The sequence below is a fragment of the Uloborus diversus genome, chromosome 2, assembly GCF_026930045.1.
Source record: "Uloborus diversus isolate 005 chromosome 2, Udiv.v.3.1, whole genome shotgun sequence".
Lineage (NCBI taxonomy): Eukaryota > Metazoa > Arthropoda > Arachnida > Araneae > Uloboridae > Uloborus > Uloborus diversus.
Genome location: NC_072732.1, coordinates 12767246 through 12911424, shown reverse-complemented (window position 1 = coordinate 12911424; position 144179 = coordinate 12767246). Strand labels below are relative to the sequence as shown.

Genomic DNA, 144179 nt, shown 5'->3' with positions numbered 1-144179 from the left:
GACACATCAGCTGCCTATTATTTTCCAGGAACGTTTCTGAATCGTTTTTACAGTGTGATTGCTCTTTGGTCATCCAGTTACCCACCTGTTTTGGACGCCCAAGGTTCAAGCAAAATGTATGACCTAGGTACACGAAAGTGACTTTTAAAATATTTTTTAACGAACACCAAAATGTTGTTAACAGAACAGAAAATTCGATAGCGCATCGTGATTCGCACATTTCAAAGTATCGAGATAATCTAGCACTGAATTAAAAAAAAAAAGAACATTACACTTCTCTGAAAAACACAGGTGATTAGGCGTGAAGAATTTACTTTCATCCACTTGTTTCTCAATCAAAACGGCACAACGTGTATCAAGTACAAATAAAGTATTAACATAGAGTTAAAAACTCGGCAAACAGCTGTTTCGGGGCTGTCAAATGCAAACCCGTTCATCAATGTATAAAAGAAAAACGAAAAGCCCACCAATGCAGACCAAACGACAAATAAACGAAAAATGGAAGGAAGCAAAGTAAATGGACATGGAAACTGGAAACATTGCGTCACAGAACAGCAACGACACCTATAGCGCTGAAAAATGTCACAAACAGAAAAAAGCTTTTAAAGATAAGATTTCCAAACACCAGGGAAATGGGGCGTACTCGACTACATCCAAATTAACTACTCCATAATCATTAACTACTGAAGCAAAATTTTTCCAGATGTAATAGGATTCCCAAAAATCTAAATCATAAATCAAAAAACACCCATGAATAACCTTTGCAGAAGAAAAATAGAAAATATGATTGAAAGACTAACAATGTTGTGCAGTAGAGAAACGTTTTAAATCTTGTTTCTTGACGTAATCATGACTTATTTCTTGACATTTGTTTCTTATACTACAACACAAAACTGAAATGGCGACCGATAGAGCGACCAAAACACAAGAGCAGTGTTGCCACAACATGAGCGTCGATTTCGCCCATGTTCACACTAATTTCCCTTCTCAAATAACAAAGATAGCAGGGGGTGCCATAGGTGCACGGACCGTCCCCTGTATGAAGTCGAATGAATGAGAAATCTGAACTAAAACAGTTGAATTCCAATTCTATGGATTCTTTCAGTTTCCTGCGGGCCAAAGAAAGACAGTTCTTTTTTTCTGTTACATTCACAAGTTTTATGTCATAATGTCAAGGTTTTTCACTACATATTTTTTCAAATATTTTTTTCATGTAGCTACTTCCTCTTTTATTTAAAAACAAATTTAGTTCTTGCTCCTTACATTGGTGTTTCAGTTAAGTTTCTCATTTTATTGTTTTTTCTTTTAAATTAACTTAAAATCATAGTTAAATACAAAAACTATGCATATTGGTTTTTAGCGGACTTTGAAGTTCATTAATACAGTGTGACATTCATACGCAATTCAATGTAAATATAAATGCGTGATGAAAATAATCACGGGTTGCACTTACCCCACCAAATGGGTAAGTCCGACCCTATAAGTGCCTTTTAGAGATCTTAAAACTTCAGCTTGTGGTTTATTCGATGAAGTACATGCTTGAAAACCTCAAAAGAGGACTTGAGAACGAACTTTAAAACGTTGGTAAATGTACAAGATTGTTCTACGGAGCACCGCGCTTCCGAAACTGATCTTCAAAGATCATGGCGCGCACTTACTCTAACTCACATTATGCACTTTTAATGATCCTTTCAGAAATCGAGTTCACGATGCGCATTGGTCAAAATTGCAAAAAAACCGAAAGGAATTACGTGCTTAAAAGAAGTTATTTCTTGCTGCATAAAGAAATCCCTTGAGATTTGGCCATACTAATCACCTTGCTATGAAGTAATTGTAGCTTTCGTCTGGTTTTAGCGCGCTCCCCGGGGGATAGTCGATAATGAACACACTTTCCGGTCTTTCTTTTATATCGGATCTTATACGAAAGAAATTGCATGCTGGGAACGGGCGGATTGTGTTTAAAAGAACTTTTCTAATTTGCGGAAGTAACAGAAAAGCATGTATGCTCTATAGTTTTTTCAACTTTCTTGTGAATGAATCACGATAAAATAAAAAATTAAAAAGATATAGTCAACTATTTAATGGATATAAATTGCCGCTGATAACCGGGAGCATTTTTTTTTTTTTTTGAGCAATCACGATTGCTTATTGTTCTCACTTGATTGTTTTGAATTCCTATGATTTTATTTTCCCGCCAGCACCCTCTGCCACCACCACCACCGACCGGCTCCTCACGATGCTGCTCCTCTTGCGAAAGCCGTCTCCAGGTTGCATCCATGTCCTACACAGACACAAACACACACTCCTACACACACACACACACACACACACATACACATACACACACTCATGCCTGCACACAGACACAAACACATATGCCAACATACACACACACACACACACGAACGATGAACGCCTACACACACGCGCGCGCTCACACAAAGCACTGCATACACAACACGCACACACATACATACATACATGCACACACGCACCCACACACATGCATACATACACAAACACACACACACACACACACACACACATGCGCCTACACAAACACACACGCGCCTTCATAGACACACATGCTCGTGATTGCGAAAATCATAATTTGAATTCAAGATGCCAAAAATTCAAATTAATATAATTTTTTTCAAAATTAGTCTGTTATATTACTGCTGTGTGAGCGAAATTCCGATGCTTTGTTAAGGGAATACATGCTGGTGTTTACATGGGAGCAGTTTAGCAGCTTAAGATAACTGATTGAGTCATTCGCACAAATGTTTTGTGCATATGGAATTTCAAATTTTGGCTTTTAATTTTCATATAGAATAGGTCGGGGCATCACGCCCAACCTAAGCATAAACACTTTTTTTTTTTTTGAATCTAAGCGACAAATAAAAGATAACCTGTCGCCTCTCCTAATGTAGGTCCAAATGCTATGTAAAACCTAAGATGACCCTACAATTCCCTTTTTCTTTTGCCAAAAAAAAAAAGAAAAAATAAATAAATAAAATTACAGCTTTGGGGCATATTACATTAACAGTCAGGCAATTCGCCCAATTCCATCAAGTTAATTGCGTCAACATCACTCAAATTATTAAAATGAAAAAAAAAGTGTTTAATATTAACTAAATTAATGCAAATAAATACAAATCATAATATGCACAATGAAATGAAAAATCAAAATCAATTTTGTTCCAGCAGAATGAAAATGCTGAAAATTGAAAATGTATAAAGTTTTGAACGGCGTTAAAAAATCAATCTTACCTTTCACTTTGCTATAAAGCTGTAGTTATTTCTACAAATTCGCTGAAAAGGCTGCTGTAGTCCATGCGCAAAACATCCTTTCTCACAAATACACTCGAAGAAGTCTACACAGACACACTCTGTTGCTGAAATCACGAAATACAGTTACAGGGTCGTTTTACTTGGCGAGGCATGATACCCCAGATTGCTTTGTTTGCATATGAGAAACCCGTAATCTTAATATATAAAAATCAATGTCCTGAGATAACATATATATATATATATATATATATATATATATATATATATATATATATATATATATATATATATATATATATATGTATATATATATATATATATATATGTATATATATATATATATATATATATATATATATATATATATATATATATATATATATATGTATATATATATATATATATATATATATATATATATATATATATATATATATATATATATATATATATATATATATATATATATATATATATATATATATATATATCAACGCACAGCCGAAACCGCTGAAGCTTCAGACTTGAAATTTGGCAGGCATGTCCGCATGATTACGAAAGTAACCACTAAGAAAGGATTTTTCGAAATCTCAATTAGTTCGGGAGAAATTAATTAAAACCCCTTAATTTCTGCGAAATTAATAACCTGTCATTGAAATTCAAATCCCTTATTTTCGAAGGCTTTCCTCCATTCAAATCATTATTCAGTACTTCATCTCAACTTTTGGTCGATAGCGAACTATAAATTTGATATTGTTTTTGTTTCTCGCGTGAATCTTCGAGGCTTTTCTCAAGTCAAATCATAATGTTTCTGTCTTTTGCTTTTATTTTTTCAAAACTAGAAACGAAGTTTTTAAGAACATCATCACAGGCGGACTATCTTTTTGAATTTAGAAGAGTGCAGTTTCCTGTAAAAGTTTGCTTTGCAATAACCGTTAATAAGACACAAGGACAGACATTAAAAGTAGCAGGGATCGATTTAAGAGAAGACTTTTTTTCACACGATCAATGTTATGTAGCTTGCTCCAAAGTCAGTTCATCAAGCAGTTTAATAATTTTATCACCAGAAAAAAAAACTAAATATGTTGAAAGCCAATTCAACCAAAGAAGTTCTTGCTTAAACATAGGTACACTGTTAAAAATTCAGGAAGATTTTCTGGTAATTGTTACTGTAAAATTGCATCGCCGACGCATCGCTAATTTTTACAGTAATTTATACCGGAGAAATAAGCTATCCCAGCGCCAACTGGTTGCTGTGGCCTACCGAGGAAACCATAAAATTTTACAGTAACATTTGATTTTTACGGTAATAGTTACTGGCAACATGGATGCCAGTAACAATTACCGTAAAATTTTTAACAGTGTATAACAATAAAATGTGGATGGCCTGTGCTTGCAAAGATAATCAATACTTTAAAAGGATCGTTGATAACAGTTAAAGATCGGTTAAAGGACAAGGGCATATATATATATATATATATATATATATATATATATATATATATATATATATATATATAAGGAGTCCAGGGGCCCCGGGATCCTCCCAAAATTAGGAAAAATTATAGGTAATAATTCATTATTATAGGGGATTTTCGAAACAAGGTGCACCAAGCACTGTTAACCCTGCTAATTCCATTACCCGAGCAATGCCGGGTACGGGAATGCTAGTGTATCATAATATGAAATATGAACATACTTACTAAAAAAATAAAGCTTTTTACTTGTTGCGGTTGTGAGTGTCGGAATGGCGGTCACTTTCTCAACACGTAAAAGTCACTAAAAAATTAAAAAAACTAAGCCAATAATAACCACCTCACCATAAAATAACTCACAATCAAATTCCCCCGCATAAAATACCAACTATCAGCACAAAATGAAAGTACCCAATTTTATACAACTTAACTTCATTTTAATCCTAAAACATAGCCTCTTTTGTGACGGTTGTTAGGAAGCAGGTTTTAATATTTGAAATCAATTTTTATCTAATTATTATAAAAATAATTCTAAGTAGTACAACATTTCTTTTATTTCGTACAAGGATCTTAAAAATAGCTGATGCGTGCATCACATGGCTTCTTTTTACACCAATTTAATGTTATTTCTCCATTATTGGCAATTTTAATGTGATTCAAAATATCACCAACAGTGGCCAAGTTAAAACCAAATTTTTAAAAAAAAATCGCCAAATTTGTCGCCAAGTTGGTGACAAAATTTGGCGACCAAAAGACTGGCAATATATCGCCAAGTATCCGCCAAATTATAACACCACTTGTGTTTGCATCGAAATTAACAATGATTTCCCCCAAAATGGTGCAAAAGACCCCTTTCGAAACACCCGAATGCAACCAAAAGAGGAGGTGCACAACTAGACCCCACTAGGAGTCTACGTACCAAATTTCATTTTTCTAGGACATACCGTTCCTGAGTTATGCGACATACATACGCATATACGTACATACGCACATACGTACATACGCACATACATACGTACATACAAACGTCACGAGAAAACTCGATGTAATTAACTCGTTAATCGTAAAAATGGATATTTCGGGCGTCTATATGTTCCTAGGCATATATCTACGTGCGGTCAGGTGGAAAAAAAAAAACTCAACATTCATTCGGGGGTGAGCAGAATGAAATTAAGGTCGATTTTTGAGTGAAATGTCTTTCGCGAATCCGTCTCCAGGTTGCGTCGCATACATACACGCACGTACACACACAAACGCATACGCACATACATGCACCAACACACACATACACATACATGCACCTATACACACATACACAAACACATACACAAGCGCATACACACACACACAAGCACATACACACACTCAAACACATACACACACACACGCATACATGCAGACACCTACACACACATACACATACATGCACCTATACACACATACACAAACACATACACAAGCGCATACACACACACACAAACACATACACAAGCGCATACACACACACACAAGCACATACACACACTCAAACACATACACACACACACGCATACATGCAGACACCTACACACACATACAAATGCATGCACCTATACACACATACACAAACACATACACAAGCGCATACACACACACACAAGCACATACACACACTCAAACACATACACACACACGCATACATGCAGACACCTACACATACACCCACACCTACACACAACTACCCACACATATGTGAGTGAAATGTCTTTCGCGAAAGGAGTACTTCCTTTTTGTAAAAGGAAGTAAAAAAGGAGTACTTACTATCAGTGGCGTAGCTAAGAAGGGGCGGAGGGGGAAGCCCGCCCCGGTCGGCACTTTTCGAGGGGCAGAAATTTCACACTTTTGATACAAAAACATTCAACACATTTCCCCAGTAAAGAGATCATGCTTTTGATCTATTACTGCAGGCAAAAAAAAAAATTTTGAATTTTGACCTCTTGAATTCAAATTATGTTTTTCGCAATCACGAGTGTGTGTGTGTTGTAGGCGTGTTTGTTTATGTGTGTAGGGGAGTATGTGTGTTTGTGTGTAGGGGGTATGTGTATTTGTGTGTAGACGTGTGTGTTTGTGTCTGTGTGCAGGTATGAGTGTGTGTGTAGTTGTGTGTATGAGTGTATGTGTGTGTGTGGGCAATGTGTATGTGTGTGTGTGGGCAATGTGTATGTGTGTGTGTGGGCAATGTGTATGTGTGTGTAGGCATATGTGTTTGTGTCTGTGTGCAGTCATGAGTGTGTGGGTAGTTGTGTGTAGGTGTGGGTGTACGTGTGGGTGTCTGCATGTATGCGTATGTGTGTGTATGTGCTTGAGTGTGTGTATGTCTTTGTGTGTATGTGTGTATGCGTTTGTGTATGTGTTTGCGTATGTGTGTGTAGGTGCATGTATGTGTTTGTGTGTGTGTAGGTGCATGTATGTGTGTATGCGTTTTTGTGTGTACGTGCGTGTATTTTTGCGTGTAAGTGTAGGACATGGATGCAACATGGAGACGGCTTTCGCTATAGGAGCAGCATCGCGAGGCGGCCGGTCGACGGTGATGCTGCAGAGGGTGGCGGTGAGAAAATAAAATCATAGGACATCAAAAAACAGTCAAATGAAAGCAATAAGCAATCGTGATTGCTCAAAAAAAAATTTCTAATTGTAAGGTTTTAGTACGACTATGATAATAAAATTACTCTAATACTAGTGTTTTTCTAGAGCACTAGAGACTTCTCAGTACTATTGATTGATTTTTTTATTATTGATTGACTTTTAAACAAAATTTTTGAAGTTGGCGCAAAAACGATAGATAAAATCATTCACAGCCATGACTCAACTGCAACTGTAAATTTAACCAGGGCCAGTTTCTTCACTAGCACATACATTATGCATTGATGACAGCATATTTGAGTAACGATATAAATGTTTCGTTCCTGTCTTTGGATGACTTTCTGAAAAAAATATGAACAAAGCATGGTTACACTGGATTTTACTTTTTGTTTTTGCGCCAACATCAAAAATTTTGTTTAAAAGTATTATCGATGGTGTTTGAAGAATAAAATTATTTTTCACTTTTTAGAGCAATTTCGAAGTCGGTTCTATTTTTTTATTAAAATTTTTTTATACTGAATTCCAATTGTGCATTCAATTTGGAAAATGGTGAGAACCTTTGCTTAAAACAATGGATCAAGAGAAACCGTATTTGAAGGAAAACGTCTGATCAACGTTAGTCTTCGTAAAAACTGAAAAATGAGGTGTCAATTAGCTAATTTCTACGCAGCAGTTAGGTTATTTGACATTCCAAAATGAACTTTTGTAAACTATTTAAAAGCTGGGCCAGATTAGATATCTTCGGATGGTAGAGTTACTGCTATTCTTCAATTAGTAGAAAGATCGCAGAGAGTTTAGATGAAAGCAATGATTATTAAACAGAAATGAGTTTAAAAGCAATCAACGATAAAGTTTTTCTGGCTGAAGAAATCAGAAAATATTAAGAAATTAAATATTTAGAAAATCAAGAAAGAGGAGATTTGGACCGTGCCTTCTGTAAAATGGGAAAATCAAAATATGTATAAAAGAGATAACTCGAGACTATGCTTATAGGTTTCTAACAGAAAATAAATTTTAAAATTCATTAACCAGGGAGAACTCGCGGTACTTTTCGTCACACGAACGCTCGCGGGGGACTCCAAGGGCCCGGAGTGGTTATTTCAGTAAATTGAGTTTGCAAAATGGAAAAGAAATTGTGTTTTCAACACTGAATTATAAATAGATAAACAGCCTCTAAAATATGTTTTAAAAAGTAAGGTTTAAGAAAGTTTTATGATACATGAATCTAAATCATCTTCTGAGCATGACTGGTGATCGCTATACTGTTCTGTGTCAACTTCTTCTTCATCATCTTCATTAAGGAAGTTCTCATCAGTTGAAACCTCAACTAACAAGGTCTGCAACCTCTTCAGTTCATCTTTGTAGCTTAAATAGCGATGCATTTCACAACCTCTTCCTTTACATTCACAATCTGAAATGAAAAGCGTGAGCGCTCGCTTCGGGCCTCTGAGGCCCGAACCGGAATTTTCTGGAGAAAAGGGGGAATGTACATTCCTGAAAAGCATGTGGTCACTATGTAGGCCACCTTGAACGCAGCTACTGTGGACCTCATTCCAACATTCTGTTGAAGGGGTGATTTTTGGCAGCGTAGTTTTGTAATGACCGGGCTTGAGAGACCCGATGCGAGTTCTCCCGGGTTAATATAGTTAGAACATTCGTTATCCATTCAATGTAAATATAAATGCATGTTAAAAATGGCCAGGGGTCGCACTTACACCGCCACGTGGGGCAAGTGCGACCCTTAGAAGAAGTGCCTTAAACGAGATCTTGAAGCTTCTGCTTGTGGTTTAATAAAGAAGTTTTCGATTTTTCAATATTAATTTTATATGAAGGAGTAACATGTATGAACATCATAGGTGAAATTTTTTTTTTAATACGATAAGTAGTTTTTTTTAAATTAATTTTTAAAGTTCAAGCGATTGTGACGTCAAATGGCACAGGAAGTGACGTCATGCGCTCTTCCGCCACGGGAGAAGCCGAAGGACGTGCAGTTGACTTCGAAGACGAAACGTAAGGCTTACCTCTTCGCACTTAACTCCTCGCGTTTATGGAATATTAAACCTCTCATCCTCTCGGAAATATTCGAATACCATCATTGATGTTACTTGAGGAAGATTATTTAGATTGTGCTTTAACGAATCCGGCCTCCATAGTGTGTTCGAAAGGATTATTGAATTTCTGAAAAATAAAAATATCAGCGCGCTCAAAATGTCCGTAGCGAAAACAAGGGATCTTCGGCGGAAGGCTGCCCATTAGTGCCCTGTGACGTAAGCTGGTGACGTTTCAGAAAAGCGCACTTTTGCGCTTGGATTTTTAAAAATTCATTAAACATCAATCACGGCGTTTTAAAATTCGGCGATGGTAAATTTTATAGTTTTGAGGGTCAATTAATAATATCCAATAGTCAAAGTATGAACATTTAATAGGTTGCAACTTCCCTATTGCCGTAATATATGCCTGAAAACCTTAATAAAGGACCTGAAAACAAACCTTAAAAATTTTGTAAATGTACAAGATTGTTTAACAGAGCACCATCCTTCAGAAACTAATCTTTGAAAATTAGTATACGCACTTACCCGAACTCACTTTATTAATTTTTTTAGTTACTAGGAATAAACAAGCAAATTGCCTTCACGCGAACTTTTCAGTTCAAGGAACGTCGCTAGGATGTTTGAAGCTTCAAGCTCTTAAAGCAGAAGATCTAAGATTTCGCGAAGCATAATTTACAGCAACGCCAAACTCAATTTAAAGTCAACATATGAAAAGTGGTTCTTAAAATATGATTTTTTAAAATCAAACAAATCATTTGTGCCCACCTCGTATATGTTAGTCTTTAAAACTATCGTTTTAACCCGTAAAATAAACAATTTTAGATTTTGCCAGCCTAAATCTAATAGTAACTTAGATAATAAAAAACCGGCATTCGTGTACGAGAGAGTTACATTTTCTTAGGTTGAAACAAACTTCTTGATTGTTATGAGACACGTGTAAAGGGGGGGGGGGCTGATTCCCTGCACTATGCCTTGTTGTCCAGCTTTGCCCGTAGATTTTAGAGTCTGATTTTTCCTACCTCGCAAATTTTTGTTTTTAACAACAAATATAACATATTTTGATATCCAGTCTTATTTTGCACACACACACACACAAGAAGTTTTTTTAAAGCTTCTTTTAATAAGTTTGAACCAGTTTCTCCGTTAACACTTCTAGAACAATTTTGACTTTTTTTCGTACACAGTCAATTCCGTCTTCTCTTTTTTGAAGAACGGAGTTGGAGTCATTTTGAGGAGTTCGATTAAGTGGCTGTAGTTAGCTTTATCTACGCCAAAGTTTGCTTCCACTCCAAGTTTTGGCGCTTAATCTGATTGTCTCTTAATTTCTTCGTTTAATCCCCGAAGAGCTATTGATTCTGATGGGATTACTGTCTGGGTTTTCGCGGAGGGAAGCAAACATTGATTAACTTAATTCAAAGAAATGTTGCGGGCTAAGTAAAGTGCCAGCAATAAATTTGATACAAAAGTAAAGTTCCTACTAAGATTTGATAACTTTCAAATTATATTTCAGTTTGGAAGTTTTTGATTAAACAGTCATATTTAACGCTTCTCGGTCACATGATACTTTTTCTTTCTATTTCAGCGTTACTTCGTTTTTAGGCATGTTTTCGAATCTCGAAGAATATTTTTCGAACGTCAAAAGACGGTTCTGAATTTTAGGCTACTTTCAAATAGAATTTTCAAAGAATCCTTTCATTGTTTTTATTTTGTAGTTTCATTATTTCTTTTATTAGAACCGTAGTTTTGAATTTCAGTTATATCTTCGGCGACTAGACGAAGATCTAACTATGCATTTTATATTTTGAACAACAATTTAACGATATTTTTGAGTTGGGAAATAAGAAAAACTTTTTTATATCACATGATATTTATAGGTTTCTGTGTAGATTCCAACTAACAATTATTAAAATACAATGCTAATCTGAATTTGAATATTTGAAACGTTGTTGTAGTTTATAATTCTTTTTTTTTTTTTTAAATAAGGTTTTTTTTGAAAAAAGTTTAATCTGCGTAACAAAAGAAGAAAAAAAAACCATACAAAACAACTGAGCTTGTATTCTTATAAATTATTGACTTAGTAAAAATCTAAGTCATGTAGTTTAAGTGCACTTCTCGTGGAAATCGAAAATGTTCAGCGCAATTCTATTCAATGCATAGCTCATTGAAAATATCCTGCATTCTAAATTATAACTGTAGAAAAATTTCTCGTCAAAGATTTTTTGGAACATAATAATTGTTCATGAAACACACCACAAGAGAGAGCTCAGTCAATTCCAACCGAAGAGTGCAGTTTCGTGCTTATTAACACTCATCAGCCCGGCATAGGAGTGACTGAGCTGGAGGTGGAAAACCTCTTAAAGAAACCAAGAGTGCCAAACAAACATGTAGCTAATACAGAATTAGCACTGAACAGACGAGTGACCGAAGCAATGGTTCGGTTAAACTCGAAGATTGAAGGCAAGGCAGGTGTATTTAGTAAGTTACCGCCCAATAACCAGGGCTAAGGCAAAAAGACATGAAATACACCGCCAGCTCAGTAAGGAGGCACCCTCCTTAAGAGGTTTTCCATCTCCAGCTCAGTCACTCCTATGCCGGGCTGATGAGTGCTAATAAGCACGAAACTGCAGTCCTCGGCTGGAATTGACTGAGCTGGCGGTGTATTTCATGTCTTACTGCCTTAGCCCAGGCTATAGGGAGGTAACTTACTGAATATACTTGCCTTGCCTTCAATTTTTGAGTTGAACCGATCGGTAGCTAATACAGAATTAGCACTGACCAGACGAGTGCTTCGGTCACTCGTCTGGTCAGTGCTAATTCTGTATTAGCTACCAGTTTGTTTGGCACTCTTGGCTTCCTTAAGAGGTTTTCCACCTCCAGCTCAGTCACTCCTATGCCGGGCTGATGAGTGCTAATAAGCACGAAACTGCAGTCCTCGGCTGGAATTGACTGAGCTGGCGGTGTATTTCATGTATTTCTGCCTTATCCCTGGCTATAGGGTGGTAACTGACTGAATAATAATTGTTCGTTTGAGTTTTGGACTTAAAGCTCTTTCGATTTACAATACTGGCACAAAGCTAGCTTACCTAACTAGTGCGTGGTGTCGTTTAAATAGTACTGCAACTATTAGCGGCACTACTTTAAAATTTATCAATTTAGAAAAAAAATGCTTATTTTAAAGGTACAGCACTAGTTCTTGAGCCGATTGCTAAAATTAGATCTCTACAAGTCAGGCAAAATAAAATTTTTCATTTTTATTGAAATTAAAAAAAAAAGAAAGACCCATATGTTTCTAAGTCAATACATTTAGAAGCTATTTTTAATCAACTTCTCATACTCTCCAAAAATCATAAACAAACTATTTGACAAGTTTTTCTCGAAGCAATTTGAAAAAGACTGAATTTTAGTTTTCTCGTTCAGTATTTATCCCGCGAATTTAAACTGAAAAAACTAACCAGAAACCAAAAAACAGTTGAGGCATTTTAATACAAAGGAATAGAACTTCCAAGTTTAGAAATGGTGGAAGTAAATCTGTTCTGTTATTTTAATGAGGTAGAAATAGTTTCCTGGAATGTGCTGTTATGCAGTGTGATTAAGAAAACATTTTTAAATAGAAACCTACATACGGTTTGAACTTTGAAAGCATTTTACTCAGAATTTTTAAACATCTAGTAATATCTCATTACTTCTTACCTCCTCAGTTTATACGAAGAATTTTAGCAAGAAAGGCGAAATGTCATCTTTTTGTTCGAGTTAATTCAATATGGCAACATTGATTGTTTCTAGAGGGGCGTTTGCAGCTCTATTGAAGCAGGTAAAAAATAAGGACCGTCAATGCAGACAATTACCCAAAAGTGTACTCTGAAAGGAAGAAAGGCTGGAATTTTGAAATTTCAAACTTGATTTTTTAGAATACAGATTGAAATTTCGCCTTTTTTCTATATACTTTCCGCATGTTATTGGTACTTGACCGTCCACAAGGATGTTCCGCGTTGAGGGGGGGGGGGGGGTTCGTGAAACCGTGACAGTTTGTGTGACATCACGTATTTTTCTCTAAGAACTTATTTATGAAAAATAAGATGACGTGCGACAAAGAGGTGGAAGGGTAAGGTGAAGTTTGGAATTTTATTTCAAAGGAGGGAGGATGTCAAAAATGTTTTTTAAAAAGTATGACACTTTATGAATAGCTCATATGTTGCATATTTGGGTAAAAAATCAATTAAATTAGTATACTTTAAAACCGTGTTTTCCTTCAGTACAGTTTCTTTATGAATGTGCCAACTATTGTCGACGGAGATATCATTGTAAAGCTTTTATGCATTGGTTTTGTCTACTTTATTACACATAATAATGTTAAATTACCAAAATTTTTGTCAAAAGCAAATCAAAATTGTAACAGATAACAATGTATTTCTCCTGTATTTTTATGTAATTAAATAAAGTTCCTCAGAGACCCACTTGCTCAGATTTATCTGAGCATTTAAAACCGATAAACCAAGTAATTGGTAGGTGCGGGTGGTCTCTGAGGGTGTCAAGTGTCAAGTATTGTCGACGGAGAGTCATCTGTACTTGTACTCAGGAAACAGAAAAACGAATTCATTTATTTTTGCCTACGTAACCGCCTTTTTATGAGCCAACCCCGCTTCGAGCCATTCGCCCAGCAATACGAACCCGCCAACGATCTCATTACGATTCCAACCAGCTGTGATCCTACATGCGGCGATGGCTGCTGTTTCGGGCTTGATGGCCTTCTTGCTAATCTCATAATCACATATGCAGCTAGATTACCGACGTTGTGTGTCCGCGGGCTGCGAGAGGTAAATGTACAGAAAGTGGCTCGGTATTCGGATTTTATGAGCTGCAAGGAAATGAGCCCGGTTTTGGGGGAAATAGAGAATGTTTACTGCTTTAGATGTTACTTGAAGGGCGAAGTGGTAACTTTGATTGACACTAGAAAGACGGAGGGGCCTGTGTGGCCCCTCGCGTAGTTTGTTGTTTAATAACTCAGATAAAATCTAACGGAACTTAATGGAATTTTCTGACTTTTCATTATATGACACTATTTGAATGCTTGTTTAATCATTTATTCATTCACCCCAGAGTACTGTTAATATTGATCCTTATGCCTAGAAAGACGGGAGGGGCCACAGTGCCCCCTAAGCATTTTGACAATTAAAAAATTTATTTTTTTCCTTTCTCCTAATTGTTGTAGCATAAAAAAAATGCCATTCACTCTAGTTTAACCTGTAACTTCCTCTTTATGAAGCCGGTTGGATATCCAAATGCTATAAACAGTACCGACTGCTTACCATCCTAACGGTAAGCAGTTGCTCTTAGAAAGGAAAACTAATTCAACCTTTTGCTCAGTGTGGAGAGAAAAACTAAAAATAATTAAGTACTAAGTTTTTATTTAGTCATGAAAGAAGGTGTATCTTTCACGTGGACTCCCTCAGGAAGAATTTTTAAAAGAATTCACTCCAAAAATGGGTGACTGAATGGGGGCCCCTTCAGTCTTTCTAAGTATACATAAAATGTCAGTCGTTCTAGTGTTAAACAGGAAAAAAAAGGGCAACTGGCCTATGTCACATTGATGTTTTGAAAAGATATGAACACATTTATAACTGAAATAAAGAGTCAACCAAACTAAAGCACAAAATTGTCTGTCAAATGCTGTAAATAGGTGTTTCAATGTAACATTGGATCCTCTTCATTAGTGCAAACAACTGCTCTGCACTCAGCAGGTAAGTTGTGAGTGAGCTTGCAGTGTGTTGAGCATCTTTTGCACTGATGAAGGGGTTCTACTGAACTGTTACATTGAAGTAATTCTTTTCAGCATTTCATTGAAAACCTGCTCTGTACTTTGTTGTTTTTTTCATTTCATTCAGATATTTAGAGGGTTTCAGGAGAATTATCGTGCTTTTAATTTTGTTCCACTATTCTTTCGTATGAAAAAGAACTTATGAGATCGAGCATGTTATCTGCATACGTTTGACAGACTGCGGGAGTGGGCAGTTTCATCCATTAATGACCTGCGTTACTAATAAGGTAGTACAGTAGATCTTCGTTTTACGCGGGGGTTACGTTCCTCGGAAATGCCGTGCAAATCGAAACCACGTAAATTGAGACCTAATACAGGTGTTAAAATAGGGGTTTGGTTCCGTAGATAAAAAAAAATTCTTCATTCTAGTGACGACTAATTGTATAATAAGTTTAATGTGTAGTTATATCGACTTTTATACACAACATGCATAAAGAGAACGTAAATTTATTTCGTGTTCTGTTTATAAAGAGGAACTGGCTATGAGTCTTTTGGCAGTCATTAAGAATTTTTCTCTGTAACTCTTTGCAGAGCATTAACGCATTAGGGTAGTCCTTCAAAATGAACTTTTGAAATTTGAACGGGCCATCCTCCCATTTTTGTTTACAGCCTAAAATAAGACTTCCACAAAAATTTCAGACACAAAAAATGTATTTTAGGGGTCGCTACCGAACTTCAAAGTTGTAAAAAATCAGCATTTTTCCAAAAAATTCAAATGAACTTGACTGTAAGCTGAAAAATGTATAAATAAAATTAATACCACCTGCTGTTTACACAAGAAGTCTACCTTCCTCTTGTACAAGGTAGAAGGGAGTCAAATTCAAGTTTAATGTTTTGAAGTGAGATTTTACGACCATTGCTCAGAGAGCAAGATTGGTGAATTTTCTTTTCTTTCATTTTGGGATAATACTTTAACATCTCCACATTTTTGTTAAAATGGGTAAAGTAGAAGCAAAATAATTGAAGAAAGAAGCAATGCTCATTAAAAAAGGGATTAGTTTCGAAAAAATTAAGAAACGTGAGGTAGAAAATACAAGACTGCTGTTCGAACGAGTACCAACTACTTTAGAGGAAAATGAAGGTAAATATGACTTGTTTGAAAGTTTCAGCCATTCTTTAAATGCAAACCTAAGTTTATCGTGCAACTCACCCCTTTACAAAAGAAAAAGAGGTAGGAAAAATGTTCTCAATAATGATTTTTCTGCGAGTCTTGATGCAGCAAAATTGAGTGATACAAAAGCAGCTGTTGTCTTGACAACAACGTTTAAAAGCGTAAGTTGTGATCCATCGGAATACAGCTTAAACAAACCCTCTATTCGGAATTTTAGAATGAAAAGTCGAAAGAGCACTGCCCAATATTTGAAAAGTAAATTCTCACTTGATGTTCCTCTAACCGTTCACATTGATGGGAAACTTTTATAAGACATTGCAGGCAGTCAAACTGTTGACTGAATACCGATCATTGTTTCAGGATAAGCTATTGGGCAATTATTTTTGCTACTAAAACTCCAATAGAGAACAGGAGAAGCAACAGCTTCGGTTGTTTTGATATATCTTCGACTAACACAGGATCACGAAAAGGAGCATGAGGCCTCCTTGAGAAAAACTTAACAGAGAATTACTCTGGATGGCTTGTCGCTGTCATGTTCTTGAAATAAATCTTGAGGTTGTTGTGGTTAAATCTATTGGATCATCAACAGGGCCTAAAATACAGATATTCAAAAGATTTAGACATTTTTGGAGTTCCATTAATCACATTAGTTTTCAAACAACCATATCTGATGTTTTTATCACGAGAAAGTAATCCAAAATGCACCTGATGACATCGAGTTTGCCAAAAATCAACTTAACCAGTTCCAACCTCGAGACGACTGCAAAGAACTTTTAGATATGACCATCATATTTTTTGGAGGATCTTCCAAAAGAAGAATATGCTTCGGAGCTACAGAGGGGTTATATCGTGCTTGGTGGATAGCAAAGGTAAACTACGCTGTTAAAATTTAGTTATTTAGAGATCATTTTGAAATTTCCGAAAAAGAAAAAGCTGGCATTCGCGATAAATGCTGGTTTGTAGTAAAATGCTATCTAAAGAGCTGGTTTCGTGCAGCAACAGCTTGTTTTGTCCACAAAAATGATTTGCAACACTTAAAAAGCCTAAAAAAGTGTAAATAGTTAATTATGAGATTTCAAAGTGTGCAATGAACAAGTTTGTTCGCCATTTGTGATATCTATCAGAGGAGCTTGTCGCTGTTGCGTTTTTCGACGATTGTGTTCCTCAAGAAATGAAAGGGAAGATGGTGGACGCTTTAAAAGAAAAGGAGATGATAAGATTTTAAAGAGAGCCAAATAGATCCAGATGCAGTACTTGAAAAGGGTTTGAATGATTTTGCATCGAGCAACACAATGCGGTTTTTTAAAACTTTGAGTATATCTTCAGAATTTTACAAAAAGATGTGACAATGAAAAGACGAATCCTACAAGCAAAGTAAAGAAGTTGCTAGTTTATTAAAAGTTGTAAATAATACGTGGAATTGCACTAATGGAAGAATAGGAAAAATTTCTTACAAAAGACAAATAACAAAAGCAGTTATTGTTGCTGTTACTGAAACGGTGCAGATGCAAATATCCGAACTCTAAATGTCTTATTGTCTTAAAAGACAATATACTGTGATTTGTTTTTTTTTTTAATTGAAAGAGGTTTTCAAAATCTTAATACATATAAGCAATAAATAAATACCTTTGTGCCGAGGAATGACAGGGAATATCCAACGTTGTTTAGCACAAATAAACAGATTTAAGAATACACGTGTTTCGAGGTTTCAAGGAACCCCTTTTTCAATTGAAAGGTGTGAGCTTCTAGATGTAAAGACATCCAGTAAAAGCAATGAAAATGGACAGCAGACAGTTTAAATATCAAAATAAGCAATAACAAAAGCAAAACAAGACAAAACGGAACTCAAAGTTAATTGCTTAACGGTTTTCTCTGGGAGGGAATTATGCAATAAATCTTGACTTTGAGTTCCGTTTTGTCTTGTTTTGCTTTTGTTATTGCTTATTTTGATATTTAAACTGTCTGCTGTCCATTTTCATTGCTTTTACTGGGTGTCTTTACATCTAGAAGCTCACACCTTTGAATTGAAAAAGGGGTTCCTTGAAACCTCGAAACACGTGTATTCTTAAATCTGTTTATTTGTGCTAAACAACGTTGGATATTTCCTGTCATTCTTAACAGATATGCCTGATTAAATTGTAAGAAATGTTTAATAAATATTGTTTCATTAACTAAAAATGCGAAAATTCGAAATTTTTTCTAAAAATTCAAAAGTTTCAGTGCGGTAGCGACCCTTCAAATTTGTCTTAAAAATCTCAAAAAATTACAGAAGTTCATTTTTATATACTAGATCGCAACTAGGGGGTGGCACGTTGAAAATTCACAATTTTATTTTTAACCTCATATAAGGACCACCCTATTAACGCATCCATGATCACTTGCGTCATTTCCATGATATAATCTTCCTTCGCAAACAAATCAGACAGATCTTTTCTGCTGTCTAGGAAAGGCTCAAAATTTTCAATGTGAACGTTTTTGCTTGTGCGTCACCGACGCACAGTAGGGCGAAAACGCCAAAAAGCGCTTAAAAGTGTTTTTAAACCTCTCTCGCTTATTTGTTTACTCAGGCATGTTATAACGGATTTTTCTCGATTTCTTTGGGCTCAAAGTCCAAAGTTCGCAGGTTTACGCAGCTAATTCCTTTTCAGGGTATTTCTACAGACCATTGGTGACTAATTAATATTAATTTCTAAAAGGACATAAGAGGACATTTTTTTGTAGAGTGTTTAAAAAAAAAATAACTTTGAAATCCCCAGTTTTCGGTTTTGATCAAAACCAACTATCTGTTTGAATATTCGATTATTCTTTATTTTTGTTCTTTTACTATCGTCGGACACGAGAGAAATTAAATATACCCGCCATTAATAAGAAAAAAATATATAGATTGCTTCAAAGCAATTTGTTTAAATCCCCTTCATTCATGGTTCTTCACCTTCTAAAGGCTATCTTTAGCTTTGTAGTGGACGAAGGGCTCTAAAATTCTAGTTCTGATTGCGTAAGATATAGGCCTGTGCAAATATATTAATCCGCAATTTCTTCAATATAGAAAAAAAAAATACCCTTTTAAGCGCTTTTTGTCGTTTTCGCCCCACTGTGCGACGTCGGTATCCACGTTGGTTGTGGCCTCCTTTGTCATTCCTAAAAGCTCCTCTTCCACTGAGTTCTGAACTGTGTGAGTTTAACCCTTAACAGGGGAGGTGCGGTCTCACAGACCGCTCGAATGTTTACCCCACCACCCCTTAACTCACATTTGGTCAGATCGAATGGTTTCTCCCAATAGCTTATCGTTTTGTGACCTTGAACACCCTCCTAGCTTCTTTGTATTTTTTGGCACGTGCATCTATACTAGCTTGCAAGTTAACTTGTCAGTGACGTCATTACGCGCGGAGGAAAAACACTGAGTGAAAAGGTAGGTTTGTAAGGAGGATCTCCGATAAGACAACGCACTCGCAGTTGCCTGCTTGGCGAATTAATCCGCTTTGGCATACTTCAACGAGAGTGGAGCACTTGAGCAAAATCGCGCCAAACGCAGAATATCCGGAGATCGCCAACTGTTTGTGAGCTCTGATTGGCTGGTTCGTTCAGTTGCAAATGAATGTATGGATCCGCGCAGCACCGCTCTTAAAATTGAAAATATTTGACGATTCACAGAAATTATGACAAAAAAATGTCCCTTTTGCGTCGGTTTAACTAACTAATCCGATTTCTAAAGCAAAGTGCGTAATTTCCCCCCGATTATCTGGCAAAGCGCAAGGAACTATTTCCTTCACTTGGCCGCAGCTCATTTCTCCATAGCCAAGAAAGCTTGCAATCGAGTATAGTAGAAATTCCGCTACATTCTTCAGTAGCGGTCTGAGAGACCGCACCTCCCCAGCTGTGTAACTATTTTCGGCCCTACTACTCATGGCTCTCAAGTTAGGTCCGCGGAGATATATTCAAGAAAAGGAAAACATCATACTTATGTTTATCATGTAAATACCCTGTTTGCTTAGAATGCACACAAAAGCTTTGTAATAATTGTTTCAGGGAAGATGAGGACTGAATCACTGTAGGAAACATGATGCAAAACTGTCCAAATTCAGGTACTGTCAAAATTTTTTTGTAATGTGCAATGTCGAAATTTCTGGTACTGAAATATTCTTTACATATTAAATAGCCAAGGTACATTCATTAATAAATACTATATTCGTTTTTATTACGAGTTTTAAATAATTTATTTCAACTTACCATTTTTTTCGAAAAATCTTAATGCTCCGGAAAAATTTCCTCAAAGAGCGTAAATTTATTTTTAAACGCAAAAATGATTTTTTCCCTTAGCCGAAAATGGTTCAGTGAACATTTATGCCAAATTACACGAAATTAGTTCAATTACACGATTTTTAAAAAATTTAAAAGTAGCGCGGTCTGTGTGACCGCACCTCCCCTGTTATGTCCCATTTTTCACCTCCCCTGTTACGGGTTAAATAACTTTACTTCTAGAAAGTGCTCTGGAACCAATTGCATAAAATGTCTCCAGTGTCCCAAGCTCGCTTATTAGCACGCCAAAATGCAGTTGATCACGCGTAATCTGCAATCTTTAGAAGTTTAGATTTTGAAAGAGGGGGACATTTTACCTGTTTGCATTTCTGCATCTGTGTAAAACCGAAACTCATCCGCGTAAAATAAAATACAGGTGTCAAATCTTAAACCGCGTATATTCGAAACCGCGTAAAACGAGGATCTACTGTTATTATATTATCTGCTGTTGCAAAGTAATTTGCTTTTCATATTTGGTACCCCTGCTAAGACTTGATATATTCCTACGCCTCAAAATAAAATTTGACCAGTTAATATTAAGGGGAGTTAGTACCCCTTATACCGTCAATGTTAATTTGCACAGGTTTATGTACCTTTTTATGAAAATCTATTAAAGATACAATTATGAAATTTTTTTCTGTATCTAAAGTAGACTCTCTTCTCTATAGTGAAGTAAACTTTTACAGAAAGAAAGCTTAGTTTTTTTTTTTTAAATCTAATGTGTAAGTCACTGTATTTTTTTTTTTTTTTTCAGAAAATGCCATTTTTCAGCACGAAATCAGCTCTATAAAAAAATATTTTTCGAATATGAGAAAAAATTTACTTCAGTATATTCTATTAGATGTATGGAATAGGTGGTAAAAATTTCAAAGCCTAACACAATTTAGTTCCTGACAAAAAGGAACATTTAGTTTAAAAAATACCATTCCGAGATATTGCAATTTAAAGGGGAAAATCATACCTGATCAAAATAGGTTTACATTTTTTCAAAGCTTATTTTAACTTCTAATATGAGCGCGATCAAGAAGTTTATATCATTAAAAAGGTATTGAAATAACATTTCAAAATATATAAAAATCAAAAAATCAAATTTTTGAAAGTATTTAGGGTACTGACTCCCCTTAAGAGAGAGGGAGGTACATAATCTCTTTTTGTCAACTCACAGAATTAATTGTAATTTTTCCATGTTGTTTTCTTATTTTATTTTTTAAAGGAATTGATTTTTGACAAACACTCAGGATGTTCCATAGTGCTCCTTTGCGAGGCACAGTAGAACATAGGGACGCATTCCGAGAGTGTCTAGGGTATTGAAACAATTCAGCTATGTTATTACAACATATCACTACATATTATTTAATGCTCGTATTTAGTGGTCAGAAGAAATGAACACAGTTTACGTTCTATGCTTACAAGAAGCCCAATCAGAATTTCCTAAGAATCAGTGAACCGGTACAGAAAAATGCAAAGGAAAAACCTGACCAATCTCAGAGACAATGTTCCTTCTAACAACGAACTGATGTGTGCATCACATGAATTCCTTTTATTCCAATTTAATGTCATTTTCTTATTATTGGCAGTTTTAATGTGATTCAATAGCATAGACTAATAATAAGAGTAGACCGAGCTATGGCAACCCTTTTGCTGCTCATAAACCAAACCATGTGACTGGTGGATATCCTAGCAACAGCGGGCGTTAATCGTAGCAGACGATCAACGCCAGCGCGAAATAAAATAAATAGAATTGATGGAACACGGAAGAATGATCTTTTATGGAGTCTGATTTGTAAATTTGTTATTCTAAGTTGTAAATATTTTGTTAATATAGTGAGTTTTTCGTTTAGATAGTATTGTGCATTTTCTTTAGTCAATTTCAATAACTCTCTAAGCAATAACAGATGCCAGCGACCAAGAAGAATCGACAAACGGTAAGATTTTTACCTACAGTTTCAATTTAAGATACCGATTAGTACATTTTTGCGTTAGCACAAAACGTTTACGCCATTTCGTTCACGCCAACGCTGACAGCTCCAAATGAAATAAACGTTACCGAAAACTGAACAAAAACTATTACTAATGTCAAAATAATGCATAACTAAAAGAAAAACAGTTCAATCTCTGCACCTGGAAGTTTTTTTTAATGAAAACACATTGTCTTAAAATACATGTCGAGTGCCAAACTATAGATAATGCTGCCATCTAGCAACCATGCTGCCAAAGTCTTCGCCAAGCCCTTCCACTAGTCACATGATACATCTATGAACCAATTTTCATCATCAGCAAGAATGAGAAAGCTCGGTCTACTCTTATTATTAGTCTATGTTCAATAGTTTACTCTCTAAACATCACCAACAGTGGCAAAATTGAAACCAGAAAAAAAAAATCGCCAAATTTGTCGCGAAGTTGGCAACAATACTTGTTCCAATACAATGTTCCTTCAAAAAACAAAAGCAAACTCCGTCCAAAGCCGCATTAGTCAAATGCTGCATGCAAAAAGCATTTCAGAATATGTTTTTTGCATCAGCTTGACTCTGATAAGCTGATGTGTGACCTTGACAGGGATAACATCTTTTGGAGGGCGTTTAGTGAAAAAAAGTTGTGATTTTGCCTTAGATTTTGGATGGAGAATCTTTCACACAATCCCTATGAAAGTCATCCAATCAAAGAAAAAAACATTCATCCCAATTACCCCCAAAATCAGTTAACATTGTCAAGTTCAAGTCTCAACCTATTAGAGCCATCCAATCAAATAAAAAAACATTCATCCCAATTACCCCCAAAATCAGTTAACATTGTCAAGTTCAAGTCTCAACCTATTAGAGCCATCCAATCAAAGAAAAAAACATTCATCCCAATTACCCCCAAAATCAGTTAACATTGTCAAGTTCAAGTCTCAACCTATTAGAGCCATCCAATCAAATAAAAAAACATTCATCCCAATTACCCCCAAAATCAGTTAACATTGTCAAGTTCAAGTCTCAACCTATTAGAGCCATCCAATCAAAGAAAAAAACATTCATCCCAATTACCTCCAAAATCAGTTAACATTGTCAAGTTCAAGTCTCAACCTAGAAGAGCCGAACTTTTGCGTCCTTATTTTGTGGTTAAAAGTTTTGGTAACCGTATCAACCTCTCCCTCTTTCTTGGCTTGATTAGGGTTCCCAACGTTTGGATGGATTTGTTATACGTCATCTTTTAAACGAGTTATAAAATAAAAAAAAAGAAAAATTAATTTGAATTTTGACATCTTGAATTCAAATTATGTTTTTCGCAATCACGAGTGTGTGTATGTAGGCGTGTGTGTTTGAGTGTGGGGGTATGTGTTTGTGTGTGTGTAGGCATGTGTGTTTGTGTCTGTGTGCTGGCATAAGTGTGTGGGTAGTTGTGTGTATGAATGTGTGTGTGGGGGGTATGTGTATGTGTGTGTAGTCATATGTGTTTGTGTCTGTGTGCAGGCATGAATGCGTGGGTAGTTGTGTGTATGTGTATGTGTGTATGTGTTTGTGTGTGTGTGTGTGTGTGTGTGTGTGTGTGCGTGCGTGCGTGTGTGTATAGTTGTGTATGTATGCACGTGTGTGTAGGACATGGATGCAACCTGGAGACGGCTTTCGCTATAGGAGCAGCATCGTGAGGAGCCGGTCGACGGTGATGGTGCAGAGGGTGGCGGTGGGAAAATAAAATCAAAGGACTTCAAAACAGTCAAATGAGAACAATAAGCAATCGTGATTGCTCAAAAAAAATACGAGGATTTTTTTTCAAAAACCAACTCTTCATCTTAATAAGGATTTAATGAACGGATAAATCACAACAAACAGATCCAATATCACTCGCTGATCACAGGAACATCTGAAAATTAAAACTTTTAATGCGCCCCCACAGTTTTCGATTTTATTAATGTGCTTCTTTTGTTCGGAGTCACATAACAGAAAGCGAACTACCTTTATAGAAGATTAATGAGGGGTGCTTTTGCGGACCGACGTTGTTGGAAAAGTTTCTCTTTTAATGGTTTATCTTAATGAAGTTGGCTGTGTATCGTTAACAACGTCCATTTGGACCTGTTAGGGAGGAATCTTTCTCGGGAGAAGGGAGCTTCAAAAGGACTTTGCGCGCCGAGATACGATCTTTTCAAATAACATCGTAATTAGATGAAATAAATGTTTAGTTCAGTCGCTGCCTCTTTATAATTTGAAGCATGCATTTTTTTTTATTTACCCAGACCTTATAATTATGATTATTACTCCTAAAAGATAATAAACTTTAATAATGGTTGACCTAATTCCGAAATTAGATGTAATTTAATTAAGATAATATGATAAAATTCCTGTTTTGTGAGTTAATGAATAGTGATTTAGACTTGGATAACATACAAAGTATCTACGGCCACAGAATTTAGTTTTCTCCGTTTTATGGACTCATCAGTCTGGGACATTCAATAAACGAGGCAGAGGTTCTTTCTTTGAACAAACTTGTACCTAAAGTCAATTATCTCCGGTTCAATGAGAAAACATCTGCCTTCAGCTCGGTTATTGCCTGTTCCAGACTGATGAGTCAATAACTAGGTCTATATTACGATCTCTGGATCTCATAATCGACAGGTCAGTATTGCACGTAGTTCTGGCGCAGCCTTGGATTAAGAACGGTAACATTACAGCTTATTAACCTTATATCATTAACTTATGTTTTTCAGATAATAAATCATAAGTTTGCAAAACATGTCATAAAATAAATTTGAAAAGGTTCCAAACGACTTCTGTATGTTTTTCTATTCTATCTATTCTGCTGAAGTTCTATTCATATTCGTTACTTTTTGTGGTTGCATTTGATGTTTCAAAACATTTCGACACACTTGTTTCAGGAAACATATTCTCTTCGTTGTATTTCTTGGAGAAAGAGCGAATGTGCGATAACGTAGTCGACGGCTAATTTCAGAAAAGTTTTTTAGCACTATTTCCCCGGTTTTTCATGAAAAGACAGCTACTGTGACGGCTAGATTAATTCAGAAGAGGGCGCCGTTGCTGTAAAATATGATAAAATGAAATTGGCAACGGCAAAGGATAAAAACAGATTGCATCGGTCGAAATGTGCTAGTTTCAGTTGTGTTTTGAAGGCGCAAGCCTAATTTTTACTAATCCTTTTCAATATAAATAAAATTTAACTTTACTTACCTCATAGTGTTTTCTAACTTATTTGAATTCTACAATTTACAAGAAAAATGGTGCCGAAACTTCCAGGATTTTAAGATGAAATATTCTAATCTTTGAAGAAAATTTATAAGGGAAGGTGAATTTGAATTGTTCATTATGGAAACGTTGGATAAATACATTAAGAAGCGTGCTACGCTAATAGGAGCAACAACAAGAATTATTAAGAAACTAGCTGCGTGCCCGGCGTTGCACGGGCTACCTAAAAAATGTAAGAGCAGTCCAGTTGATGCTTTTGTAGTACACTGACACTAGTTTCTAACGCGTTAAGGAATAAATAAATGCGCGTAAAGCAAGGTTTGAAAAACACCAGTAAAACATATTTTTGCCAAAACACCTCATCAACGTTAATAATCGTTATCAATGATACAAGTTATGAGTACATTTTCAGTCAGCACAAAAGGGGAAAATATATGCATTATCAACTATAATCTTTACTCACGTTAAACTGAATTACATCTGATAGACTATATCGGAAATATTTATGCACAATAACAATCCGCTTTTTACATAAAATAGTCTACTACCCGGCGTTGCCCGGGTGTTTATTAATGCAACATACCACTCAGATAAATATTTGGATGGATATATGATGGATTATATGGATTATATGATAGAGTAACATGTATGAACATCATAGGTGAAAAAATTTTTGCGATACGATAAGTAGTTTTTTTTAAATTAATTTTTAAAGTTCAAGCGCCTCTGACGTCAGATGGCATAGGAAGTGACGTCCGATAGGAGAGAAACGCTAGCGAACCGGTTCCCATGTCATGGGAGAAATCGAAGAACGTGCATTCGACTTCGAAGATGAAACGTAAAAGGCTTATCTCCTCGCGTTTCTGGAACATTAAACCTCTCATCCTCTCGGAAATATTCGAATATCACCATTGATATTATTTGAGGAAGATTATTTAGATTGTGCTTTAACGAATCCGGCCTTCATAGTGTGTTCAAAAGGATTATTGAATTTCTAAAAAATAAAAATATCAGCGCGCTAAAAATGTCCCTAGCGAAAACAAGGGATCTTCGGCGGAAGGCTGGCCATTCGCGCCCTGTGACGTAGGTTCGTGACGTTTCAGAAGAGCGCACTTTTGCGCGTGGATTTTTAAAAATTCATTAAAAATCAACCACGGTGTTTTAAAATTCGGCGATGGTGAATTTTTTAGTTTTGAGGGTCAATTAACAATATGCAATAGCCAAAATATGAACTTTTAATAGGTTGCAACTTCCCTATTACATCAATCCGTTTTCCAGGTACAAACCCTCAAAGAACTCAAATAACTTGTAAATCACTCATTTACTTTACGACGTGCACGGTCCTCCTCGAAAATGAAAGTTATGTCATGTGACGCGTATTTAATAATCAGGCTTGAACAAAAAAAAAAAAAAAAGTCAGTGTAGTTTTGCGGAAAACCCCCCAAAGAAGTAAACAATTTAAATCCCCTGATTACAGGAAAAGCCTCAAAACAAAAACAAGAATTTTACCTGTTCATATTCGAGAAAAAGAAATGGCAACAGATCTTTCATCTCAATGATTTTCTTCACGCTGTAAATTTCATAGACTAATAATAAGAGTAGACCGAGCTATGGCAACCCTTTTGCTGCTCATAAACCAAACCATGTGACTGGTGGATATCCTAGCAACAGCAGGCGTTAATCGTAGCAGACGATCAACGCCAGCGCGAAATAAAATAAATAGAATTGATGGAACACGGAAGAATGATCTTTTATGGAGTCCGATTTGTAAATTTGTTATTCTAAGTTGTAAATATTTTGTTAATATAGTGAGTTTTTCGTTTAGATAGTATTGTGCATTTTCTTTAGTCAATTTCAATAACTCTCTAAGCAATAAAATATGCAAGCGACCAAGAAGAATCAGCAAACGGTAAGATTTTTACCTACAGTTTCAATTTAAGATACCGATTAGTACATTTTTGCGTTAACGCAAAACGTTTACGCCATTTCGTTCACGCCAACGCTGACAGCTCCAAATGAAATAAAAGTTACCAAAAATTGATCGAAAACTATTACTAATGTCAAAATAATGCATAACTAAAAGAAAAACAGTTCAATCTCTGCACCTGGAAGTTTTTTTTAATGAAAACACATTGTCTTAAAATACATGTCGAGTGCCAAACTATAGATAATGCTGCCATCTAGCAACCATGCTGCCAAAGTCTTCGCCAAATCCTTCCACTAGTCACATGATACATCTATGAACCAATTTTCTTTATCAGCAAGAATGAGAAAGCTCGGTCTACTCTTATTATTAGTCTTTGGTAAATTTTAATAAAAGCGTTCATCCGGAAAGTTGAGTTGAAGCACTGAATAATAATTTGAATGGAGGAAAGCCTTCGAAAAATATGGATTTTATTTTGAAATCTAAGAGTCATAATTAATAATTTTTAATTGATATCTCCGCTAATTATTATCGGAGGATTATGTTAAATAGCCAAACATGAAGACGGGAAGATGACGAATCCATCGATACCTGGTTCGATGGTCAGTTCACTGTCGTTCGGGAGAAGAAGCTTGGACATAGATAGATAGATAGATAGATACTCAGATTTTATATGTATAAGATTAGAAACATTAATTAGCACGGAATTACTTGATATTGAAGTAATTGAAATAACACTTGAACTATTAACTGAAAAAGAAGAAAGCCTAAAAGCACTTAATGAAGTAATAGAACAGGAAATCACCGACGACAAACAATTAGAAAAAGAAATACTTACAGCAGAAAACTACAAAGAAGAAATTTTTACGTGTAAAGCTCGGGTAAAGAAATATCTCAAGAATAATTTACAAGTTCCAAATCAAGTGCAAATTAATCCCGTAGATTCGAGTCTTTGTACGCCAAATGCTACGTCTGTCAAACTTCCTCGATTAGTAATCGAAAAATTTAATGGGGATATTTGCAAATGGCCAAATTTTTGGGCACAGTTTAAAAGTAGTATACATTTTGTGCGCGAGAGGGAAATGAGATATAATTTTAAAAATAAGACAAAAACGGATGTTACAATAGCCAACAAATTCCCGTTGTAAAAATTTAAAGGCAAAAAAAAAAAAAAAAAACAATGAATTTGTTTTTCAGTGATAACAAATATATCATGACTAGCAAATTCAAAGAAGTCATGTACTGTAAATAGTATGTAAAGAACTATTAGAAAACTAGGAAACTTTTCAAAAAAATAGAATTGCAATTACTACTGAACATCTTTACAGTAAATTTAAAACTAAAGTATTCAGTACTTGTATGTTTGATTTCTCTTTTTCAAAAATCCCAAAATTGGTTCAAGGCTTCATAATTTTGTAACGTAAACCATTAATAATAGTAAAAGTATTCGTGAAAATAGAAAAATTGTACCTAATTTTAAAGTACGGTTGAAAGGAAAAGATTTTCAAATAATAGATCTTTCTTTGTTTCATTTATTTAGGAAAAATCTTGTTGAACAGCAGCAGATCAAAACTTCTGAAGTAAATGTCGTCGACTGCTTTGAGATCAGAGGAACAAATGAAAACTTTCCACTTTTATCATGTTAACAAAAGCTATTCATAGTCGAAGGTAACTTTAATGAGATATGCTTTCAATGGAAGCTTTGTTGGGCTATTGTGTATGTTGGAAATGTATCCAAAGAATATTCCAGTATATCATCATCAGTGTATCAACAACAATATTTTGAACTTCTCTTTGTTATGCCATGCGAAACCCTTTATTTATGTGAAACCTTTAATCTATGTGCCTAATTAATATGAAAGAATTAACTTATGTCTTATAGAAGAAGGTAAACAATCTGAATTGATGTTTTAATTTTAAAATAAGAGGAGTGTTTACGTGAGGTTTCTTTCAATGTAAATCGGTTGGAAATATGTGTGTAGCATTGTTCCCGCTTAACGAAACCACGAATTCAGAAAGTTTTTGACTGAAATTTCTATTTCGTTTTTATCTGAATTTAATGAACTTATTTATTTATTCAAAACTTAACCCTTGATGGTTATCATCTAACACAAGTGATCGTGAAACACAATTAATCGTAAGAAAACTTAAATTGACATTAATGCTAAGTACATACTAGACTCTCTCGGACCTGGTCTAGCTTTGAATAGATCATGGGGAATAAGCCACAACACAACAACAACACATACTTAAAACAAATCCCAGTTCACTTCTTGTGTAACGCAATTTAATTTGAAGTTGACATAGTAAAGAGTGGCGTAGCTACACAGTCTGCCGCCTGGTGAGGGGGGGGGAATAGCTATTACATTAACGAGTCAAAAGTATTTAAAGTTAAAATAAGTTTTTAACAAAGACGAAAATTAACTTTTTTTTTCCTTCTTATTTTTCCTGCAGAAGAGAAAGAAAAGAAATTCAGAGCCCTACAAAAAAACTCCAAAAGTTAAGTCAAAATTCGGAATTTTAAACATTTTTTTGTAACGCTAATAGAAAAGAGGATTGGAGCTTCCTGCAGATTGTATTATTTTTTCCAAAATTAAAATCAGTTTTATTCTTTCCTTGGCGACGTTAGGAGAACGGGACTCCTCAAGGATATTTTTCGAAATTGAAGTGTTAAAAAGTAATTTTGCGCTGCCTTTGGATACGTGAAGATATTCTGGAAGGTTCAGGGGGGATGTCCTTAAAGTTTTTCAACAAAACTGAAAAACACGTAAGTGTAGGCTAGTATGTTTAGGGCTTCCCCTAACTCCAACGGATTTTCCACTCAATATATTTTCAAACTTGAAATCAATTTTAGGCTATCTGTGATGACGTTAAAGAGAATAGGGAACGTTCGGGAGCTCTCCGGAAATTTTTTCGGTGCCGAAGTTTCAAAAACGCAAATGTAGGCTATCTTTGGCGGCGTAAGCGGGGGGCCAAATGTTTTCGAAAATGTTGGGAAGTCAGAAGGCTCTCCTGTCTCCCCCTGAGGGATTTTTGAAAATGACGTCCAAAAAACGCGACTTTAGCGGTGTTTGACAGACAACGATATGGAGAGAGAGAGAGTTCGGAGGGGGTTTCCCACCCAAAATATTTTTTGAACCTGTTGCTTATTTTAACACTAGAACGACTGACATTTCCTGTATACCTAGAAAGACTGAAGGCGCCAGTGTGGCCCCTACCCATTTTTGGAGTGAATTCTTTTAAAAATTCTTCCTGAGGGAGTCCACATGCCTGATGCACCTTCTTTCATGACTAAATAAAAACTTAGTACTTAATTAGTTTTAGTTTTTCTCTCTATACTGGGCAAAAGGTTGAATTAGTTTTCCTTTCTAAGAGCAATGGCCACCGTTAGGATGGTAAGCAGTCGGTACTGTTTATAACATTTGGATATCCAATCGACTGCATAAAGAGGAAGTTACAGGTTAAACTAGAATGAATGGCATTTTTTTATGCTACAACAACTAGGAGAAAGGAAAAAAATAAATTTTTTAATTGTCAAAATGCTTAGGGGCCACTGTGGCCCCTCCCGTCTTTCTATGTATAAGGATCAATGTTAACAGTACTATGAGGCGAATGATTAAATGATTAAACAAGCATTCAAATAGTGTCATACAATGAAAAGTCAGAAAATTCCATTAAGTTCCGTTAGATATTATCCGAGTTATTAAACAACAAACTGCGCGAAGGACCGCACAGGCCCCTCCGTCTTTCTAGTGTTAAGCACTTCATCATTGAAAAAAAAAAAGGTTATGCGGGTTTCCCTCAGAAATTTCCAAAAACGAAATTAGAAGCCAGCAATGATGACGTTAAGTAATTTCGTGCACATGTGGGGTCCCTACCTTAGAATTTTTCTGAAATTAAAATTCCAAAAACCAAATTTTAAGCTATTTTTGGAGAACTGGACGGAGATGGGGATTTTAATGTTCGCAGTTGATGTCCTAAATACACGTTTTAGACTATCTTTAATCACATTACAGGAAGGGCTCTACTGCTCTCATGAATTTGTTGGTATTGAAATTTCAAAACCAAAATCTCTACATGATATAAAATGAGGTCCCCAAAAAGCGTCTCTGTGTTTGAACTCGCAAAACTCGAGAACTACCCGACCGATTTCGCTTCAATTTTCACAGTTTGTTCCTTTAAGTCCTGAAAAGGTTTGCAGACCAGTTCGAAAAAAAATTCGATGAATAGTTCTTTTTTTATTCCAATTTAATTCCATTTTTCTCATAAATTCCCGATTATGGGAGTGAAAAATTACTTGCACACATTAATATTATATATCGTTAGAAAGGGTAGAATTTTCCGCGTTCTACGCAATTTGTTTCAATGCTCTAACTTTATTACGGTGGGAGTTATTTGCGTTTTTAGCTCGAATTTTTTTAGGCTTAGCTGAAATTTAGGCACTACTTTCTTCATTAAATAAATCAATAAAAAGTGAAGGAATTGTCCCACAACTTTCTTTTTGACGCCATTGGAAAAAGCGACCTTTTTTTACTCCTGATCTAACTCGACCTATGGTCGAAAAAATAAGCTTTTATCTCGAAAGGAAAAAAAGGTTACAAGCCTTTTTAAATCAAGTTTAAGAAATCTCGATTCCATTCAAATTGTGAACCATTTTCTTTCGCATTTTAATTCTTTAACTTATTTTATTTTGTGTTTCCATGGTTACGTATTTTAAATCCATTTTTCTGGATTTAATTTCTTAAAAGTATTTTAATATCTGTCGTCATTGTTTGGAAAGCAAATCATGACTTTTTTTATTATAATTATTTCTTACGCCTGATTGTTGAATATACGTCACCTGACAAAATTTTTATTTTCAAGGTGGACCGGGCAAAGCCGGGCAATGCAGCTAGTATTATAATAAAAGATGAGATGTGAAGTGATGGGGTGAGCGTTATACCCTGGAAATGTTTCGATGCGCAAGGTCGAAAATTGCACTTTTCGACTGTTTGGTGACGTTAAGGGATAGGAAAGTTCGGTTGCTCTTCCCGAAAATTGTGACATTTATTGAGGGTTTTGACAACGCAGTTTTAAGCTGTCTTCATTCGGTCAGAGTTCTCTGGCCTCAAAACACATTTTAAAGCTATTTTTGGCAACATCAGACAGCGTGGGGTGGGGCTTGAAAATGGAGTCCCCAAAAAACGCTGGTTTAGTCTATGTTTTTCCCGAGATAAGGTAGAAAGGGATGGTAAGTGGGTCTCCTCCGGAAATTCTTCAAAATTATAGTCCTTAAAATGCATTTTAAGCATTGTGACAGTAGGAAGGAGCCGTAAAGATCGGAGAAATTTCCTAGTTTAAAACTTTAAAAAGGCAAATTGAAGGTATTGTTGGTTTCTCGGAGGCAACTATAACTCCCGTTTGGATCTGTGCTTGAGCGAGTCACTTAATTAAATTACTCCATGTATGTTAGCAGTAACTCATTAATAAACTAGTATGTTGTGGCCATCGCGAAACTTTCTTCTATATCTTTCTTATAATTCTAATCCCGCCCCATGCTTGACGAGGAAGCAATATTCCCAACAAAAACAAAATTAAACACGCCAAAACTTGACGACCATCCCAATTTCCCATTTATCTCAAAAGCAAAGCAAAGAATGAAAATTGAAAATTATTTTAAAAGCCTTGCTTAAAATAATTAAAAACATTTATTTGTTAACAAACACAAGATGGCAACAGTTAAAAATTTTAAATCATCGCGATTTTCTGGTTATTTTCCAACAGTTAAAATCACGCGAAATACGCAGACGACAGTTTATTACAATTTATCTTTCTCATTTTTGCATTTATAAAGCTATTTGTATTCACAAAAAAAAAAAAAAAAAAATCAGCACCCCCCCCCCATGGAGCGATTAGCGCCAAAATTGAACCAACGCCTGTTTACAAATGGATTCACATTTATTCCAAATTTCATCCAGAACGTAGCATTGCTTCTTGAGATATGGCACTCACAATGAAAAAAAAGAACGTTCGATTGCGCCACCCCCTTTACAGCTTTTTGCGCCAAAATAGAATAATTTCTTATACCCTCTAAGGGCTACTTGTCGATAAATTTTTGTGTGATTCCATTCATTATTTCTTGAGATACAGCAGTCACAATTGACAATAAAAAAATATTCTATAGCTCAACCCCCGTTTGAGCTATTGACACCAAAATTGAACCAGTCCCTGTACCTGTTAGGGGCAATATATTGAACAATTTTTGTTTGATACCGCCAGTTACTTGCTGGGGAATAGCAGGCACTTATAACTCAAAAAACGTCCATTGCTCCACCCCCCTTGGAGGAATTCGCGCTAAACACCAATGGGCACAAATTCACATAGTGACACATATGTGTACCAGTTTCGTTCGATTTCATGCGGTAATTTTTCCTGTAGAGCGGCCACAAAAAACTGGCCACACACACACACACACTTACACAGACATTTTCCAAAAATGGTCGAAGTGGACTCAACACACCTCAAAACGTTCGAATCCATCAAAATTCGAAATTGGAAAAATTGCACGAATTCAGTACTTTCCTCTGTATATTAGATATAGAAGAAAGTAAAATACAACTTACACTTGCTGACCTCAGTTGTTATGTATGGGCAAAATAAACAAAACTCTAACATTCTCAATTTTCACATTAGAGCTTAGTACGAGACTTGTAAGTTATCACTCATTGCGGTTTATCTATGCAAACCAGTGCCTATCTCTACTTATAGATATTATCACTAGACATTCTCCTAACATATTCAATGTATGGCAGAAGTCTCTTTAGGTCACCTTTACCAAAACTCTCAGGGGACGCACTTACCCGAGCTCACTTTAAAATAAAAATTGGTTGCTATGGAAATTATTACGGAAACTTTTAATATGCCAAGCAACAAATATTTATAACTTCTGATTCAATTAGTTTCGAAATTTCGAATGAATTTCAACTTGTGTAGAAAAATCAATTTTCGACTTATATGCTAAAGTTAAGATGCACACAAATTGTTCCCAGTATTATTGAATTTACTTGGAAATTTTGCCTATCGGGGTTAAAAAAAAGGTAAAATCAAATTTAACCTGAAAAAATGGGTCGAGGCGTTAATTTGCAAGGTCCAACGTAATGTGTACCACACTTCAAGACTATAAGCTACGTAAAGTTGTCTGTGGGCATCTCAAACAAGCAAGCATCATCCTCTATATATTGCGGAATTTCTTTTCATCTAAGTTCTTTCTTTCATTAGAAAAAGGAGTTATTTGTATGTCCGAAACAGGTGTCTTGAATTCATTTGTGCACGTTCGATTTTTTTTTTCAGTCATTATAAAGAAATGTCGCTTGCTTTACAAGTATACTAAATACATGAAATTCACCGCCAGCTCAGTCATTTCCAGCCGAGGGCTGCAGTTTCGTGCTTATTAGCACTCATCAACCCGACATGGGAAAGTGACTAAGCTGGAGATGGAAAACCTCTTAAGGAAGCCAAGAGTGCCAAACAAACTGGTAGCTAATACATAATTAGCACTGACCAGACGAGTGACTGAAGCAATGGTTCGGTTCAACTGGAAGATTGAAGGCAAGGCATGGTATATTCAGTAAATTACCGGGGCCCAATAGCCAGGGCTAAAGCAGAAATGCATGAAATACACCGCCAGCTCAGTCATTTCCAGCCGAGGACTGCTATTTGGTGCTTATTAGCACTCATCAGCCCGGCATAGGTAAGTGACTGAGCTGGAGGTGGAAAACCTCTTATGGAAGCCAAGAGCTTCCTTAAGAAACTGCCGTCCTCGGCTGGAAATGACTGAGCTGGCGGTGTATTTCATGTATTTCTGCTTTAGCCCTAGCTATTGGACGGTAATTTACTGAAATATATTAAATATTTGGATGGAAATTGTATTTTTCTCATCCTATATTAAAGTGTTTCTTTAAATGAACTCAGCTTAAGCGTTTCGAAAAATTGTACCCATGTTTGACTAAGAAGCCTCCAGAACACGCAAAGGAAAAGATACAGTGGTTTTGAAGACAAAACGAGCTAAAGTGTGTATCACATGACTTCCTGTTACTCCAATTTAATGTCATTTTCTCATTATTGGCAGTTTTAATGTGATTCAATAGTTTACTCTCTGAATAACACCAACAGTGGCCAAATTGAAACCAGATTTAAAAAAAAAAAAAATTTAATGGCAAAATTTGTCGCCAAGTCGGCGACAAAACTTGGCGACCAAAAGACTGGTGATATATCGCCAAATGTCTGCCAAATCATAACACCAACTCAGTTGACATCGAAATTAACAGTGTTCCCCCCCCCCCCCAAAAGGGGCAAAAAAACCCCATTGAAGCATCCGAATACAACCAAAAAGAGAGGTGCACAAGTAGACCACACTAGGAGTCTAAGTACCAAATTTCAACTTTCTAGGACATTCCGTTCTTGAGTTATGCAACATACATACACACATACGCACATACATACGTACATACAGACGTCACGAGAAAACTCGTTGTAATTATCTCGGGGATCGTCAAAATGGATATTTCGGGTCTCTGTACGTTCCTAATCATATATACACGTGTGGTCGGGTTGAAAAATAAACTCAACATTCATTCGGGTGTGAGCAAAATGCAAATTAGGTCCGATTTTTGAGTGAAATTTTTTTCGCGGATACAATACTTCCTTTTTTGTAAAAGGAAGTAATAAGCCGCATTTAAGAACCAATCATCTGATAAACGGAATGGATAGATGAAGCAATTATTTGGAGTGCTGAAGCGTCTTTATTTGCTCTGATTTATTCTTTCATTCATCAGATCGCTCTCGTAAGATGTTTCGTTTGAAGAATTACGGGATGAACTGAATAATGTTGAGATATTGTCAAAACATTAATGGAATTGCTTTTTGTTTTCACACAGACGCGATATGCATCAGTATTTTTAACGTTATCAAAATCTATAACAAATCTAGATTAACATTTAGTTTTGAGGAGAAAATTTATTATTTTGGTAAACCACACTGACCTTTATGTGATTTATACTGCAAAAATACAGAATGTAGTGAAATACTGGCTTATTAACCAGCAATATACATTTTAATAGCCACCAATCATCTTACATTACTAAGTTAGTAAAGGGTGTCCCAAAATTAACGCAAGATTTGAATTTGCCACAATTTTTGCTGTGAATTGTTGGCAGCCACGGAAAAAGAACAATTTGATAGCTGGGAGTTTAGGGTTAGTAAAAATGGAGTGTTATGCTATTATAAAGCCAGCGAAACAATTCAATCACTGCATAAGGAATTTCCTGTTCGTGTACTCTCTCGTTTCGGTGATATGAATTGTACCCTAGATCGTGCGATTTTACATCATTAGACTTCTCCCTATGGGGTTATTTGAAGTCAAACGTCTATGTCAGCAATCCACAACCACCTGCGCATTACCTAATTGCGATATCGAGCGCCAATAACAGTAAACCGCTTGACCCGCCCAAACTTTCATTATTTTTCAAATAATTGTTCGATAATGAAAACGCATTATAGAATCGAAAACGCTCCATTTGTAATAACACTAGACCCTCAGCTGCCAAATTGTTCTTTTTTCAAGATTGCCCACAATTTATTGCAAAAATGGCGGCAAATTCAAATCTTGCGCTAATTTTGGGACACCCTTTATTACACATACATCCATACTGCGAGGTTGTTTTAGAACATCAATATTTTATAAAATCAATGTTTCATGTCAATTTCATCAATCATCCATCAATGTTTAAAATTAGAACACCAATGTTTTAAATACTCAATGGTTTATGTCGATTTGATGAACACCATCGATGCTATTACTTATAAAATTATTTTTAATACCTAACTAATTATATACGATCTCTTAATTTTTAATAAATTTGAAGTCGGGGCCTCCTATAAACTATTACCTAACGTAACTGAGTAAGTTAGCTTTCAATTCAGGATTCGGTGGGTTTTTAGTTACGTTATGTAGTTGTTTATAGGAGGCCCCGACTTCAAAAGGTTCTTAAAAATTAAGAGATTGTATATAATTAGATATAAATTTCAAATAATTCATGGTATAGTAATTAAAATCAGTGTTTATTTTATGATTGGGTGCTTAGTTTATATAGTTGTTTTTTGTACTGGAGTTGGAAAATAAATTTCATTTCTTGTTTTGGGTAGGAAATAGTAAGTAAGTGTAATCGGTTATTTTTTGCTTTTTAGCTCCTTGGTGTTTTTTTTTTTTTTTGCGGTTTTTTTTTTTATTTAAAAGTAATTTATAAATAATAAGAGAAACTTTTTAGTTGTTTTAAAGGAAATGTTTCGGTATTTCAGTTTTCGGTTCAGAAATGAAATGTTATAAAAGAGTTTATGAATGTTTTAAGTAAAAAATAAACATTAAAAATGTCATTCAATTGCAAAGTTTTACTATGATACATTTTAATGTATTTTCTGTTAAGATAAATAAATACCTTTGTGCTGAACAGTAAAGTAAGACAAAACAACGTTAGAAGAAGCACAAATTTGCAAATTACAGCAGACACGTGTTTCGGCGTTACAGGGAACGCCTTTTTCAATGCAAAAATAATGAGCTTATGGATGAAAAGACGTCTTTTCATCCATAAGCTCATTATTTTTCGCATTGAAAAAGGCGTTCCCTGTAACGCCAAAACACGTGTCTGCTGTAATTTTCAAATTTGTGCTTCTTCTAACGTTGTTTTGTCTGACTTTAGTATTTTCTGTTATTTAACTTTAACTTCGTATTTTCTCATACATTTGCAAGTTACAGTTTGTTAATGTCTATGTTTCGAGCTTTCATATTAAAAAATAAAATTTCAGCACATAAAAATTCGATAACATCGGTTCGATATCTAATAAATATAAAAACTAAACTGAAAAATCTGATTCCATTACGTTTCTGACATTTAACGCCTTATGACTTTGAAAAGATTCCTCGACTTTTTCAAAGTCTTTCAAAACGTCTTTCTCTGCGAAGAATATCATTCACTACTCGTTAGCATACTAAACAAATGTTGTCGGACCGAACAACGCCGAACTTCATTAAAGTAAACCATTAGAAGCGAAGAATGGGATTCCGCAAAACCATCCCCCATTAATCTTGCATAAAGGTAACTCGTGTCTCCTCCGACAAAAGACAGCCATTATTAAAATTGAAAATTTAGAAGGGATCTGATTAAAAAAAATAATAATAAGATTTCTAGTTCGGGACGCATTAGCTGTTCTGGCGTGTAGAGCTCATTAAGATGCAGTAGTTTCGTATTCATCCGTGTCATAAAATGGTAATTTGAACGGTACTTGGATGTAAATTCCTACTTGCAGACTATTTTGTACACATCGAAATTTATTATTTTTTTAGCTTTTTACTTCCTTTTACAAAAACGGAAGTATTGTATTCGTGAAAAAAATTTCACTCAAAAATCGGCCTTAATTTCCATTTTGCTCACCCCCAAATGAATGTTGAGTTTTTTTTTTCAACTCGACCACACGTGGATATGTACCTAAGAACGTATAGACGCCCGAAATATCCATTGCGACGTTTCACGAGTTAATTACAACAAGTTTTCTCGTGACATCTGTATGTACGTATGTATGTGCGTATGTGTGTATGTATGTCGCATAACTCAAGAACGGTATGTCCTAGAAAGTTGAAATTTGGCACGTAGACTTCTAGTGGGCTCTAGTTGCGCACCTGCCCTTTTGGTTGCATTCGGGTGTTTCTAAAGGAGTCTTTTGCCCCTTTTTGGGCGGAAATCATTGTTAATTTCGATGTAAACTCAAGTGGTGTTATAATTTGTCGGACACTTGGCGATATATCGCCAGTCTTTTGGTCGCCAAGTTTTGTCGCCAACTTGGCGAAACATTTGGCGGATTCTTTTTTTTTTTTAAATTTGGTTTCAAATTGGCCATTGTTGGTGATATTTAGAGAGTAAACTATTGAATCACATTAAAATTGCCAATAATGGAGAAATGACATTGAATTCGAGTAAAAGGAAGTCATGTGATGCACACATCAGCTCGATTAGTATTTATTACACGAGTGCACTCATACATTTTCCATTTCCAGACCACCAAGCTGAGTTCTGATAGGAACCCGTGTGAAGCATTCGCACTCCAAGGAATTCAAAAACTTGGTTTTTTAAAGGTTTTTAAATTTTTTTTAATGACAGCAAATATGTGACTTGGTTTTTTTTTTTTTTTTTTTTTTTGCTGATATTGCTAAAAAATCTTTGAAATGGTGCCTTACTTTTGAAATTTGATGAAGTAATAAGAAAGTAACAGCATACCCACAAGAAAAAAAGAAAAAAAACTCCTTTGAGAAATAATATCTATGACATAACAGTGGTGATAAAAATTGAGAACACGATTTTTTACATCCTTTTACAAAAAAGGAAGTATTGTATTCGCGAAAAAATTGTGTTCAAAAATCGGCCTTAATTTTCATTTTGCTCACCCCCAAATGAATGTTGAGTTTTTTTTTCAACCCGACCACACGAGTATATGTGCCTAGGAACGTACAGACACCCGAAATATCCATTTTGATGATCCCCGAGTTAATTACAACGAGTTTTCTCGTGACGTCTGTATGTATGTATATATGTGCGTATGTGTGTATGTATGTCGCATAACTCGAGAACAGAATGTCCTAGAAAATTGAAATTTGGTTCGTAAACTCCTAGTGGAGTCTAGTTGTGCACCTTTTCTTTTCGTTGCAGTCGGATGTTCCTAAGGGGCCTTTGGCCCCTTTTGGGGGGAGGGGGAAATCATTGTTAATTTCGATGTAAACTCAAGTGGTGTTATAATTTGTCGGACACTTGGCGATATATCGCCAGCTTTTTAGTCGCCAAATTTTGTCGCCAACTTGGCGACAAATTTGGCGATTTTTTTTATTTTAAATTTGGTTTCAATTTGGCCACTGTTGGTGATATTTAGAAAGTAAACTATTGAATCACATTAAAACTGCCAATAATGGTGAAATGACATTAAATTGGAGTGAAAGGAAACCATGTGATGCACACATCAGCCCCTTTTGATAGAGTAAAATAATACGATTGGATGGCATAAATAAATTTAAAAACGAAAAAAAAAACACTTCACTCTCGCTTTCAACAAAAAGACCAAACTAAATTTTTTAAAAATGGCTAAATATTTCAAAATAACAAGTCTAAATCATTTTAGCTTGTAGAAACTGAGAGACGAATTCGCTTGAAATAGTTGTATTGTGTGTACCGTAATATAAGTTTTATTTCGTTAAAAACCAGGCTTACAACCAGGCAACTTTTCGGTGTATTCTAACCTGTAAAAAAAAGTCAGAAACTTTCTTGGAAAATAATAGGCAGCTGATGGCCCAATTTCTACCAGTAATATATCTTGCAAAAACAGGAACGTTTTTCATTAAATGTCAATAACCTTTCTCAAGTTATCCTTGAAACTTTCTGAAGAATTTATATATTTCCCCATTAAAGCCATTCGTGTTTCGGAACCCTTTAAGAAAAATTAGGTATGTTTAATGCAATTGATTGAAACCTTACTGATTTACCAAGAAAGCTCCAGAAGCATTTATGCAACTATGGCCACAGCCAAGACAGAGTTGCAAGTAAGAACCAAGCATTTCCCTTGCCTTGCAAATCTGCAGCTACCTAGTGACTTAGTTAATCTGGGATGGTCGTAATCGACTTTTAGTCAGTAAACTTAATAATTAAGCTCAATTAATCTGTTTAAAGATTAAAAAAGGTTGCTAAAGTGTGAAAAATCTGCATTCGAGCAATTTTTAGTAATTCAGTACACTCTTTTGTAAATATACATGATTTGACAGGGAAGTAGATGAAAACCAGTAAAATCCCGAAACGTACTACGGAAATAGTCAGTGACATTTCGGAATTTTTTTACTGTATTTCACGTAGTAATGATATGATTACAAATACTATAAAATATAGTAATGGTATAGATATATAGCTGTTTGATAAAGATAATGATATTCTTTAAAACATATTAATATTAAGCAACACTTTTTACTTGCTTTTACTAAAAAGGAAGTACCGTTATTCGCAAAAAAATTTCATTAAAAAATCGGCCTTAATTTATATTTTTTTCACCCCCGAATGAATGTTGAGTTTTTTTTTCGACCCGATCACACGTGGATATATGCCTAGGAACGTACAGACACCTAAAATATCCATTTTGAAGACACCCGAGTTAATTAAAACGAATTTTCTCGTGACGTCCGTACGTACGTATGTATGTGCGTATGTGTGTATGTATCTCGCGTAACTCAAAAACGGTATGTTCTAGAAAGTTGAAATTTGGTACGTAGATTCTTAGTGGGGCCTAGTTGTGCACTTTCTCTTTTGGTTGCATTCGAATGTTCCTAAGGGGGTCTTTTGCCCCTTTTTGGGGGAAAATCATTATTAATTTCGATGTGAACTCAAGTTGTGTTATAATTTGTCGGACACTTGGCGATATATCGCCAGTCTTTTGGTCGCCAAGTTTTGTCGTCAACTTGGCGATATATTTGGCGATTTTTTTTCTTTTTTTTAAAAAATCTGGTTTCAATTTGGCCACTGTTGGTGATACTTAGAGAGTAAACAATTTAATCCTATTAAAACTGCCAAAAATGAGAAAATGACAGAAATTGGAGTAAGAGGAAGTCATGTGATGCACACATCAGCTCGTTTTTCCTCAGAAAGAGAGAAAAAATTATACGCATGAAATAATCCAACATAATGATTTAATAATCATAAACTACCAGCAAGGAGAATTCGTCAATAATGGAAAGCATCGATCGAAGAGTGGGCTCAGAATTTCATTTAACTGTTGCCAACCACTTCAGATTCGAATCTTTACATCCAAATGCTCATTGGGACGACGGCAGTCGTACATTCGATCCCCCTCCCTCTCTTCCATTAGTCCCGACTATTCAAAGAGGAATTATTCCAACAGCGTCAGCGCTCGAAAGTATCCCTCGTTACCCCGGAGCCAGCACCCACGTAGGAGCATTCTACCGTGTCCTGGAGAGATTCGGAGAGAATAGCTCAAAATTAAACATTCGGTTTTCAAGCTGGCAACGGTCATTGTTCGCGAGTTGTTGAAGTTGGTTGTAGGACGACCCGAATGCCTCCATTATTCGAATGACAATCGGTTTTGTTTCTATTATTAGAACGAATGCAGTCGAAAGGATCCATGCTTAGAAATTCGTCACATACCTTCGAAATGTACAATAATCGGATGGTTGTTATTTTCGTTGAGTTATTGTCATCCAAAACTCATATTGCTTAGAAATTTAGGTTAATTCATGTAAACCATATAAATATTATAATACAGGGTGAGTACAAATGTCATAGCGACACAGTAAAAACATCATTGGAGAATACCTAGGCTTTAAGCAACTGTAGTTTTAAGCGATTTCGTCACAAATATTAAAGTACGCGCAAAAGTATTATGACGTGATATTAACTGGTTAGTTTATGTCGTCTGATCTAAATTATTAGAGTATTCAGAACATTCAAAAGTTTTTCATATAAATTATGAAATGTCAATGTTGCTTCCTTATTGATTACTAGTTGTATCCGCACGGTTTTGCCCGTAATAGAAAAATTAAAAGGTCTTTTCGTTCGCCTGTATATTTACAAATAATGTGTAGTGAATTTTCTCGCCAATTGGCTTGTACCCATGTTACGGTTCCACGTTATGATAATTTCGTATCTCGCCAATTGGCTTGTGCCCATGTTACGGTTCCACGTTATGATAATTTCACAATTTACTCGTCCATCTTATGATAATTTTGTTCTTAAAATTGGAATAAAAAAAGAACCACATCGAATTTTTGAAAAATCGCTTCGAGGTGCACAACCCCATGCTACAAATTAATTTTGTGCCAAATTTCATGAAAATCGGCAGAACGGTCTAGGCGCTATGCGCGTCACAGAGATCCTGACAGACAGACAGAGATCCTGACAAACAGAGAGACATTCAGCTTTATTATTAGTAAAGATATCGCTTAAAAGTTACGTAAAATTCATTTGTGCGAGTTTTGTGGCCATAAAGAGAATTAAATTTAGATTTTAAAACAATGCCTAGTTCACTTTTCTCAAATTTTGAATTGTGTCACTTTTTTTGCCGGTGTGCGAAATGATGGACCCATTTTCCGGAAATCGCATTCTCGAAACACGATACAATAATTGATACATGAGTTTGAACAGAATAAAACCGAGTTGCTTTCAATAAAATTCCATTTCATAAATATGCAATGTGGGAGCACTTTGTACAAAATGTTCAAGTTCAAATTCTCAATGATTAAACCTTCTGCTACACAAACATGTAATTTGTAATTCAGTTCGTTCCCCACTTTCTAGAGTATCACACTGTGAACGGTTCTTAATGTATAAGATACACATAAAATAAAACCCCACCTCCTCTTTTACCTACTCTATCTTGTCTAAACAATTTATACCCAGCAATATATAACAAATCATCATCATTTTCGGTAGCCCATGTCTCGGCATAACTCCAATAATATCCAACCTCTCGTCTGTTATTATGCTTTTCAATTATTTCATCTTGTTCCTAATACTATGAGCATTTTTATAAAAATCTTAAGTAAGCCCATCTTACTCTCATTTAATGCTGCGCGATTATTTGAATCCCAACTGTTAAAATATTTTCTCTTATTAGCCACCCTATTTCCGTTTGTAATAAAATCCCAATAGTTAGTACCCTTTCGAATTCTGCTCCTTAAACCATGCCCCCCATTCCAACTTAGTTTTTTGATTCTGAATCCTCTAAAACCAAACCACTAACCATTTTGACCCCTGAAGAGCTCAGATGCAGGCCATCCCTAGCAATCCAATCGCGCGTTTACATTTACTCCACTCATCAACAAACCTGATACTACGCTTAACGCAAATTTCCAACCAACTCCTATGCATTCCATATCTGGGAAGCAAACCAACCACTTGGACATTTGCCGAACAGTTGGTTGCTTTGTCCAACAGGGAATCCCGTTCCTTTGTAAACTCATCGTTGTTAGGCCATAGTAAGGATTACATCGTTAGTTCCCAACCACAAAGTAACTACATCCTCTTTATTAAATGCCCTCTTCATTTCAGCAACCCTATTTGCATCTCTCACCCGAGCCCCTGGCAAACAACATTTAGCCACCTTACGTCTAACTCTGCCTATTGAGTTTCCCACCTCACGCACCATTGAATCTCCCAAAATTTTACCCTTTGTTTCCCAGTCTGTCTCCTCAGCAGTAACTTTCCCCTTTACCTCTGGAATATTCCCCACTATCTAACACACATCTAATGCCCACCTCCTTTTAACTAACTTCCCCCTTTCCCTCTGGAGTGTTTACCCCATCTACAATCCTACAGCCTAATACAAATATTACTAAATCCTGAGACAAGCAGTAAATTAAAATAAACAAGTTACACACTTAACAGGGCACTCATGCTTAACAACAAGAAATCAGCACATTTTAGGCTTAGCTACAAAGAATAGAAAAACACTTTAAGAAAGCAAGTAAATCAAAAAAAGACTTAAAAGCACAAAAATACTTAATTATATGATAAAATACGATAAAAATACTGAAACTAAATCAGCAAAATAAACAATTGCAGTAAAAAAAATCCCTTATCTCAGGAGCTGTAAAAACTCTCCCCAGCAACACTAGCGCCCTCTATTGGCGAATGTGATAGGCACTTTCGAGCTTTGATAATGCAAGTTGTAGATGATAAAATTTGCATGCATAGATCAAAAACCATTTACTACTTTTTACTCAAAAACTGAAATGTTTTCAACAAAATTATCTCAGTAATATCAATAATATTCAGTAATATTCATTTATTCATTAGAGTGTCTTAAAAAAATTGAAAGTCGGTTTTTCAAGTCGCACATCCTCTTATATTTTTCCTTTTAGATCAAAATAACTGTACAAAAAGTTTTGTATCATTTAAACAACGACTACCCGCGCGTGCCGACTTGTGCCTGAAAGTGTAAACCAGCCCTGTGTACTAGGCCAAAAAAGTTTTTTTTTTTTTTTTGGAAGTTCGAAATTTTATGCTGATAAAAAAAAACGTTGCCTCTATAGCCCCAATGTACCTCAAAAATATTTATCCAAATTAAAAAGTGTTTAGGTGTCCATCAGGAGGCCTAAAATTTATAATTTTCTTCAAAAATTGATTTTTTTCGATTTACCTTTTAAAGAATTACACATACATTTAAAAAATAAAATATGGAGTTCAGAACTTATTCGCGAACACATTTTCAAATCAACATTTCAAATGAATAATAAAAAAATAATATATTTAAAATGAAAAATTTAACTTAGAATTGATAAGATCCCTATTTTGAGTACCATGTAGGAGACTTTACTATCGGAAGAGAGCAAAAATTGCTATTTAACGCTATTATTGACACTGTTATTTATATTTGTTATCTTGATAACTTCTTAAAATTTACCTTACATTTTTAAATCTAGATAGAGAAAATAAATAATTTTTTTTTTTCTTTTGAATAAAATCACAAATTTTAGGCCTGATCGACACCTAAATATTTTTTGATTTGGACAAATATTTTTGGGGCTAAAGGCAACGTTTTATAAGCATTAAGTTTGTAACTTCCAAAAAAATAATTTTTTTCGATTCAGTCTAGTACACAGAATTGTTAACACTTTCAGACGCATGTCACTACAGGATGGCATAGTTCAAATTGTATGAAACTTTTCTTCTTTTTTTTTTTTTTTTTTTTTTTTTTTGACCTAAAAGTAAAAATATAAGAGGGTGAGCGACTTGAAAAATTGACTTTCGCTTTTTTTTTTCTTTGGAGGGGGACATCCTAATATCTATTTTATTATTAACTTTTGCATTCTATTGAACAAAACCCAACTAACTTTTACATAACACAGAACAAAACTTTAACTTAAATAAAAGGTTTTGAAAAAATACAGAATTTAATTATTGTGAAATCACATAGCGGTAAATTATATACCACTCTAAAAAGAAATCTGCATACTCTGCCGTGCTAAGAACAGAAGTGGAACCTGCAGTTGAGCTCAAACTGAGATAGTGCGTTTTAAAGTTTGGCTCTTCCATATATTTGATTCAGATGTTTTTTTTTTTTTTTTTCAGAATTTTTCTAAAATATATTTTCCGATAAAATGACCCAAAACATTTCATTTATTGAGCAAAATGCGAACCAGAAAACAACTTGGTTACAATAACTCAATTTTGTTCAAAAGTGCAGGTATGACTACTTTTACTACTATGCTTACCACTGCCGCATAGTTAACTGAACCTCAAGCGTGAGTTTTGGTTCAGCTTTAGAAACCTTTACGCAGTTTTGGTTTTCTATTTCTCTTGGAAAGATAAAGAAAAACCAATTTAGTTTTGATTTGGACCTAGACTGGATTGGAAAAAATCAAAACTCAAAAGCTTTTATTTTCAGACAGTAAAGTTACACTGCAAAGGAGGGAAATCATACTTATTTTTCTTTCAAACAATATGAATCATAACGAATAAATACCTTTGTGCTGAAGATTCAAAAAATCAATAATCCAACGTCATAAAGCACAAAAATTGCAGAAAATTGCAGACACGTGTTTCGGTGTTACAAGGAGCACCTTTTTCAATGCAAAGAGGTGTGAGCTTCTGGATGAAAAGTCATCCGAGAAAAGCAACACGGTGGAACAGGAGATAGTATAAATATCAAAAAATCGAAATTAAACAAAACAAAAAAGATAAAATGACACCTGGAGGTAAAATTAATTATATAATTCCATCAGGAAAAAACCGTTAAGTAATAAATTTTCCAAGAAAACCCATAAACAATGCGAAAAGTCCAAAAATGAAACCACTCTGAATAAATTAGTAATAAATTTACCAGCGGGAAAAACATTGTATGGAAGCAATGTATAAAATGGAGAAATGTATTTAAGAACAAAGTGAAGGATAAACATATTGGAATTAGTTAATCACAAAAACGAAATAAGAAAGCAAAAAATGAAAACAATAAAAGTAAGAAATGTACGACGTTTACATAAAAATAATAGAAAAACTAAACCAATTTTAACAAAGAAGTCCACACAGAAGAAAAATAGGGAATTGCAGTAAGAGCGTTAACTAAATTAGAACGGTTCCTCAGGCTTTGATGTTCTTTTAACCGAAATTTCAAAGAACGGCGGGTCTGTCCGATGTATCCGAGTCCGCAATTGCAAACAATTTTATAGATCCCACAACAATTAAGAGGATGAATAGAACCTTTAAGAGAAGAGAAAGAAAGTTTATTAATAGGAGAAAATACCACTTGGAATTGGAATCGCTTCAGAATCTTAGCAACCTGAAAACTAATACCAGGGAAGAAAGGCAGAACAACTAAATTCTTAGTGTTAAAAGTTCTATTAAGAACAATATTTTGAGATTTTTTGCAAAGTTATTTTTTATAAATGGAATCAACTAAGGTGGGCGGATAGTCTCTATCAACAGCCACAGCTCTTAAATAGTTAAGTTCCGCATTAAGAAGCTCAGGTGAAGAACAAATATTCATTGCACGATAAACAAATGTGTTGAAAGCTAAATATTTTTGATTAGGAGGGTGAGACGATAATCTATGTGGGGGTAACCCACTTAGCCCCATCCTTAGTGATATTTACATGCATTACTTTGAGCTCAAGTTGTTTCAGAAACTACAGTTTCAATTCTATGTTCGCTATGTTGATGACTGTTTTGTTCTTATGAATCACGATCAACTAAGCATTGATGATGCTTTATCTATTTTAAATTCCATTGATCCTCATATTCAATTCTCTTGTGGAAAAGAACAGAATAATTGCTTTCCATTTCTGGATGTTCTCGTTTCTCGAACTGAGTCTCGAACTGAAACTACGGTTTATCGCAAACCTTTTGCTGTTTCATTACCCCCACATAGATTATCGTCTCACCCTCCTAATCAAAAATATTCAGCTTTCAACACATTTGTTTATCGTGCAATGAATATTTGTTCTTCACCTGAGCTTCTTAATGCGGAACTTAACTATTTAAGAGCTGTGGCTGTTGATAGAGACTATCCGCCCACCTTAGTTGATTCCATTTATAAAAAAACTTCGCAAAAAATCTCAAAATATTATTCTTAATAGAACTTTTAACATTAAGAATTTAGTTGTTCTGCCTTTCTTCCCTGGTATTTGTTTTCAGGTTGCTAAGATTCTGAAGCGATTCCAATTCCAAGTGGTATTTTCTCCTATTAATAAACTTTCTTTCTCTTCTCTTAAAGATTCTATTCATCCTCTTAATTGTTGTGGGATCTATAAAATTGTTTGCAATTGCGGACTCGGATACATCGGACAGACCCGCCGTTCTTTGAAATTTCGGTTAAAAGAACATCAAAGCTATGTGAGGAAGCAACAGCTGAATAAATCCAGTACTGCCCATCACTGTTGGGAATCAAATCACTCTTTTGATTTTAACTCTTATCAAATCATCCAAAAATGTCCCAATTCGTTAGATCTTGATTTTTGGGAATCTTTTCACATCCTGAGGAACCGTTCTAATTTAGTTAACGATCTTACTGCAATTCCCTATTTTTCTTCTGTGTGGACTAAATTGGTTTAGTTTTTCTATTATTTTTATGTAAACATCGTACATTTCTTACTTTTATTGTTTTCATTTTTTGCTTTCTTATTTCGTTTTTGTGATTAACTAATTCCAATATGTTTATCCTTCACTTTGTTTTTTCCTACATTTCTCCATTTTATACATTGCTTCCATACAATGTTTTTCCCGCTGGTAAATTTATTACTAATTTATTCAGAGTGGTTTCATTTTTGGACTTTTCGCATTGTTTATGGGTTTTCTTGGAAAATTTATTACTTAACGGTTTTTTCCTGATGGAATTATATAATTAATTTTGCCTCCAGGTGTCATTTTATCTTTTTTGTTTTGTTTAATTTCGATTTTTTGATAATTATACTATCTCCTGTTCCACCGTGTTGCTTTTCTCGGATGACTTTTCATCCAGAAGCTCACACCTCTTTGCATTGAAAAAGGTGTTCCTTGTAACACCGAAACACGTGTCTGCAATTTTCTGCAATTTTTGTGCTTTATGACGTTGGATTATTGATTTTTTGAATATGAATCATGTTTGAATGTCAATGACTGCTATTATTATTTCAAGTGCCAAAGGCAATCTAAAATAGAAAACCTAATTGTTACGAGTAGACACACCTTACCCAATATTATTGGTTGAACCACGATTTGACTTATTTCTCGTGTTTTACCAAGAAAGTTTTCGGTTATAAAACAAACAGGCTATTTTTTTCTAATGAAATTTACTTTTATGTGTATTTCTCTCAAGCAGAAAAAAAAGATGATGCCTGGATTGCATATATTTTTTAATGCTTAACCCTTTATATATTCCAAGGAAAATTAAGAAACCCTAATTTTATTCATAAAAAAAAAAAAAAGAACAAATCTCAAATTTTTTTCCAATTTTTCCAGAAAAAACCGGAAAAAACAGTTTTTTTTTCCACCACTTCAAAATTTCCGGAAATTCTACATCTCTAATCTTTAAAAATGAAAGTAAAAAAATAATACACAAAAAAGATCTTTCTTTTGAGTTCTTGAGAGTGAAAAAGTTACCAATATATATATATATATTTTTCTAACCATTGCGTAGCTCAAATTTCCCAAAGAAATTTGTCTCTATACATTTCAACGGAATAAAAATAAACGAACTTACAAATTTTACATTCTGAAATGTATTTGATCCGCAGGAACGTGATAAAAAAGTGAGAATTACCTTTGAACGAACCCTTCGGTCCCGAATGAACCCGCCGAAGTGGGTTATGTAATTAGTTCAATCAGACGAAAGTCACGGAACTTCATTAATGAGGCGTTCGACGAATTCATGAAGAATATTTCGAATGCTTAACGAACTTAATTAACGGAAAGAGACTCCAGAGACGAAACGGTGACTTGAAGTCTCTGCAGCGTTTAAATTCCTGACGAAAAGTTTAGAAAGCTGGGAAAAGGCCTCAAGAATTTGGTGAACACTTTCTAGCGATGGACATTTAATAACCTCGAACTTGTTGCAGACATTGAAAGACATTCTCCGTAATTAAACTGCATTTTTAATTAGGAAGAATTGGAGTGCGTTTTCGAAGTGCATATATGAATTTATTCATGAAAATGTACATTAAACAGAGTACGAAGCATATCGAGTACATGAGTATAAACTGAATGAATCATAAAACCTCAAATGATGTACGCAAGTCTCTACATTTAAAATACAGATTTAAAAATTCAGTCAATAAATATTTCATGTTACGCAAGATAACATGTGCCCTTTAATTTTTTAAGTGGGGTAACATAATTTCTTGTTATTATTGCCATATATTTATGGCAAGAAGATTCAAGGAGCTAAAACTTTCATCTCCTAAAAAATAAAATTTTAGATTTGTGACTGTACAGATGTGATTTTACTGATTAAAAGTATGAATGAAGGGTTTGCTGCAAAAAGAAAATAGCTCCAATTTTACAAAAGGTCTGCATTATAGCTTAAAATATAAATCCACTTTTTCTTTTTTATACTGTAATAACTCCTCTTGAACGCTTTTCAATAGTTCTACATGAGAAGTTGTAAACATTTTTTTTAAATAAATAAATAGAATGATTTTTGGTGTTTTAAACTTTAATACAGAACTTCTGGAAATTGAAATTTGGTGCTAACTCCCTTTTGCAGCAAGCTCTTCTTTATTTTCACTTTATTTTACATAGTAAAGAAGTGGGATGTCTTTTCATCCATAAGCTCATTACTTTTTGCATTGAAAAAGGCGTTCCCTGTAACGCCGAAACACGTGTTTGCTGCAATTGGCAAATTGGTGCTTTTTTTAACTTTGTTTTTCTTACTTTATAGTAAAGAAGTATTGTTGTTGCCAAAAAATCTTCAATCAAATTTCAGCTTAAATTTAAATTTTAATCATTCTCGAAAGAACGTTGAGTGTATTTTTTTCGACCTGATTGCTCGTGCATATGTTCCTAAGGACCTACGGATGCCCAAAGTATTCATTTTGACGGTCTCCGAATTTATCACGAGTTTTCTCGTGACGTCGGATTGTACGTATGAATGTGCGAAATGTATGTGCGTATGTGCGCAGGTATCTCACGTAACTCAAAAATGGTATGCCGCAGAAAGTTGAAATTTGGTATGCAGACTCTAAGTGGGGTCTTGCGCAGCTCTCCTTTTGGTTGCATCCGAATGTTCAAAAGGAATCGATTACATGTGTTTTGCGGAAAATCAGCGTTTATTTAATATATGTAATAACTTGGCCACCACTAGGAGATATATCGCCATGATTTTGGCCGAAAAAATGACCTTTCGAATCTTTTTTTTCAATTTGGTACTATTGGTGATATTTAGAGAGTAATTCATTGAATCACGCTATAATTGTCGATATTAGAAAAATAAATATCTAAAAAATGCTTTTTGCACAGGTTCGCGACAAATTAGGTGTGTAATTATTTTTAAAAATTTCTCGCTTACTCTAAGGCACTATTTGTTCTCTATAGATATTCCATGCATTTTTAATGCAATTTTAGATTGCAGACGCTAAAGGGAACAGGATACCTAAATTTTTGAGAGGTGGAAATTCTCGGTTTTTCGAGTAAAACTCCAAATTTCACCGAATGTGACAAAAAAAAAAAAAGAAAAAAGAAAAGAAAAGAGACACGTGCATGCACACATACCTACATCAAATAAGAAAATACATGAACGTAATTAAAAAGGTTTAAAATAACTGCAATATTGCAAAACTGTCTTCAAATATTGGAAAATTTTTGGGAGCACCGTGACTTTTCGTGACCTACATTGGAACGCCACTCATAAACACTAATATAAAAAAAACTCAACTTCTTCTTAGTTTTGAACGTACAATTCTCGACACATTTCCATTACCAGAATATACTAAAATTGGCGACCCTTTTACTTTCCCTCCCTTAGCTAAAATGGAAACGTAACGTTAACGTGTCGCCATATTTGCTCCTTCTTTTTTTTTTTTTTTTTTGTATTTTAATATTATTTTCATTGGTAATTAATGATTTCATGTACACTGGTGTGCAATAATTAAGGACGAAGTCGAAAAATTAGCATATCAGCTAAACGAAGAGGCAGAGCGGACAGAAAGACCAATCAGGAGATAAAGTAAGGTGATGTACGGTAGAACATGCGCAGATATGCAGGCAGACGTAATGGGGGAGTGTCTGAGTAGTATAAAGCATGTTGTCGGTGTAAGATCAGTATTTCTGGCAAAGAGATTGCACGCCGCATAGCAGTTAAAATCACACCGAGTTGCTGCCTCAGCGAGAAATGGCGAATAATCAGTCTGTTAGGCGACATCTGGATGCTTTTACCCGAGGTCGAATCATTGGGAAGTTAAAGGAAGGCCGCAGTGTGACAAGTGTGACTGCAGAGTTCGGAATTGCTCACAGCATCGTTTCACGACTTTGGAGACAATTTCAAACGACAGGAACAGCTATCGGGGGGTTCAGTAGTGGTCGTCCACGAGGAACCACACCCGCAGATGACCGGTATATTGTCTTACAGGCCAGAAGAAACAGGCGGCAGACAGCGGGAGAAATCGCTAGACACACGACACAGGCGATTGGACGACCGATATCTCGTTTTACCGTGGCCAGAAGACTGCACGGTGGTGGTCTGTTTGCACGACGCCCTATACGGTGTGTACCTCTAACGCCTGCCCATCGGAGAAGGCGTTCTCTGTGGTGCCGGGAACACCGGAATTGGAGAGACAATGAATGGGGACGAGTTCTCTTTACAGATGAGAGCAGATTCAGTCTGAGTAGCGATTCGCATCGCATACTCATCTGGAGAGAGCGGGGAAGCCGCAATCATCCCTCGAACATCATTGAAAGGGACAGATATGGAGGTCGCGGTGTTCTCGTTTGGGGAGGCATCATGCTTGGTGGTCGTACAGACCTTCACATCTTCGACGCGGGTTCAGTCAACAGGACCCGTTATTGTAACGAGATTCTTCTTCCATATGTGCGTCTTTTTAGAGGCGCTATGGGTCCACAGTTCCTTTCCATGGACGACAATGCACCATGTCATCGCGCAGTAGCTGCCAAACAGCTCTTAGAGAGTGAAGATATTGAACGTACGGATTGGCCGGCACGATTTCCGGATCTCAATCCCATCGAGCATGTACGGGATTTTCTAGGCAGACGCTTGGCAGCTCGTACCTTACCACCAGTAACGGTTCGGGAGCTTCGATTGGCGCTGCAAGACGAATGGGCAGCAATGCCTCAACAACTCATTGACACCCTCATTCTCAGCATGGGAGACGCTGTGAAACCTGCCTAGCAGTCGGGGGAGATCATATCCCTTACTAAAGACCGGATGTTTCTTGCTGGACACCCATCACAGGGATGTTTCAGCCTTCAGTCGCATTGCGCTCCATGCTACTTTTTCAATAAAGCTTCTTTTTATCCCTCTGATTTCTCTTTTAGTAAGTGTTGCTTACATTACACATGTCCTTACGTATTGGGGATCTTACGGTATTAAATGTGTTGATTTGGAAAGCTTTTGTACAAAGTTACATTGAAAAAACCGTCTCGTCCTTAATTTTTGCACACCAGTGTATATATTTCTCAGTTGGTTTAAAATTTTGCTTTTATTTATTACTTTTTATTTAGAAGGGGTGGATTATTTCAATTAAACTTTTCAAGTTATTTAATGGCATGTTCGTTACTAAGGTGGCCTATTTTACATTTCAATTTGTTTCTTTTATTGTTTGGGAATTTTTTTACTTAGTTTACGGATCATTTGAATGGAACTTTTTTGTTCTTTTATGTCAGTTTCTGAATTTGGTTGATTATTTTACACTTTAATGAGTTACTTTTATTATTTGGGATGATTTTTTTCTTATTTTGAAGGAACTTTTTGTCTTGTTCAAAGTCTTATTTTGTTTGTAAGTGCATTAAAAATGTGAAATAACTTATGATATTACCAGAAAAGTAGTTTCCATACAAGGGTAATGAACAAAATGAAAAAAAAAAAAAAAAAAACATCGCCTTTCTTTAATATGAGCTATAATAAGCGCCAATAAAAAGTACTCAATTCTCTGGAATCATCATATTTTTAAGTTTGTAGAAAAATGTCTAAAAAGCTATTCACATAGAAAAAATTGCTTCTAACGTGCGCACTTAAGTAGTACTCACCCGTTCTTTTGAATTATAAAAACTATTTATTTAACTGACGTAAAAAGAAGTAGTGTTGTGCCCACATCAGACTTCTTTTCTTGGACTTGCCTCACTCAAAAATAATAATAATAATAATATAATAATAAAAATAAAAATAATAATAACAATAATAATAATAATAATAAAACGGTTCATATGAAGTCAGAGCAATATTTCTCAAGATTGGAATCGTAGTCCCCGGAAGTTACTAATTGCTTTGAAAGATGCCGGTAGACTTGAAAACTACTCAGCCGGTACCACTGAAAATTAAAATAATCAATCAAATTTTAAGGAGTGCTCAATCACTAAAATTTTTAAGCTAAATATGTTTGAATTAATCGTAAAACAATTAGTTTTATTCAATGCTGCAATGCTTTAGTCACAATTTCTGTAGTGTAAGCAACTTAACGTATTCCTTCTATATATAACTGATCCGAAGCAAACTGTTGTCGGCTCCGATGAAATTGCTTTGAAAATTTCTTGACGCAGGTAAAAACACCAGAAATTGGATTTAAGTGCATGTTTTAACACATTACAGCTTCGCCATTGTTTCCATATCCCTTTTGTATTAATTCTACAACAATCTACTTAATTTCAAATATGTCTTCGTCCACATGATGTTGCCTCTCAAAGTGATAAAAGAGCTTCGCTGATAATGCAAAATGTTTAAGAGGAACGTTCTCTATGAATAAACTTAATAAAATGACTACACAAAAGGGGTTACATTCCATCCAACCGTTTCAGAAACGTTTGATGTGACATAACCCACGTATGTTTTTTATTTCGCTTGAGTTATCTTGGCTGAAATGGAGTTCAAAAGTGTAATACAATGATCAACACCATCAAAGGACTCCTTGATCAATTTCATAAAATGTAAAATAAACCAAACATTGTAAATGTATATTTACTGATGCGTTATAAAAAGCTTCCTCATTTTTTTTGCGGCATATATATTTTTAGCACATACATATATATAATTAGGTTCTAATCTAGGAAATGAAATTGAAGTTGAGGCAACAGTAGCATCAGCGATTGACGAGGGAGTGGGTGCTGAATTTTACGGAGATTCACTTGTAGACGTCACGTTCAGAGCAGTTTGATGATCATTCCAATGCCCATTTCTGTACCAAAGGATCAGTTCCTCGTTCTCTCGAATCTGAATATCGACGGGACCTGTCGAAAGATTGCCATTGTGAAACAAATTATTATACTCTCCAAAACTGTAAATCTAAAGATTACTTTGACGAATTTTCAAGATGACAGCAATGAAATAAAACTGAGATAAAAACAACAAAAATGAACAGGAGTACAATTTTTAAGCAGTTTTTAAACTAATCAATGCTTAATATATCGACATTCAACTGGAACAAACAGAATCTAATGATCTGAGAATTTCGTTTCAGATTGGTTTGGACATTTTGAGTTACTTTAAGTATGGGGAAAACGGAAATGTACGACATCACATATTTGATTTTTTTTTAACTGAATTGTTTAATAATAATAAATTGTTGATAATAAAGGCTTTGATGGTTCCCGCTCATTGTTAATCAACTGGAAGCTTAACCATTCTTATTCAGCTAACATTGTGAAAAAAGCTGTAGCCCTGGCTAATGGGCGGTAATTTACTGGATATACCATGCCTTGCCTTCAATCTTTGAGTTGAACCGAACCATTGCTTCGGTCACTCGTCTGGTCTGCGCTAAGTCTATATTAGCTACCAGTTTGTTTGGCACTCTTCGCTTCCTTAAGAGGTTTTCCATCTCCAGCTCAGTCACTTTCCTATGCCAGGCTGATGAGTGCTAATAAGCACGAAACTGCAGTCTTCGGCTGGAAATGACTGAACTGGCTGTGTATTTCATGTAAGACAACTTGTATTTCCTTCTCCAGTCAGATGCGCGAAAAGCGGTTTAAATTGACTTCGTTTGCCATATGAACTTGTATTTGAAAAGTAAGCTCTGGGATTCCTTTTCATTTAAGTCTCCAAATTCTTTCGTAGTTACTTTCAGCTTACAAGAATTTGAAATCTAAAATTCCTATTGCCATTTCAGATTCAAAATCAGTCTGAGAAAAAGAATTTTGATAACGCAGCAACAGTTCTTGTTGTCACGAAAGTTAGTTGTACGTGACTAGTAAAATAAAAAGAAAATGCAGCAATGCCAAGCTACTATACAGATTTAAGTGGCTCCCAAAAGTGCTCGTACACCTACGACTTTCAATGAAATAGACAATATAATTATTTTCTGTTCTTCTTTTCTTATTATTTTTTAAAATTATTCTTACTGATTCCTGTTCATTAAGAATGAGAGAGCTACAAATATGTTTTGCACTTCTTTTTTTTTCTTTTCATTTTTTAAAGTTATTATTACTGTCTCCTATCTTTTTAAGAAATCGTTGAAAGAGCTACTAATATGTTTTGCAACATTAAATGTTTAATATTTGAACTCAGAAATTTATATTAAGCTAAAAATGTTGCTTTTGCTACACTTAGAACTTTAGATGGCCACAACTGGCCCATAGACAATCGTAATCACAGCTGGCGAAAAAAACCTAATGTGTCGTAGAAATTTGATGTTTTTTTTTTTTTTTTAATGATTGCTTTAAATTACTTGCAATGTAATACTTGTGTAAAAGAAGATTAAATTTTTAGTAGCGTGACAATGTTTTATTGCTATGATTTTTCAAAATTTTAATTCGGTGCTCTATAACTTTTACTTTTCTTGGCCACAATAGGCTATGGTATATTCTTAACCAAAAACTTACTAGCTTCCATAAGTTGCGGAGCGTTTGATCTCGAACTCCTTTTGTAGACGAACCAATATAGTCCGCTCTCTGGATCATCTTCTAGGTTGAACATCGCGTAGGGGTAAGGCTTCCCATTAAAAACGTTGTATTGTACCCTGGAAATAAAAAGAGAAAAATGTCTTTTTTTAGCTATAGGTTTTTTCGAATGATAACTTCCAATAATAAATACATATGTATAAATAAAAACTGCTTAACTTAACTGTACAAAATTAAAATAAACCTAAGTGTACAAATTAAACCTAACAGTGTGAAATATGAAACAAACATTGCAAAAAAAAAATAATATTTTCTTATCCTTTAGATGAAATGATGTGAATCCGCGTAAATTAAATCTTATTGACTTGTACATCCTTTCCCCTAAGTTGGTCCATCAACCCCTCCCCCCAACAGCATGTCAAAAATAGTAGAATCATGACAGAAGTCCTCGAAAATTTCTATCGAAATGGCAACAGTTCCTAAAAATATCCACTCGATAACTGAACTGTAGAAAAATCTACGTAAATAACGTTTAGCGATAAAATAAGAGTGGAGTAAGTCCGGCAATCTCGCCCCACCTAAGCAGAAACTTTATTTTAAAAAAAATAATAATACCTCCGGCCTCTTTTAGTATCGGTCCAGAGGCTGTGTAAAATTTTTCATGACCAAAAACTAGAAATTAAATTTTTTATTGCGAAAAAACAAAACTGCAACTTTGTGGCATATTGCCTTGACAGTCAGACAACTCGCCCCACTACATCAAGTAAAATGCCCCACTTGAGGTAACATCATTAAACTTGTTATAACAAGCAAAAAATATTAACAGTTAACTTAATTAGTGCAAATCAATAGGAATCATAATAGGAGCTACGCAATAATGGCTAATTTACGAAACAACACGTAACAAAATTCTTAATGCATTTTATTTATGCGTAATAATGTTTGTAACACAACATGTTGTTTAGTCACAAGATTAATCTTGTGACTAAACGTACTCAAATATATATATTTTTTACATTTAAAAATAACACTTCCTAATGCAGACACGAATGCAATCCTATAGTTTTCTGGTAAAAAAAAATAAATAAATAAAAATAAATCTCGGATTTATATCAACACAAGTAAATAATGCTCAATGTGGGGCACATTACATTTACGCTAATTACTGATGTAGATATGGGAAAGCCACAGAAAAAAAAGCGAGCTAAAAGCAGTCATATTTCCTGTTTTAGTAACTTAGAAACGTGAAAAACTGTTATCTTGCGCAGAAAAGTTGAACTTTCCTTTGATATGCCGTGTTAATTTCTAGAAGGAATCGTACTGCCCGTATAAGAGTATGTCTATTCTGATAACAATGGAAATTTAAAAAAAAAAAAGTGAATCTGGAAAAAATGACACCGAGGTACATCTTTCCAGCATCCAGAGTAGGGTCAGGTGGAGTTTAATGGGTATGTGGGGTGGAATGGGTAGTTTATTGATCTTTGAATTACAGAAGGAAAAAAAAACAATTTAAGAAAAAAATAAAAACACTCATGTTACTTACACTAGTTTGACTTTATTTTGGTTCAAAAAAAATTGAGTGGCAACAGTCAGTTTAGCGGCAGCCTTCTTGAAAATTACATTGTTAAAATCAAAACTATATATACTTGATGTCTCCGAAACTTTGTTTTCATGATTTTGTTTTCATTTAGAAATTATTCTGTTACTTATATTTTCACTTAAGGAAGTCTCCTTTGTCAACTAAAAAAATCAGGTAAGAAAAATTCCATATATTTTATGAAATATGTTTAAAAATTTAAAGTGGGGTGGAATGGGTATAATTATATCCTTAATGACACAGACTTTGGAATTAACATTCTTTCTAATTAAAAGTTTTTCTCTGAAGTAAGTTCTTTATTATTGAAAGTTTAATATTCTGAAATTCTTACAAGCGCTCAAATATGTTAAAATGTGATGGTATAACTACATAAAATACTCTTTAAATTATTTTTAAAGAATTTAATAGAGTCTCTACACATAAAATTTACTTTCCATATTTATAAACTTATATGTAAATCTATAACTTTGTAGTCAAATTAACAAGTTAGAAATACATGTCTAAATTAAATAAAATGGCAGTATTCTTTCTCAGAATCCTATTCCAAAAAACTTAAAATAAAATAAATAACCACAAATTAAACATACACAACATATTAACTTTACATTAAAAATAATCAATTCATTGTGATACAGTTGAAATATTAATTTTTTCAGAGTTATGCCTAGAACATATTTAGCAAAAGTAGGAAGAAATATTCAGATGCTGATTTAGAAATTGCTATCAGGAATGTCAATATTTAAAGCTTCTAAGGAATATTCAATGCCATATGAAACACTTAGAAGATGGGTTACAAAACCACCCAGTGTTAAAGGATCAAGAGGACAAACTGCATTACCTACGGATGAAGAAAAGCTAATTGTTGAGGCACTTAAATTTACTGCAAAATGTGGATACCCATTACGTCGTATAGATGCATTGGACTTGGTTAAAGTTACCTGAAATCGCACTCTGAACGCAAAACACCCTTCAGTGATAATCGACTTTCAGTGATAATCGAATTTTCACCTTTCCCAATAATGAAGAAATGCAGATTAAGGAAGATCAAATCATCAAAAATCTAAGTCAGCCATTCCTCAATAACCTGGGGCATTATCCCTTCAATTGCTATGAAATTAGAGATGATACCGTTCAATAGCGTTTTTTACCCTTATGTTAATATCTTTTGTGAAAAAAAGTTAAATAAATTCATGTTTTCATTCTGAAATTGGATTTAAAGTAATACTACCCATTTCACCCCAAGCCATGGGGTGGAATGGGTATAGAAACATGCTTTGAAATAATACCTTTTTCACCAAATAATAAAATAATTTCAGTAAAAACTAGTATGTTGTGGCCATCACGAAACTTTCTTCTATATTTTTCCTTTTTCTGATCCCTCCCCATGCTTGACGAGGAAGCAATATTCGTGACAAAAACAAAATTACACATGCAAAAACTTGACGACCATCCCAATGTCTGAATTATTGTAAAAGCAAAGCAAAAAGCGAAAACTGAAAGTTATTTTAAAAGCCTTGCTTGAATTAATTACAAATATTTTATTTATAAACAAACATAAGATGGCAACAGTTAAAAATTTTAAATCATTGAGATAATATTTCCGATCATTTCCATACAATTAAAATCACGAGAAATACGCAGACGACAATCTATTACGATTTATCTTTCTTATTGTTGAATTAATAAAGCTATTTTTATTCGCAAAAAAAAAAAAAAATCAACACCTCTTGGAGCGATTGGAGTCAAAATTGAACCAAAGCCTGTTTACGTATGGATTCACATATATTCCAAATTTCAACCAGAACGTAGCATTACTTCTTGAGATAGGGCACTCACAATGGAAAAAAATAACGGGCGATTGCGCTACCCCCTTTTTAGCTGTTGACACCAAAATAAAATCAGCTCGTATACCCACTAAGGGCTACTTGTCAAAAATTTTTTGTTTATTCCGTTCGTTATTTCTTGAGATACAGCAGTCACAATTGACGACAAAAAACGTTCTATAGCTCAACCCCCGTTTGAGTTATTGACACCAAAATTGAATCAGCACCTGTTCCTGTTAATGGCAACATATGGACCAAATTTTGTTTGATTCCGCCAGTTACTTCCTGAGGAATAGCAAGCACGCGTAACTCAAAAAACGTCCCATTGCTCCACCCCCCTTGGAGGAATTCGCGCCAAAAACCAATGGGCACAAGTTCACATAGGGGCACATATGTGTACCAAATTTCGTTCGATTTCATGCGGTAGTTTTTGCTGTAGAGCGGCCACAAAAAACTGGTCACACACAGACGTGACACACATACACACACACAGACAGACAGACATTTTCCAAAAATAGTCGAAATGGACTCAGCACACCTCAAAACGTTCGAATCCGTCAAAATTCGAAATTCGAAAATTTGCACGAATCCAATACTTTCTTCTATATATTAGATATAGAAGAAAGTAATAACTGCGGATATGTGAAGTGTATTATTGTTCAAATGTAAAAACTCAGTTACTGTTTTTAATTGTTGGATATCAGATTTGAATAGTTTGGTAATCATTTCAAAAATACCTGTTTTTATGCCCATTCCACCCCACCTGATCCTATACCTCCATCAAATTCAGCTTTTTTGGGTCCTCTGATCTATTCAATAGATCATTATCGAACTAAAATAGGTTATGTTTTACAATTGTTAGGGAAACAAACTCTCTCAAAACAGTCGTTGCCGATACAATTAATAATAAATAAATAAACATCCAGCACAAAACATCTAGCATCCTGCCCAAAGCAAATTGTTTTCATTTAAATTTTGACACCTTGAATTCAAATTATGCTTTTCGCAGTCATGAATTGCCGTACTCACTTCTACAAATGGTTTCTATCGCAATCCACATTGCGAAAAGCGTAATTAAAAGTAAGACATCAAAATTAAAATGAGTTCCACAGGGTGGGGGGGGGGATGCTTAAGGCTGTAGGCTGGATGTAGTTTTTTCTGAAGAGGATTGTGTTGAGAGAGTCGGAAACAAAGTTGGACACATGACATACGCTCAAGTAAAAACAATAAGCAGTAGTAATTGCTCAAAATCTCTAAAAGTAGAAAATATTTAAATATCATACTACATGATTTCGGAAAAAGGTAACACCAGTTAGAGTGGATTAGTAAAGAAATGAGTACAAATGAAACGTTTTGAATTAAATTTTTTAATGAAGGACGAAATTCTAACGCTACTTTATACCCTAAGAATATTAAAATTGCAGTTGCTGAAATATTTGATACATTTATTTTAGACGAATAACGGATGAAACAGAACCAACTAAGTAATTTAAATAAAATGTCATGCCAACCGGAAATACTAGTGTAACAGAATACAGGGAAGAAGGTGAAATGACAATCATTCCAGTGCTCGAGAAAATGAGTCGTTCGTTCCTCACTGTACTGTAAATTTTTGGGTGAATTTTTGCTTTGATCCTTCCTCTTTCTAATCTTGTAAAGTAGTATATATATATATATATATATATATATATATATATATATATATATATATATATATATATATATACATATATATATATATATATATATATATATATATATATATATATATATATATATATATATATATATATATATATATATATATATATATATATATATATATATATATATATATATATATATATATATATATATATATATATGTATATATATATATATATATATATATGTATGTATATATATATATATATATATATATATGTATGTATATATATATATATATATATATATATATATATATATATATATATATATATATATATATATATATACATATATATATATATATATGTATATATATATATATATATATATGTATGTATATATATGTATATATATATATATATGTATGTATATATATGTATATATATATATATATATATGTATGTATATATATGTGTATATATATATATATATATATATATATATATATATATATATATATATATATATATATATATATATATGTATATATATATATATATATATATATATAAAGAGTATCGAATGTGCAAGAGACAAATGAAGAACAAACGAGCTGATGTGTGCATCACATGACTTCCTTTTACTCCAATTTAATGTCATTTCCCATTATTGGCAATTTTAGTGTGATTCGATTGTTTACTCTCTAAATATCACCAACAATGGCCAAATTGAAACCAGATTTTTAAAAAAAAATCTCCAAACTTACTTACGACGTCATGAGAAAAGTCGTTGTAATTAACTCGGGGAATATCAAATTGGATATTTCGGGTGTTTATACGTTCTTAGGCACTTATCCACGTGTGGTCTTGTTGAAAAAAAAACTCAACATTCATTCGGGGGTGAGCAAACTGGAAATTTAGGCCGAATTTCGAGGGAAATTTTTTTCGCGAATACAATACTTCCTTTTTTGGAAAAGGAAGTAAAAACGCTTGAACTTGAGATTTCATATCAAACAAAAATGTTAAAATCCGCCATTACAATATTAATTTCGCGAACCCCCAGGGGTTCGCAAACCACCGGTTGAGAAACGATTATCTACACTAATAACTGTTTTAAATCTACTCTATACTTGCTAATCTACGTCACTTGTTGAAGCTAGATTTTTATATCTACACTACTTACTTGCATAAGCGAGTAACCAGAACAGCTTTGTTAGAAAATTTCCTTCTATACGTTATTGGTGTAACCTAGTTTGATCTGTTTCAGGAAAACTGTTTGCACGATTTACTCGCGTATGTGTGTATAATCTGTTTAATGAGTGATCCTTAGTTAGCTTTTACATAATATTGCCTTTTCTAGTTTTAACTTGTTTGTATGTGAATGTTATCGATTTTTGTCAGCTATTGCATGCAATAGTATCGTTTTTAAACTATAATAGGGATTTTCTGCGAAACTGTTTTAAACGCGGTTGCCATTAAACTACAGGGTGTCCGAGAAAGATCTGTACACTTTCAAAAATTTATTGAAAAAGAAACAATAGGGTTACAGCGAAATTAATTAGTACATTAGATAGAATAACTCAAAAAGTTTTTTTCTGCAGTATGTTTCTGACCATATATGGCGCTACATGTCACGCCAAGGAATATTAAAGCGTTTTAGTTATTTCAATGGTGAATCGCGTGAAGAAAGCTGAATGTGTTGTGTGGTTTATCGAAACAAAATCCAATGCGCAAACACAACGGAACAAAACACCCAAACAGCTGTAGCTACTGTTGATGTTAGCATGCTGAAACGGTCGTGGATGGAATTGGATTATCGTCTTGATATTGTTCGTGCTACGAAAGGGTCTCATGTAGAAATTTCCTAAGGTAATAACTTAAGTTATAAGAAAAAAACTTTTTGAGTTATTTTATCTAATGTACTAATAAGTTTCGCTGTAACCCTATTGTTTCTTTTTCAATAAATTTTTGAAGTTGCACGGATCTTTCTCGGACACCCTGTCTATTTCGTGGATAATCGAGACTTTACTTTACCAATGATCGGCTCAGATTCTACAAAGGGATCGCTCAAATTATTTCTTTTTAAAAAGAGAGAGAAAAGCAAAAATGAAATGCATTGCTATTTATATCGTAAATAATTTTACTACCTAAATCTATCATCCAGCTCTTGTATGGTTTCCATCACATTATACAGAGTACTTCCAACCGGTACTTTCAGCTTCCACGTGCGAACGAAGTCCATATCCTGATCAACAAAAACTGAATAGTGCACCTGGATTTGCTTCCCACTTTGGCTCCGAAGTTTCTTTAAAGCTTCTTCGCCTTAAGAGTTAAGAAAAAAATACAACACCACGTAGAAGTTAGCAGTAAAAGGCACAAAAATAACTGTAAACTTTGTTACTAATTCAATCAATTACAGTTGAACTCGGAAAAAATGAAATATCAAAAATCTATGAATTTCTTCGTATTAGTCGTTATTCGTAACTGTAAATGAGTGATACCGTGAAGAAACGAAGAAATGCTCACCTATATTTAAAAACCATTACTAATAATACACACATTGTACTAACAATTAGAACATTCAGAAAAAAATCACTTTTTTCTCAAAAGTGAATGTTTTTGGAAAATATTGAAGACGAAAAATGATAATCGGCAATCGCGGAGTAGGTATGCAATCCTATGATGAACAGGTTTATCTCCGAATAAATTAAACTGTCACAAGTAAACAAAATGGCATTAGGCTTCATTTTCTATGTATGACATTTAATATTTTCTGTGTAAAATAATTAATATTTTCTATGTAATTTTTTAAATATTTTCTTCTATTTACAGACTGAGACTTCTACTACTTAACAAAATGATGAATAATTTCTAAAAAAAACAAAGTTTTAGTATTCAACCACGAACATTTTAAGTAAAAGAGGTCAGAAATGTTTTTTCGTCTTAGCCGAGACTTTTAATTTAATGTACGTATTATGCATGAAATTTTTAATGTAATTAAATCGTAAACCAAAATTTGAGAATTTAATGTTTGTTTTAACCATGGTTTCGTGTTAAACTTGATCGTATTAAGAGAGTTCAACTGTACTTTGGTATAACTTTATGCTATTTTACACTCTATTATTTGAACCTTCCACCGTGACCAGCTGCTTTAAAAGTTTTAACGATAAAATTTTACCACACTGAAAATAATGTTTGCATTGAGAACTCCTTTTGGACAGACATAATTGAAATTCAAATAGAGATAAAGTACGATTTACAGTTTTTTTTTTTTTTTTTGTATTTAATTTGTGGATATATTTTGATTCTTTCGGGAGGCTTTTTATGTTTTTTGATGGAATCGCTTATTTATTATACATTTATAGTTAAATGTAATTTTTATATTTGAATATACCTTTTAGAACGAATGTTATAGCAAGATTTTTGAAACCCCTTCATGGCAATGCTACTGTCGCTTTGTCGCCTAATTAATTACGTATATAAATGGTAAAACTGAGAACTTAAAAATTTAAACTCTCCTAAGCGCACGATTCTGCTTGTGTCATCGGAACAAAAGCGTCACAGGGAATACAGGTTTGTGTCATATAGTTATAAAACAATAAAAATTGGGATGCTCGATTGAACACTGTACATTATTTTGTTGCACAAGTTTACGTTTTACTCAGAAGAAAGATTATTTTTTTCTCAAATTTCTGGACATGTTTACTTAAATAAAAGTTCCCAATCACTTTCACATTTAGACGAAATAGTCTTAAAAGCTTTGTTGATAAAGGCCCTCCTTTTAAGCATACATTAAAATAAAGAAAAAGGAATGAAAACGGTACATGTAAATATTTTTCCTAAGAGAGACGTATAATTAGGCTTGCCAGATTTCTAAAATGATCAACTGGGGCACCGAAATCCCCCTTCCCCCGTCGCGAGTATTCAAAAGAGAACCAGGGGTGACCATGGACTCAAGTAAAATTTTCTGAAGACGATGTGAAATTTTCAGAAATTATAAGAAAGCTCAACACCCCATCCCCATAAAAAAATTTCATATGCTAACAAAAACTATTGAAAATAAACGTTTTTAAAAGTTTTTTTTTTTTTTTTTAATTATAATTTTTCAGCTTTAGAACATGTTGTCGGCCCAAAATTTTTGGAAACTTCGGATCACAAACACCCCTGAAAGGAACACACCCCTGGCTGGTTTTTAGCGTGTTTTAGAGGGTAGTTGATAGGTAATAATGAATGACACAAGCAGATAAATATAAACATTTTATTTGATTATTTGCTAGTTACTTTAGCAAGAAGAAATACTTTGAATGGGAAGGATAAAAACTTGAACAATATTTACATGTATTTTTCATTCGCTAAGACGTTTTTACAAACTTTTTTTTTTTTTTGGTTTTAATGTTGTTGTAAAAACCCTCACAAGCTAATTCGACATTAATTTTACAAACCTATGTTTCAAATGACACATTAATTATCCAAAAATAATTCTCACTGTTAATTATTTTTAGTCTTTTTTGGTCATCTAATTAAATTTATCTTTCTCCTGAACCTGAAGTAAACCGACCGGGACACAGGGATTGTTCCTGAAATCCGGAACGTCTGGAGAGCCTACGTTTATGGTGCCCGTAAATCTTTGATACAATTTACATTAACATTGTTTGTAGCAACTGATTGCATTGAGAAAATCGATGCTCGTAAACTATAAAATAGACTCGAAAATAACTCATTGGAGTCAAAGATGAACGCAACTGAATTTGTGCAGTAAATAATCTTATGGGAGTAAAGATCACAACAAAAATGCTCATTTAAAATTCTTAATTTTAGTAACATAAAGTGTTTCTAGCCAAAACAGTCATAAATAGCTTTCTAACTCTATTTTCAGTTAGAGAATTAATACATTTAAAATAGCTATACAAATGCATTTAAAGTATATTCTCTCTGACGGAATATTGTTGACCCTTCTTTGACCAATTTTTCTTTCTATTTAAATGTACAAAAGTTAGAGACCTTTTAACCCTTTCAGGGGCGCGTCATTAATTTTTGAGAAATCTTAAGAAAAAACACCACAAATGGGTTTATTTGATCATCTAGACATAGATTTTTCAGTTAAAAAATTTTTTTTCAGAATTTTTTTCACTGGGGGTGGTGTCCCCATTTATTCACAACCCCCACCTGGGGAAGGACAAAACCATGTTTATGCATGTAAAAATGAGTTTGAATCTTTTCGAACAATATGACTGACTACATCAGGAAAAAAGAAGAAAAATGATTCACTCTTTCAGCGATAATTAAAAATTTTAAAATCTGAAAAAAATTCCAATTTTTGGGGTAAACAAAAAATTGAGAATTTGATGATTTGAACAAGAAATTGAGCCTACGAAAAAAATTTTTTTTTTTTGTTATTCTGCCATTTAATGTTGTTCATTGAACTTAAAAGAAGAGGACTCAAGCGATTTTGATTCAAAAAATTGGGAAAAAAGAGAGAAAAAAATTCGTAAATTACCGGTTTCACAGCGCAACCACCGCCCCTGAAAGGGTTAACCTTAAAACAATAGTTATCATTCGAAGAAATGTAGATACTGAATTCGCGGTTGATGTACATCACGTGACTAAAACCGCAGTTTTATGCTGGCGTGAGAAGTTTTTATGAACTGCTTTTATCCATCTTTACTCAGTGTTCAAAGCACGTAAAAGAAGTCTTCTAAAAGTCACCGAAATCTTTTCTTAAAATTTCAGCAAGCTTCAAGACTTAATAGGGTAAAAGCTCCAGAAGACGGTCATTTAAGAGATCGGTTAATGGTTTTTGTTAACCTATAAGTATCAGCAATCAATACAACAACAAAAACACTAAAACTTTAGGCTATACCTTTCTGATAATGATTCACTAATTTGTTTCTGGAAATAAAAAAAAAATTATTTTAAAAACCAAGCTATTGTTAATACAAGAAAATGCTCCAGTAGTCGGCCATAAAAATCCAGTGCTTGGCCAAGTATGAGCCTAGTAGTCGGATGTTTCATTTTCTTTGCTCTTATGGGGTGTGAGTGAATAAAATAAAAAAAAAAAATTAGTGCGAAACACAGCACAGCAGTGTACTTACAAAATTAATTATTCCAGTAATTACGGAAGAATTCTGCATTCTTGATGTCATCGTAACGTTTGTCTTTATATTATCTTCCAAAGTAGAATGTGCATTACATGTACTACATTTTTCATTGTTTTTCTTCTGCATAAATGTTTCTCAGTCTAGGGGAGAGGCAGGGAGGGACCTTAGGGGGTCTCAGAAAAATATCAAGGGGGCGGGGCGTGAGGGTGTATAAGATAAAATAAAAATTTAAACAAACGATGGTATTAGATTTGTGGTCACATGTAAATATTGAATAACAGTGTCTCAGCCCTCTCATTAACGTTGTAAAAGTGACTAGTGTGCACGCCAACCTCACCTGGATCCTAAACTGCGTCAAAAATTTTTATTTCCTTTTTTCATGATTTCACATGTTCTAGTAACTAATAAGCTGTTCAAAATAAAGTTTTAAACAGTTGAGTTAAATTTTGTGTGTGAAACTATATGGATGTTTCCGTACTTACTAGTTTTCAGTTATTAACCGACTTCAAAAAAGGAGGTTATGATTTCGGCTTACGGCTTTTTATGTGTGTTTTCGTATTACTTCAAGAATACTGGACCGATTTGAAAAATTCTTTTTTTGTTTGGAAGGATATGCTTCCCAGATGGTCCCATGTTAATTTTGTCTGGATCTGTTGAGGGGTCTCGGAGAAATCTAAGAAACTTTGAATTTCACACGTTGTGGCTAAGTAGACCAGCTTTCGTCACTGCGCAATACGTCACAGGAGGTCACGTGGTTTTGGCATGAACGGTGCATTTTTTCGACGGAGGTATCTTTTTTTGAATAATACGTATACAATTCTCTCGCATCGGGGTTTGATTTTCACGGCGCCGCCTGCTAATTTAATTTTGTCTTACTAATGTATTTCTTACTTATGTAGCAAATAAGTAAATTAAATGCATTTTGCTACGAAAATAGTTGAATTAATTAATTTATTATAATTTGTTTTGCTAATAAATAACTTCATTTAGTCATCAAAGTTTTTTTTTTAATATTTCAGTTTTGAAATATGTATTTTGTGTTAAATTCAAGGGGAATTTAAGACAAAAATCTCCCCGCCACTCCCTCCGAAGATTAAATTTATGTTCCTTAATAAATATATCGTAACTGGCGTCCGATATCTGAAGTTTGACTAGTATTCTGTATTTAATGTTTCTGGACGCCGCACAGTGGTTCAAGGGCGGAAAAAATAGCCATTTTTAAGTTTTAAGATAAAAAATATTTCATGCCGTAATTACTTAGCCCTTGAGTTGTAGTAACTTACTCCATAAGAGTTTTTTTTTAAAAAAATTCGTTTTTACAAAAATAAGCCGAGATTGTTGAACAATTATGTTTTTACTTTTTTTCGGTCGTACGTCTTATACTTTAGTTTTAATTCATTTGTTCAATAAAGAGGACTAAAATTTAATAAAAGTTATTTCTGATTGGTTTTTCACACTTATAGGATGCATATTACATCGTAATTAAAAATTAAAAATTCATCAAAATTGAAAACTACCTGAAAGAATGAAACATTATTTTCTTAAAAATATAATGAGAAATATTGTGGAATATACTTTTATCGGCGGCTTCCGGCGGGTTAAAATTTACATATATCAATAGTTTAATCCTTCCTGTAAGTAAACAACAACATTTTAGCTGCGACCACCTGCGACTGCAGTCGTGGCAGATGTTTTTGTTTGATTTTCGTTATTTAACGAATACCAATATAGTAAGTTAGAAAATAACTCGTAACGGTATGACGGGGATATATTGCTTTTTTTATCAAAGAAATTGGTCATCAAATTTGACATGCTCCAGACAAACGTATGTCATAGTTTCACTACTCTGCAGGAGAGCCTAAAAACGTTTGTTTACTGTTTCCGAAAGTTGGGGCTTTTGAAACATTCATCAATAAATATAGAGGATTTTTTAAAAACAGATTTACGTAGTTATGGCTTAATGGCTAGCATTATTCTATATGCAATGCAGTAGTAACCTGAAAATAACAATTTTCGGACCCGTTTGGCTTTAAAGAAGATACATATGAGAAAAATATTTTTAAAACTCATACAAAATTCTATATAAAAAGTTAAATAATCATTCGGTTCATAAAACAATAAAATTAGAAAATCATTAAACGTTTGAAATTTCTGATTTCCTTTTCGAAATCATTCTAGTATAAAGCTGTTCTTAGTTTGTCAACATTGCCAGAAAATATTGTTCGAGGGTATCAATTGCAATAAATAAACCTTGCGTGTGGCATACGACTGATTTAATTTATATTTTTCATTAAAAACAGAAATGAATTTGAACTACAGAGAAACCATGATTTCACGTTTCTCAGAGGCCTGAATCAAACATAAAATACATAAAATATGGAAAAACGTCAATTCAAATCCAAAAACATAAAATATGGGAAAACGCAAAATACGGGAAATGTATAAAAAGCAAAAATCAGATAAGGAAAAAAAATAGTAATAAAGGTTGCTACGATGACGCTTATAAAATGTAAAAATGCGATATTTTACGAAAAGAACATTATTGTACACACCAGTTTAGATCATTGTAACACAGTAAGTAACGAATTCGGGCGTTTAGGTTGAAAATAGTCAGTAATAATGAGTTATTGAATCCAAAGTAAATACAGCATCTTCCAGGATTGGAACACTTTGCAAAGTGTTTTCCTGTTCTTTATGATAAAGAAAATAGTCTTTCACTGTTATTAAGCTCTTAGCAGTATTGAAAGAAGAGACGAGTTGTGTTTCCTCTTCTTTTTGTTCATCTTCATTGGCGGCCGAAAAGTCCACAAGGTCAGCTACGGATGGAGCAGAAGCGTTTCTGTTTTCATGGATTAACTTTCAACAGAGTGGATTATGTTTAAAAATGCACAGAGGGAAACACTTTTCTTAATTTTAAAACATTTTTTCTTTTTTTTAACTGCCAAGGGAAAACGTAAAATGCGGGAAATTAATAAATAACAACTTTCCATTCGGGTTAAATTAATATTATTAGTGTACGGAAAAACTGGGACCTGATGATAAAAAACGTAAAATGTGGGGAAAACGTAGAGTCGAGGGACGTAAACCCGGGGTTTCGCAGTGAATATGATCAGCAAACATGAAGATAAATATTACCATGCAACAATTTTAACAATTTTCCAAAGCATTTTTTGAGAATATTCAAAGTTATTGAATTTTTTCCGCTTTTTTGTCGTTTTGAACCCCTGTGCGCCGTCAGCTTAATTTACAGTAAGAGTAATATTAATTTACAGACTCAGTTGGAATTTTTTTATGTACTATGCTCCCCGATTACTAGAAGACGCCTGTACAGATTAGGAAAATTCTTTTTCTGTTTGAAACGGTACACTTCTCCTTGTCGTTTAATGGTCTTTAAGTCCGGGTATAATGGATCTTGGAGAACTCGAGGGAGATGATAGATTTAAAAACTAATTTCGCGTTTAGTTAAATTAGTGTTCAACTCAGGTGGGTTGTCAGTTACGTTATGTAGTAGTTTATAGGAGGCCCCGACTTCAAAAGGTTATAAAAAATTAAGAGATCGTATATAATTAGTTAGGACTGAAATAATTCATCGTATAGTAATTAAAATCAGTGTTTATTTTATAACTGGGTGTTTAGTTTAGTTGATTTTTGTACTGGAATTATAAAATAAATTTCATACTCGCGCTTTGTTGTTTGTAAACTCATAGCGTCTCACGTAAAGAAACGATTTTTATGGGTTTTTTTTTTTTTTGTTTAATGCATAGAAGGGATCTAACTTAAGACCCAAACCTTTGCTTCACCATATTTGTTCTTTAGAAAAAAGTGATGGGCAAAAAACAATAAACTTCATTCAATTTCAATATCAAACGATTAAATATAAAATCCATTGTTAAAGAAAGTGCCCCCCATAAAACAAAGGTACTTTCTTTACTCAGTGTTAAAGAAAGTACCATAAAACATTAATATTAGTCAGGGGTGCCCCCTATGAGCGAGGGAGGGTGTTTTGAGGGGTATTTTTCCTTTTTACGGGAGCTCTTCCTTTGGGGCAGTACTCTCCTCCCTAACTATTTCCCCTGGATTAATCATTCGTAGTCATATCGCAATTTTTGAATAAAGACTCCTCTGAAGCAAACATGAAGTTCATTTAATATCATTGTCCTAGTAGTATTTTGATCTTCATATATACAACATCACAGTCGATACTCTGTTTCTAGTGTGGTATTGATCTATAACGGGGCCTAATAAGGAGAAATGTGATTTTTTTCACGAGTTACGTGACCCGTATTATTGTTAAACATAAAATAGTTAGGAAAATCATTGACACGCACAAATAAATCCTGTAGAGGAACAAAGATCAGTTTTTAATGCCAATTGTATAAAATGTTATGCGCATTAAGAATTTTTCTTTTTTTAACCCCTATAAAACTCAAACACGCGTAGACCAATTTGGAAAATCCTTTTTTTTTCTCTCGTTTGAAAAGGTATATACTTCCCAGGTGATCCCACGGTAATCAAATCAGTGTATCTGAAGCTGGAATCCTTGAAAAATCAAGAAAACTCTTCAAATTCTATGGGTAAAGTCAAAAGCGATTTAGGTTGTTTTTTAGTGACTCGTAAATTGTTTTCAGAAAGCATACTTTGATAAAGTCAAACTAATGATGAAGACAATTTTCTTTGTAAATAATTGCGCATTTGAAAAAAGATTTTTTCACAGTCTTCGGAAGTCTCCGAGACACTGTGCTCTTTTTCTTTCTCTATTTTGTTCATCTTAGCTGTTTTCAGACTCCTGTGCTTTCTCACTCGAGATGTACTTAAAGAGTGAATCACATACTCTACCCTACGTACTTATTTTATATTTACACCACTAAAAAGCAAAAAATAAATTATTTTCAAATAAAAAAAATTATTAAACCTATAAACCTCCTATAAACTACTACCTAACTTAACTGACAACCCACGTGAGTTGAACACTAATTTAACTAAACGCGAAATTGGTCTTTAAATCTAAACCTACTCAGTTACATTAGGAGGCCTCGACTTCAAAAGGTTATTAAAAATTAAGAAATCGTATATAATTAGTTAGGTGTTAAAATAATTCATCGTACGGTAATAAAAATCAGTGTTTAATTTATAATTGGGTGTTTAGTTTAGTTGATTTTTGTACAGGAATTGTAAAATAAATTTGATTTATACGTTTGGGTAAAAATCCATTATTTTTTACTTTTCAGTTCCTGTTTGTTTTTTGAAGTCGGTTCTTTTTTATTTAAAAATAATTTTCAGTATGAGCTACAGTTTCCTATTGTACTGTTTGTATTAAGCTCGTAAGGGAGAGGGGGGGAGGAGTGTGACCTCATGTCAGTCTTTAAAGGGGGGAGGGTAGAGCCTGAAAGGTTGAGAACCCCTGTTCTGCATAACTAAAATTATATCATATATTGGGCGAAAGTAAAAATTTGATGAATGAAAAAGACCCGAGTTAAACCGGATTTGTTTTGGGAAATGAAGTTTGAAAACTTTCAACATGAGAATTTGGATCCCCCCCCCCCCCGCCTAGGTGCAAAAAGGATTTTGTATTAACTGTTTATGCTAATATAAAGACGGAACAAAAGAGTTGATAGATAAAAAGCTATTAATAGCCAATAGAATCAGATGGCTGGGGCACGTATTTAGGCGTGCAGATCTGGATCCGATTAAAAAGCTAACTTTTTCGAAGATTGAGGGTACAAGGAGAAGGGGAAGACCAGCAACAAGGTGGCTGGATAGTGGTGAGAAGGACCTAGAAATTTTGGGAGTGAACAGATGGAGAAACCTGGCAACGTGTCCTACCGCCTGGAGGAAGCAGACGGAGAAAGCCTTGGCCTGCACCAGGCTGTTGTGCTGATGAAGAAGAAGATAAAAAGCGAAGTATTGATCGATATGATTGACACTTGACTGGTCTTTATGTTCATTAGAACGAAACTTCAACATACGGAACATAAAATTGAAATTATAGTTTTGTAAATAATTTCACCTCAAAACAATACAAGTAAAATTCCGTTTATTAAAAAGATTAGCAATCAAAGTCACATCTAAACCAAAATTTATCATAAGAAAACAAAGGCACTTCGTTGTGAAAAAACTGGAGTAAGATGAAAATGTAGCTAGGTCCTTATTTTCAAGATTTTCCGGGGAGAGGGGAGGGCAAAGTACAGGCATTCAATGCATTTTATAGGAAAAAACATCAGAATACAAGCAAAAATGCTTTGAAATTCTAGAGGGGTCAGTTGCCGGGGGGGGGGGGGAATATATGAAGGAAATATATGTAGGTAAATTGAAATTGAAAAATGAGATGGTGGGGGGGGGGGGATCACGAAGATAATATAACAGCTTTCAACAGGAATATTAGTACGCGATGAATAAACTAAAATGGAATTTGTAGCTACGTAATGCAATTTTGAAGGAAAGTCATTATATTAAACAAGAAATAAATTTTGATTTCCTAGAAGAGAAAAACCCAAGGAATTAAATATTTGCATATAGAAATCAGTACGGTAAAATGTTCCAACTATGGGCCACTTTTCGATGTTTTCAATGAAAATTCCGTGTACATTTTTGATTTAGAAATTTGAGGACTTTAGCAATGGTAGCTATACATCTAGTCTTTCGAATGAAATGTTAAAAAGAAAATCTAAGTTGGAAAGAAGAGGAAATGGAATGTTTTCTCCGCGGCCCATAGTTGTACCCCTACTAGGTACAACTATGGGCCACCTCATTTGAACCTAGGAAACACATTTAAAACTTGATCTCGCCGATTGTTGTCTGAGACTACACATTGTCCTCGGCTTGAAACTGGATTTAAAAATTTTTTAGTCCATCATTAACCTTTTTTTTCAATTTTTAAGACTTAATCATCAGTTGTCGTCAGAGTGATTAATAAAGTTCTACATGGTAAACGTAGGTAACGTTCTTTATTATTTGCTTACGTTCTGACATAGAAGCATTTGAAAACTAGAAAAATCTCACTAACTGAAGGCGAGGTACCTATACTTAGTTTTCAGAAAATACGTAAGTCTAGACAAATTTTAAACAAGGTTTTTTTTAAAAAAATTGAAAACTAAAATGCGAAATCACATTTCTTATTCCAAATTTCATCAAAATAAATAATTTTTAAAAATTATCTCAGTTTGTATTTGGTACGGATTTCAGTTAGTACCTTCTTCAAAAACTCCTATGAGTACGGTCGATAGGGAGACCCATAAGCTTTCTTCTGTCTTTTCCTGCCATTATTTACAATAAATAACACAAAATATGACGACAGCATCCCTACAGAGAACAAAATGAAGCTCCAAGCCACTAAAAACCATGAAAAATAAGTGGTCCATTGTTGTACCCCAACATTCCCATTTTCGATAAATGATGAGAGCTTTTAAAAACTATGAAGCATTTTAAGTCAACAAGCGGCTTAATTCATAACTGACAAATTAATAACGCATCTCTGAACTGACCAGATCTTTGAAAACAGTATAAGAGGTCTTCCCAAAGAAGACTTTTGGCTCTTCCACGAGTCAGTCGAATTACGTACTAAGAACGACTAAGTTTTCAAAGGAAAACAAAAACAATGGCAATCTCTGATAAAGCGTCTTTAACTACCTAATTGGTTACACTACCTGATGATTTTTGTTTGGAGCTCGTAAGATTGAAAAAGAGGTCACTAGAGAGCTAAATCTTTGCCATGACAACAGGGGCCCATTGTTGCCCCCTTGGCACAAAGTTGTACCGTCTTACGATAATAGGAAGTGGTGCCAATGTTTGAAATATTTAGCCGTAATAAAATATAGGCTTTTTGAACCTTTGGTGAAGCAAATAGTTTAGAATAATGAGCAATAGAAAGAATAACCACGGTTTTAACTCATTGAAATAACGTCTTGAGTTAGCGTAGCTATTGAAGTATCACATCTTAATTCCTTACAATTAGAATGTTTATTAATTGCCGAATAAATACCAATTGAAATCGAATCATTTGTTTTATCAATTTCATCAACGAAAAACGATAAATCACCATTTGGTAATGACAAGTTGACGATTAGAACTTATATTCCAAATGCAACGATAGACTGAACTTACAAAATCTGTTTTCGAGAATTTCAAATTAAAATCAAGATTAGAAGAAATAAAATGCCGAAATGAATCTTTTTCTCAAAAAAAGTTGGGACAGAAAATTTGAACATTTCTTTAGAAGAAATAACGTTAGAAAGGGAATTTTTACTCAACGTAGCCCAGTTGTTGCTGAATTTAAGTACTTTAATTTAACTACTTTAATATTTGATGAAAATTAGAAAATCCACATTAAGAACGTATCCGACTCCTGGGTATATCAACCAAACAGCATAAAACCAGTGGTTGAACTGCCATGGCCGACTACTGGAAGTGAAATAGAATTCAATACCCAGTGGTCGGACACCCCTTTAAAAAGAATTGAGTCTAAGAAGGAGTTTTTTTTTTTCATTGAAACATTATGTTATACCCTCTATTAAAGCAAAAGTAAAATTAAATTTTCAGTAGAATGAAAAAAATGATGGGCACTCAACATTTAAAGAAGATGTGTATTCTTAACAAAAAAAAAGCAGAATCGCAAACTAGGATGACGGGCACATCTTTTAAAATAAAACTCGTTACCACTTAAGAAAAAGTACCCACAATTCAACTGTTATTGTATAGTAATTGGGAATAGGTAAAGGAATGGGGAAATGCATCATATCCGATTTTGAGTTCTACACATAATATTTATAAGCAGTTGTATGTCCTTGTGGCCGACTACTGGAGACTGGGCGACTACTGGAGCATTTATCCTATATCAATTGCGGCGCCACGAGGGATTTTTTTTTTTTGCATCCCAGTAACATGTTTTAATATACTCTTTCAAATGCTACTAATTTATCTTTGTTTATTTATTTATTTAGTTTTCATTATTACATTATCGTGTGATTTCCTGGCTTGAAGAACTAACAGATTTTCTCAGATTCCAACGGATAAGAAAGTAGTTCAGCCGAAATATCTTTCAAACTGATCGTAATCCTTTCTTTTGACTTACAGGTTTAAGATTAAAACAAGTATTTTTACCTGTAATTTGCGAGTTCTGGCAATGACTGGTATTGATGCTGACGAGACTGTTGTTGCTGAGGGCTGGCAGGATATAATAAGAATCCAGGAAATTTGGGAAGGATCCATCATCTTTCTGTTGTTGTAAAATCGCTTCTATGGCGGCTTCGTAATCAAAATCTGAACCAAAATTTTTGACTGCATTCAGGACCTTTAGCAATGAAAATTTAAGCATGCATTTTAGAAACTGAGAAATAAACAAAAGGGATGTTTGATAAAGTTTTAATTGCATTTAAGACACCTTATGCCATGGCATTGAAGAAAGTGTAAAGGATAGAGGAAAGAAAACCTCTACCCCTCCCCGCCTCCAGCGAAAAGGAAGAGTTTAAAACTGAAATATCCATTACAATTATAGCTAATAACGTCTTGCTCAATGATCAAAAAAAAAATTTAAAAATGCATTACAAACAGAACAAAATATTCCCTACAAGTAACTTAATAAAATACGTATTACATATACAGTAGATCTTCGTTTCAAGCGGGTTTATTTTACGCGGTTTCGATTATGCGCGGTTTAAGATTTGACACCTTTATTTTATTACTTTCTTCTATATCTAATATATAGAAGAAAGTATTGGATTCGTGCAAATTTTCGAATTTCGAATTTTGACGGATTCGAACGTTTTGAGGTGTGCTGAGTTCATTTCGACTATTTTTGAAAAATGTCTGTCTGTCTGTGTGTATGTGTGTATGTATGTGTGTGTGTGTGTATGTGTGTGTGTATGTGTGTGTGTATGTGTGTCACGTCTGTGTGTGACCAGTTTTTTGTGGCCGCTCTACAGCAAAAACTACCGCATGAAATTGAACGAAATTTGGTACACATATGTGCCCCTATGTGAACTTGTGCCCATTGGTTTTTGGCGCGAATTCCTCCAAGGGGGGTGGAGCAATGGGACGTTTTTTGAGTTACGCGTGCTTTCTATTCCTCAGGAAGTAACTGGCGGAATCAAACAAAATTTGGTCCATATATTGCTCCTAACAGGAGCAGGTGTTCATTCAATTTTGGTGTCAATAGCTCAAACGGGGGTTGAGTTATAGAACGTTTTTTTGTCGTCAATTGTGACTGCTGTATCTCAAGAAATAACGAACGGAATCAAACAAAAAATTTTTGACAAGTAGTCCTTAGTGGGTATAAGAGCTGATTTTATTTTGGTGTCAACAGCTAAAAAGGGGGGAGCGCAATCGCCCGTTCTTTTTTTCCATTGTCAGTGCCCTATCTCAAGAAGTAATGCTACGTTCTGGTTGAAATTTGGAATATATGTGAATCCATACGTAAACAGGCTTTGGTTCAATTTTGACTCCAATCGCGCCAAGAGGTGTTGATTTTTTTTTTCTTTTTGCGAATAAAAATAGCTTTATTAATGCAACAATAAGAAAGATAAATCGTAATAGATTGTCGTCTGCGTATTTCTCGTGATTTTAATTGTATGGAAATGATCGGAAATATTATCTCAATGATTTAAAATTTTTAACTGTTGCCATCTTATGTTTGTTATTAAATAAAATATTTGTAATTAATTCAAGTAAGGCTTTTAAAGTAACTTTCAATTTTCGCTCTTTGTTTTGTTTTTACAATAATTCAGACATTGGGATGGTCGTCAAGTTTTTGCATGTGTAATTTTGTTTTTGTTAGGAATATTGCTTTCTCGTCAAGCATGGGGAGGGATCAGAAAAAGGAAAAATATAGAAGAAAGCTTCGTGATGGCCACAACATACTAGTTTTACGCGGATGTGAGTTTCGGTTTTACGCGAATGCGGCAATGCAAATAAATAAATAAATAAATAAATAAATAAAATATTCCCCTCTATCAATATCCAAACTCTTAAAAATTTCAGATTACACGTAATAAACTGCATTTCGAAATGCTAATAATCGAGCTTAAGCCACTAGAGACATTTTATGTAATCAGCTCCAGAGCTCTTTTCAGAAGTAAAGTCATTATACACACACAATTCAGAACTCACTGGAAGAAAAGCTTTTAGGAGTGACAAATTCAGGGTTGCCAGACGTCCCAGATTTCAAGGGACAGTCCCGTGTTTTGAAAAATTGTCCCGCGTCCCGGGGAACTTCCACACGGTACGGCTAAAGTCCCGTATTCTATTTAATAACAATATTTAACAAAACGAGACACTATTTTAGGTGAAAAAAAATAAGTAATACAAAAAATCTTTACTAATAATAAAGCTGAAAGTATCTCTGTCTGGATATCTGGATCTCTCTTTGTTCGGCTTTCTGACGCGCATTGCGCCTAGACCGTTCGGCCAATTTTCATGAAATTTGGTACAAAATTAATTTATAGCAATTTTTCGAAAATTCGATTTTGTTCTTCTTCTATTCCAATTTTAAGAATGTTTTGCCAAGCAAATTATTGTAACGTGGACGAGTAAACTGCCAAATTATCATACCGTGGAACCGTAACATGGGCGAGCAAATTAATATAGCAAATTGGCGAGAAATGCATCATCCATTATTTGTAAATATACAGGCGAACCAAATGACCTTTTAATTTTCTACTACGGGCAAAGCCGTGCCGTTACCACACAAGTGTGAAATAAAGAGCAATAACAAAATCACGTGGTAGCAAATGCAAAAATTATTTTCGTTTTAATTTGGTTTTTGTTTTGGCGGCAGACCATGAGGAGCTAAATGATTGCTTCCTCTTTGCTCATTGACTAATGTTGGAGATATGTCTCTGCGCATGCGTCGTCAATCGCAATGAAAACATTTTTTATACTTTGATCGACGACATTTTGTAAGGTTTAATGCTTTGTTACTAATGAATTTTACAGATTTATCATGAAGAGACGTTATACGTCCGGAAAGCACCCCTTAAAAATTCACCATATCCAGTAATTGATCTCAACCATAGACTAATAATAAGAGTAGACCGAGCTTTCTCATTCTTGCTGATAAAGAAAATTTGTTCATAGATGTATCATGTGACTAGTGGAAGGGCTTGGCGAAGACTTTGGCAGCATGGTTGCTAGATGGCAGCATTATCTATAGTTTGGCACTCGACATGTATTTTAAAACAATGTGTTTTCATTAAAAAAAACTTCCAGGTGCAGAGATTGAACTGTTTTTCTTTTAGTTATGCATTATTTCGACATTAGTAATAGTTTTTGATCAGTTTTCGGTAATTTTTATTTCATTTGGAGCTGTCAGCGTTGGCGTGAACGAAATGGCGTAAACGTTTTGCGTTAACGCAAAAATGTACTAATCGGTATCTTAAATTGAAACTGTAGGTAAAAATCTTACCGTTTGCCGATTCTTCTTGGTCGCTTGCATCTTTTATTGCTTAGAGAGTTATTGAAATTGACTAAAGAAAATGCACAATACTATCTAAACGAAAAACTCACTATATTAGCAAAATATTTACAACTTAGAATAACAAATTTACAAATAGGACTCCATAAAAGATCATTCTTCCGTGTTCCATCAATTCTATTTATTTTATTTGCGCTGGCGTTGATCGTCTGCTACGATTAACGCCCGCTGTTGCTAGGATATCCACCAGTCACATGGTTTGGTTTATGAGCAGCAAAAGGGTTGCCATAGCTCGGTCTACTCTTATTATTAGTCTATGATCTCAACCTCAAAAATATCCCCTCCCCCTTTTTCACTCCTAGAAGCCTGTCCCGTATTTACTGTTCCTAAGTCTGGCAACCCTGGTGACAAAGGAGGACAAAAGCAACGAGGATACCGACATCGATGACACTGAACCAAAAACGTTAACATGGAAATTTTTGAGCCATTCCTTGACAATAAAAATGATCTTTCTGATTTGTTAGTAAAGGAAGAATCTACCATGGAAGGAAGATTGTGTCATGGAAATGATGATGGAATGATGGATGCGTGAATGCTTTGCAAAGAACTACAGAGAAATATTCTTGGCTGCCAAAAGACTATCATAGCCAGCTCATTTTTATAAACACTAAATTAATTTGAGTTTTCTTTATGCATTTTGGCGTGTTGTGCATAGAAATCGATACAAGTACACATTAAACTTACTATATAATTAGTCATCACTAAGGTAATGCACTAGTAGTGGCCACAGTTAAGCATATTTTATGTCTTTTTTAAACTGTGGGTCTACAATATTAATTCCAATTTTTTAGCTCAATGAACGTATTATAGCCCAACTATTCCTGACTCGTCCCATGTTCTAAAAATGCCAGAATTTCAATTTTTTCAATTTTTTATCCATTTTTTCCCAAACTTCAAATTTGAACCAATAGTGGCCACTCCAAAATCTGAGATTTTCAGTAGTGGCCACATGAATGAGTCAGTAGTGGCCATCTGACATCCTTTCCTTAGAATTCACATTACTCACTTTAAGTTCAAATGACTGATGGATAAAATTGATTCAGTATGATAGTTACATTAAGTACCAATATATTGATCACATTTTTATTGTACATTTCTTTCTTCAAAGTGCGTACGTACTTAGGATAAAATAAAAAGTTTTTAATAGAAAATTTGTAATTTGTATTTTTTGTACGCTAATGTAAAAAATAAAGTAAAAGAAAATGAACGTACTTATATAAGTATTCTACATATGAACTTTGGTAAGTATGAACTGAATAATTATTATCACTAAGAAATCATCTTCTTTACTAATAATAAAGCTGAAAGTCTCTCCGTCCGGAGGATGTCTGTAGGATGTCTGGATCTGTGTGACGCACATAGCGCCTAGACCGTCCGGCCGATTTTCATGAAATTTGGCACAAAGTTAGTTTGTAGCATAGAGGAGTACCTCGAAGCGATTTTTCGAAAATTCGATGCGGTTCTTTTTCTATTAAAATTTTAAGAACAGAACTATCATAAGATGGACGAGTAAATTACGAAATTATGATAACGTTGAACCGTAACATGGGCACAAGCCAATTGGCGAGATACGAAATTATCATAACGTGGAACCGCAACAAGGGTACAAGCCAATTGGCGAGAAAATTCACCATACATTATTTGTGTAAATATACAAGCGAACCAAAAGACCTTTTAATTTTTCTATTACGGGCAAAGCCGTGCGGGTACCACTAATAAAAAAGCTGAAAGTCTGTCTGCCTGTATATCTGGATCTCTGTCTGTCTAGATGTCTGTGACGAGCATAGCGCCTAGACCGTTCGGCCGATTTTCATGAAATTTAGCACAAAGTTAGTTTGTAGCATGGGGGTGTGCACCTCGAAGCGATTTTTCGAAAATTCGATTTTGTTCGTTTTCTATTCCAATTTTAAGAACATTTTCCTGAGCAAAATTATAAGATGGACGAGTAAATTACCAAGTTATCATAACGTGGAACCGTAACATGGGCAAGCCAATTGGCGAGAAAGTCACCATACATTATTTGTAAATACATAGGCGAACCAAAAAGACCTTTTAATTTTTCTACTACGGGCAAAGCCGTGCGGGTACTACTAGCTCATAAGAAAATAGTAAGTACAGAATTCAATGCAATTCTAGGACAATTTGTTTCGTACAACTTACCAAGTTATATCAATGGACATAGGAAATTGGTAGCATAAGTTTTCAATACTACTAAAGGCAGGGTGTCCATGCACCTAGAAAGTCATGGATTTCGGCTGTGATCCAAAACGGTCATGGAAAATCATGATTTTCGGCAAAAAGTGCTCAAAAATCATGGAAATTGACAATTGGTCATGGATTTTGAGTTCAAGAACATGCATATTTATTGAATTCTGCACATTAGCTTAAACTTACGCATCTTGGCCATTTTTTGCGCTATTACGTGTTAATCCCAATTTTTCACACATTTCTAAATCCGATTGCATCTGCTTCATTAATACTCGCTCATTTTTCTTTTCCTTGTGATTTTACCTATTGGACATTTATGTATTTTGCACTATTTTTAGTCCTCCTTATATGTCTTACTGTGTAGTTGAGGACTTTTATTTAGACTTCTAATTTTGCCGATCGCATTCGATGCAAAAATTTTAAGTCATCATTGATTCAAGAGACTCATAAAAATTATCATTAATTCTCAGCTATGTTTTAAGTTAATGAAGGTTTTGGTAAATAAAATTGGTCTAAAGAATTAATTACGGACGTTTTGTACATCGATGAAATACAGAAATCAGGGAATTTTCGAGGGTAAAATTTTTAAAAAGTCCGTAAATGTTGCATATTTGACAAATTCGGAAATTTTACAAAATTTGTAACCTATCACAAAATTTTGGCGGTAAATATATGGTATTGTCTGGTAAATTATTTTTTAAGTACTTGAATATTTTTTTTTTCTGAATATTTATGCTATTTATTTTAAACATAATTTTAGTTACTACTAAATTATTGCTAGCCATAGATAGTTCAGAAAACTACTAGTAGTACCATACTCCTTTTATTTATTCGGTAAGCTTTGAAGTTTTATCCGGTAAACTGATAATTTCCCCCTTCCCTAAAATTTGAATTTTGGGCGTCCCTGACTATTAGCAGTCTTAAATAAATATGAATCAATAGATTATAAATTGCAAAACACATACTTACTGACATAATTTAGGCTACCAAAGAGAAAAATTGTTCCATAAACAAGTTATAACTGGGAATTTCATATATCATGGCCTTTTCTAATTTTACTGTGTGTGACTAATTTCTAATAAGTGTTTTACCTTAAAAAAATCTGTATTTTCAAAAAATGATTGCTTACATCTAAGAAATTATAAATTATCTGGTTTGTTTAGAAAAGGGATAACTTCGATCAAGCGTTATGCCCTTCCCTCTTCATTTTTTTACCTGCTCAGCAAGCAGGTTGCAATCTCTCTCTCGGTTCTGGTAGAATGTTTCTCCTCTTTTTGCACTAGCGCGCCAAATTCCTGTTTTTTTTTTTTTCTTTAACCAACAAGCTATTTAATAATTCCCCCCCCCCCGTGATATGCGCCCCTAGGCCAGGACGTATGGGTCTTGGGGATGGCCTGTTGAGTAATCCGGGCCTGTCCATAGAAGAGTTAAACGCACTAGCAATCGCCACAGTGAAGCATATTTTTGTGGCTTTTCTAAACTGTGGGCCTACACTATCAATTACCATATTTGAAACTCAATGAGCATATTATAGCCCTTCTCTTCCTTAATCCTCCCATGTTTTAAAAATGTTACAATGTCAATTTGTCCAATTTTTTTCAAACCTCAAATTTGATCCATCAGTAGCCATTATATAATGTACACGAGTCAGTAGTGGCCATATTGTTGTTTAGAAGTGGCCACCGGGTGGCCACTACTAGATCACACAACAATATTATGTCAGAAATGAGGCAGGCTTTTATGTAAAGAGATTACAACCTATTAAAAAGAAAATTGAGTTGATTTATGAAAAACCTTCCTGATTCAGTAGTGGCCACTCGGTGGCCACTTTTGAATTTCCCAACTTTTTTGGTACCAGTAGTGGCCAGGTAAACTGTCAGTCAAAAAAAGCAACTATTTCGAGTTGAAAACGTTACAAACATGATCTTTCATATTTCATAACATGGTTACAGCTCCAAAAATATTATTTTTGAGCCTTGTTCTATTCATAATACAACACAATGTTTATATACCTCGTTACGGAGAAGCGTTAGAAGAAAGCTGAAAAAACATCGACAATGCAGGCGACCGTATTAAATAGTTGATAACAATTTTCCATGATGCTCTACCTACTCCTCCTGGAACTGCCCACTACACTATATCCTGAGGTCTACCTCCTGCAAGTTTGAATCCACTGGGACCCCTAGAATCCTTATTTTTAAAATATAAACCTTAAAGTGGCTACTACTGGTGCATTTACCTTAGAATGAAGTATTTTCTTTTTTAATCTATGGAACCTAACCCCTATTTTAACACTAGTATTATGTCTCAATTCACGTGGTTTTGATTTATGTGGCATTTCCGAGGAACGTAACCCCCGCGTAAAACGAGGGATTACTGTAGTACAAGACGAAAATTGGAAAAATAAAAATTATCCCCCATTTAAAAAAAACGTTCCATTCCAAATGTACCATACTATTAAAAGAAAAAGAAAATTCCTCTTCATCAACAAAATAAAAATCATTTAACACATTACAATTTGAAATAAATGAAAGCTTTCTACCCCCCAAAAATGAATATAATTTATATGCTAATTGCAAATAGTGAAGTACTTTAAATATCCATTCCACATAAAAAAGATAATGAAATTAAAGAATACACTACAATTAGAACAAAATGAAAACGCCCGCTCCAAAAGGGGTTTTGGCAGAATTTAAATGATTTGCGTATTGGATTTTAGGGACTATAGGATTCATCTACGCCTTTTGTTAGAAAATTAGCTCTTTATTAAAATGGAACATATGTTAACATAGCTACGTACATACAGGTTTTTTTCGAAGTGAATACATTTTAGCCTACTTTCCTGGTAAAAGTCAACTAAAGAAGAAAAAAGCATGAACGAAGGCTTAATGCATCTCAAAAACGTCGCGAAAAACAAACAAAAAAAATGTTACAAATAAAAAAAATAATTTAATAAATGTCGAAAAATTAAAAATTGTAAAGTAGGGTATTGAGATGGGGGGAAATGTCTGTCGGTCTGTCTGTCTGTCTCACTCTAATAACTTTAAAGAGAATAGTCCAATTCGAACATTTTTTTGTTAGTTCGAAAGATCTTGACAAGGACGCCTCATTCCCATAGTTCATATTTTGAATTGAACAAATTTTGTTTAATTTTGATCAGTTTTAAAAAACTTAACATTAGAGCCTACTGGGAAATTCAAGGCAAATATAAATCCTGAACTTAGAGGCGAATTTGCTTCAAACAAACTTGTTAGTAAAAAGTTTTTGATGAAGAACATGTATAAAAAATATCTGATTTGAACACTTTTTCGTTCAATTTTGATCAGTTCAAATACATTAAAATTAGCGTCTACGGAGAAACTGAAAGTCAATATACATGTATATTCCGAACGTAAAGGCAGAATTACTTCAAACAAATTTTGTTGGAAATAGTTCTTGATGAACAACTCCCGACTCCGATTCCGAGAGTTTTGGAGCCTCTGACTCCGACTCCGATTCCTGTGCCGGAAAGTTGGCCAAAATTTATATAAGGAGGAAAAATGACTGACTCTGATTCTCGGAATTTCGACTCCTAATCTGACTCTTTTATCCCAAAATGAGTCCTGCTCCGACTCCACAAATATTGGCAGAATTGCGGACTTAAAGGTAAAATGACCGATTCCAACTCCGAGTCTTTAAATTAAAAACCTTCGGCTCCCTAATCTGACTCTTTTAGCCCAAAATGAGATTGACTCCGACTTTTACTGAGAAATAATTATTATTTATTTCATTCAATTTCTTCCCGAATCTGACTTTTTTGTCCAAAATAAAACTCCGACTTCGACGAAATGGTTTTTACTGTGAAATGATTATTGTCAATATTGTTACTTCCTTTTCACAAAAAAGGAAGTATTGTATTCGCGAAAAAAATTTCACTCAAAATTCAGTCTTATTTTCCATTTTGCTCACTCCCGAATTAATGTTGAGTTTTTTTTTCAACAAGACCACACGCGGATAAGTGCCTAAGAACGTATAAACACACGAAATATCCATTTAGACATTTTCCGAGTTAATTACAACGACTTTTTTCGTGACGTCTGTATGTACGTATGTGCGTATGTACGGATGTGCGTACGTGCGGATGTGCGCACGTACGGATGTATGTCGCATAACTCAAGAACGGTATGTCCTAGAAAGTTGAAATTTGGTACGTAGAACCCTAGAGGGATCTAGTTGTGCACATCCCCTTTTGGTTGCATTCGGGTGTTTCTAAATGGGGTTTTGCCCCTTTTTGGGGGGAAATCATTGTTAATTTCGATGTAAACTCAAGTGCTGTTATAATTTGGCGGACACTTGGCAATATATCGCCAGTCTTTTGGTCGCCAAGTTTTTTCGCCAACTTGGCGACAATCTTGGCGATTTTTTTTTTTTAAATCTGGTTTCCATTTGGCCATTGTTGGTAATATTTAAAGAGTTAACTATTGAATCAAATTAAAATTGCCAATAATGGGGAAACAACTTTAAATTGGTGTAAAAGGAAGTCATGTGATGCACACATCAGTTCGTTTTTATTTATTTTGAAAGGTACAGTTATTCCTTTTGAAAATCATTTTTTGGCAACAGGGAAAAAACAAACGATTTTATTTTTGTTATGATGTGTTTATTTTAATGAACTTATGTTTTTTTTCTTTTTGAAAGTGGTTAAACATTTTTTTTAATGGAAAGAAATGTATTACTTGCTTTGTTTAAAAGGTGCGGCTACTTCATTATTGCGTTTATTAATTTTTTACGTGTATAAGTCTTTAGATGAGCAAGGCGCATTTTATTCCTTAAAATGATAAAAAAATTTGTTTGAAATAATTTGCGATTTTAGCTAATTTTGAGAGTATTGATCATATACTAGAAAGTCGATATTGATGTACGGGAAAGTATGCTCGTTTAGTTCTGGATGGAACTTCTTGTTGATTTAAAGATAGTCAAATGGATACGAGGTAGGTTAGCTAAGTGTGGACAGTGCTCATAGGGTAGACCATCCCCAAAAAGTAGAATTAACTTCAATTTTTATCACAAAAAAGATGGCCCTGTATTTGAAGATTACTTTGATCAGCCGCCATTGTATGGAGGGAGTTATGCTTTTAAAGAGAAACAGTTCGAATTTTAAGGTAAGAATGTATTTCAACTTACATGGGTTTAAATTGATAGAACCTTAAGTTACTTCAACTTTAATAAAGCTAATTTTACGTCGAGCAAATGGTAACCATGTACATCTTTCCAAAGCGACCACCTTAAGAAAATAAATTATACCTTCAATTTTGCAGTAAGGTTATTTTCGAGTCTCCACTATTTTATGTCATTTTCTAACATTACTCAATGTTCTTCTATCAATTTTTTTTATTTTATTTAATCTTGAACAAGGGAAACCATAACAGCACTGGATCGAAGAAATCTTTAATTTGCTCTTCTTTTTCCCCGCAATCTCCTTAAAATTAACTTTTTTCCTTCAATTCACTTCTTCTAGAAGTAAAAAACAGCCGATAAGGCTTTTCAGAATCTGAAAATGACTTCTACACATGGAACACCTTTCACGGTAAGGCTGAAATCATTTATAATACTAGAGAGTTATTTGTTGCTCTCTCTCACTCTAATTAATAAATGAATGTGCGTAAATGATGCTGAGTTATGTAGTACCCCCTTAAGTTTAGTACGAAAATGCCAAATACAATATTAAGTTTCCTTTAGATTGTAGTGTTTGTTCCGTTACGATCGAGAATAAAAAATTTTGAAAAAAAAAAATAGAACCGACTTCAAAATTGCTCTAAAAAGTGAAAAATAAATTTATCCTTTAAACACCATCGATAATATTTTTAAACATAATTTTTGGAGTTGGCGCAAAAACAAAAAGTAAAATCCAGTGTAAATGCTTCGTTCATTTTTTTTTTCCACAAAACACCCAAAGTTAGGAACGAAACATTTATATCGTTACTAAAATATGCTGTTATCAATGCATAATGTATAAGGTAGAGAAGAAACTGGGCTCGTTTAAATTTATAGTTGTAGCTGAGTTATGGTTGTGAATGATTTTGTCTATCTTTTTTGCGCCAACTTCAAAAATTATGTTTAAAAATATTATCGATGTTTAAAGTGTTTAAAGAATGAAATTATTTTTCACTTTTTAGAGCAATTTTGAAGTCGGTTCTATTTTATTTTTTTTTTTCAAAATTTTTTATTTCATTCTTTTTAGGGTAAATATTTCAGAAATAGTAAGAGTTACCATCACGAAACTTCACCTTATTTTTTTCATAAAAATGCTTTATACTAAAAAAAATTATAAACATGCCTTAAAACTTTAAGCGATTGCCACTAAAAAATTACCCTTGTTCCTCTGTGGGATTCATTAGTGTGTTAATTTAATTATAACCATTTAAATATTACGTTTTCCCTAACTAATGTACATTTCACAGCATACAAGTTGCTTGTGATGCAACCCTGTATCTCCTTACTTAGTCCAGATCATCTGTTATTGGCATAGTTGATAACGATAAAATTACTAAAATATAGTTGAGACAAACTTAACCTGGTAAAATTGTGAAGGCCTAAGCAGATCTTAATCACAGCATTATCTCGCTTCGAGGTTAGGTTTACCCCGACTATAAAGCAATAACACTGAAGAAACTTGATGCTTGCTTCAGAGAAGCCTTCATTCAAAATTATCATTACAATTACTATTAATGTTACTGTTGTATGGCACCAAAACTTTATAACAATGGGTTTTATATTTAATCATTTAATAGGGAAATTACATGAAGTTTACTGTTTTTTGCCCATAACTTTTTTTATATAGAACAAATATGGTCAAACAAAGTAATGGGACCTAAGTTGAGCCATCCCCTATCCATTAAAAAAAGAATCATCAAAATCGGTTCACTAGGTGAGACGCTGTGAGTGGACAAACAAAAAAAAACATACATACGGTATGAACTAATAACCACCTCCTTTTTGAAGTCGGTTAAAAATAAATAATTTCACTCCGCTAAATTTTTATATATATAATGGCAAATATTCATAACCGTACATCCATTAACTTTTGCGGAATATCTTTGAATTTGTGAATGTACTTATGTTTCTGGAATGATTTCAAACACTTTTGTTTTGTTATTTATTTACATTTAAGTTACGGAAAATCATGCGGTAACTTTTAGTGATTGCTTTCGGACACCACCACTTTTCTTGAACGTCTTATAATGTCATCGAACATTGTCATGTGATCTATTCATGAGTAATAATATTAAACTTACTTGAAGCACGACAGCGGTAGTCCTCAAATTTTCAACTGTTCCATTTAAATGCTGCAGCTTCTTTAGTTCTAAAACCATATCGCGTAGATTCCTTTGTTCCACATTTAGGGTGGGCTGTTGTGAGAGACATACCAGGGCCATGGCAGAGAGAGCTTGGATATCTACGAGAAAATTTACAGAAAACTGTGTAAATTAGTTAACGGTTACATAGTAGGGTCGCGCAAACTCGATGCTCGATAACCCGGGTACATATCGAAAATACGACCACACCTTGGGCAAAACGAATAAAATCTGCAGGAAAAAAAGACTGTTGAGTATACAGCCCCTATAACTTGCAATTATCACGAACGTCACCCTTTTCTTGTCCGAATTAGGTCGGGTTTTTGGGACTCTACTGTACAGAAAAGATTTAATAACATTAACTATGCATTGTCTAAAGTTCTGCCCTTTAGACAATGCATAGGGTGACCAGTAATTAACGCGTTGAAAAGAAATGTCAATTTCTCGAAATCTGTAAGGCGTATCAAATCTAATCTTGAAGGTTAGATTCAGTGGGCTGGCGGATTTTATTTATTTATTTATTTATTTATTGAGCAATCACGATTGATTATTGCTTTCATTTGACCGTCCTTGGCGTTGTGGTTCCTTTTCCATTTTTTTGGTGCAGGTACACCAGCACCACCGCCCACCGGCCTCTGCCATGCAGGCGCGGCTGTCCCCCGGTCCTGAGCTATTCGCTTCTCCTGGTCGGAGGCGTCCATGTCCTACACACACGCACGCTCACACACACACAAACACATGACTTCTTCACACACATACACTCACACACGCCTACGTGCATACACACAGGTCCTCGCACACACACAAGCCTACACACACACACAATCCTACGCACACACAAACAAACCTACACACACACACACACAAACCTACACACACACAACTATGCACACGTAACCGCCCAGGAGGAAGGGCAGGCTTGGGGGGACAGGAGCCGTTTCTAGAAACAATAACTCCAATGAGTAGGGTCCTGTCGCAGTTCGTGATTGCGAAAAAACATAATTTGAATTCAAAATTTCAGTATTCAAATTAATTTATTTTTTCTTTTTTATTTTAATTTTATTTTGCGTAGTCTCATCGAGTTGGGTTTTGTTGTTTATTTTTCACTGAAAATGTCGAGATACAGCGTTTTTAAACTTATTTTCATTGTTCGAACGTATTATTTTAACAACAACAGCCTTATTGTCACTCAGAGAAAGTTTGCGACTGAGACGGCGCACCACCTCATCGTATCAATGAAGCGTTTGATCTGCTTGAAGAGCACTTTAATGAGCAGATTCAGACTTTAGGCTACCCTAAATCGAAAAATAAGAGAACTGATTGGGCACCCTATTCCCCCGATCTGAATTCCTGCGATCCCTTTTCGTGGAGTGATATCAAAGACAAAGGTTACGCTGTAAACCTCCAGGAACATCGAAAACCGCAAAATTGCGGTTCAGACAGTTATTGAAAGCATTGAAACTTCGACTCTTCAATGAGGGATGCAGAGTTTTGCTATTAATTTACGCCATATTATAGCTAGAGAGGGAATATAAATCGAACATGCATTAAACTAATTTCTAAGTATTGTGCTTTGTTTTCGAATTTAAATAAATTTTTTTCAATGTGCACTTTTCGAAAAATTATTATTATTTTTTTTTACGTTAGTGCGTTAATTACTGGTTACCCTGTACTTGGAAGATTGGTTATTTAAATAATGTACACTATATACGATTAATGTAAGGCTTACTTTGAAGAAAGGAAATTGTTTCAAAGAAGTAATCATTGAAAGATCTATTTCATTATTTACTGTCATATTTTTTTACAATATCATTTTTAAGATTATTAATGAAGCAGAGCAGTTACAAATAACAAGAATTACAAAAAAAAAGTTAATTTGAATTTTGACATCTTGAATTCAAATTATGTTTTCTGCAATCACGAGTGTGTGTGTGTATGTAGGCGTGTGTGTTTATGTGTGGGGGGTATGTGTGTTTGTGTGTGGGGGGGTATGTGTATGCGTGTTTGTGTTCGTGTGCAGGCGTGAGTGTGTGGGTAGTTGTGTAGGTGTGTATGTATGTGTTGGTGTCTGTATGTATGTGTGTGTATGTGTTTGTGTGTGTGTGTGAGTGCATGTATGTGTGTGTATGTGTTTTTGTGTGCGTCTAGGTGCATGTATGTGTGTGTATGTGTTTGTGTGTGTGTGTGTACATGCGTGTGTGTATGCGCGTGTGTGTAGGACATGGATGCAACCTGGAGGCGGCTTTCGCTATAGGAGCAGCAGCGTGAGGATCCGGTCGATGGTGATGCAGCAGAGGGTGCTGGTGGGAAAATAAAATGATAGCACATCAAAACAGTCAAGTGAGAACAATAAGCAATCGTGATTGCCCAAAAAATCAATTTTAAGAATTATTCATCTTAGATTTTTTTGTCTAAATCTTGGGAATATAATGAGCCTAATCTTAGGTTTTACGAAAAACACCCATGGAAGCCGTGTTTTTGTCAAAATTTGAAAAGGAAACTTGCAGCGCTTTTTGTAGAAAATGTTAATAAACTTTTAAAAATTAAAAGGATCACAAGTTCCCACAAATTATAGAAACAAAACTTGAAATTTTAAGAAATTAGCATGTTGCTTCAGCTTTAAAGTTCACTTCCTGATGTTTCATCTGAACTTTTTTCCTGAAAATCTTATTACCGTCAGAGGGGAAAGGGAAAAAGATTTTTCCAAGACATAAATCAGATGGAATGCTACCAAGGTAGGTAGAACAAAAACATAATAGCAGACTACTGCTGGTCATTACAAAAATACCCGAAAGTTACGCGGCATAGGATAGGAAACCTAAATCGATGCGGTCATCCTGCATTGCCAGTTACATGACTTTGTACTAATGACGTAAGCTACGCCTGAAATGCAAAGTCTCGGGTCTCTCCCTGTCCATAAAAGTCTTCCCAGGACTTTTTTCCCTTGAATTTTTCTACTGTTTATTATTTATTCTGTACTAATTCTACTACTACTTTACACTGCTTTCTAGAGTGCGTATTTGAGTTTCTAGATCCAATCGCTACATTTATAAGCCCCAAAGGTTAAAACCATAATTCTAAATGGCGAAAATGCTGTTTGATAATTAAGATCATTTACACCAAAATCTCTGACAAAACACCGTATAAACAGTTCAAAACCATATCGGCAATAAATTAGCATTAACGAGCGAGCAGCCATTGATAGGACCGCAAGCTTCCGTGTTGAACAATGACGAATCGTCACTCCAGTTTTCTCCTTTAGCCGAGTTGTTTCGAATGCCATGCACAGCGTTCTGTCCCACATTCACAAGGCGTCTCCGAAACGTATCTTATGGCGTATACGCCACATGAATGAGGTAGTACGCTCTGTAAATTTTTATACATTTGTACTCTTAAACCGCTTTAATGGTTTTACAATCATACATAAATCACGCTTTGAAATCACCATTTTCCTTGATCATATTAAAAACAAGAATTCATGCTAACCAAGTTTACCCTTGAGCTATTATTCACTCAAAGCATGTCGTTATCTTTTGAGTGTGGGAATAAATGGGGAAATATGAATCCATAGGATAGTAAAAATGAAAAAAAAAAAAAAAAAAACCTAATCGATCAGCAATCAAAAGATCAGAGCAAAAAGATATTTTAGGCATACGAATTATTTACCCTCGTGTTCTTGACATTGAAATTAGAGGTCTTATATTCTGCCAAAAATAAAAAAGCTAAGTCTAGCTAGTTCTTTCTTGCTTTTTGGTACTTATTGCACAGGTTTATTTTGATGAAGACTACAATATGAGTGTCTTGCCACCCCCTACGCATGATATATTTTATTCTATTCAGTATAGAATACATATAAACAACACATGAAAGAATTTTCCTATCAAAAAGTACATCCGGAGCGAGGGAGCTAGTCGAGCCCACCGCCTTAAGTGTGTGAAGCAATCGCTTAGACCACTCGGCCACTGAGGTCCAGCAAGTTAATGTGAGGGACCGTGGTGGCCTGATCAGCAAGGCATTGGACTTGGGGCCGGAGGGTCTCGGGTTCGATCCTCGCTGGTCGAAGATCCTCCGTAGTCATGAATGGTGACTGGGCGACGTTAAATATGCTCGTAGTCACAATGTCCTCCAAGTAAAAAATAACCTCTGGGTTGTGCCAGACCAGAAAGTTATTCGGCTCCTAGCATCGTTCTAAATTCTCGATCTGTCCATAGATGGCACCACCATCTATTGTGTTGTCTTCTGAAGCAAGGCGCCTGGCACGCAGTCCCTCATAGTTTGAGGGCCAGCGGTCCCTTTGATAGTTGATAGTAAGTTAATGTGAGAAATGGAACATACCTTTCATATGCTTTGTAAATGGACGTCCTACCACATGCAGATGGGGAAATCGTCGGCGAGAAATCGGTACCTTTCATTTCACGCTATGTAAATTTGACGCTTTTCTTGAAATTTCGGCCGACTTTAAGACTTTATATGTCGATTACAGGGACGCGAAGGAAAACAATTTTTGAGTCAAAAATTGTCTCAATATGCGCTTTCAATTGCAACCTATTTTATTTTTTTCCATTATTACTCTTCGCGTGGTTCCTTAATATGCTTTTAAATAGGTTAATAAGACTTCATTTCTGTTTCCTGCTTGTTTTAAAAGGCTACAGTATGATTGAAATTTGGTTGATTGGACTTGGTGCCGGATATGTTATCTAACCATATTTTACTATAAACTAGTACCACGGCAAGCTATTCCAAGGAAACCTAGCACCTTATTACCAATAAATGACTAAATGGTAAATATTTATTTCAGTTTGTTTTACACAAATGCAGTGCAGTGTGGCTCTGATAAGTTGAACTATGGCTTTGACGATGTTTATTATTTTTTTCCAGAGAGTTCAGTGAACGGGCGCGAGGTGTTATTGGCGCGAATTACAGTTGGAATAGTTTTGTGAAACCGAATCAAAAGCAACCAAATTCAACTCAGCGCCAATTGCGCTTCCTTACTGCCCCTAAAATATGTAAATATTGTCAAGATTGTATGGTTCTACTTATCAACGTAGCATCTTAGATACCTATCCAGAAAGGTCTGTGCTCAGAGTTATAAGCTGTCAAAATTCTTCCAACATCTTTGGAAGTCATAGTATCTCCGGCATTACATAGCGCGATAATTTCAAAGGGATTTGTGAACTTTTCTTCCTCCACACTCTTTCGCAACTCAGATACTAGGTCATGTCCATGAAAATTTCTGGGGTCGATGCAAGTTACCAGCATTGCGTTGATGTACAAAGCTAGATCTGCAGAAGACAATGTTCTGTTCCTGAAAAAGTAATAAACGAAATAATATTATTTTATACCCTATTCTTTCTCTTATGACATAATAGATTTTCTTTTATTAGAGTGCGTGAAAAAATGTTTTTTGTTTATTATTCAGTTAATGTTAACAATTTTTATAGAGTTTTTATATATAAATGAGATTTATAAATTTGATGTATCAGCCTTGTCTGGTTTACTGCTTCCTATAAAGATAGTTTCTTGTTTTACGTGGTGTTTTCTTTACTAGTAGTACTTTTATTATGTCTTGGAACATTAAATAAAGAAGAGTTGGCTGTCTATTAAACTCTGGTTTTATCGTATAATCTGAAAAAAAGACAGAATTTGCTTATGTGTGTCATGTGCAGTTGTCAGAGCATTGCACCGAGTCAAAAACTTTGCCAGACACACCATAAATTTAACTTTGAAAATATTTCATGTAATGTTTTTCTCATTTCTCAGCTGAATTTGCTGGAGAATTTACCTGAAACATATTTTTTCTATCCATACATATGTGTTTTTATTGAAAAGATCTGTATTGTAATAGTTTGACACCGCAATGTGCAAAAAGTATTCGAAAATGAATAATATTTTCCAAGAAGACAAAAAATATTATTGTATGCAAGTTTGTAATGTTGTTATACTTTCGAAATGTTTTTACGTATGGGAGACTGGGGCTAGTAGTGACGTTTTTGTCATTAGCGTAAGATTCGAACTGATGTGAAACATTTAGTGCTTCATATCATTAGGGTACATCTTGAGCAGTGTATTTATAAAATTATTATCAAATGTATTAACGTTTCTCCTAACATAAAATAGAATTTGCGTTACCTCGTAGTTTGTCACAACTTGCCCTGTATCGGGGCGAGTAGTGACATGCTTGGGGCACATTGTGACACATAAATAACACATACAAATACGTTGTAACATCAGCAAATCGTGTAAAAAAGGCAATTAAATGGGCCATTTTTGATCAAGAATGAGACTTTTTTTTTCATTTATTAAGTTCTTAACACAATAAAACACTTTCATGTTTTTAATAACATTATAAATTAAATGAAAATAAAATGGTTAAATTATTAGCAATTGTGAACTTTTTTTAGACACACTAGAACAAAATGTTGATTGAGAAAAAAATAAATTGTAGATCAACACTTATCTTTGGTCTTATTGACCTTTGAGTCGACACAACGCGTAATCCCATATACTTACCGATATTTATAATCATTCATTATTATCGTTTGTTTCAACGTCTGATTTGCAGTATATATAAATATAGTAAGGTTTTTTTATGCTGTGCATTTGATAATAAGCCATCGTTTGCATGTCATACGTTGCACCAAGTCCTCCCAGGTCTAAAAACGTTCTATTATTCTAAGGAATCTAGGAAATTTCATAGTCTTCAGAACTTTCCCGTTCTTGCTTTTTCATTCCTTTTAAATAACGTAAGTTAAATTTTTTATGCACTGTTTGGCTTTTCCATATCCTTTCTGTTTTGCTTTTTCTCTCTAATTCGTTCATCACAACCTCCTGTTATTTATTTATTTATTTATTTATTTTTTGCTCCAATTTTTTCTTTTGCAGGTACACTTGTTTGAATGACAGATTTCACACATTTACTATCGGAGTGCTTGTATTTTCGAAGCCCTACTTTAAGAAGTGGTACTATTTCTGTAGGACTTCGTGATACAGTGCAAATGTTAATAGTTATAGAATCTCATCCAATGTTCCTTAAATATACATACCTGCTTTGAAAATCATGCCGGGCCAAGTAGTGACACTCTGACCACGTGCCTCTTTAAAAACGTCACAACTAGCCCCGAGTTACGCCATTTTGAACTTCATTCATTAGTTCCCGAAATGTTGTCATGATCAACAAATGAAATGCATAGAATAACAACTCAAAAATAAATAGTTAAATAATGTTGAGAAAGTTTGAAAACCTCAGTATCATTATTGGCCATCATGACGATTCCAACGTAGATCACAAAATTTACTTTTGCTATAGTAAACGCAGTAAATATTTTTATATTAAGAACAATTCAACTCTATATTTCCAAACATTTGAAGCACACTGAGACAATGAACCTGCTCCCTGACAGGAAACAACTGGTTCTGAAACCTATCTGCTCAGTCAGCAAGCCTAGTGGCACAACTAACCCTAGTCTCCCCAATAATTTTAGACAATTTTCTTTAACCTTAAACAAGACTGGTCGAAATCTTCCCTTTTTTATTAGTAATTAATTATTCTGATGATATGCTAAAAACTTTCATTAACATGTGAAAAAAAGATCATATTTATTTATTTTTTTCGTTTGCTCGCTTAATGGTTACGTATTTGGCAGATATGAAGACATTATTTATTTTCTTTCAGTCCCCCTCCCCTCCGAACTTTTTTGAGAAATCAAGGTTGCGATTAATATCATGAATCACTGTAAACGGTAATTGAGGCGTTGATATGGGAACCAGAATAAATCCAAAAAAAATAAAAATAGGTATCCACTTGCTGCTACTAACGGCGGTCCACTCAAATAGCAGTTAAAACTTACGTGCTACCAGAATTCAATCTTATTTGTGAAGTTTTCAGTAGTTTGTCATCAAAAACGTTACAGAAAGATAGTTTTAAGCATTTTGTATATCTCCTAAAAAATTCAGCACCACTGACTTGTTCCCATTCCCGTGTTAATGCCTCAATTAATCTATTGCCTTCGTGATTGACAGAAGCAAATCCAGTGAGATAAGCAAACGTAGTTTCGCAAATGTTTCTAAGCTATTTTGTAAAGAGCTTCATAGAATTTCGGGTCACAGAGGGTATCCAAAATTCAGAATTTTTCTGAAGCTCATTTACACTAGTTTACACACCTTTATATGACTGTTATTACTCGAAATATTAATTTTAATTGAAAGTTTGACAGCAATGAAATTGACAAATTTTTAGCGTAAAGGGAAATTTTTTTGAAGCTTCCATATTATTTTGAATTAAAGTTACAGGTGTTGTAACGCGGATTACAATGGTTTTCTTCAAGCAAATATGTTAAGTAGCTATTTTTCTTTGGTGAAACTTCTAAAATTAGACTTTATCTATTGCGCATAAAAACTAGCATAAAGGAAATATGAATAAAACTGAAATGCTTTTCCTGTTATGTGGCTTTTTATACTTTAATACCTTTAATTAATTACACAGGGTTACATTTTTTTTCTTCATGAAAAAGTGTTTCAAGTTTAATAGGTGCGTCATAGTAAATGGGGTGCTGATCACAAATCTGAGCTTAGTTTTCTTCATTCACGTCAGGTTTTCAAGAAAAGTGTGTTTGAAATTTTTCATAGAAACTGCCAAAAATACTGAGAGAATATTTATTAAAACTATATGTAACAGAAAATTCCTACAAAATTGAGTTGTTCATAAAAAAAACAATGCAGTTTTATCTACGTTAGGCAATTGCCGGGTTCTTTTTAAATAAATTCGTTTTTTTTTTCGCTTTTTCTTCATCGGTTTTGTCGTTTGAAACTCTCATCTGATGATTGCTGTTGGATGGTTGGAAAAGGCGGAGGAATGGAAGTTCCTGGTTAATGAGGTTCAGGTCGTGTAGCAGACGGTAAATCAGGATACTGAATTGTATGTTTATTTTTCGAATTGAAACCCTTGAGCTAACAGTCGTCTCCATGGTTTTTTGGTTCCCTATATACCATACAAACGCCAAAGGTTAAAGAGCTATGTGTACATTTTTAGCTAAGAGTACTTTGTGTGGAGCCCAAGATTTGTCCTGAACACCAAGCTCTACACCGAAGTAAGCCTGATAAGCTTTCTTGATAAATACTGTTATACTTCTTTGGTGCTTTGTTATAGTTAAATCACCACACACGCAACAAAATGTATCAGGACTGTTTTTACACTTTCTTGATGACATTATGACGCACTAAACACTCAGAAAACAAAACACAACTCGATGCTACAAACAACTGACTCTAACTACACTGCTCAAAACAATTAAAGGATATTGAGGTTTTGGGTTGATTTTGAACCTGGAGAACTTTTTGGATGGTTGATACATTATCGACAGACGTAATAAACTACGTGAGACAAAAATTGCATTTGTATGGCAGGAAAAATTACTTTTCTTCAAACTTTTGGGTACAAAAAGGAAAAAACGCACTTTGTGCGTAAGAGAAAAAGCGATAAAAAAAATTGGGGTTTCCTTAAAAGAAAATCGCTTCTAGTAGGGGGTATGGTAACCCCGGACGGCCAGCAATGTAAAACACCTCTGAGGCATATAATTAATGAGGCTATTGATGAGGGGCTGGGGTATTCTGCCCCACTCCTCCTGAAGAGCTCTTTCCATCTCTTGGAGATTTTGTGGAGGTGGTAGGCGTCCAGAAACTCGTTGCCTAGAATGCCCCAAACATGCTCAATTGGGTTCATATCTGGAGAACACGCTGGCCATTCCATTCGCATGATTCCTTCCGCCAAAAGAAAATCATTGATAAAGTTAGAACGATGTGGTCTGTAATTGTCGTCCATTAACATGAAGTCACCTCCAATGGCTGCAGGGTAAGGGACTACAATAGGTTTGAGGATCTCATCCCTACTTTGACAATCGGTCAGAGTCCCATTCGGAATGACATGCAGATCGGTGCGCCCATCAATGGAGATGCCAGCATGCACCATCGCACCATCACCACCAAGTCTGGCACTTTCGGGCACAAACGCTGTATTGTTTCTAGTGCCACGCTCTCTCCTGATGAAAATACGCCATTATCAGGATAAAGGCAAAAACGGGACTCGTCAGAGATAAGAATATAGCTCCATTCATTTCTTCTCCATTTCACATGCTCTATGTTACCCACTCCCTGTAGCGTGACTTTGTCTCGCAGCTAATGTGACACACACTATTGGTCGACGAGCATACAGACTTACAGCGTGAAGGCGATTTTGGACAGTTTGTGTCAATGTTGTGGTGCCAGTACGCGAGCGAAGGTGTCGTTAAAATGGAGTGGCATTCGTACTTCGGTGCCTCAAAGCTAAATAACGGTCTTCATTCAAGGTTGTTGACCGTCTGCGACCTTGTCCTGATCTTCGGTCAGCATTTCCAGTCTCAAAAAAAAAAAAAAAACGTTTCCATATCGTAGAAATCACACTTTGCAAAACTCCAATAGCTTCTGCTGCCTTATCTTGTGTTTGGCTCCTCTCTAGCTTGCCAACCAACTTTAGAAGCTTCTGATTCCGTTAAATGACTTCGTTGAGGAATCGCATTCATCGAAACAACGCGCTTACTGAATGTCGATCACTCTTTTCTGCTTTGTCATGTACAATAAGTTAAGAGCGAAATCTCATTCGCCGCCACTAAAACGTCGTCTTCGACGTCAAACTCAAAATTTGCGTACTGCGATGCTTGAAATTAAGAAAAATTTGCATCTGTGACTCCCTTCTTCGATTCTATGCAAACAAAAATACCTTTTTTTGCACAAAGACTTAGAATATCCTTTAATTGTTTTGAACAGTGTATTTTGTAAACAACTGCCGATGCCGTCAAATTGACTTTGACCATGGCCATGCTTTGACAGATGCAAAAATGGAAAAGTGTTGCTTCTGAAATGAAATAAACATAACATTGTACTAAAATGTTTTTAATCGATGTATCAAGGCTTCGTCAGGGTTCAGTGGAGATTGAGTATACAAATTAACTCCGGGGGTCTTCATGCGGCTGAGATACAGAAGGATGAAAAACCTAACTTGTTCAGTCATGTTAGCTGACCTTAGTCGTGTGTTTATTTTCTTTCGTCTTTCTTGGCGGTGGATAGTTGCTTTTGTTGGTGGCTGACATTTGGTTTTCTTGGTATTAGGACATTTTAAAGAAATAATTTCAATGCAATTTAGGTAATATCAACAAAGTATTTTTTTGCTTTAGTACAAAATATCTCAATTTTTTTTTTTTTTTTTTTTTTTTTTTAATTTTGAGGAAAATTTTGATGTCATGGGCTCAAACCATATTCATATTCAGAATCAGCACACTCGTATTAGCTAAGTACACTTATCAAGTTCAAAATACCAAAAAACATCCCGAGTAGCATCAACTCATCGGCCGATCATCGGACGTTCATCGAAATCCGATCAAACTTTGATCGGCCGATGATCGGATTCCGATGAGTTTTCATCGGAAATTGCTCCAATATGTTTCATCGGCAATAGTAGAATCCGATCATCGGAATCCGATGAATTTTGCTCCCTATACCGATGAGATTTGGAGCAATATACGAGCAGTGCTGTTCCACGCCGATGAATTTTGGATGAAAATACGATGAGATTTGGAGCAATATACGAGCAGTGCTGTTCCGAGGCGATGAATTTAGGATGAAAATACGATGAGAAGTAGTAACAACTGCGATATAGGGACAAGCAGGAGGAAAAAAAAATTAACAGTGGAAAGGGGAGGGTCTGCCATCTTGGATGATCACGTGACCCTTCCGCCATCTTGAAAACTTTCAGGAGGGGTATTTTCGGATGACGTCATTTGGGACAATTATTTAATATATTTTAATTATTTTTAATAACTTGTTTATTCAATTTCTAATTTAACAACTTTTGATGAACGTGATTCATGAGTTCAATCTAAATCCCTTTAGCCGGGAATCGAACCCTAGACCTCTGGAATACGAGATTCATATGCTAACCACTAGCAAGTAATGCTCTTTCCAAGGAGGAAAATAATGTATTAAATGGAAAATCATTTGTGGCACCATCTATCGGGTGGCAAAGCCATGACAGATTTCAGAACGGAAAGTGAGAATTTTATTCAGTGAATATACTTGGGGCGCCAGCTAGTGAAGAGTCGGAGTCGATCATTTTGCCCGCAAACCGAGTCGGAGTCGGTAATTTTGGGAGTCAAATTGAACGGAGTGGAATTGTTTTGGAGATAGAGAGAAATCATTCAAGAGTCGGAGTCTCATTTTGTTCGCAATTCCAGTGAGGTAATCGGGTTGGAATCGTGCAGTTGAAGTTGAATTGATTTTGAAGCAAGTCAGAATAAACCTTTCCAAAATCCAGGAGTCGGATTCGGAGTCAAAGTCTCAGTCATTTTTCCTCCGATTCTCAACCCTGAATGTTGATCCGTATAGCCTTACGTTTGATCAATAGTCGGATATTCGAATAGTTGGAAGATTTCCAAAAACTTTAGATTTGGAAAATTTTTATCGGAAAATTTAAACGACTTACTTTTTTTAAGATGAAATGTAACTCGGCAAATTTTCATCGGAAAATTTGATCGTTACGATCTCTTTTTCCGATGAAATGTAGCTCGGCCAATTTTCATCGGAAAATTTGATCATTATGATCTCTTTTTCCAATGAAATGCAGCTCGGCAATTTTCATCGGAAAATTTGATCGTAAGGATATAGTTTTCCGATAAAAAACAGCTCATCAAAAACCGTTCTCCGATTCTGATCGCAACGATATCAGCGTGCATTACGCGATGAGTTTAGGAGGAGTTCGATGATCGGCCGAGCAAAATCCGATGAGTTGATGCTACCTGGGATGTAGGCCTGTGTTATAGTTGATTTATCACCTTAAATTAAAACTTCATTGTTTGCGCTGTACGTGCTCGTTTCATTTGTTCTTTCTGATTGCACTTTATAATATTCTTACTTTTAACTTAAATTTCACAGATTACGACTGTTAACAATTATATAGTTTTCACAACTATTGGTTAAGCATTATGAGCGTTTTTAGAGCATAAAGAATGTAAAGATTTTTTTTCTTAACTATGCTATACTTTTGTTGATTTTGTGTAATCAGTCATGTAGTTTCGAATAATAATGAATTAGTAATCTTAGGATACAATTATTTTTTAATTTTTTTTAACTTACCTAATGTCCTTAAGCGGCCCATTAATGGTACATTTACCCCACTAAATTTTTCCTTTATGTTTTTCGCACGTTAAGGGTTACACAAGTCACTTAGAGCTACATGTCGCTGAAGTCAAGACTCTACATGAAAAATGTCAAATCTTAGGGTTTTAAGCTTAACTACAATTGCTATTTTGAAAGTAAACAGTGTTTTAGAATTTAAGGAAAAAAACCATGATTTTTTTTTTAAATATACATCTGAAAGAGCGACTAAAATCAACTTTGCTACATACTCACATTACAAATGGAAGCACAAATCATAGCGGTGAACACGCTTTGAAAATATTCGTCGTAGAGTTCTATCATCTGCTATCTTAGCCACTGAGTGACGCGCACTCAAAGCTCCTCCTTGTCGTCGTCAAAGTGCTGGTTTGCTGGCCAGGTTTTCATTCTTGGAAACAAGTGAAAACCACTAGCTGCAAGATCCCGACTATAGGACGGCTGGAGAAAAAAATCTGTCATCACCAACCTCTCTTCGTCTTGAACGTTAGTTCGGCCATTTTAATCTGAATGCACCATTTTCAGAAGGAATTTGTATTCATTACATTGCTTCCGTCCACTCCGTGCACTTGTAGATAAATTTCTTTCGTTTTAGTTTTATGCCAACAAAAGCGGAATCTCAGAACACGCCTCACAACTCGCGGTTTTTTTGAATTGCAACGCACATTTTAAACTGGAATGTTGAAAAAATGGGCAGTGCGGAGGTGTTTCCGTTGTGATGGCGGAATGCCGACTGAGATGCCGAGCACGCAAACACAAAAACATATCTGAGCGGCGCGCTCTTGGCAGTGTGAGACGCAAACGTTCTTTACTTTCTGAATCTCCCTCGTATTTAAAAGAGAACTAGCAAATTTAAACGTAGCAAGCTCGATGAGTCATGCCTTATCATTCCGTAGACAATTCATGTATCAAAATTTCTTCTTATTAGCTATTGCTAAATTTACTGAACAAGTATTTTTCCTTACTGAGAGAACTTAGACAGCAATTGGATAGTGAGTTCGTAGGCCATCTCTTGAGCGGTGAGGTTTCCTGGTGCGAAGAAAGCTGGGTCTGATAAAAAAAGTGCCACTGCCGTTCTGGGTAATTCGTGACCCCACTTGTTGCTGGTCGTTCCATTTTCCCTCCTTCTTAGAAACCAGTCGACCAAGCTGTGTTTCGAACTGATGGCTATCGATTTTGTTCCATTAGTATTTTCTAGAAGAAGAATAAATAAAAGTAAGCTTATTTCTACATAAAAGTAAAATATATTTTGAAAAACTAAATCTGCAAATAGAGTAGAGCCAATATCCTACTACAGTAGATTTACTAGATTCAACGCATAAGTAAACAAGGAAACATTTTAATTTGATTTACCATCATTATAAGGGCAGCAGTCTGAAAACAGCAACCACCTATGGGCTATTCAAAAGAGAAAAAAAAATCCCATTCCAAAAAAATCAACAGTTCTTTAAAAAAAATAAAATGGGTACATGACAAAGTTCATATTGTTACAAAATTATATTAAGTAAAATGCGAACATTGAGACACATTTTTAAAGCTGGGATATTATACTTTAAGTAAAACTTTTGCTCCAAAATTTTCAAGACTAAATATATTAGCCTACATTCTATATTTCAAGCAAAGGTTATCATTTCAAGCAAAGGCTGTGAAATGCTATAGTTTGCAGTCGATTTTAACAATTATGGAGTACCACTGCTTTATAAATTTGCTGCATAATATGCTTGCGTTTATTCAGCAGAATCATTTGAAGTGCAAGTAAACGTTTGACATTTGAGATTTTCATATACAGGTATCAAATTTCAGAAAATCTTCCTATCATTCTAGCCGAATCGTCAAGGTTCATTCGTCATTTAGTTCTCGGAATATATTGGCATTATTAGTATACTTCATACTATATTAAACCCGCACCTGCTGGACTTTGTTGATGTAATTAGTATGTGGTGAACTGATGAACAAGAGCTGTGAGAAATGTTGTAGTACTGATACTCGTGGAATTAATTGAGGTTTTTTTCTGTATTAACAGTAAACATACTTTTTTTTTAAATTAATTTAAAGAATTAATAAATAATGCAATGGATTGCGATAAATGAAACTACTTGCAGTTTCCGAAGACTGGTGAACGATAGCGAGTAGAGTATCGTGGCTCCCTATAATTGAGGAAAACTTAAGCAGGCAGCATTGTCTATGCAGATCCTAATCACAGTATTACGACACCGCAGGGTAGGATTGCCCGAACCATAGTTAATAATCAAAATCCTAAGACGCCATAAAAATACAGTTCATATGAAAAATTAAAACTTAAACTATTCTAACAGTGTTTTGTTTACTAACTTCAAAAGTTCATTTTTGTTAGTAAACTTGTTACAGAAATCAGGTGACAACAATTTTATTTCTAATTGAATTTGAAATAGAATTTTACTTTCATAACTCAGAATAATAATGTAAAAAAGGAAAACTAAACAAGAGCTCTGAAAAATATACAGAACAATGAATAAATGAATTTTCATGTGTGTGGTCGCCGCGGGGGGGGGGGGGGGGGGGAGGGGAGTCGCAAAGTTCGTAATTTTTCCGGAGGGGGTCTGTGAAGGCCTGAAGTTGGGGAACCTCTGTGTTAGGTAGTCAAACTGTTCCACTGCCTTTATGAAAAGAAAGTCAACGATTATTTTCAATCCCAAAGCTTCAATTAGAAACAGAAGAAGCAGTCACTTCAGCAGTTTACGAAACAATTAGAATCCTGGTAATTAGTAATCAAGGCTAAGTCTGTGTTTTGATTACACTTTATAATTTACATGCCCACAAAAGGAGCATTATGTGTCTTTATTGAGGGAAAGACGAACAAATCCTTTCTCTGTATACCATGGGATTATAATTGTCTTGAAATCATTCTATGTAGTTAATCAACTGGGTTATAAAACAGGACCAAAATACAGAAATTCAACTTACAAACGGGGAAAATGTGTGTCTGTTAATCTGTCTGTCTTATTCTCTACCCCTCATGCCCCTCAATAACTTTTGATTGAATAATTGTCCAGTTTGAGCAAACGGTTTTTTTTTTCGAAAGATCTCAAGGAGGACACTGCACTGCTATATTTCAATTTTTAATTTGAACAACTTTTTGTACAATTTTTAACAGTTTCAAAAAACTTAACATCAGCGTCAACAGTAAAACTTAAGATAATATTAATCCCGAAATTAAAAGCGAATTTGCTTAAAAGACATTGTCTGTAAGGATCAGGCTGGTTGTGATTGTTGACATTTTTAATTTTTCTTATTTTCACATGTGTTGTTCCTTATCATTAATGTAATGCTTGTGCAAAATATGAGCTTTGTCTGCCCTACCGTTTTTGGGAAATTAAATTTTTAAATTTAGGAGGCGTGGCGCATTTTTGCGTGTTTTTCAGATTTGCAGATTTTAAAGTTCTTGTTGCTTTAAGCGCCCCTATAATGACATGGATTTTTAAATTCTATACTATTATATGGTCTTCTTAGATACTATAACAGCTGTCAAATCAGTGTCACTACGAGGGCGACGGCCACAAACTCCGTTTAAAAATGACCAAAAATGAATTTTTTTACTACATTTAATGCCAATTTTCTCAAAGCGCCTTCATGATGACACCTATTATTTTTACATAAATTCCTAGCTACACTTGCATACATCAAAAATATGTAATAAAATTGGTGTCACTGTAAGGGCGCCAGAAGATATTGGAACTTTTATGTGATAAATTTCACAAAAATGCAAATGTTTAAAATCTAACTACTACTCTCGCCCTCATAGCAGAGATCTGAAACTAATTAAGTTTGATAACCAACATGTTCGTCTAACATATGAACTAAAAAAATCGGTGTCACTCCTATTATTATCGGAAATATAATCATTCGAAATTAGTATGTTATGGAGTTATTTAAAAAAGACATTTCTAATTCGAATGGCTTTTTGCACGGTTTGTTTTAAACTTTAATATAAAATTACAGTAGCGACACCTAAAATAATATGTTTCTAATGCGTTTTATAAAAAAAGCTTTATAAAAGCATTAGAAACACGGTAAATCGATATAGGTACAGATGGACGTATTGTGTAATGTGCGTTATAGGCTAAAACAGTCGTACTAATATTCATATTTTTTCAACCATACTGATTCTTTATCTGTTATTTATATTAAAAATGCAACTATTTATAACATAAAGTCTTTAATAGTTATGAACATAATGTATTATATAGCGAGAATTCAGAATCTGAAACATAATTTGAGGATGACGTAGACTAAAACAAAGAAAACATAAAAAATCAAATAACCCAATGTCAGAAAGACGGTCAACTCTTACTGATGTCTGGTAATTTTGTAACACTAAAGCTTGGGAAAACATGGTATCCCGGAGAAGTAGTAGAAGTTGACCAATTGCTAATCTGAATACAACTAGCCCCCTCATAGCAGAGATCTGAAACTAATTAAGCTTGATAACCAACATGTTTGTCCAACATTTGCACTAATAAAATTGGTGTCATTCCTACTACTTTTGGAAATATAATCATTCAAAGTTAGTATGTTGTGGTGTATTTTTTTCATTTATTATTACTTTTTTTAATTTATTTTCTTTATTTATGTATTTTGTAAATTTAATCTTATCATACCCAGATAGTGTTTTTACCATATTTATTTTTAATTTATTACAAAGAAGTTACGTTTAACATAAACAGCTTTGGGCAGTAAGAACGTCTTTATCTTGAATAGAAAATGCCCGTTTTGATATAGGTACCCCAGGTGGATCTATTGTGCATAATGTGTTTAGATTATCATACCAATACTCTCTTTTTTTCCAGTCAAATAAATTTATTTATTCTAATCCTCCTTGCCATGCATTTGACCTTTACTTGCAAATGGTCAACTTCTCCTATTTCTCCGGGATACCATGTTTTCCCAAGCTTTAGTGCTACAAAATTACCAGATATCAATAAAAGATGACCGTCTTTCTGAAACTGGGTGATTTGATTTTTTATGTTTTCTTTGTTTTAGTCTACGTCATCCTCAAATTATGTTTCAGATTCTGAATGCTCGCTATATAATACATTATGTTCATCACTATTTAAGACATTATGTTATAAATCGTTGCATTTTTAATATAAATAACAAATAAAGAATCAGTATGGGTGAAAAAAAAATGAATATTAGTACGAGTGTTTTAGCCTATAACGCACATTACACAATACGTCCATCTCTACCTATATCGATTTACCGTGTTTCTAATGCTTTTTATAAAGCTTTTTTATAAAAAGCATTAGAAACATATTATTTTAGGTGTCGTTACTGTAATTTTACATTAAACTTCAAAACAAACCGTGCAAAAAGCCACTCGAATTAGAAAAGTCTTTTTTTAAATAACTCCATAACATACTAATTTCGAATGATTATATTTCGAAAAGTAATAGGAGTGACACCGATTTTTTTAGTTCATATGTTAGACGAACATTTTGGTTATCAAACTTAATTAGTTTCAGATCTCTGCTATGAGGGCGAGAGTAGTAGTTAGATTTTAAACATTTGCATTTTTGTGAAATTTATTACACAAAAGTTCCAATATCTTCTGGCGCCCTTATAGTGACACCAATTTTATTACATATTTTTGATGTATGCAAGTGTAGCTAAGAATTTATGTTAAAACGTAGGTGTCATCATGAAATTGTTGTCATGTTGAGAAAATTGGCATTGAATGTAGTAAAAAAATTCATTTTTGGTCATTTTTAAACGGAGTTTGTGGCCCTCGCCCTCGTAGTGACACCGATTTGACAGCTGTAATAGTATCTAAGAAGACCATATAATAGTATAGAATTTAAAAATCCATGTCATTATAGGGGCGCTTAAATCAACAAGAACTTTAAAATCTGCAAATTTGAAAAACACGCAAAGATGCGCCACGCCCCCTAAATTTAAAAATTTAATTTCCCAAAAACGGTAAGGCAGACAAAGCTCATATTTTGCACAAACATTACATTCATGATAAGGAACAACATATGTGAAAATAAGAAAAATTAAAAATGTCAACAATCACAAATGCCGTAAACTGCGTGATTCTTACAGACAATGGCTCTTAAAACAGACTTTGTTGGAAAAAGCTCTTGGTAATTTTGGATCTGAGAGCGTTTCTGTAGGAAATTAGAAGAGAGTAGGGAGACTCCCCCCCCCCCCCCCAAAAAAAAATGCTTTGTAGGTGTCCTAGAAAATATTTCGGACTTAGGTAAACATTCGCCACCTGGCACATTCTCCTGCTATGACGTCATCAAAGATGGCGGTCGCTCATTCTCATAAATTCTCATTAGTTCTGTAGAAGGTTTGAATAGGGGGAATCTTGTTTCAAAAATGTTTAGCAAGTGTCTTAGAAAGTACTTAGGACTTGGGTGGCCATTCGCTGCTCGATGCATTTTCCATGTGAAATAATTCATTTTAATGATTTGTTTTTATTTTCACTCTAAAGTTTTAATTTATGTGTTCGGTTTTTGGCGGAGAAATTCGGAGTACTTTATGTTTCTATATAAAAATATGCGCAGACGATTTTTTTTTTTTTTTGACGATGAAAATTATTTTTGTTGTTTCTGCCAATTTTTAAAAGTACATTGAATCATTTTCAATATTATTTTTCGGCAACAGCGGAAAAACAAACGACTTTTTTTTTTATATGATGCTTTTATTTTAAGCAGCTTTTAAGTTTAATTCCTTTTTTAGCCTACTTTCCCAGTAAAAATCAGAAAAAGAAGAAAAAAGCATGAAAGAAGGCTTAATGCATCTTAAAAATATCGCAAAAAACAAAAAAAGTCAAAAATAAATGAAATAATTAAATAAATATTGAAAAATTAAAAATTGGAAAGTAGGGTATTGAGATGGGGAAAAAAATGTCTGTCGGTCTGTCTGTCCCCCCCCCCCTAATAACTTTTGAATGAATAGTCCGATTCGAACAAACTTTTTTTTGTTCGAAAGAGCTCGGCGAGGACACCTCATTCCCATATTTCACTTATTGATTTTAACTATTTTTTGTTCAATTTTGAACAGTTCAAAAAAACTTAACATTAGCGCCTACGGGAAAATTCAAGGCAATTCCGAACTGTGAGGCGAATTTGCTTCAAACACACTTTGTAGGAAAAAGCTTTTGATGAAAAACTTGTATATATAAAATATCTTTTGAATTGAACAATTTTCCGTTCAATTTTGAACAGTTCAAATCCCTTAATATTAGCGCTTACGGGGAAACTGAAAGTCAATGTAGATTCCGTACTTGAAGGCGGATTTTACTTCAAACAAATTTTGTTGGAAATAGCTCTTGACGCCAAACTCCAGACTTTGACTCTAAGAATTTAGGGGCACTTGACTCCGACTCCGACTCCTATTCCCGACAATTAATCGGACTCCGACTCCCCGACTTCGACTCTGACTTCGTAGCTTTGTCAAAACTTTATACACGTAAGACAAATGACTGACTCCGATTCTTAGATATTCAACTCCGACTCCTTTACCCTAAAATGAGATTGACTCCGACTCCGACTCCGCAGCTATGGTTTTGACTGTGAAATAATTATTGTTGATTTGACTTGTTTTTATTTTTACGCTAAAGTTTTAATTTAGGTATTCAGTTTTCGGCGAATAAACTCGAAATCATTTATGTTTCTACATAAAGATACGCGCAGACTTTTTTTTTTTTTTTTTTTTTTTTTTTTTTTGACAATGAAAATTATTTCTTTAAGTTGACATTTTACTTTTTTTATTAATTTGGTAAGCGCATTAATTCATTTAAAAAGTTGTTTTTGGAAACAGGGGAAAAAGAAACGATTTTTTTTTTTTGGTAAGATGTATTTATTTTAATGAGATTATTAATTTTAATTATTATTTTTTCGTTTTGAAATCTGTTAAAGATATTTTTAATGGAAAAAATTGTATTAGCTGCTTTGTTTAAAAGTGGCTGCTTTTTTTACGCATTTAATTTTTTTAGATGAGTGAGGAATATTTTATTCCCAGAAATCAGCTTAATGTATTCTTAAAATATGTTTAAAAAATTTGTGATTTTAGCTATTTTTGAGAATATTGATAGGGTACTAGAAAGTAGTATGGGTATACGGGAAAGTAGGCTCGTCTAGTTCTAGACAGAACTTCCTGTTTCTTTTTGAAAGTGGTCAAATATATATATATTGTTAATAGAAAAAATGTATTAGCTGCTATGTTTAAAAGCTGCTATTTAATTTGTTTGTTTATTTATTTTTTACGCATCTAGTTCTTTAGATGAGCGAGGCATATTTTATTTCTAGAAATCAGCTTAAAATATTTAAAAAATATGTTTGAAATAATTGGCAATTTTAGCTAATTTTGAGAATATTGATCAGAACTACAAAGTCGATAGTTGTATACGGGAAAGTAGGGTCGTCAAAAAATGATAAAATTCTGCTAATTTTTATATACGAGGTTTGTCCGTTAAATACGTATAAATAAGTCGTGGTGCCGTATCACGGCGTCGTGTAGGCGCCGACAGGTGGCACTGCCGCTGTAGCCAATCTCCTCTACGCAGGGTTGCCAGACGTAGTATTTTTGATACTATGGTAGTATTTTTTCGCCCCAAATTAGGGGCGTAGCATTTTTTGTAGTATTTCGCTAAAAAATGGTTTATATGTAATTTTTTTTTATTTCGAAAAAAAAGAGAGACAAGACAAATCACAAAGTTCAAATTTTTAAAAACAAAGCAGAAATGTTACCAATTTGAAGAAAAAAAGCGGTAAATCAGGTAAAAATGAAGTGGAACAGGAAAAATGAAACAAATAAATATAGATATCTATCAGTTTTAAGATTCATATACATATATGTATTTGGTTATATTGCAGTTTTATAAAATGTAATGTAGATGGCGCCAAATGTAGTATTTTTTAGTATTTATTCAGAGGAGGTGTATTTTTCTGTTTCAAAAATCTGGCAACCCTGCTTCTACGCTCAGTTCCAGTCAGAGCGCTCAGTGTGTACATAAGAGTGTACGGCTGCTTGTTGAAAGTTACTATTTCACCTACCGTCGGCATGGAGCTGGATGATTGAGGAACAGCACATCAACATTCACGAATGGCTGCTTTTTTTACGCATTTAATTTTTTTAGATGAGTGAGGAATATTTTATTCCTAGAAATCAGCTTAATGTATTCTTAAAATATGTTTAAAAAATTTGTGATTTTAGCTATTTTTGAGAATATTGATAGGGTACTAGAAAGTAGTATGGGTATACGGGAAAGTAGGCTCGTCTAGTTCTAGACAGAACTTCCTGTTTCTTTTTGAAAGTGGTCAAATATATATATTGTTAATAGAAAAAATGTATTAGCTGCTATGTTTAAAAGCCGCTATTTAATTTGTTTGTTTATTTATTTTTTACGCATCTAGTTCTTTAGATGAGCGAGGCATATTTTATTTCTAGAAATCAGCTTAAAATATTTAAAAAATATGTTTGAAATAATTGGCAATTTTAGCTAATTTTGAGAATATTGATCAGAACTACAAAGTCGATAGTTGTATACGGGAAAGTAGGGTCGTTTATTTCTAGACGGAAGTTTTTGTTGTTTTGTTCTGCCAATTATTTTTTTCTTCTTTGTAGCTTCTAACTGCTCCTGTCTGAGGGCTTCTTTAATCGGAGTATGAGTCAGGAACGACAGCATCCTATTTTTTTTCTCTTTTCTGGTTCCTAAGTTCTACTTTTTCAAATGGTCTCAGTTGGGGTTAGTACACATTTGACAATGTTGGAAGGTCTACTGGGAGAAATATTTAGATTATCGATAAACCTTTTTATTATTTTGACATCTAACGTGGTTCCCCCTGTACATGTTTTGAACGTAATGTCTTACCACCTTTAAAATAAAGAACATGTATTACAGGCTGAATAGTGTATAAAGTTAAAGCTGAACAGGCATGAAGACAACATTATATGATTGTAAACTATATGATACGAATATTTTACTTAATTAAAAATGAATGGTGATTTTCAAATCTAAATAACCTGAAAATACTAAAGGTTTGAGACAGTACGAAGGCGAAAAAGGCGTCCGGGTTCCCTTTTATAAGTAAGACAGAGTAGTAAGACACACAGTAAGAACGTGCGTTAATATGCCCCGATGAAAATGCGTAAACGTACCCCGTCGGCAAGTTTGGATTTATTTTTAACGTGCAACAAAATTTAATAACTTTTCTGTTCGTACAAATACAATTGTCAAAAAATGATAAAATTCTGCTAATTTTTATATACGAGGTTTGTCCGTTAAATACGTATAAATAAGTCGTGGTGCCGTATCACGGCGTCGTGTAGGCGCCGACAGGTGGCACTGCCGCTGTAGCCAATCTCCTCTACGCAGGGTTGCCAGACGTAGTATTTTTGATACTATGGTAGTATTTTTTCGCCCCAAATTAGGGGCGTAGCATTTTTTGTAGTATTTTGCTAAAAAATGGTTTATATGTAATTTTTTTTTATTTCGAAAAAAAAGAGAGACAAGACAAATCACAAAGTTCAAATTTTTAAAAACAAAGCAGAAATGTTACCAATTTGAAGAAAAAAAGCGGTAAATCAGGTAAAAATGAAGTGGAACAGGAAAAATGAAACAAATAAATATAGATATCTATCAGTTTTAAGATTCATATACATATATGTATTTGGTTATATTGCAGTTTTATAAAATGTAATGTAGATGGCGCCAAATGTAGTATTTTTTAGTATTTATTCAGAGGAGGTGTATTTTTCTGTTTCAAAAATCTGGCAACCCTGCTTCTACGCTCAGTTCGAGTCAGAGCGCTCAGTGTGTACATAAGAGTGTACGGCTGCTTGTTGAAAGTTACTATTTCACCTGCCGTCGGCATGGAGCTGGATGATTGAGGAACAGCACATCAACATTCACGAATGGTCGTGAGATTTTTGAGTGTTTGAAACAAGTTTAAGGAGAAAATTCTCTGTAGGATCCAACCGTGAACAAGTGGTTAAAAAGGTTCCGGGAAGATAGAGAAGACATGAAAGGATACCCTCACCCAAGAAGCCTCTCAACATTGAGTTCTGATGAAAATGTTGAACGAATTCGGGCTTGTGTTCTTAAAGACCATAGACTGATAGTCGGAATGATACCTAACGAGCTGTCATTCCCCAAAACACTCGTTCACGAAATTCTGACACAAAAACTTTAAATGAAGAAATGCGCTCGCTCACACGTCGTTCGACGTGTCCCCTCGACGTTGGCCCCTTGTGACTTCTTCCTGTCGCCAAAAGGCAAAACGGTGCATCTGGGGTGGCACTTTTGGGAGATGTAGAAGCCATCAAGGCAAAAACAATACAGCAACTGAACAGCATCACATTTGAAGACTTTCAAAACTTTTATTACGAGTGGAAATGCCGTCGGCAGAAGTGTATCTTGTCCCATTGAGAGTACTTTGAAGGAGACCATATTGTAATACCTGAATAATTGTAAAATATAATTATTCAACTTTTATACGTATTTTCCGGACAAACCTCGCATTTATTTGTTCTTAACTAAGTATTATTTATTCACAATAAGCTCAAAACGTTCAATACAAATTTAACTCAACTTGGTAGAAAACAGATTCTCCTATCCGCATGCCAAACAGAAGCTCGATTAATGCTCAAAAACTTATGAGAATATTTGCTATGGAGCAGCATTAATCTGTTATAACTGTTGGCACTACAGTTATTACTCGTTTTGGAAAAGGGGCACTGCGTAAACACTCTATGCACCGTCCGAGTTACTTCTCTCGAACGCCAATGAACTGACCATTGAACCAGGCATCGATAGATTCGTATATTTCCCGTCTTTATGTTTGGCTATTTAACATAATCCTCCGATTATAATTAGCGGAAATATCAATTAAAATCTATTAATTATGATACTTTGATTTCGACATAAAATCCCTATTTTTTCGAAGGTTAACTTCATTTAAATTATTATTAGTGCTTCATCTCAACTTTCCGCAATACTACTTTTATTAAAATTTGTAGCGTGAAGAAAATCATTGAGAAGAAAAATGTGTTTCTGTAATCAGGGAATTGAAAAATGTTTTCTTTTTGGTTATTTTCCCGCAATCTGCCGCAAAATTTTACTGATTTTTTTTTTTTTTTTGCTCAATCCTAATTGTTAAACACGCGCCATTTGACATAACTTTTATTTTCGAGGTGGACCGTGCAAAACCGGGCGGCGCAGCTAGTCGTTCATATAATCGTTGACAGTCCACTCTTGCAATTTATGAAACACATTCATAACTAGTATATCATAACTTTGCAGAGCTTTTCAAAGCACTGCCTTACTCGTGTGGTTGAAACAGGTAGTTTGATTTCGGAACCAATTCCATTATTGATAATGATAACGGGCAAGATAAGATGTAAAACGAGCGAGCAAGATGAAATATAAAACGAGCGAGAATAAATTACAGCGAACGGTAGTGCGAGCTAGAGTAAGCACTTTCACAAAATCGCGCCAGACGTAGAATATCTGCAGATCAGCAACTGCTTGTGAGCTCTGATTGGCTGGTGCGTTCAGATGTGAATGAATGTACGGATTTGCACTGCGTCGCTCTATAAGTTCAGAATATAAACAATTCACGAAAATCATTACAAAAAAGTATACTATATATAAGAGGCTACTACTATACTATATACGAGGAGCCTTGTATATATAAGCTACTATACATACATACGAGGATGTAACGAACTAACAGCATTTCTAAGGGCTGTTCCTTTTTTTTATGGCGTAAATTTGATTATGACTCTAGTTCTCATTATAAACATAAGTAAAAAGACTGTATTTATGACTATATTTATATCTTTATAGTAAATAAAAGGAAGGTTTCAAAGAAATTCTGGAAGGAAGTCTGTAGCGGACCTGCGTCCAAGAGACCCCATAGCACCTACTGCTTTGAAATTTTGTACAAACTTACTCCGAGCCCCGGGGGTGTGCACCTGGGGTTTTATTTTTTAAATTCATTTTTTTTTGTAATTATTTTTTTAAGCTCAAATTTAGCATAAATTGCCTATTATTGCCTATTAAAGGGGTGAAAAATTACTTGCACATATATTAATATTATATATCTTTGGAAAGGGTAGAATTTTCCACGTTCTACGCAATTTGTTTCAATGCTCTAACTTAAATACAGCGGGAGTTATTTGCGTTTTCAGCTTGAACCTCTTTAGGCTTAGCTGAAATTTAGGCACTACTTTCTTCATTAAACCTATCAGTAAAAAGTGAAGGAATTGTCCCACAGTTTTCTTTTTGACACCACTGGAAAGAGCGGATTTGTTTACTCCAGATCTAAATCGACCTATGGTGAAAAACTAAGCTTCTATCTAAAAAGGAAAACAAGTTATTTGCCGTTAAAAATAAAGTTCGAATAATTTCATCTCCATTAAAATTATTGATGTTTTATTTCGCGTTGCCATAGTTACGTCTTTTATATTCGCTTGATTCTTCTTCCTTATTCACAAACTTTAAGGGTTTCAATTTTAACGGAAAATCTTAGGCTCAAATCAATTCAAGCCCCGGGTTAAAGAGCAAAGTGTATTACTAGAGTCCACGAATATGAAAATGACTTTTCAAACGCACAAAACTATAGTTTTGCGACGCTCAGGAGCCCCTTAGCCCTTATCACTCTGCAAGTTGGTACAAGTTATTTTGAAACCCGGATAATTAGTGCTTTTTGTTCCAAAGGGAGCTCATAATGCGTTTTTAATCTGTTTCTTTTTAATTGACGATTTAAATCTTTGCAAATCAAATAAGATTGCGAAGCAATCTCCGTGGGTTAGTGAGCGTTAGCGAGCAGGGGGCAGATCCCCCTAGTATTTAAAAAAATGTTGTTATGGTAGCTCCATGCGAGCCACATGAAATGAATGTGCCAAAGCCTGGTGACCATGTTCACGGTTCGTAAAGAAATATGCCTGATTTAACAAATATATTTTTTCAATGCAGATAAGAAATTTAGATATATTCTAAGTTACGGTAGCTACACTGCGATGCAAAAGTTTAGACAATGACGTTCTTCAGCTGTAGAATTTAGAATTGCGATAGTAGAAATACAAAAGTCTGCAAACATATTCAAAAACTCTTTTGAAATACTATAACCAAAATACAATTGTTTGATATGCTTTAACAATACTGTTTTGTATAAAAATAGAAATTTGCTTGTTGCAAAAGTTTAGACACTATTACGAGTTTCTGTGAATTTTTTTTCGTATATGCAAATTTAAAAGAGATGATATTACAGACCTCTTGTACTTAAGGTCTGCCAACGATAACACTTGTTAGTCGAGATGCCGCGAGCTGAGCAGATTAAAGCGGACGAGGTAACTAAGATCTGGCAGTTGAAGGTTGAAGGTAAGCTTGTTCCTGATATTTCGGCGATTACTAATAGATCAAAGAAGTCTATTTATCGATTTTTATCAAGTCACTGCAATTATAAAGCAAAACGCAGATCTGGGAGGCCGCGTGTGACGAATAAACGGGATGATCGTCAGATCCAAAGACTAGCTAGTACCCAACAAATGACTGTTCGTGAAGTTCAAAGCTCCTTGGGGCTTTCGGTATCAAAGGATACGATTCGTAGACGAATTTTGGAAACAGGGACAATGGTTCACTGCTAAATGAAAAAGAAACCAGCTCTAAAGCCAAATCATAAATCACAACGAATGTTGTGGGTTCGAAATCATATGTCATATGGATCGAAATGGATATCAGTAATATTTAGCGACGAAAAAAAAAAAGAACCAGGATGGTCCAGATGGCTGGACATCGTACTTGCATGATTTACGGAAGGAACCCAGATGTTTTTTTAGTCGCCGACAAGGTGGTGGCTGTGTGATGGTTTGGGCAGCGTTTTGCTACAATGGACAAGTGTCTTTGACCTTTACCAGTGGTTGCCAAACATCACAGCATTACACTACGACACTAGAGGTTAATCTCCTACCATTTGCGGAACTTATAGGGGGCCCTCAGTGGGAATTTCAACAAGACAATGCTTCGATTCACACTGCAGGAAACACAAAATCTTGGTTAACTTCAAATAATATAAAAGTTCTTAATTGGCCAGCGTGTAGCCCAGACCTCAACCCTATAGACAATCTTTGGGGCATCATGTGTCGCAAAGTTTTCAGCAATGGTAGACAATAAACTTCTGTATCGGAACTTAAGAGATCCTTTGAGGAAGTATGGTACGAAATTGAGCCCCAAACCATGCAAGATTTAGTTTCTTCGATGGAAACTCGTATTTATGAACTAAAAAAGAAGAATGGATGCACAAGCAGGTTTTAAAACGGTTTTATTTAATTTTTATTTCGTTTGTGTCTAAACTTTTGAGACAATGTTAATTTTTTGTTACAATGTAAAAACTTGTAAAATGCACAAGTCAACTTTTCATTGCTTTAAATATTATATAGTATGCATAGCACCTTAGACTAAAGTAGTCTTAGGAAAACTGAATAAATAGATTTCGAAATTTGTGTGAACTTGCTCATTGTCTAAACTTTTGCGTCGCACTCTATGACTTCATTTTCAATAAGAAAATTGCTATGCATTTAAAGAAGTGAAAACATCGCCTGTCATACCTTGCGTTCCTAACTTATAAAAACTAAGCATAAAGTTATTCACTGTGCTGCGGTCTCTGGCGTTAATGTCTGTCGACCGCTTAGACCCCTTACAAATTACTTTCACCAGCATTGTTCAGAGCTCATTCGACTAGATTCTAACTTAAGGCGACTCACTTTTGTCTTTATGAACGTTTCAAGAGTTGAAATTTAAAAAATCAGCGTAATGTTGATTTCCCGAATTCCTTTAAAAAGGTTAGTATCGTACTGCCTCAAAATATGCTCTAAAATTCGTTGAGAAACTTCAGGCCTTTTTTTTTTTGTTGAAGTATTATGCTATTTTAAAATCCGAGAAGAGAAACATTTATGAGTCTTACCGCAATTTTTTTCATCCGCTTGGTCATCGCAATGAACTTTTCCATCACATCGGAAAGCAGGCGGATAACACTTCCTTCCACAAAACATCCAATGAGGTGGACATCGAAATTCGTATTGATTGCCTAAATGTAAAAGGATTCATCTTATAGACAGAAAATAAACTTTAAATTAAAATTTAAGCAAAAGATTTTTTTATACGAGTGTCGGATGTATGTTAGATATCTAGTATTTATTCTTTCTGCTTTTATCGGATGTTTTTGCATCCAAAAGTTCAATTTTTTACATTGAAAAAAGGGTTCCATGAAACCCCAAAACACGTGACTGTAGTTATCTGAAAATTTGTAAAATTCAACGTTGTTACATTTTCTTTTACATGGGGGTAGTTTGAAAAAGGTTTCAACTCAAATCTTTTCGCAAGATTCTTTACATCAATCATTACTCTACGATAAATACTTTAGTTCAATAACAAAAGTGAATTAAATCAAGGTCTTAAGCTCTTCAAACACCTTTAATCATGGTGAAATATTTCACTAATGTAGTTAATTGCCGCATAGGACGAGAATCATTAGTTAAGGCACCTAACAATGGTTCCATAAATTTTAACTTGTAGGAAATGAAGTAGAAAACAATGTATTTTAATTGATTAGTGAGTAAGTCTGCTATGTGTTTTAAAAATGAGAATAATTATTTGTACACTTACTGCAGAAATATTCGTCAGAGTTGTCTCCACAATCGTTTTGGTTGTCACAGAACCAGCCTTTGTCAATGCATTTACCGTTTAAACATTGAAACATTCCAGGAGGGCATGATGAAAAGACTGAAAATTACATGACAATCATTTTTAATAAAAAACATTAACTTAGATTCGTTACTGACAAATTTAAATCAAGCTTTTACAGTCAAAATTGAAGTCAGAACCTATCAAAAAAACACAAAAGAGAATCGCTCGAGGAATAATGAAAATATGCAAAAATGATTTTACCTCTACTTCAACTGTAAAGCACTTGAATAAATGTAGCAAACGGGAATAAATAACGCTTCCATCCTGATTATCAAAATGTTTTCAAAGGAAATCGTAAGTTTCAAAGATCACACCTTGTTAAACGCAGATGAGACCGGGGGCTAGTTGTTACGTGGGGTAACTATAGTTGAGGCAAAGTTAACTTGGAAGCGTCTCCAATGCTCTGATTAGCATCTGCACAGCCTTTCCAATGCTGCCAATTTAGGTTTACCCCAACTATAGTCACATTCAAATGTAAAATGAAACACGGCAGGGAAACTATAGTTGTTGCAAACATAACCTGGCAGCATTGTGAAGACTACGCATATATCAATCACAGCATTACGACGCTGCCAGGCTAGATTTGCCTCTACCCGACGAATCAGATTAAGATCAGCCATTTTGGATCGAAACGCGTGTTTGAGTGGTTTTCTTTTCCGGCAAGTTATCACGTATGGTGATTTTTCACTGCGAGCAATTATTAGCGGCACGTGAATAGTTTATTGAATCTTATGTAATTAAAAACTGAGCATATCTATGTATGTACCTATATATGTCCGAGTTACTTTTCCCGAACGCTAGTGAACTGACCAACGAACTAGGTATCGATAGATTCGCAATTTTCCCGTCTTTATGTTTGCCTATTTGACATAATCCTTCGATAATAGTTAGCGGAGATATCAATTAAAAACTATTAATAACGATACTTAGTTTTCGACATAAAATCCCAATTTTTCGAAAGCTTTCATCAATTCAAATTATTATTCAGCGCTTCATCTCGACTTTCCATAACAATGATGTTATTAAAATTTGTAGCGTGAAGGAAAAAAAATCATTTAGACGCGCGCGCGCGCGCGCGAAAGATCTGTTGTTATTTTTTTTCTCAAATATTAACAAGCAAAATTCTGGCTTTTTACTTCCTTTTAGAAAAGAGGTTGTATTCGTGAAAAATTTTTCACTCAAAAATCGACCTTAATTACCATGTTGCTCACCACCGAATGAATGTTGAGTTTTTTTTTCGGTTCGACCACACGTTGTTAAGTGCCTAAGAACGTATAGACACGTGAAATAACCATTTTGACGATTCCCGAGAAAAAAACAACGAGTTTTCTCGTGACGTCTGTATGTACGTATGTACGTGCGTATGTGTGTATGTATGTCACATAACTCAAGAACGGAATGTCGTAGAAAGTTGAAATTTGGTACGTTGACTCCTAGTGGCGTCTAGTTGTGCATCTCCCTCTTTGGTTGCATTCGGATGCTCCAAAGGGGGTTCGCGCCCCTTTTTGGGGAGAAATCATTGTTAATTTCGATATAAACTCAAGTGGTGTTATAATTTGGCGGACACTTGGCAATATATCGCCAGTCTTTTGGTCGCCAAGTTTTATCACCAACTTGGTGACAAATTTGGCGATTTTTTTTTATTTTATTTTATTTTATTTTATTTTTTGATCTGGTTTCAATTTTGTCACTGTTGGTGATATTTAGAGAGTAAACAATTGAATCACATTAAAACTGCCAATAATGAGAAAATGACATTAAATTGGAGTAAAAGGAAGTCATGTGATGCACACATCAGCTCGTCTTTTTTAAAAGCTTTTCCTGTAATCGTGGATTTAAAATGTTTTTTTTTTTTTTTTTTTTTGGTTATTTTTCCGCATCAACTGCAAGATTTTACTTTTTTTTTTCTTTTTCTTTTTTCAAGCCTGATTGTTGAACACGCGTCGCTTGACATAACTTTTATTTTCGAGGTAAACCGTGCAAAGTATATTATTTACTTGGTATTATTATTATTTTTCATACATTCATATATTTGGAGAAAAAGAATTGGCCATCAGCCTTTTTGGAACAATCGGTATCGGCCCATCGGCCAAAAAATGCCATCGGTCGAGCCCTAATTTTGAAAAGGCTGAACTCGATCCGGTCACTTAACTGTTTTACTGGCATGACTGTGTGATTTCAGGGGAATGAAGAAACGAAAGAATGGTCAACAATGAACGCCACCTACAGGAGTTTAGGGTTAATCCACTTTAGTTAGGGTTGCAATTTCAACTATCAAAATATCACCAAACAGGCAGTTGCTTCGTTCAAATGCAGAAGCAAATTTTACCCATCATACCTCGACGGGCGAATTTCTAGTTTCTAAATAATAAGTTAAGTAAGAATTGCCAAAACATTAGTTGCGTTCATAGTACCCATGTGATGATTCCACAGTATTGTGCGCGTTGCGGACATGACATTTGCAAACTTTGATCAAACATAACTCAGCAAAAAATTGAAAAATATGAATGTTTTTTTTTTTTTTTTTTTTTTGTGAAATCGGAATAAATTGCTCTTCATAAAGCAAAGTCTATTTAAGAGCTAAAAATAATATAAACTTCTTTAAAAAAAAAAAGCTGCAGTGTAGCGGACATGGCGCAAAAAACCTTACATTTTAATGAGTCTTCATACATATAGCAAATTCTCTAAATCTTATTAATAGACTGGCTGAACTCTCACGGCGATACTCGTGCCAAGAAATTTAAAGGATTTCCCTTAAATAAATGAAAATCCCCACAAACACCATTTAAACGAACTGATGTGTGCATCACATGACTTCCTTTTACTCCAAATTAATGTCATTTTCCCATTATTGGCAATCTTAATGTGATTCAATACTTTACTCTCTAAATATCACCAACAGTGGCCCAATCGAAACCAGATTTTAAAAAAAAAATCACCAAATTTGTTGCCAACTTGGCGACAAAACTTGGCGACCAAAAGACTGGCGATATATTGCCAAGTGTCCGCCAAATTATAATACCACATGAGTTTAAATCGAAATTAACAATGATTTCCCCCAAAAAAGGGGCAAAAGACCCCCTTAGGAACATCTGAATGCAACCAAAAGGGAAGGTGCACAACTAGACCCCACTAGGAGTCTACGTACCAAATTTAAACTTTCTAGGACATTCCGTTTTTGAGTTATGCCAGATACATACACACATACACACATACGCACGAACGCACATACATAAGTACATACAGACGTCACGAGAAAACTCGTTGTAATTAACTCGCTGATCGTCAAAATGGATATTTCGGGAGTCTATACGTTCCTAGGCATATATCCACGTGTGTTCGAGTTGAAAAGAAACCCCAACATTCATTCGGGGGTGAGCAAAATAGAAATTAAGGCCGATTTTTGAGTGAAAATTTTTTGGCGAATACAATACTTCCTTTTTTGTAAAAGAAAAAACTAAAAACGGTAAAAGTTCGTTTGCAAAATCATATATTTCTCCAAAGAAATAAAAAGCATTAAAATACATTAACAGTTGCTTTAAACTGTCGAATAATCCACCAAAGCCATAGTTTATCGCATATCTGGCAAAGCGACCAAGCTACTGGAACCCAGCCGATTAGAGAACGAAGCGAACTCCAATCAATTAGCGATCCGATCTTTTTAAAGAAAACGTTTAAACAAAAACCCCCTCTCTCCCCTTTCCTCCGTTGGGAGAAGAACGTCATTCCACTCCACCTAGAAAAAATGTTTTCAATTAAAATCCGCATTAAAAAATACAAAAGTGAAATTCCACTCTCCCAAGAAAAAAGAATTTAACTCAAATACGCTATACAATTTTTGGAAATGATCAATCCTCACCCGCTGGAAAATAGCGTTTCTTAAATTGTGTTCCACGGAACCCCAAGGTTCCATCAAGATTCTTCAAGGGTTCAACCTCCGGTCGAAAACGCGCCATATATAGTTGATGAACTATCGATAAATCAATGATTATAAATATTTGTCAATTTTTGTTAACTATTATATTATATTTTATCATTTTCTTCATGCATTAAATCTATATATATTCAATAATATTGATGACTTTATAATGGCAATTGATCCATTATAAATCTTTCACAATCTGATCAGCTTGTATCCACGAGTTTTGAGACCTTGGAAAGCCAACCCATTTAACAAACCGCTGGCAATTTTTTCCCCTACCTCTTGTTCGAATTACTTTTTCAATTGCCCAAAATTATTTCGATGATTTGTCTATTTTCTGCAATTCTTCGTTATAAAACCGCCCTTCAATTCCTTTAGAGTCAAAATCTTGTAGAACATAAGTAGCTGGGATTGTAGGATATCTTTTGTAAATGCGAAAAACTTCTTCCGTCCACCTCGGCAAATAGCCTTTGCGAAAAACTTTGCGAGCTTTCGATATTCTAACTACATCTCCTACTGCAAAACGGAATTGTGGTAGTGAACTGTAACTGTACAAACGTTTATATAGTTTTGGTTCATCGTCTACAGTTACTTTAAAAGGTTCAAATCCGTGAGCGCTGTGAATAGAATGATTGTATGAATCAACTAATGCTGGTAAAACATCATAATATCTGTAAGAGTTGCGAAAAGTAAAAACTTTGTATAATCTTTCTAAAAGTGTTCTATGAACACGTTCTAAAATTGCACATTTTGTCTCACTTTTTGTTGAATAGTGGTGAATATTATGTTTTTTTAACACCTCGTTAATATTTTTGTTATAAAATTCAACTCCCTTATCTGCTTGAAAATTTTTGGGTTTTGTTTTTTTTAATAATTTTTGAAAAACTTGTGCTAATGTTTTTGCTTTTTTATTTCTAACAGGAAATACTCTTAAATATCTAGAGAATACATCGATAATTGTTAAAATGTAACGATAACCTTTGTTAAATCGAGATAACTTTTTCACATCAACTAAATCACTTTGCCATAATTCATTTCTTCCATATGCAATTGTTTTGCATCTCTGAAATTTGTAACGAACAGGACGATGAAGTTTGTAAACGTCTTGTTTAGAAAGCCATTTCTGTAGAATATTTTTATGCACTCCGCTTGCTTTAGACAGTTGTTTTATCCCTCCGAAAGACCCTGGCTCTTTTGGATTGAAGTATAATTTTTTCAATCTGTCCAAGTTTGCCATTTTAATGGAGCTTTGTCTTCTTGAGATGAATGTGAGCTTGTCTCCTCAAATTCAGTTCATTTTGACAAAGTGACTTTTAAATTTGATTCTTGGGCTCCATATTTTTCAAGGTCTTGGATTACTTTTTCTGCAGATGATTCAGAACTTGACCTCCTGAATGCAGGATTTGTATCAGTTAAAGCCAATTGTTCATGCAGATTTAAATTTCCTATCCACTGGATTGGGATGTTACTTTTTAGTATAGTATCGAAAAAGGCATTAAATCTTCTAGGAGGAGTTATTCCTTTTATATCTTTCATCATATAACTAAATAAGTCTATTATAGTACTACGATATTCTGGTTTGCCATTTACTTCCAACTCATTTTGATCATTAAATGTGTAACCATTAGTAAGAAAACTTTCTATTATTGGTAAAATGATTTTTTTTTTATTTTTTGGTTCAACATATCCTATATATTTTGACAAATTAAAACTCCTAGATAAAGTTTTAGGTGCTTTTTCTGCAATGCTTTTCGTCAAAATGTCTGGAGTCTTATCTGGTGACAGTTCTGCCATCAGTTCTTTTGGAGCCTTTGTCGCTTTTTTATAAGCATCCATAAAGTATTTTGATTGTCTCGGAAATGCCTGCCTAGCAAAACAAGATACTTGGGACAAATCTCGGTTGTTACGAAATAAAACAATGTAATGTGTATTCAAACTTATAGCTCTCATTGCTTTTACTCTTGGAAAAAGGTTTTGCGCTATAAGTATTTTGCTGTACTTTTTGTGATGAGATCCAACAGTAAACATTTGAGATATTTCAGGTGTTAAACTATTCATCATATCATCTAAGACAATTAAATCACTTTCTTCTTCTGACGGTAACCCACATACAAATTTATAGGTTTTCTCTCTTAAAAACCATGGTTGCCAAACAGTGTGACACCAGACAAATTGTTTTATAGGGTGGTCATATAAACTTGTTCAGAAATAATTTGGCGAGCGAGTTCAGACTTGTCTGATTGGGAAGGACCAGTGATCATACAGGTAGTAGGATGTCCCAATTTTAACATTTTAACCAATCTAGCAAATTTCACAAACTTTTTCAAATTCTTCTCCTTTTAATTGAACACCAATTATTTCGGGTTTTAAAGTCTTAGTTTCATTTGACCAGAAATATCTCATATCAACCACTTCTTCGTTATTCTTTCTACAAACATGAAGAAATATCTTTCGACCAATATGTTTCGATATTGTGCAAGGGGTGTTAGTTATGTTTATGATTTTTTTCTTCATTTTTGGTACTCACACGTGAACGTAGCTTATGAAAAAAAACAGTTTCAATTGCAATAGCAACTAATACAAGTATAATAAAATAATTTTGCTTCAGCATTCTAAATTTGAACAACTGCGTTCGAAACTTTTCCAGAAATAATCTAATTCTCGAGTGCAATTAAATTTATAGTTAAAAAAGTCCAAATTATTGCATAACTTTTCCTTTGAATTGGACTAACGTTCAACCGTGCGAGACAAAATTCATTTAAAATCAAAAAAATTAAACATGCTAAGACTTTTGTTTTAACCTCTTGGGTCTGGATGGAATGCTCCCCAACTTGAATCTTCTGTTCTGTAAAACCTTTAGTTTCAAAACAGCACATTTGATCTGAAAGTCATTATTTGACTACTACTAACCGTTTCCTAAAATTAAAAAATAATTAAGGGAAAAACTTAAATCATAATATAATTATATTCCCATTTACACTAATGACATTTTCAATAGAAAATAATTAAGTGCATCTTCTTTAAAATCTGTAAATTTTAAAATTGTATTGTATAGTTACGATCGTCTTCTCTTTATTTCAGTTTGAATCGTATCTTGGTAACTACGGACGTACAATTTTAAGAACTACGGCTGATTTGTGTTTTCTTTGTAATAAGTCAGATTCGGGAGGTGAATCGCTTATTGAAGTAGTGCGTGGTATGAAATCTCTAAGAATTGCAAGTGTCGAACGAAACGATGGAAAAATTGATTATTTAAAATCAGTAACCTCTGTTAAAGTGCATGAAAAGTGCCTGTAAGAAATTATATGCTCCACGTGGCTACATTGCGTAATACTTGACAGAGATCCCAAGATTAAAAACTTAGGATCTCCATTATTGCATAATGGGGCTTTCCGCGATTGCCTACTAGCCCAGTCAATAAAGGTTTCGTGTCGCAACTAATTTAGGGAAAGCTAAATTTTTGCAGGTTGTTAGTACATAAAGTATACACTAAAAAAATGCAGCAAAGTCCCGACCCCCAACCCTCTTGCTTTCTCCCCCACTCCCTACGAAACATTGCAAGAGCAGTACTATGATTATACGCTTTTCGTGTCGCAACTAATTAGGAGAGATGAATTTTGGCAGGATGTTAGTACATAAAGTACACACTAAAGAGCCACAATGCCCCGACCCCCCCACACCTCTTGCTTTCCCCCCCCACCCCCTCCGAAACATTGCAATAGCGGTACTATGATTATACGATTTTTGTGTCGCAACTAATTAGGGGAAAGCTGAATTTCGGCAGGATGTTAGTACATAATGTATTCTTTAAAAATAGTACAAATTCCCGACCCCCACTACTCTTCCTCCCCCCTCACCCCCTACGAAACATTGCAAGAGCAGTAGTGCGCTTTTCGTGTTGCAACTAATTTGGGGAAAGCGAATGTTTTTCAAGATGTTAGTACAAAAAGTATACACTAAAATAAGACAAAGTCCCGACCCGCACCCCTCTTTCTCCCCCCTTCCGAAACATTGCAAGAGCAGTACTATGATTATACGCTTTTCGTGTCCCAACTAAATAGGGGAAAGCTGATTTTTTTTTCTCAAGATGTTGGTATAATAAAAAAAGACACAAACTTCCTACCCTTATTACTTCCCCCCCCCCCCCGCCCCTTCCGAAACATTGCAATTGCAGCATTATGATTATACGCTTACTGTTTGAAAACTAATGATGATACCGGAGTACTCCTTTTTTTATTTCACTTCTTCTAATATTATAAACCACTGGTGCCCAACCTACGTCCCACGGGTCACATCCGGTCCATGAAACTGATCAGTGTTAACCGTTGTTTTGCGAAATGTTACAACTCGAGGACTATGTAGCAACTAGTTTCTGAAAAACAGGATGCACTCAAAAAAAAAAGGCATCAAGTTATTATAACTCCAATTTTTCATTTATAAGGGGTCATTTAACAGTTTTTTGGCTTGGTCTGAAACATTATTACAATGCATTCTACTACAGTGTCCACACATAGACGTACAATTGAACCCATTTTTACGACAGCTACAGTTTGTAACACAATGTTTTACAGTTGCAAGATATTAGTAGGAGAATTTCACTTGGTGCAGAGAGGTAATTGTCGTGATCTTAGGAATCAGTCTGTTGCTTGAAATATATTTCCAAAGCCATTCTTCTGCTGAAAGTTTAAAACCTAACCAAGTTTGAATGAAAGTTTGTGAAAAGCAAGTAATCACAGAAATGTTCCTTACTTCCACCAACTTCAGAAGGTCACTCGTTAACATCTTTTTAAGGTTTCCACCAGAGTTTTTAGGGTAAACACCAGATTCAAACTTGGTTAGGTTTTAAACTTCCCCCAGAAGAGTGGGGTTGGCATTATACTTCATGCCACAGACTGATTCCTAAGTTCATGAAGATTACCTCTGCTTCAAGTGAACTTCTCCAATTAGTATCTTGCAATTGAAAAGGTTATGTCTTTCAGCAGTATCTGTCGTAAAGCTAGGTTCGATTGCACGTCTATGTGTGGATACTGCATTGGAATGCAGTGTAACAATATTTCGGACCCAACCAACGAAATATTAGAAGATGGCTCCTTATATAAGACTTAAAAGTAAAAACTAAAACTAATATTAAACGTTAATAATATCCGCTGCGAGAAAAAAAATCAGTTCAAATATACTATTCCTGATTTATTTAAAGCTTAAATAGTTAGCCAAGCATTATCATTATTTTGTAGACTATCGCTGACACAAACGAATTATAAACTTTTGTAACAAATATAATTCCATTATGGTAGTAAATACTTTAAGTGAACGTCATTACATTGTTGATCCATTTCAAGAAAATGACTATTATCATATTATTATCTATAAATTTTGTTCAAACATTTCTTTCCAAGACGTAATGATAAAAAGCTTTTAATTTGCTGAAGTCACTTTTTGGTTTTTGTTGTGATACTTCTGCATATGATTAAGTTGGTAAAATGGTCAAACTGAGCTATGTACATAAAAAGTGTATGTTTCATAATTTGTGTATAACAGTGGTCCCCAACAATGTTTTCAGAAACCAATTTCTAAATATTTGGCTAATAATTTGTAACATTTTCATTAATCGTGCTCTTTGAGTTGTAACATTTCACAAAACAACGGGCAACACGGATCAGCTTCGCGGACCGGATACGGCACAAGGGCCCTTGGTTGGGCACCACTGGTTTATAATATTGTTAGGAGTGAAATAAAAAAAGGAACACTCCGGTAACATCATAAATTTTCAAGCTGTACGTGTATAATCATAGTACTGAACTGATCGGTGTGCAATGTTTCGGAAGGAGGAGGGGGGGGTAGCAGCAAGAGAGATTGGGGTCGGGACTGTCTAGGTTTTAGTGTACACTTTATGTACTAACATCGTGCAAAAATTCAGCTTTCTCTTAATTAGCTGCGAAAAGAAAAGCGAATAATCATAATACTGCTCTTGATAGTCTAAGTTTTTCGGAGAGGGTGTGGGGGGGGGGGAGCAACAGGGGTAGGGGTCGGGACTTTGTGTTTTTTTTATTGTTTTCTTTATTTACTAACGTCCTGCCATTGAACTTTGTCGTCTTGAATTCAAATTATGTTTTTCACAATTTCAACTATCGAAATATCACTAAACAGGCAATAGCTGCGTTCAAATGCGGAAGAGTAGAAGCAATTTCTACCCGTCATACCTTGACGGGCGACTTTCTAGTATGTGAATACTAATATACCACATACTAATATACCGCATAGGTATAAATTACTATGCGTAATTTATACCTATATGTGGCATCTCTCCCACATAATGAGGAAAAGTACCAAACTTTTCCAACGTGTAAATGAAGGGGTGTTTTGTTCTTTTTATTTTTAGAAAGCAAAGTAAATACGCGAGGAAGCATACGGTAATTAGAGGGCAGTGGAGGGAAGTTAACGTAATTTTGGCAATTGAAAAGGTAAAAAAAGCAGAAATATCGAAAAATGAAGATGATAAAAGGTTATGGAATGCCGCGGGAAATGCTACATCAGGTTTTAAAGCTCGTGGAATATTTTCCCTCAATCCTAATGCTGTTCCAGATCAGTTCTTTGCTATGTCTGTTTTTATCAAAGTAGCTAATCCTGACATTTTCCTCTTGAAAGTGCTGCCACTCCAGCTCAGTGTCCACAAAAACCATCAAATTCCAGACAAACATCCATTTGTAAAGAAATCCCTGAAAAGATTCTTCGGAAGTCATACCCAATCCTAAAACTACCTACCTCGAAGCGAAAACAAGTTGCTTGTGATCGCGGAATGTAGGGAAAATTATTATTTAAAAAGAAAAAACTGACTGTATTAAATGTTTCTTTCGCCAAATATGACTGCATGGGTCATGTATACAATGTATGCACCGCATTGTAATAATTGTGGTAAATTTCAATAACATATATGGCATCTGTCCCACACTGAATGGCGTTTCTCCCACACGTTATGGGAGAGATGGTCTGATGTCAACTTACAATTTTTATTTTTTATTTATTTTATATTCAAGTGTAAAGCTCGTTAATAATAATTTTAGTACTTAATAATAGTGTAACTTTAAAATAAAACATACAGCGTTGATTTATATTGCATTTTGAATTTCTTATCTAATTTCTACAAAAAGTATAGCGTCTGTCCCACTTTTACCCTAAGCATTCAGAATAGTCATGTGAAGGATCACATTGTAAAACAGATTATTATGTGTTCACTGAAATTGCTTCATATTTTGGCATTTTAACTACTGGAAAATGTTTTATGCTACTAGCTTGAAAAGTTTTATGCTACTGAAATTATTTGGCCATTGCATCACCTGGTCATCTATAAAAGTACAGCAATCCATTGTCTTTCTTCAAAAACAAATTTGGGAGTTGACTTTGAAGTCACATGAGGCGATGTAGGATCATTTTCATGCTTTAATGGTATGTTAGAAAATAATGCTGCCTGATACATATTTTATTAACTTAAAAATCAAGAATTTAGGTAATTGCTACTGAGAGTGATGTTATTGGTCGAACAAATGTATTGATTTCATATTATGAAGGTTAGTCATGTTCCTTACGTTGTAGACATGAGAAATTTAAATTAAAATATATATATATTAAAAATGATATTTTTTTATCACATGGCTATCACATAGTAAATAGAAAGAAAAATTACAATTTCGAGGAAAATATACTAATCATTTTCCACGTTGCAACAAAAAGTTGAACATTTTAAATTAAAAAGACAACATTTTCCTCTACAAGTAGTACATCGTATTCAAACACAAGAGCCCAATATGTAGTTTTTTAAGTCATCAATTATACAGTTACAATATTTGCTTTAATCTATTTTGTTTAATTAGAAATATTAATGTTATAACACCAGAAAAAAAATCTTACATTTGTTGTATCTGCAACATTGCAAATATGAACAGTTAAGGAAATTAAAAAATGCATTAAACATAAAAAATCATGATTTACTTTCCCTCACATGGCTATAACGTTGTAAATGTGCAGAAAAAAACAATTTCTAAGAAAATTTACTAATTAATTGCAATATAGCAGTAGAAACTTGAGCATTTTTTATTGAAACTAACATTTTCTTCTAAATGCAACCCATATAAAAGCATAAAAGCTAAATATGCAATTTTTTTATTCATCAGTAAAGCATATATAATACTTGCTGTAATCTGTCATGTTTGATTAGAAACATTGAATGTTATGACAACAAAAAATTTTTTTCGTCATGTCCGCTACTTTTAAACTCGAATATATTCTCCAATATTTTTTGAAATTTGGAAATTTGTGTTTTTTTTTTTTTTTTTGGCAAAAATATTTTTATATTCATAAACTACGTTTAATTACCTTTAATTTGATGTGCAATATCATTGAGTTCTTTGAGCAGAATTTTTAAGCATATCAGGCTAGAATATTGTGGAATCACCCCATAAGTAAAATACTATCTTTAAATTGACTAGTTATGAGATGCTTAGCATTTTTTGCTTTAACTGGCTAGTTAGTAGTCACACTAGCTTAAACAGATATTAAATAATATAACTAGCGGCAAAAATATACCTGTAGGACAGAAAAAAAGGTACGAAGTACGTACGAATAAAACTTTGATATGACGGGCATGCATGGAAAAACCTTTCAAAAGTTTAAATCCAAAAAAATTTCACTATTGGTGACTGAGAAGCAGTAACATGATAAATCGCGAAGAGGGGGGGGGGGAATCTTGAAACAATCTATTTTTAGAATCTATCGAAAATTTTTCTAGATTATCGATTACGAACTTGGTATTGATAAGAAAAGACAAACCTTTCCATTACTGGTTGGCTGACTATAACTACTCATTAACCTTTACTAGTACTTTTTCTAATAAATTATGTTTTATGTCATGTGACTATATCCAACTCTCTAACTTCTGTACCACATAAAAGCTTACCCTCCAAGTAAGTGATTTCATATTCAAAAGATCTTTGCAACTTTAGTATAAAAATTTACATGGAATAATAAATTCAAATGCTTTATATGAGTCAAATTATTACTATTGCTCTGGGGCAAGTTGTTGCACTGTATCGAATTGTCATGTGAAAAGTTTCATTTTTAATAGATTTTAAAAGCTTTTGGCACGTTGAGCGATTTTTGATGGGAAGGGGAGGGGGGAGGATTTATGGTTTCACGTCCGGAACATATTAAAGTTTCGTTACCAAAAATGAAAAAGAATAATGGCAATGATAATTGTTGATAATCTTGACAAATTAATTTGAAGGCAAAATTTAAGGAAGCATAGAATTGTGCACAATAGACTTTTTAAACTTTATAAGCTTTTAAAACTTTGTCGAAACCGAAAATGAATAATCGTAATTAAAAAAGTAATTTCAATTCGTTTGTGACGGACTAAAGTTTTCACAGTCAAAAATTGCAGCCAGGTGATGCTCTGTGTTTTATCTCAAGAATTAAAGCAAGGATTCAGATGACAAATATTCCATTGGTAGACTTTAGAGGGTACAGGAGCTGATTCGAGGTTCGTGCAAATAGCTCTAGGGCCCCTTGGAGCTATTTGCAATCGAACGTTCTTTCCTGTTCATTGTGACTGCTTTTACTCAAGGGATAATGATACGAATTAAATTAAATTCGGAATTAAAGGAACTTACACACAAGCAGGTGCTGATTCAATTTGGGCAGCTGTTACTACAAGGGGGCTGATTTTTTTCATCGTTAACTCAAGTTATAATCAGCTTAATTAAATCCGCATCGTGATCAGCCACAAAGTGAAATAGCAGATCTCAGTCTGTAAGCAGGAAAAATGGGTCGAGCTGCGCAGTAGAGTTGATCCGATAAAAGACATCTCAATACGTTAACTCAGTTAAAGATTTTAACTAACTCCAACAGTCATATTCAGGAAAAACAGTATAGACGGATGTCCGTTCGACCGAGGGCGAACATGCTAGACTTCATAGAAGCTGAAAATATCCTTGAAAATCATAATGAAATATCAAGCAAATAAAAGTTTACTGCAGAAGACACATAAGTCATATAAATCAGTTATAAAAAATAACAAAGATAATCGAGGACTACATTTTCAACTCTGATCTTACTCTTCAGGACTGCATTAAGCACAGTTTTGTCAACCAATAATGAAAAGGCCGAACAAGAATGTAGTTTACTTTCCCAGGAGAGCCGACAATCTCGCCACTATCCAGTTCACCAACATACTCCGTAGTAATAACATGGATCGGATTTCAAATAGATTATTCAATGAATGGAAAGTCTCAACCAGACTCAAAAGATCTTTTACTTTCCATTTTGATTGAGATACCAGAAGTTGCATTAATTTAGAGTATTTCTCCCTAAATATTCTTTGAGAGCTTCTTTTTCTCAGAAAACCATCAAGACAAACAAGGATTTTAGTTTGAACCTATTACAACCTTGCTCAAAAAAAAGACCTTAGTGTCCATAACCAAAAAGACATTGAAAGCATTTAAAAGCTCTCCCATGGTAACTTCATGATTGCGTGCACTGATGGCTCCTCCAATAAACTCCTCAATAGAGAGGTTCAGACATCCTGACATCCTCTGTCTTCTACCGGATGTAAGTAAACACAAGTGTAAAAAAAGGAAAACAGGCCTCATAGAGTTTCAAATTTTATTAGCGAACTCTTGGCGATTAAGGAAGCTCTAACTCTCTCACTCAATGACTTGAATGTTTCAGGCCTAGCAGATGAGCTGGTAATCTTTCCTGGCTGTAAGTCGATCTTAGAAGCAATCACAAATGAAGACGCAAACATTACTTTTGCAATAAATTAACTGCTTGAGAGTCAGCACTATAAGGTAAATTTGTGTCATCTGCAACATGCATGCACATGGTAACATCAAAGGCAACGAGTGTGCCGACTCATTGGCCAAAGAAGCCCGTAAAGATCATCAAACTAGAAATACCACTACACTTGCAGATCAAACGCAGTTGCAAAGAACAGTCTACTACTTCACACCTCTTAAGGGCTACTTGTCACCGACTTTTACTGTCATAGAACTCCGACTTCGGTTATAGAAAGATTAAGTACAAATGATCTCAGAGCGATGAAAATTTTCTCGGACAAGAGTGGGACATACGTGCTTTTCATCTTGCTTTTTGCGCAGCAAAAGAGGGATCTCTGTAACTTTAATTCGCTTCGCTTTGCAATGTGACCTATTTTCATTGTTTTTGACTGTAAACATAAGGTGTACAAGTAAAAATTGTCAGTTAAAAATTATTTATTGAAAAGATTATGGATTTTAGGAAACAATTTCCGCAGCAATTGATTTCTTATACGAAATTTACCATCGCTGACTTTTTGAAAAGTAATATGTACTCACCTAAAGCAGGCAGAAGGAAAAAAACTACAGCACACCGAATCAAGTGACTCTTCCTCGGCCCGTCCATCTCGGCTCTGTGAGGGAAATTCCCCTTCTTAGGTTATGCTGTTTAAGATGATGCCACTAAGATTGAAAAATGTGTTATCGTTATCTATTTGTTTATAAAAACTTTATTATCTTCGTTTCCATGAAAAACATTCAGTTAAGAAAGATATCCAAATTTGTGACGAGATATAAATTATCGGTAGGTCAAGTCGCTATTCGCGAGACATGCGTCTGTACTAAAACTGGAACATCGTTTATCAAGTTATTTTTTGTTCCGGAGTTCTTCCTTTAGCAATAAGGAGGCCCATTTTAGAGCGACATGATACGACATTCTTATTACATTACATAAACGTCATTTTTGGAAACCTAGTTTTAGGCTTAGTACAAAACGAGATTTTTGTGAATCATGTACTGATTCAACCTTTTAACAGATGAGTACTTTTAAGATAGAGAAGGAGCAATAAGAAACTTCTAGGTTCATTTTTTTTCCAAGTCTAAAATAAAAATTAATTAAAAAGTGTACGTTTTGTGACGGAAAGGAGAAGAATTAATAATTTCCATTTATTGCAATAAAAGTAACCATAACTGTTATGAAATAAAAATATATATTGCGCTTTGCAAATATTGCGTTGCAGAATGAAGTAGTTTACAAAATTATCCCAATAAAAAAAGTAAAACGAGAAATATATATTTACTCGTAAAAGTTTTCATTTTAGTATAATTGGCCTTCAGCGAAATAGAGTTGTTTCCTTCAATCAAAATTGGCCGTTTTGACAGTTCAAAGACAAAGCGAATACAAAAAAAAAGGACGAAAAAAAGTCTTTTCAATTCGTATAATCAATTAGTTAAATCTATTTGAAAATCGAAACTTCCGAGAAAAGGGTGTGGCTAGCAGTGATGTCACAAATCATGATAGTGCATTTTGCTAACGAGTTATGATCTTTAGCATAGCGTAAGCTAAGCTTTAAAAAGATTTACTTTCCACTCTTGTTTCTGTATCGTTTCAATAAACGCTACATTTAGGTGGAATGAAGCGGATACTAGACGTAGAGTCTTCGAATTTTTCCCCACCGTTCGTTTTTCTCCCCGCATTAAAAGTAGGTTTGAGACAATTTTCTTTTCTGGCCATGGACCATTCCCACAATATCTTCACAGATTTAGCCTTTCTGATTCTGCTAATTGCTCTTGCGGGGAAATAGGTTCTCCGGATCATTACATTTTCTTCTGTCCACTAACATCGCATTTGCATATCAGACGTAATCATAGTCTTTCACTCAATAAAAACATATTAGTTGCTTTTTCACAACATCAGACTTAACTCGATTTTCAGTCTATTGGCTATTGAAGGCTTCATGTTTCAAGGCGTTGACTAATACACACATTATTTTTTTTCTTTTTCAATAGTTAATACCGTTTAAATTTAGGTTTTTTTTTTCTACACTTTAACACGTTATCTTCTATAAAGCAACAACTCTCTAATGTCGTTTATGTTTAATTGTATCAGTAAAGCTTTTATGCATTGGTTTTGTCAACTTTATTACATAGTTGATGCTAAATTAACAAAATTTTTGTCAATAGCAAATCAAAATTGTATCTGATAATAATGTAATTTTTTTATATATTTAAATAAAGTTCCACAGAGACCCACTTGCTCAGATTTATCTGAGCATTTAACCGATAAACCAAGCAATTGGTAGGTGCGGGTGGTCTCTCAGGGTGTCAAGTCAAGTAAACGCTGCATATTTTAAAAAATAAGAAACGGGAATTAGATAAAAACCGGTTATCTTCGTGTCAATTGAAATAATATAATAAGGAATATCAGTTCTGATGCTGCAATTTTGCCTGCGATGTTATTTTGCTGTCAAAATAAAATCTTGGTAGAAAACAAAACTGATGCTTCATATTTGTGAAATGACTGTGTTCTGCTTAACATTAAATATAATTCTTCGAGGAAAATGAAATTGCATAATGATATTCCATTGAACTATTTCAATACACTGAAAAGAGGTTACTTTGCGAGCAACGTAGTTAAAACGGTGAACAACGTAAAATGATGGGAATAAAATAATAACATTTTAAAAAATTTCAATTATTCCTTATGAGCCAATGAATATTGTTCTCTCGATGTTAACCATGTTTAATGTAGTACAATGCAATGCAAAAAAATTCGACAGCTCAAGATTGGAAGCCGTACTAATAGTCCAGTAATATTAGACACTAAAATCGCAAAGTGCGATGTCGTTCTGATTTTTTAATATGTTGCTTGGGTCAGTTAGGGTAGTGTAAATCTAAGTTTGCAGTTTTCAAAAACCTGTGCTCGCTGCGTAATTCGCGAAAAATAGCGAAATTTTTGGATTTTGTTTAGTTTTTCCTTTCTAACTCCGAAACTATGCAACTTTGGTATGTACCCGTGTTAAAGTGCGATAAATTTTGAACAATTTAAGCTCAAGTAGCACTCTATACAACCAATATTTTAGGAGATATTGTGCTTAAAAAATTGGCCATTTCTGACGAAAAATAAAAAAAATCATGCTTCGATCACATTTCAGGTCAAAAATCGACATAAGTTCCTGCTTAACAAGAAGAAAACTTGATATGTAGTTACAGTAAATTTAATTGGCTTTCATTCAAGCCAAAAACGAAGCCTGTAGATTCAATATTTCTTTTACAATCGCAAAACAAACAAATAATCGAAAAATTCAATTTTTGAAGAAATGAAGCTTTTCAAGACAATATGAAAGATCCTATTCTAAAAAAGAGGGGCAAAGAATGATGTAATAAGATTCTATTGTGTGTTTATGTAAGTTATCTGTCTTGGGGGAATACGCCAGTTATGAAGAACAAAAAAATGGGCCAATAGTTGACAGCCCTAAGCAGGTAACGCAAACATTCCTGTCCTTACGTATCTATACTTTTCACACTGATGAATTTCCGGCCGAATTCCGTTTATCGACTTTAAAGTTACCTAGCGAGTTTTATTTTGAATAGAGAATATTTTTGATATTAGACGAATTTGTAATGGGATTCAGTTATCCAAAGACAGACGAGCAGAGAAACAAAGAATAAATGAAAATGAGAGTTCACTTATTCTTTTTGCAAAAGAAAATGAAACTGTCCAGGTTCAACATATCAAACGTAAAGCTTCAGCGGGAAACCTAGAATGAATTTTGAATAGGTAATATTTTTGAGCAAATGACTTTAAAAACTTCCCATTAGAATAATAGAAATCTGGACAAAAGAAAACAGAATGATTTCAAAAGGGAGAAACTGTATTTCCATATTAATTTTATCATTAAAACGTATCCTAATAATTAACTAGACTTAATGTATTATTTTTTAAGGTGTCTTTGATGGGTAAGATCGTACTCCTAAACTGAAAAAAAGATAGTGATGGGATGATATTTTTCATTTTGCTATTTTTTTCCCCATTTTTGTCTATTAGAACGGCAAATATGTTGTGGGAAGTCTTTTCAATGTCTTTTCAGACTGCACAAAGCTGAGCAGCTCAGACTAGCTCTGCAACAACAGCATATTCCCATATATCCCTTCTGCTCTTCGAGAAATATGAAAAGGACGGCTGAGGCTGGTTCGTTTAGTGTTGTGATTGGTAAACATCAATCTTAAAATTTAAGTTAATCTTCGACCAATTCCACTCTGAGGCATCCTTCTCCTCTGCCAACCATTTCTTTAATTGTTGGTACCTGCGATTCGAGTGGAATGAAGCTACTCTTTTGATTAAGACAAACAAAGACAGTTCACATTTGCATTACATACTGCTTTGACGAACAGGTGGAATTGAATACTGTCGCAGGATGTTTAATTTCCATACAGAGCAACTAGCTCCATCTCTAGAGCTCCGGCTAAAGCTTCGTGACTCACTTCAAGAAGGAAAGCTATGGTGGTCTGGTCAATCCAATACCGGTTCGTTTGAAAAACACCGCTAAGTTTTGCTTTTCTTAGCCAGACGTAGGAAGATGTGGTATCACATTAACTAACTACCTAAAGAAAGAACACGAATCTGAAAGCTATTCCATTTTTCCTCGGTTGAAAAAAAAAAATATATATAGCTTAATACAAATTTACTGTACTTTGTCACTTTCCGGGAAGGAAATATTTTGAATCTTTAAGATTAAAAAAAAAAAAAAAAAAACAAGTAGATCCACATGCTCTCCATCAACGATCACGATCTGTTGAGATGTCCTTTTTTCGATAGCGGTTGGGATAATGTTTCAATCTGTTTCTCTTGTTGCTTCTTACTTTTGTTTTTCAATGCTCTCAAGTCCAAACCTAGAAAGCAGCTCATTATTGAGGTGTCGTTTACTACACGATTTGAAAAACCGCTTCTTCTGAGGCACTCTGATGTTGAGAAGCCAAATATAATCATATTGCTCTAGCGCGCAGTTGTTCTGGTACATCCAAAAACAATATAAACGTCCCAAAGTCATTCCAGTTCTCCAATAAAGTTTAACATGAACACAATTCATTACTAAAACAGCACACAGCTGAATTGTTTAATATATTACAACTACGGATTAGTTCTTTCATGCTCTCTATTAGTTTGATTAGAATCTGCTCATTACACAAGTATGCTTACAATCTAGGCGAAATATTGTTGATTCGCAAAAACTGTGAAGTTTCTTTCAGTGTATATGAAACATCCTTTGATGCTTTACCTTTTTCAGATCTATTGTAAATAAAGACGAGCATTTTGGTTAATGTTTCCAGGTGTATCCCTATTTACTGAAAATAGGGATTCTTCTTTCAGCTTGAATAGTATTTTCAATAAGTACAGTCATTCGATAACGTTGCACTTAAAGTGTACAGAGAGGGCCTTTTCCTTCTAGGTTTCCCGCTGAAGCTTTACATTTGATATGATGAACCTGGACAGTTTCATTTTCTTTTGCAAAAAGAATGAGTGAACCCTCATTTTCATTTATTCTTTGTTTCTCTGCTCGTCTGTCTTCGGATAATTAATTTCCGTTACATATTCGTCTAATATCAAAAATATTCTCTATTCAAAATAAAACTCGGTAGGTAACTTTCCAGTCGATAGACGGAATGCGGCCGAAAATTCATCAGTGTGAAAAGTATAGATACGTAGGGAAAAAAATGTTTGCATTACCTGCTTAGGGCTGTCAACTATTGACCTATTTTTTTGTTCTTCGTTACCCGCGTATTCCCCCAACACAGATAACTTACATAAACACACACTAGAATCTTATTGCATCATTCTTTGCCCCCTTTTTCTAGAATAGGATCTTTCATATTGTCTTGAAAATCTTCATTTCTTCAAAAATTGATTTTTTCGATTATTTGTTTGTTTTGTGATTGTAAAAGAACTATTGAATCTACAGGCTTCGTTTTTGGGTTAAATGGAAGCCAGTTAAATTTTTTGTAACAGTATATCAAGTTTGTTTCTGGTCGAGTAGGAGTTTATGTCGATATTTGGCCTAAAATGTGATCAAAGCATGATTTTTTTATTTTTCGTCCAAAATGGCCAATTTTTGAAGTACGATATCTCCTAAACTATTGATCGTACAGAGTGCTACTTGAGCTTAAATTGTTCCAAATTTAATGCACTTTAAAACGGGTACTTACCAAAAGTTGCATAGTGTCGGAGTTAAAAAGAAAAAACTAAAAAAAGTCCGAAAATTTCGCAGTTTTTTGCGAATTACGCAACGAGCACAGGTTTTTGAAAACTGCAAACTTAGATTTACACTATCCTAACTGACCCAAACAACATATAAAATCAGAACTACATCGTGCTTTGCGATTTTGGCTCCTTTTTTGTATACTATCTGGACTACTATAATTTGTTTAAAAAGATTCATGACTTCAAAAGATTTGCCATCATGTTGTGTATGGGTTAGCGTCATTTTGTTACAATGGGGCGCTCTGGGTTCGATTCTCGGCAACGCTCGTTTTCTTTTTCTTTTTCTTTCTTTTTCTTTTTTTTTTTTTTAAGTATAACACATTTGTTAAAATGTCCGTTTTAATGTTAGATACCGTAAACGCGGGCTACTTTGGCCCAGATTTTTAATTTTTCTCATTCTTTTCTTAATAATTTTATAACTATTCATATTTCCAAGCTGTGGAAACTTGTTTTACACATGTAGAGATCGCTTAGTTTAATTTTTGAATAGTGTCATGTGAATATTCTATTTCACAAATGACATTGTTAAATTTATGTATTCACTGCAATTAGATTTGGGTTTTTTGAATTAAATGATTTCTTTTCATAACTATGTGTAGATGTATTATTCGGTTGTCGTCTGTTTTTTTTTTCCTTCTCATTCCTTTCCAATTTTTCACTTTGTCATTGAGATGTACTTCGGTTAGTCGAAAATGCACATGTGTTTTCTATCTTTTTCGTCCTTGCAAGGTTATTGTCTGTTTTCTAAGAATTTGTGGGGAGCTGGCCCTTCTAGCAATTTAGGCGATACCGAAAATACATGTAGCGTGGGAAAGATGGCAAATTGGCAGACATGCTTAAGACGTCACTATTGGGTTAACTCAATTTTCTGAGCCTTTTAATACATTTAGACTTTTTAAACTATTTTTCTCTCACGCAACTTAATCTCATCTAACTTTTAGCTGCTTCTGTATCCCCAGAGAATTCGTCAATTCTTTTTTTTTTTGCTTAACTTCGAAAAAAGGTCTGACCCCCAATAACAGACACCGAAAAATCAGATAAAAATCAGACACCGATCCGATAATACACGGTGACCGACAGGATGAGAAAAGGATAAGTAATAGACAGAATTCTCTTTTCCTCTTCAAAATGTGCAAAAGTTCTTTATTTTTAGATTAAAAGACTCAATAAATTCAGATAAACATGAAACACTGGCTGACCTCGTGGTAGCTGTTCATAACCTTCCACCACTGCCTTGTAAATACCAACTGGCTCATAAAATTCACTCTGATAACACTAGATGGTTGCACCGTATTCATGGGCCACAGCAACATCAGCTATACACGTCTAAAATTCCTATTATTTAAATCCTAACTTATGACTGTCTGTTATTGGACCCTTGTCTGTTACTTGTGACCTTACCCTATATAGGATAGTTAGAAGCACTCGACTATACGTCAAAAATAGCAATAAAAATAAAACTCATAGCATTTCCCTCATTCAAAAAAATCTATATACATATAATAAAATAAGTAATAAATAAATTAATTAAATTCTGTTTTACCAATGAAACAATTAAAAACGTTTTGAGAATCTGCTGGAGAGGAACATATTATATCACTACACTTAACTAGGTAAACTTCCTTCACAATCTTAGCTTCAAAGAATAGTTGCGCTTCCAGCTCATTTGTAAATAGTCGAGATCTCGCTCAGTGCCTTTAGTGTCCTGTCAAGTCGTCACTTTCAGACAGTTTAGTCTCAAGTTCAAAATCAACACTAGATGAGATAAATAAATATCTTTGTGCTGAAAAGTAAAGTAATAAATAACAACGTCAAAAAGCACAAATTGCATATTACTGCAGTTCATCCATAAGCTCATTACTTTTTGCATTGAAAAAGGCGTTCCTTGTAACGCCGAAACAGGGGTTTTCAGTAATCTGCAATTTGTGCTTTTTGACGTTGTTATTTCTTACTTTAACACTAGATGGTTATGTCCTTTTTTTCGTTTTTCTCACATTTATAGTTCCTCCACATATCCGCAGTAATCTAATATAAATTCTCGGATTGTTAAAATGTTTTTTGTACGAGGGTTGATCGCCAATATTTCAAGCATTGAATACTTTGAAATGATTGAAAGTTGCATTTATGTTTTATTTGCGGTACGTATTTCCTAGCTTGAAGAAGTTTTATGCTTTTTATTCTTCAACAGGTCCCGTCGATATTAAGATTCGAGAAAACGAAGAACTCATTCTTTGGTACAAATATGGAGAATGGAACGAGCACAAAACTACTCAAGGTGTGACTCCAGCA

The 144179-nt window shown here is 34.5% G+C and overlaps 1 protein-coding gene across 1 annotated transcript; it reads right to left on the bottom strand.

The window, feature by feature from the left end:
* Nucleotides 1-55922: 55922 nt before the first annotated feature.
* Nucleotides 55923-136303, bottom strand: LOC129216868 (uncharacterized protein CG3556-like). The gene is made up of 10 exons (XM_054851083.1): nt 136193-136303; nt 120827-120943; nt 120126-120248; nt 105138-105366; nt 96036-96280; nt 90916-91076; nt 78067-78256; nt 65020-65194; nt 57789-57925; nt 55923-56201 (listed from the first exon to the last, which is right to left on the bottom strand). The coding sequence occupies exons 1-10, from the start codon at nt 136257-136259 to the stop codon at nt 56086-56088; spliced, it is 1560 nt and encodes a 519-aa protein (XP_054707058.1). The 5' UTR covers nt 136260-136303; the 3' UTR covers nt 55923-56085.
* Nucleotides 136304-144179: the final 7876 nt, after the last annotated feature.

Coding starts and splice junctions, on each gene's coding strand:
- LOC129216868 (XM_054851083.1), bottom strand. CDS start 136,259: ATGGACGGGCCGAGGAAGAGTCACTTGATTCGGTGTGCTGTAGTTTTT. Junction 78,257..90,915: donor CTACCGCTGTCGTGCTTCAA/GTAAGTTTAATA, acceptor TCATTGCTAAAG/GTCCTGAATGCAGTCAAAAA. Junction 65,195..78,066: donor CCAGAACTCGCAAATTACAG/GTAAAAATACTT, acceptor TTAACTCTTAAG/GCGAAGAAGCTTTAAAGAAA.